The sequence below is a fragment of the Oncorhynchus clarkii genome, chromosome 27 (genome assembly GCF_045791955.1).
Source record: "Oncorhynchus clarkii lewisi isolate Uvic-CL-2024 chromosome 27, UVic_Ocla_1.0, whole genome shotgun sequence".
Lineage (NCBI taxonomy): Eukaryota > Metazoa > Chordata > Actinopteri > Salmoniformes > Salmonidae > Oncorhynchus > Oncorhynchus clarkii.
In genome coordinates, this window is record NC_092173.1 from 26,396,536 (window position 1) to 26,540,714 (window position 144,179).

At 42.6% G+C, this 144,179-nt stretch overlaps 5 protein-coding genes across 17 annotated transcripts in view; 2 read left to right on the forward strand and 3 right to left on the reverse strand.

Annotated features, from left to right (window-relative positions):
- Positions 1–18,104: 18,104 nt before the first annotated feature.
- On the reverse strand, positions 18,105–37,822 carry LOC139386421 (WD repeat and SOCS box-containing protein 1). Its single transcript, XM_071132015.1, has 9 exons — positions 37,518–37,822; positions 36,440–36,608; positions 31,019–31,287; positions 26,900–27,031; positions 24,742–24,842; positions 21,736–21,908; positions 21,542–21,655; positions 19,896–20,003; positions 18,105–19,507 (listed from the first exon to the last, which is right to left on the reverse strand). Exons 1-9 carry the CDS (start codon positions 37,555–37,557, stop codon positions 19,345–19,347), a joined length of 1,269 nt encoding a protein of 422 aa, XP_070988116.1. The 5' UTR covers positions 37,558–37,822; the 3' UTR covers positions 18,105–19,344.
- A 617-nt stretch (positions 37,823–38,439) lies between these two features.
- Positions 38,440–99,333, reverse strand: LOC139385503 (CUE domain-containing protein 1-like). Of its 8 annotated transcripts, XR_011628959.1 has the most exons (12): positions 97,793–98,025; positions 66,700–67,390; positions 60,671–60,798; positions 59,576–59,702; positions 58,408–58,687; positions 56,942–57,013; positions 52,328–52,417; positions 52,075–52,168; positions 43,159–43,277; positions 42,980–43,039; positions 42,572–42,723; positions 38,446–42,201 (listed from the first exon to the last, which is right to left on the reverse strand). XR_011628959.1 is itself a non-coding variant. In XM_071130614.1 (10 exons), coding segments are annotated over exons 2-10 (1,233 nt in total). In that variant the 5' UTR covers positions 67,018–67,390; positions 98,886–99,333; the 3' UTR covers positions 38,440–42,200. The 8 variants fall into 8 exon arrangements, 7 of the variants coding, with proteins under 7 accessions (XP_070986715.1, XP_070986714.1, XP_070986712.1 ...); XM_071130614.1 differs by lacking the exons at positions 42,980–43,039; positions 43,159–43,277; positions 97,793–98,025 and adding an exon at positions 98,886–99,333 and having other exon boundaries at positions 38,440–42,201; positions 42,572–42,694; XM_071130613.1 differs by lacking the exons at positions 42,980–43,039; positions 43,159–43,277 and having other exon boundaries at positions 38,440–42,201; positions 42,572–42,694; positions 97,604–98,035.
- Positions 99,334–114,128: 14,795 nt separating this feature from the next.
- Positions 114,129–130,922, reverse strand: LOC139385856 (vascular endothelial zinc finger 1-like). Of its 6 annotated transcripts, XM_071131123.1 has the most exons (8): positions 130,809–130,878; positions 128,238–128,297; positions 122,501–123,291; positions 120,334–120,403; positions 119,938–120,103; positions 118,552–118,596; positions 118,054–118,122; positions 114,129–117,858 (listed from the first exon to the last, which is right to left on the reverse strand). In XM_071131123.1, exons 1-8 carry the CDS (start codon positions 130,839–130,841, stop codon positions 117,536–117,538), a joined length of 1,557 nt encoding a protein of 518 aa, XP_070987224.1. In that variant the 5' UTR covers positions 130,842–130,878; the 3' UTR covers positions 114,129–117,535. The 6 variants fall into 6 exon arrangements, with proteins under 6 accessions (XP_070987224.1, XP_070987225.1, XP_070987227.1 ...); XM_071131124.1 differs by lacking the exon at positions 128,238–128,297 and having other exon boundaries at positions 130,809–130,888; XM_071131125.1 differs by lacking the exon at positions 118,054–118,122 and having other exon boundaries at positions 114,132–117,858; positions 130,809–130,922.
- Positions 130,923–133,281: 2,359 nt separating this feature from the next.
- On the forward strand, positions 133,282–134,466 carry LOC139385746 (gap junction delta-2 protein-like). Its single transcript, XM_071131014.1, has one exon. The coding sequence runs from the start codon at positions 133,282–133,284 to the stop codon at positions 134,464–134,466; it is 1,185 nt and encodes a 394-aa protein (XP_070987115.1).
- Positions 134,467–141,133: 6,667 nt separating this feature from the next.
- The window catches only part of LOC139386407 (serine-rich adhesin for platelets-like), an 8,947-nt gene continuing 5,901 nt past the window's right edge, over positions 141,134–144,179 (forward strand). The window contains exons 1-2 of the mRNA XM_071131981.1: positions 141,134–143,573; positions 143,921–143,978. Coding sequence (XP_070988082.1) covers positions 143,385–143,573; positions 143,921–143,978 — 247 coding nt within the window. The 5' untranslated portion in view covers positions 141,134–143,384. The remainder of the gene's footprint in view (positions 143,574–143,920; positions 143,979–144,179) is intronic.

Here is a 144,179-nt window from a genome sequence, read left to right on the forward strand (position 1 = left end):
CGTTAATTCATCCCCTGATATTTACAGCCCTCTATAATGTATCCACATTCCGGTAATGTTATTGTATCAATATTTACTTATGCATTTATGCATATCCTCTCTGTTCTTGTTATATTAATATATGTATCATTCCTCAAATATCAATCCACGTTTAAGAAACAAGAGTGTTTATCACATCAGTACACCAATAAATTGTTTTATAAATGTGATAAATTGCAATTGAAACAGCTATTGCACAAACAATTGATCTGGCAACGAACCAATGCAAATTGACTTAGTACAATTTAAGTCACACATTCTCATGCCTGATAAGAAACTTGTACTAGTCACAGTTCCACCATATTCTCCCTGTTCTCAGTGCACGGGTCATCCAGTACAGATCTTAAGTAAAGGCCCAATTTGTGTCCCTGTTCACAGACATGTCAATATGAGAACAACGTGATATTTCACAGGCGAGAAGGAGAGGCCATCCTGTGCTGACCAACTGCCAGATTCTCTTCATTGACCATTCCAAAACATAGTGTAAAAGCACACTAGGGGTGGTGGATCTGAAATGGCATCCTATTCCCTACAGTGCATTTGGGAAAGTATTCAGACCCCTTGATTTTTTCCACATTTTATTACATTACAGCCTTATTCTAAACTGGATTAAATAACGTTTTCCTTCATCAATCGACACACAATACCCTATAATGACAAAACAAACATGTTTTTAGACATTTTTGCTAATTTATACAAATAAAAAAACTGAAATATCAATTTACTTAAGTATTCAGACCGTTTACTCAGTATTTTACTGAAGCACCTTTGGCAGCGATCGCAGCATCGAGTCTTAGAGCGTTGGGCCAGCAGCCCCCCGCACCTCTCAGATTCAGATGGGTTGGGTTAAATGCGGAAGATACATTTCAGTTGAGTACATTCAGTTGGACAACTGACTAGGCCCCCGTTCCCTTTCCTTTCTTGGGTATGACGCTACAAGCTTGGCACACCTGTATTTGGGGAGTTTCTCCCATTCTTCTGTGCAGATCCTCTCAAGCTCTGTCAGGTTGGATGGGGAACATTGCTGCACAGCTACTTTCAGGTCTCTCTAGAGATGTTCGATCAGGTTCAAGTCCGGGCTCTGGCTGGGCCACACAAGGACATTCAGAGACTTGTCCCTAAGCCACACCTGCATTGACTTGGCTGTGTGCTTAGGGTCGTTGTCCTTTTGGAAGGTGAACCTTCGCCCCAGTCTGAGGTCCTGAGCGCTCTGGAGCAGGACTTCATCAAGGATCTCTCTGTACTTTGCTCCGTTCATCTTTACCTCGATCCTGACTAGTCTCCCAGTCCCTACAGCTGAAAAACAGCCCCACAGCATGATGCTGCCACCACCAGTGGTGGAAAAAGTACCCAATTGTCATACTTGAGTAAAAGACTTAAGTTAAAGTCACCCAGTAATGTCCTATTTGAATAAAACGTCCAAAAGTATTTTGTTTTAAATATACTTAAGTATCAAAAGTAAAGTATAAATAATTTCAAATTCCTTATATTAAGCAAACCAGACGGCACAATTTTTGCTCTTTTAAATGTACAGATTTTTTCCATTCACAGGTGCACACTACAACACTCATAATTTACGAACAAAGCATTTGTGTTTAGTAAGTTTGCCAGATCAGATGCAGTAGGGATGACCAGGGATTTTCTACCTTAGTGCATGAATTAGACCATTTTCTTGTCCTGCTAAGCATTCAAAATGTAACAAGTACTTTTGGGTGTCAGGGAAATTGTATGGGGTAGAAAGTACATTATTTTCTTTAGGAATGTGGTGGAGTAAAAGTAAAAGTTGTCAAAAATTTACATTTGAAAGTAAAGTACAGATACCCCCAAAAACTACTTAAGTTGTACTTTCAAGTATATTTACTTAAGTCCTTTACACCACTGGCCACCACCGTGCTTCACCGTAGGGATGGTGCCAGGTTTCCTCCAGATGTTAAGCTTGGCATTCAGACCAAAGAGTTCAATCTTGGTTTCATTAGACCAGAGAATCTTGCTTCTCATGGTCTAAGTCTTCAGGTGCCTTTTGGGAAACTCCAAGTGGGCTATCATGTGCCTTTTACTGAGGAGTGACTTCAGTCTGGCCACTCTACCATAAACGCCTGATTGGTGGAGTGCTGCAGAGATGGTTGTCCTTCTGCAAGGTTCTCTTATCTCCACAGAGGAACTCTAGAGCTCTGTCAAAGTGACCATCAGGTTCTTGGCCCTTCTCCCCCAATTGCTCAGTTTGGCAGGGCGGCCAGCTCTAGGAAGAGTTTTGATGATTCCAAACATCTTCCATTTAAGAACGATGGAAGCCACTGGGTTCTTGGGAACCTTCAATGCTGCAGAAATGTTTTGTTACCCTTCCCCAGATCTGTGCCTCAACCCAATCCTGTCTCAGAGCTCTACGGACAATTCCTTTAACCTCATGGCTTGGCTTTCGCTCTGACATGCACTGTCAACTGTGCGATCTTATATAGACAGGTCTGTGCCTTTCCAAACCATGTTCAATCAATTGAATTCACCACAGGTGGACTCTAATCAAGTTGTAAAAACATATCAAGGATGATCAATGGAAACAGGATGCGCCTGCAAAAGGTCTGAATTCTTACTAAATAAGGTATTCCTGTTTTTTATTTTATACATTTGGAAACATTTCTAAAAACCTGTTTTTGCTTTGTTATTGTGTGGTATTGTGTGTGGATTGATGAGGAACATTTATTAAATACATCTTAGAATAAGGCTGTAACGTAACAAAATGTGGAAAAAGTCAAGGGGTCTGAATACTAAACGAATGCACTGTATATAGCACACTACTTTTGGCCAGAGCCCATGAGGGAATAGGGTTCGATTTCGGACAGCCTGAATCTCTTTTAGCCTGCTGAGCACCTACACTGGCTGGCCAAGGATCACCTGACAAAGTGAGGTTAGAAATACACCTCTGACCCACAGAGGCAGCTGTCCGGTCAGATATTATGGCTAGCTAGGCCAGTTACTTCTTCAGCCATGTCCTCTCAATAACACTTACCACTGATGCACAATAGTACTAAATCAACAGTAATCACTCAGAAAGCAATAATCACTCAGAGACCAATAAAATCAACACACTACAGTTGGCGAAAGAGAGAAAAAGTTAGAGAAATAGACAAAAGAAGAGAAAGACTGAGAGTCCAGGATCCAAATTAAGTGATAGAGAAAAGGTACTGTAGCAAGTGGTTTCTCCTCTCTCTCTCTCCCTCCCTCTCTCTCTCTCTCTCTCTCTCTCTCTCTCTCTCTCTCTCTCTCGCTCTCTCTCTCTCTGACTCTCTCTCTCTCTCTCCCTCCCTCCCTCCCTCCCTCCCTCCCTCTCTCTCTCTCTCTCTCTCTCCCTCCCTCCCTCCCTCCCTCTTTCCATGAGGTGTCAATGTTATTTTGTTTCAGGAAGTGTGGCCGTTGAACACATGACTTGCACTGCCCAACACATAATTTACACTAGTTTTTCAAGGCTGCAGAAAAATAATCCCTCTCCCCCATGCCCTCAAATACATACCAACACACAGAGGCAATCTTAATCCTGTCAATCAAGGACAGGAAATGATAACGGCTTTATGGAAGAGTTGTTGTACCAAATACGTTTGGAAATAAAACTAGATTCGATTTAGATCTCCACAGTAGCCATTTCCGTTTGTAAAATGTTCCATATTTTATGGATTAGAAATGACAAGGAAGTTCCTCCTTTACCCTTTTAAGATTGATCTACTCATGAGAGAGAATTTGAAACATTTGTAATGTCATCATGACCTAATAGAATGACAATACAGACACCTGTTAACGAGTCAAAGCAGTGATTCCAAAATTGCTAGGCCCTTTAGGCCTCTGTCAAGAAACAATGTCTTTGTTTACTTGGTGAATCACAAGACACTTCAAAAAGCTTTAGGTGGGTCACAGTGCTAAAAAAATGTGTGGGAAGTGAATCACTGAATGAGAACAAGGGTCATGTATGTATAGTTACAGCGCAGTGCAAGAAAGAAGAACTTGGAAGATTTACAGTCAGCTTTACAGTCAGATAGTCAGCTGACATCTGTTTTGATGGCTAGTGTGGGTTGGGGGACCTGCTCTTGCCGTACTTTGTAATCATAGGCTACTATCTCAATCTCCCATCTCTGCTCAATCTCCCATTTCTGTGAAGCCAACATCCTCCTGCTCTCCATCTCTGCGAAGCCAACAGCCTCCTCCTTTCCATTTCTGTGACGCCAACATCCTCCTGCTCTCCATCTCTGTGAAGCCAACAGCCTCCTGCTCTCCATCTCTGTGAAGCCAACAGCCTGCAGCTATCCATCTCTGTGAAGCCAACAGCCTCCTGCTCTCCATCTCTGTGAAGCCAACAGCCTGCAGCTATCCATCTCTGTGAAGCCAACAGCCTCCTGCTCTGCTCTCAGTGAAGCCAACAGCCTCCTGCTCTGCTCTCTGTGAAGCCGACAGCCTCCTGCTCTGCTCTCTGTGAAGCCAACAGCCTCCTGCTCTTCTCTCTGTGAAGCCAACAGCCTGCAGCTATCCATCTCTAAGAAGCCAACAGCCTCCTACTCTGCTCTCTGTGAAGTCAACAGCCTCCTGCTCTGCTCTCTGTGAAGCCAACAGCCTCCTGCTCTCCATCTATCCAGCGTGCTCATGTCCTAATCAGTCAAAGCCTTTAATGTTTAACCTGAGTATTAAGGGTTCAAGTCAATGATAAACCAGCAAGTCGGTGATCCCAGCTTTTTTTTTACACCCAACCAGACAACACCATTTGTGCTGGCTGGTATATTTCCACAATTGAAATATTATCCAATATCAAGTGTGCAGTGTCAGTAAACATGATATTATCAGAACACACACTCCAACATGTTTTTAATACCACGTATTGTAAAGATATTAAATTAAAAAAATTGAATCATTCATGAATGTGTCATAAATAATGCAGTTTGGATCAATGAGAATTAGTCATTGGCTTTGGTTTCAACACATTTTATGACACATTTCACAAACAATTCTGCACCAAGCTTCAAAGTTCATCATAATATTATGCCACATGTTTGATGGATCTGCAGTCACACTTAATCTATATAACATGTTTTCTACCTGTGTCAGGAACGCTATCTAGGACTGATGATTGTGGTTTGTTTTAAACTGGATCTTCAGTACTATGTGGCATGTGTCAATGTGACATGGATTTGGTGTAAAATAAACTGGGCTTCAGTACTTCACACCCAATACTGTTCTGTTGTAAACCAAACTGGAGCTTCAGTACTGTGTGGGTCAGTGAAATTGGTCTGTTGTAAACCAAACTGGAGTTTCAGGAGTGTGCTGGTAATTTGTGTCATAGTTGACATTGTTGACAAAGCAGGACATCTGGAGAACTACAGTAACTCCTCACTCCCCCTTCTCCCAGACTACTAGAATCGTCTGGAGGTCCTGGAGTCCTGTGGGGGCAATTACCACAGCTGAGAAAGCTTAAACAAGGGGTTTGTGGTCTTACAGCTAGCTCTAAGGGGCTGGGTCACTATCCCCATGACTGGGGTGCAAAGTTGTGGACTCCAGTCACATGACTTGGACTAGAGTCTGACTTGACAAAAAATAAAAAACTTGTCACTTGACTTGGAGCCTCAAGTCTCGGGATTTGAGACTGGTGACTGTTAGTGTTCAAAAACTGGAGAGTTGAGACCAAATCACGGACGTTGGACAGAGTGGATTTCAGTTGTAACAAAAGACAGTTTTAATGAGTCAGAGATATCTTGTCCCGCAGTTTTACGTGCACGGACCTAGTTCACATAACTCGGCAAGGAGCCAGGTGAAAAAGAGGCCTATACAACGGTTACATTCATTTTTATACATAGAATAAAGTAGGTGGAGTCTTGTCGTTTCGGTCTTCTTGACTGGTCGGAGGGTTGGAGGCGGGCCTTGCTCTAGCCAGAGCAGAAGCCCCATTGGTGCACAGCAGAGCCTTATCCTGAGCATCCGATCAATAGAGGGGGTCAGTCTTGTGGCTGGGTGTGTGTTCTTACGACGGAATGTCTTTGTTTATATGAGCTATGTGTATGAATACTTATATAACAAATCCCTCTCTTCACGTCTATTAGACGTGAAAACTATAGCAGAAAGGTGGCGGTTGCAATCGTGGGTATACATAAGGTGGTGCTCCTAACCTTGTCTGGTTTGCATGGTGGGTCTGTAGGTGTAGTGCTACGTTTGGGACGGGAGTGATTGGAGGGAGTGATATCAGGAAAGGAGTTAGGGACATGTGTAGGGGTTGGTGTACGTGATGTGGCAGGGTGAAATAGTTGTTCAATTAACCATGTGAAAGTCCTAGGGTTACTCCAAATATCAGTAGGAATATCACAAATAAGGGACCAGATATCCCCAGCCTCACCCAGAGAGGGAGAAATTTCCCTCTAACTGGGCGAGGTTCCCTTCTCAGGGGAGGCGGAGTTTGATGCCGCATCACCTGAGGAAGGAGTGTCTTCATTTGGAATCGAATTTAGGCCGCTCAAATCAGCTCTGACTTCAGTCAGTGTTCTAGAAGGAATTGGGGCTGGGGTGCAATGTGTAAGGCGGTGCCAAGGTGTGCCTGATTTACCTTTGACCTGGACTGAGCGTGAAGTAACCTCCTTCACTTCGTACGGTCCAGTCCACCTGGGTTCCAGCCACTTTCTCTTGTGGACTGTAACCCTCACCCCGTCACCAACCTTTACCTTCAGTAGTGGCGTGTCCCCCGGCAGCTCCCCCTCCTGGACCTTGTGAACCTGGGTAGAGAGTGCTGCAGAGAGAACCGTCAGTTTTTTCACATAATTAGACATTACAATTTGTTGTACATCAAGGGCGGGCATATGAACTCCCTCCCTTGGTGGACCATGCATGACTCCACCAGTCATTATCCCATGAGGCACATACTTTAGCTATCTTAGCTTTTGCTTTTGGTTTGACGTTCCACCAGATTTTGGGATTGGGGCCTGTACACAGATCCAAATCTGTGGGTTATGCCAAATCTTTCTTCCACCTGTCTCAGGTGTTTGTTAAATGTAAGCCATTTGTCAAATTTGATTTGTCTTGGGATGCCATACCTGGGTATTAGTTTGGTTTGTAGCCACTCAAAGACTGACCTAGCATCCTCCCCTTTTGTTAGTATTGCCTCTACCCATTTGGAGAACCTATCTACTATGACTAGGAGATAGAGTTTGCCTTTAGATAAAATTTCGGGGCCCATGTCGGTATAGTCTATACTAATATCCTGAAAACATGCATTAGGTATTAAGTATGAGCCCATTGGTGTTCGATATGGTTTCTTTGGGTTGTGTCTGTCACAACCATTGCATTCGTCACAAAATAAATCATCGTCATAAAATAAGTCAGTCATATTTTTTATGTGAGGGTGCCACCAGATGTGTGAGGCCTTTTTGGAGGGTCTTTAGTTTGCCTTCGTGTGTGGGGCCATGTGTTTCTCATAAAAGTTCTGGGTCCATCAGTGTGGCCTGCTTCATGGGCATGGGCTGAGTCTGTATAGATATTCAGTCTTTCCTTTTCCTCTGATGAGGACCTGCGTCAATCCGATGATTTCAGCTAATTTGGCCGATGCTGGTTGAGGGATGATGGCTGATTGAAGGGTGACATGTGAACCGTCTGGGAGTTGCTGTTTCCTTCTTCTGCCGTGGGTGGTGGGCATTTTTATGGCCAGGGGATGGTGTTCCCAGTCATTCCCTGGAACTGCGGTTGGTTGTATGCGGGTTGCTGATGCATGGGTGTGGGTCCTGGTTGCTGATGTTCGTACTGTTGAGGTCTATTTCCACCCCTTTCCTTCCCATATGGACCTCTCGTAGAGTTCCACTGGCGTTGTTGTGGTGTGAGTGGGTATGGACACTCTCGTGAGTAGTGCCCTGGAGTTCTACAGTTGAAACAAACCCCTCCTCTTGGATGGCCTGGTATCCATTGCGGCTGGTATGCAAATTGTGGTTGCGGGGGATACCAAGGCCCCGGGTTGGCTGGTTGAGGACCGGCCTGCTGTTGAATCATCTGGGAGATAGTCTGGGCCACTATTTGAGAGATGTCTGTTTTGGTGCCTGTCTCCTTCGTTTCTTCCGCCACCATCTGTTTCTTAGGTTTTTCTCCTTGTTGTGCTTCCTTCAATTGGAGTTTCAGGAGTTGTACCTGGAGGGACTGCACCTGGCTCTCAGCACCCCCTCTTTCCTTGTTGTGCTGGGTCACATGGTGGTGCACATGAGTGTTGAATTGGGTCAGAGGAAGTGCAATCAACCCTACCGTTCCTCTGAGTTTGGTTTTAACATCTCCGGGACACCCGTTGACCACCATTTCCTTCCACATGCTGAGTGTGGTATCAGTGTGATCGAATGGTTCTTCGTGGACCGATCTCCATGTGGTCTTAGCCCTGTCCAGGTATGCTGCAGGTTGCTCACCTGGGTTGATTGTAAAGGAGGATAAGGTGGCATGGTTTCTTTCTGTAGGGTATGCTCTCCGTAGAACTTCCGATAATCTGGTACGGAAGTGGTCTATGGGCAGTGTTGGGGCCCGCCATCCAAGGTCAGCTGCTGTCATGAGGGCCTCCATGGTTCCGTGGTCGGTGGCTCTTGCTAGAAGTGCTTTCATGTCTCCTAGGCAGAGTTGCAGGCCTGACGTAAGTGTCTGCAGTTGAAGTAGCCACGCTGAAGCTCCTCCATGTAGGCTAGGCATCTGTCCCATCAGTGTTGTTAAATCAGTCATTTTCCAGGGCTGGTACTCCACAGTGTGTGCATCACCTGGTGTCGGTCGCAGGGGGTACTGTCCTGCCATCTCCTGCTCTCGCTCTCTTCTATCAGCAATTCTGGAGGACCGACGGAGTGTTTCGGACCCCATTGATTCGGTAACTTTGGTTACTGTTCCTCTCATTATGCCTTCCACACGGTAGGCTCCCTCTCTGTTGTTATCTTGGTTAGCTATTAGCTCCCTGAGTTCCTTAGCTCGAGCTATTGATGATTTCAGCAGCTCCTGCATCTTAGTCACGTTTGGAGCTCCCATCGGAGCTGGGGTGAGCACCATGTCAATTTCTTCTTCGTTTTCGATATCCATGTTCTGATGACAGTCCTCCCTATCCGTCTGATAGAAGTGGTTTGAATCTAATCTTGTTTGTAGGTGTCCTCTGGTTTCAGAGGTGAGAGAGTTCACAGAGGAGCATTGCGGCCGCCGTTCCTGGGGGAGGTCTCCTGCTCCTGGAATCCCAGTTTCGAACTGTTCACATACCATATGGCCAGCCGTTATCCCCAGGGTAATTTCCCCTTTTAACTCCCCTTGGTCTATTCTCAGAACTGGAGCCTGTATTGTGGGAGGTGCCCTGGGCAGGAATGGGTTGTGTGACGGGCTCCGGTGATTTTGTCCCTTTGAGTATGGCGGGGGCTGAACTGCCTCCATTGTCAATTGTGGATATAGTGAGGGAGAAACGGCCACAGGGGGAGCCGTGGGCAAGTTCTCAGGCGGAGCTTTAACATCCCCCGACGCCACAATAGCCACGCACATCATGTCTGGTGTGTTTTTTGGTAGTACCCTCCTACTCTCCTGTATGGCCCATGTACCTATCTTGAGCTCCCCCTCCGCTCTCTCTCTCACTCTTGTACCTACTTTTTTGAACCTGTGTATCTTGTTTCTCTCCGCCTCACTCGCTTTTGCATGCTCTACTGCGTCCTCTAATTCTGTCTGCATATCTTGGAGTTTCCCCCCTGTAGGTGGTCCTCCGCTAAAATAACCTGCTTGTGTCCATCTTATCCGTAATCCTTTCCACACTTTCTCCACTTTCCCATACTGTTCTTTACCTCCCGCTCTATCAATCATACTCTGATCTAAATATTCATTGAATTTTAGTTTGGGCGTGGTAGCTGCAGACATTTTATCTAGTTCGTCTGATAATGTGTATAATGCGTTATTTAGGTATATTCAATCCTTACTATGTGGTGTTTATTTCTATCGTTGTATGCTTAGATATACTGCTGTACTGGCAATGGCTTATCTCTTCTACCCCCACCCTCGCATACAAAGGGGGTTATCAGTATGTGACGCCCGCCACGTGTCTGTTTCTCCGGTATTTTATTTGAATTTGTTCAGCGATTCGTTTAGGTATTTTCTAAAAATGATTCGGCGATTTCCTTTTGGAACAATATATCAGTGAATATATGCGATTCTATAACAATTTTCAGAGTAATTCTAGCTCTTTAGGAAATATAGATAGAATTTCTAGACAACTAAGAGTTGTTCAGTGAATTATTTAAATACTTTCTGTAAACAATTCGGTAAATTCCTTTATGAACTTATATCAGTAAATTCGAGCGATTCTATAGCAATTGTCAGAATAATTATATATCTTTAGGAAATATGGATAGAATAGAAAAACCCAAAAATCAGTGTGTAGCTTTTAGCGTCTGTCAAACAAAGTCTGTACTAAGCTCGGCGGCTTATTTAAATACTTTCTAGAAACAATTCAGTAAGTTCCTTTATGAACTTATATCAGTAAATTCCAGCGATTCTATAGCAATTGTCAGAATTATTTTAAACTTTAGGCAATATCAACAGGAATGAAAAAAACGAAAATCAGTATTCCAGCCCGGCTGCTGTCAATCAAAGTTGCACGGCCATTCGATACTAAGGTGGCTTTGTCTACCAGCACGTGTGCCTAATAGCCCAGTTACGTATCCCAACCTACTCCGCGACAAACGTTTCTTTCAATTTAATTTCCCCCATCTCCAAAATAAGGAATGTCAACTCTGGTTCATATTATGTTTATTGTTTGATGTGCAATAGCCACATCATTCCCGATCTCTGTCTTGTGGAAGGCCAAACTTGCATATCCTATATCTATTCGACTACACCTCTAACATAACCAATTAAACAGTTTACAACTTATTCAATAGGATCTTTTACATGCAGATTCAGTCGATCTATTAATTAACTACACCTCTAAACACAACCAATTAAACAGTTTAGAACTTATTCAATAGGAACTTTTACATGCATACTACACCTCTAAACACAACCAATTAAACAGTAAGCACTTATTTAATAGGATCTTTTACGTGCATACTTATTCGATCTCATAATAGGCCAATTGATAAAAAATAAAAATACAAATAAAAAATAAAAACGAGCAAAACAAGATCTCCCCGATCAATGTCTTAGGTTCTTATGTAAAAATTTGGGCACCGATTCATACTCACGCCCAGTACTTTCTGATCAAAATTTGGTTTAGGCTATAATACAATATGCAGATTTCGATATAACGGGCTCTGCTCACCTTATATAGAGCGCTCCGATCAGATTTCCTGAGGCAAGATGAATGGCTGGGGAAGTCACTCTTCCGTCTGATTTTTTAGCCGTGATCAGTCTCGTCCTCTCACACTAACTTATAATAGATCGAATTCAAGAATAACCATCCTCTGCTACCAAGTTTGTTAGTGTTCAAAAACTGGAGAGTTGAGACCAAATCACGGACGTTGGACAGAGTGGATTTCAGTTGTAACAAAAGACAGTTTTAATGAGTCAGAGATATCTTGTCCCGCAGTTTTACGTGCACGGACCTAGTTCACATAACTCGGCAAGGAGCCAGGTGAAAAAGAGGCCTATACAACGGTTACATTCATTTTTATACATAAAATAAAGTAGGTGGAGTCTTGTCGTTTCGGTCTTCTTGACTGGTCGGAGGGTTGGAGGCGGGCCTTGCTCTAGCCAGAGCAGAAGCCCCATTGGTGCACAGCAGAGCCTTATCCTGAGCATCCGACCAATAGAGGGGGTCAGTCTTGTGGCTGGGTGTATGTGTTCTTACGACGGAATGTCTTTGTTTATATGAGCTATGTGTATGAATACTTATATAACATGACTTGAAATTATCTGACCAGGTTTTGTAATGTTTTGTCACAGAGTCAACGTGGAATACTCTACACACAGCCAGAGACAGTAGCCGCAGTATGGCCCTTGCAAAACACGCACACTCGGCACTCTGATTGGACCAGCAAACTGTCAATCAACACAGGTCTGGTGAATTGTTTGCTGTTGCTATCACACGTTTAAATGGATAGGCCCTATGTGGTAAATCTAAATTCCATCTAATACTTTGATAATTGGTGGTGTTTCATCAATCCATCCCCGTACTGTTTATTGCAACATGTAGACATTTTTGTTTCATGTTTGATAGGCCTACGATACATTTTTATTTGATAGCCAACCATTTATTACCCTGCTCTGAGTGGGCTCGATGTTTATAGTGCGCATGAACATTCGTAGAAGTTCTGAAGGTAGAAAGTAGAAGGTAGAAGTTCTGTTTATTTAATTACCGCGTTCAAGACAACTTAGAACTCGGAAATATCTGACTTCCAAGCGTTCAAAACAACTGGGAACTCGGGGGGAAAAAAACAGACTGGGGAAAGTTCAGACTGGGGAAAATCGATTTGAACTCCGAATTTAATCTCGGGCCTCTTTCTAGAGCTCCGACTTTTCGACTTGCAGATCAGTGAAGGCAAAATCTGACCTCGTATTCTTCCTAGTTCCCAGTTGTTTGAACGCGGCATAAATCTTACGTCTCTGTCATTTTTGTTGTGCGTAATAGGGAGCGCGCACGCCTCAATCCGCATAGCAGTAAACTACGTGGCCTACGTGGAGTTTGAACAATCATTTTCTCTTAATCGACGTATGCATGGTGTTGAAACGTCATGAATAATCATTAAGTCTGGTTAAGACGGACAATAAACGTGTAAATTGCCTTTTACGCAGTAGAACCAGTTTATTGGTTTGAATTGCCAACTGGGTAATTGTATGGTCCAGGGGGCCAAGCCCTTATATTATGTAGGCCTACATAATGGGGGGGTGTACAGTTTTTCCCTCTACCAGTGTCTGTTCAGATTGTATCAGGGTTAACCTGTTCTTTTGGGCTATTGCCGGTGTATATTTGGTACATCTAATTGTATATTATGTATGATATGGCGCTTCCACCATTGGACCACCAAGACCTGTATATAAATCTACACTGAGCAGCCACCCTGCATTTCCTTCTTCTGATTTCTGCCCTTATGACTGCTACAAGGTCACGATTTTACAATGACATAGGCTGACATGTCGTAGACAAAATAATGAAAAGGGCGGTCTGGTAGCCTCAGTAAATAGACACAGATTTGTAGCTGAACAAGTCATTGAATGTATAGATATAGTTTTTACTTGGTGCTCCCCCTAAGTGTTTCTCAGGTTCCCTTTTTACCTTGTGGGTTCCAGGATAATGTGCCTGGTCATTTAAATAAAAACTTAAAAACAGCAATACAGAAGACTTGGATGGCTTATTCTGTTTCTCAAAAATATATTTTATTCAAACTATAAATGCAAAAATGACATACATGAAACAGACCAGAAAAAAGAGAAACTACATTAATTTCAATATGTTCAACATTGATTGGAGCTTCTTTAACATTGCAATGGTTGGAGGATACCAAAACCCTTTCAATCATTTTGGGAACACACTTGTCGAATAGTGTGTTCCCAAAGTGGAATAGAACTAGTGTTGGGGACACTACTCTGAAAATATATTTTACCAAGCTACCAATTACTTCACACTGAAACAAGTTAAGCTACACTAAAGTAGTTTACTTAACTAGTTACTTTGAAAAAGTAGTTCACTACATCAAACTACTTTGATAAAAAATATATATGTAAATCTGAAATGTCAAGACTATAAAATTACAAGACAGATGCCTTTCGGGTTAACAGCCTATTAAAAACAATTATTTGAAGTGAGAATTAGGCAGGTCTGATGCCGAAAAAAATAGACAACATCCATATTTTATTTTTGCAAAAAAAAAGTAGTGTGTAGTTCCAGTAGTTAGCTACACCACTACATGGTAAAACATTTATTCACGAGTGAAAACACTACCTAGATTTGAATTATATTAGCGCCGAGCTACTACAAAATGTAGTTAAATTACTAGTTGAACTACATCTAGTTTACTACTCCCCAACACTGGTGAGAACCCAGCGCTTTTGATTCATTCACCTCCTCTAGCTCTATCAGCAAAGGCTTTACTAAACACACAAACCCAACCGGTTACTGAAGACAACAGCCTTACAGCTTTACTAAAAAGAGGAGAAATAAAATCAGAATACATTAAATAAAATTCACAGATGCACAAGAGTTTCAAGTTTTAGCCATGTGAGAGAAAAGTCAGACTGACAAGAACAGACAACAAAACGAGAAAGAGAGACCTTTGGCATCACCATTGACTTTAGAAAACGTATTGCCAAGATTGATTAACGGCAGGCCTGTATCCACTATCTAGGTCAACATAGACAAAATACCAAAAGTAGAACATTAATACTTTTTCATTTGGCCCTTCTCAACATTGTCTGAAAATAATTATATTTTAATACCCAGTTTAATATTTACTATCAAATGCATGCATATAACAGTAAGGCTTCAAAGGCTTGTCACAATCAATAAAGATCCCATGCTACAGATGGCAACTGTGAAGATTACTTATTTTCAGAAGATTATCTTGTATTGCTCTCCCCTATAGGTTATTTCTTACATTTAGGAACTCCACTTTAGAGTTGTGCAGCATAGCACAGGAGAAAAGAGAGGTTTGTACTGAACATGGATTTCAGACAGTCATTAATACAGATGGCAACCGCCTTTAAGGCTTTTTCTGTAAGTCCTAGGGCACACTATAAATTCACACTTCACCGTCTCAGTTTTACCACTTCTGAAGGAGCAGACTACACCCCGGTCTCTACAATAAGAGATTGTGTCATTCATTCATATACAGGTCTTCACATTAAAATGAGAGAAAACAATGTACAGGGGGAAAAAAATGTTTACAACAGTAACATAAGAATAAAAAAGAAACATAGGTAAAAAGCATACTACATCCTCTGATATGTTCATATACTGATATATACACACACACACAGCCAGTCAAAAGTTTGGACACACCTACTCATTCAAGGGTTTTAATGTATTTTTACTATTTTCTACACTGTAGAATAATAGTGAAGACATCAAAACTATGAAATAACACATATGGAATCATGTAGTAACCAAATAAGTGTTTTTTGAGATTCTTCAAAGTAGCCACCCTTGAAAACAGCTTGGCACACTCTTGGCATTCTCTCCACCAGCTTCATGAGGTATTCACCTTTTCAATTAACAGGTGTGCCTTGTTAAAAGGTCATTTGTGGAATTTCCTTCTTAATGTGTTTGAGCCAATCAGTTGTGTTGTGACAAGGTAGGGGTGCTATACAGAAGATGGCCCTATTTGGTAAAAGACCAAGTCCATATTATGGCAATAACAGCTCAAATAAGCAAAGAGAAACGACAGTCCATCATTACTTTAAGACATGAAGGTCAGTCAATCCAGGAAAATTAAAGAACCTTGAAAGTTTCTTCAAGTGCAGTAGCAAAAACCATCAAGAGCTATGATGAAACTGGCTCTCATGAGGACCGCCACAGGAAAGGAAGACCCAGAGTTACCTCTGCTGCAAAGGATAAGTTCATTAGAGTTACCAGCCACAGAAATGGTAGCCCAAATAAATGCCTCACCGAGTTCAAGTAACAGACACATCTCAACATCAACTGTTCAGAGGAGATTGCGTGAATCATGCCTTTATGGTCGAATTGCTGCAAAGAAACCACTAAAAGGACACCGATAAGAAGAGACTTGCTTGGGCCAAGAAACATGAGCAATGGACATTAGACCGGTGGAAATCTGTCCTTAGGTCTGATGAGTCCAAATTTGAGCTTTTTGGTTCCAACCGCCGTGTCTTTGTGAGACACAGAGTAGGTGAACGGATGATCTCCACATATGTAGTTCCCACCATAAAGCATGGAGGAGGTGTGATGGTCTGTTGACACTGTCAGTGATTTATTTAGAATTCAAGGCACACTTAACCAGCATGGCTACCACAGCATTCTGCAGCGAAACGCCATCCCATCTTGTATGCACTTAGTGGGATTGTCATTTGTTTTTCAACAGGACAATGACCCAAAACACCTCCAGGCTGTGTAAGGGCAATTTGACCAAGAGTGATGGAGTGCTGCATCGGATGACCTGGCCACCACAATCACCCGACCTCAACCCAATTGAGATGGTTTGGGATGAGTTGGACCGCAGAGTGAAGGAAAAGCAGCCAACAACTGCTCAGCATGTGGGAACTCCTTCAAGACTGTTGGAAAAGCATTCCAGGTGAAGCTGGTTGAGAGAATGCCAATTGTGCAAAGCTATATTTGAAGAATCTCAAATATAAACTATAGTTTGATTTGTTTAACACTTATTTGGTTACTACATGATACCATGTGTTATTTCCTAGTTGATGTCTTCACTATTATTCTACAATGTAGAAAATATTAAAAATAAAGAAAAACCTTGAATGAGGTGTCCAAACTTTTAACTAGTACTACATATAGAGTGCCTTGCAAAAAGTATTCATCCCCCTTGGCTTTTTTCCTATTTTGTTGCATAACAACCTGTAATTTGAATTGATTTTATTTGGATGTCATGTAATGGACATACAAAAGAGTCGAAATTGGTGAAGTAAAAAAAAAATGACTTCAAAAAATTCTAAAAGAATTGAAAACAGGAAAGTGGTGTGTGAATATGTATTCACCCACTTTGCTATGAAGCCCCTAAATAAGATCTGGTGCAACCAATTACCTTCAGAAGTCACATAATTAGTTAAATAAAGTCCACCTGTGTGCAATCTAAGTGGTGATGCAAACTCTGGGGCCTTTCAGAACAGGTGCATGCATGCATGTATGCATATGTACACACACACCTGTTCTGAAAGGCCCCAGTCTGCAACACCACTAAGCAAGTGGCACCATGAAGACCAAGGAACTCTCCAAACAGGTCAGGGACAAAGTTGTGGAGAAGTACAGATCAGGGTTGGGCTAAGAAAAAAATATCCGAAACTTTGAACATCCCACGGAGCACCATTAAATCCTTTTTTTTTTTATGGAAAGAATATGGCACCACAACAAACCTGCCAAGAGAGGGCCGCCCTCAAACTCACAGACCAGGCAAGGATAGCATTAATCAGAAATGAAACAAGGAGACCAAAGATGACCCTGCAAAGCGCCACAGCGGCGAGTATCTGTCCATTAGGACCACTTTAAGCCGTACACTCCACCGAGCTGGGCTTTACGGAAGAGTGTCCAGAAAAAAGCCATTGCTTGAAGAAAAAAAATTAGCAAACACAATTGGTGTTCGCCAAAAGACATGACTCCCCAAACATAAATGGAAGAAGGAACTCTGGTCAGATGAGACTAAAATTGAGCTTTTTGGCCACCAAGGAAAATGCTATGTCTGGCGCAAACCCAACACCTCTCATCACCCCGAGAACCCTATCCCCACAGTGAAGCATGGTGGTGGCAGCATCATGCTGTGGGGATGTTTTTCCATCGGCGGGGACTGGGAAACTGGTCAGAATTGAAGGAATGACAGATGGCGCTAAATACAGGAGAATTCTTGAGGGAAAATGTTTCAGTCTTCCAGAGATTTGAGACTGGGACAGAGGTTCACCTTCCAGGAGAATAATGACCCTAAGCATACGGCTTAAGCAACACTTCAGTGGTTTAAGAGGAAACATTTAAATGTCTTGGAATGGCTTTGTCAAAGCCCAGACCTCAATCTAATTGAGAATTGGTGGTATGACTTAAAGATTGCTGTACACCAGTGGAACCCATCCAACTTGAAGGAGCTTGAGCAGTTTTGCCTTGAAAATGGGCAAAAATCCCAGTGGCTAGATGTGTCACGCTTATAGAGACCTACCCCAAGAGACGTGCAGCTGTAATTGCAGCAAAAGGTGACTCTACAAAGTATTGACTTTGGGGGCGTAATGCACGCTCGAGTTCTGTTTGTCTTATTGCTGGTTTGTTTCACAATAAAACACATGTAGCATCTTGAAAGTGGTAAGCATGTTGTGTAAATCAAATGTAAAGCCCCCAAAAATACATTTTAATTCAAGGTTGTAAGGCAACAAAATAGGAAAAATGCCAAGGGGGCAAATACTTTCACAAGCCACTGTACACAGTACACACACACAATCATTGTCTATACAGATTTTTCCCCCCCCCCAGGTAAAAAATGAGAACCAAACAGGTCAGACCATGGGTTGCTATTGTTTTGAGACAGAGATGAGACAGTGTAGGCTACAGGCAGTCTTTGCCCTCCTGGGCGTGAGTGAGGCAGGATGTGTGGAAAGGAAAGCACGTTGACCACCTGGGCAAGCGAGGGAGTAAGGGTTAAGACCTGAGGAGATCTAGGGTAGCAGAAAACTGAGGGAGGGATCCAGCAGCCCATTGCAGCAGAAGGTCAAATCTTATCAGCACAGTCATTCACTTACACCATTTTCAAATTAACTTTTATATTTATCTTTTTGCTTTAAATGGAAAACAATCTCAATTGATATTGAAATTACCAAAACCAAATCAATACGGTGTAACCTCACTCTGTCCAGCTTTCTAAAAGGCAATCGAAATGAAAGCTAGACAGTCAAGAAGAATCGAAAATTCCAAAAGCGATGGAAAGAGGACTTTTAACACATTCTGACAGAGGAAATCTAATTAATTGTACTTGCAGCCCTCCGGACCTCGGCGAAGACCCATGTGGCAGAATGAGTTCGACTCCCCTCGCTTACACACACACACATTGGTACTTCTCGACCCTTCATGCCCGTCTCTGAAGCACTGAAAATAATGCACAGCATTGGGACGAACCCTCTATCCTCTCACTCGGTCGTTAGTAGTTGCAAAATCCTGGTTGGGGGATTCTGGATTTCCTCCTTATTCCCTCCGGATTCCAGAGTTCCGCCAAACTGGATTTTGGGATAACCAGGGAATTTATTGAAAGTTCCCAGAATTTTGCAACCTTAGTAGTCCTTACAGTAAAGTCAGTGGAGTTGCATGGTTTCTCCGCTTCCAAGTCGGAGAAGGTTGAGAGACAGCACATCAATATTGATTCCACCACCACCAGGCCAATTATCAGCAGCAAAAAAGTCTATTGGAGGAATAATGTAGAATTATCCAGAGGTGACATATGGTAAGGCCATCTTACGCTGAGAGACAGGCCACTGAAATAACTTAACCATTCAACCACGCTCCCTGGGGGGGGCCATGGCACGCACACACGGAAGTAAACCTACAAAAATAAATACCCAAAAATGTGTCTTGTCACAGAACAGTTAGTTTGTCAATCAAGTTTTTCCTCTTCGGTTATTTTTTTGGTATTTTTCCTGGGTGTTTTTTCTAGGAAGTTAATATTCATTGGTTTCCAGCATGCAGTGTTGGGCAGTGAGGGTGAATGTGGAGGGCTACAGATCTTGGTAAGACAGGTAGGAGCGTATGCGGGGCGGGATGGGCAGCGTCTGCACCTGCTGGGTGGACATGACCCGTCGTAGTGCCATGCGACACAGGTGCTGCAGGCTGGCAATGCTCTTTGGGCACGCCCAGAAATGCACGCTTCCGTCTCGAGACCTGAGAGAGAGAGAGAGTTATTTCCAAGTCGATCTATCCCTCACAACAGCACTGAAAAGGTAGGTACTAGGTTGCTGTAGTCTACCTTACACAACTGGTTGAAGCAATGTTGTAAGAGACCCCAGTGCCTGGGTTTAACCACCAACATATAGGGGCCGCTGCCCTTCCTACAGCATGCAAATAAAAAGCTGGAAGACCTGTTTTTGGCAGCACATGAAGTCTTGATTGATCACCTGCCACTTGCCTAAAGACTGGGGTTTGTGCGATTCAAACAGGATTAATCCCCCCCAGTATGTAAACGGACTGAGGTATGGGTGTGTGTGGAGAGGTGTGTGTGTGTGTGGCAGGGAAGTGTAGGTAAGTGTGTAGGAGTGTGTGTGTGCCTCACCCAGCTGCTAGGAAACTCCCGTCAGTAGAGAACGCACAGCAGAGGCCGTTAGTGAGGGGGGCGATGGCCTGGGGAGACGTCTCGTCAATTGTCCAGAAACGCACCATTCTGGGGAGAGAGGGAGGGACAGACCGAGTTAGCGGGTGTGTGTATGGGGGGGGGTGGAGGGGTTAGGGGGTATGTGTGTATGGGGGGGGGGGGGGGTTAGCGGGTGGGTGTGTGTATGGGGGGTTAGCGGGTGGGTGTGTGTAGGGGGTGATTAGCGGGTGGGTGTGTGTATGGGGGGTTAGCGGGTGGGTGTGTGTATGGGGGGGGTTAGCGGGTGGGTGTGTATGGGGGGGTTAGCGGGTGTGTGTGTGTGTATGGGGGGGGGGGGGGTTAGCGGGTGGGTGTGTGTATGGGGGGGTTAGCGGGTGGGTGTGTGTATGGGGGGGGGGGGGTTAGCGGGTGGGTGTGTGTATGGGGGGGGGGTTAGCGGGTGGGTGTGTGTATGGGGGGGTTAGCGGGTGGGTGTGTGTATGGGGGGGTTAGTGGGTGTGTGTATGGGGGGGGTTAGTGGGTGGGTGTGTGTATGGGGGGGTTAGCGGGTGTAGGGGGGGGGGGGTTAGCGGGTGTGTGTATGGGGGGGTTAGCGGGTGGGTGTGTGTATGGGGGGGTTAGCGGGTGTGTGTATGGGGGGGGTTAGCGGGTGTGTGTATGGGGAGGGGTTTAGCGGGTGTGTGTATGGGGGGGGGTTAGCGGGTGTGTGTATGGGGAGGGGTTAGCGGGTGTGTGTATGGGGAGGGGTTAGCGGGTGTGTGGGAGAGAGAGAGAGAGAGAAAATAAAGAGGGGCGCCGGTCAGACAGAACACATGGGAACTGCACTAGGGCCTAAACAAGCTGGCTGAAATACAGCATAAAAACACACGACAACCATGTGAACATTGAACTGTAGGATTCATTCAGATTGTTCCACTTCAGTGGTTTTCTATTTTCAAAGTAAAAAAGGGTGAAGTCAATTCTAAATCAAAGAAGCCATTTATTTTCGCTATTCAATAAAACTTCAAATGTTTTCTCCTCATCCTATCTGAAAATCTCATCGTGGGAGCAACAACAAAAATTGTGTCCGCCATTTTGTCAGGCTCGTTCCTCCTCTCCCTCTAGCACTGCCTTCTCAATGGTAAACACTTAGCAGCCTAACCAATGAAGGGAAGGGCGGGGCTAAGGAGAAAAAGCATCAGCGGTTGATTAATGGCTGTCATGTGAGGGTCATGTGACCAATTCGCAAAGGGGGCCCTGCCTGGCTGCAACAGATATGCTCTCACTCAGACCCCATTAAGACTTGACTCTCTCGCTCTCTCTCTCGCTCGCTCTCTGCTTCACAGCGCTCTGCTACTGCAGCAAACACTTTTTCATCAGCAGAGACAGAGAGCATGCAGTTTACTGTGTACACTGAAGTGTGACAGTGCAAAAGGGTGTGGTGAAGCAACTATGGTCAACACAAATATACACCAGCACATGCTCTACACCTGAGGTAGAAGAGAATGCCTTAGAGAGAGGAACAAGTGGACATTAGCTATAAGAATCTCAACCATTTTTAAAGCAGAGCTTTTCTTTCTAGGAACCTTCCGATGCGCCAGACACGGGCCTCAGGTGTTGTTCTTTACCGGTCGTCAGTGATGCTGGCAATGTGACGCCCGTCGTGACAGAACGCTACAGAGCGTACCCAGCGATCGTTGGCCCCTCCAGCAAAGATGGGCGAGGGGGAGGGGAAGAGGTGCCTGAAGGAGAGAAAAAAAACTGACATAAAAAGGCCTTAACATCGTGTCTTTGCTTTGCCTTAGTTCCTGGTTTGTCTTACGCTAGCTCAAGCAGCACAGTGCCCATGTGGGGGTCCCAGATGATGACACGGGTGTCGTAGGAGGCGGTGGCGAGCAAGGCTCCGTCGGGAGAGAACTCACAGGACACCACGTCGTTATGGTGACCCTCCAGCTTCCGGATCAGGGAATATTTATCCATATCCCAAAGGAATACCTACAGAAGGAAGAGGTCCATGTTAGAGCCCACGGAATAACACTATGCAGGGACAAGCATTTAAAAGCTACTAGCATAAAATGTAAAAACAGACAATCTATATTACAAGTAATTAAATTAAGCCAAGAAAAAATAAAGCAAGAAATAAACAGAAAAATCATTGTATGCTCAGTGTCATTTTATGGCTTATGTCTTGAACTACAGACCAAACGATGCACAAAATAAATCTCATGCCAGTCAAGCAGCAATTCCATGTTATGTTACAAAATGCATGTCACTGCACATCTGGTTTCTTAACATAGCTGCTAAAATTGTGCTCCATATAAATTATAATTTCTATGACCTAGGCTAGCATTTAAACATATTGATATCTAATTACAATGTTTTCTTAATACTAACATTTAGGTCTACAGAAAAATGAGAAAATAAAACAAGTAGTAACTTTAGGTAACATAATGTTACTCCACTGGTTTCCCCTTTCAGAGTTCTAGTTCACTGTGATTACAAAAGACTCGCACCTCCGGCGGAAGCCTACGAAGAGACATACTGCAAGAGAAAAAAACATTTGATGGCCAAAAGGGTGACGCCTTTGGACACATATTTGCAACATCTGCACACAGTTTTCAACAGTCAGCCACATGGGTTTGAACGATTCTTTGCTCCAGCGAAATGTAGTGCCTGCTCAAGAGCAACATGCCTTGTCGTTTGTTAAAACTTTCAATTCATCAGAACAGATCTAATTCAATTTAAATTCTACAGGAGGCTTTAACAGTGACGTTGAATTTATTTGTAATTTTTAGAACCAAAACCAGATTGTATAGGCCTATTCAAAACATAACAAGGAGTTCTGCAAACATTGCACTTGAGCAAAGGTGCAACATGTCCGTTAAAGTAGATGAATGCCATTCCACAATCAAGTCAATGGTTTCTGGGGGCTACTTCAGTTCATATTCTCCTACGCCCTCCTCTAGCGTTAGTGTGAAATGAAAGGAATCCAAGTCATGAGGCTACTGCCTGCATTTTAGGCAAGCTGCACCACTCTACAGTTTAGAAGACACAGTTGCCAGTGACTGGATGAGGAAAATCTGCTCCGAAATGGCAGACAGTTACAGTTGCCTCTTTTGTTTTCTGTAATCTTTTTAGTGAGGCTCAGTTCTTTTTAAACATTTCTGTTCAAGCAATTCAGAGTACAGTTCGAATGTATTTTGGATGAGGATTGGTTCAGTGCTAAGGCGAGTGTGTGTAAGTTCAGTCACACTATGAGAGACTGTTCTTCCTCTCCCACTATGGTTCTCTCCCTCTGTTTTAACAGAAAAACGTGTGAATGCTAATCAAACATAGGGACATATCCGTGGGGGAGCCGAAAGAGGAAAATACTGCCCTTTGGCCAATTATGAGGCAACAGGGAATTCAATAACTAACAGCATGTTTTTTTTGACTCCAACATTGTCCATGTTAATTTTGGGACAAAGGCGGACATTTATGGGGATGAAGGCAGTCTGCGGAGCCACAAAGAGTCCTTTCAATTCTCATTTACGCCAACAATGACCTGACCCCTGCACACTAACTCCATTACAAACGGAGCGGTGCGGCCACAACACAGACGGGTGTGCTGACTGGCCCTTAAATGTGGGCCACAGGAGAGAAGTCAGAAGGACGAGGGAGAACTAAGGCTATCAAACTACAATAACTGATGCTAAGAGCCTCATTATGGAGAGACAAATAAACAACGTAATTCATACAAGTTAGACTGTGGGCAGTCGGCGAGACTGGCAAAACACTACAAACCTAACAAAATGTCAGTTAAGGTCTGCTATAATAGGTAGGGTTTCTATTTAAGTGTGTGTGTGTGTGTGTGTGTGTGTGTGGGGAGGGGGTAGAGAGGGGCGAGTAGGAGGTGAAGGAGAGGGGTAAGGGACTGTGTGGGTGGGAAAGGTTTTACTTTACTGCCATTTACAATCAAAGTTTCATAACTGATATAAAAGGAGGTACTGCAACAGCGGAGGTAGACAAACATGGAGACAGCAGCACCTACGTATGGGAGACCTTGCGGTCAGGTAGGTGCAAGACTGCCCCCTGGGCAGGGGCACAGTGCGTCCCAGCCCGGCAGTAGTAGTGGCACTGGTGCCACCAGCCAGCGGCCTGCACCGGCTGCTTTATGTCAGCGCGGCGCTCCCTCCCTTCAAAAACATTCACACACCTGCCACCTGTGACAGGGAAAGCAAGACACTTATGGACACACAGCCTAACAACAATCTAGCTGCACCCTGCACAAGGAGGATGGAGCTGGCTATAGTAACTAACTACTAGCATGTTGATGTGGTTGTTGCAAAGTGTATCTGTGACTGAGGCCATAGAGGCCCGATCCCTCACTGGCTGGGCAGCCATCTTGGGGACAGCACTACTTAACCATCTAATTTTCTCCTTATGTAGAATGTATCAAAAAGGGAAGCCAATTTTTTTTGATAGAACATTTCTTTGAATGATTTGGGTCTGCATTTGGGTCATTAAATAAAGCATAGCAATCTGTATCCCCCACTCTAAAACATCAAGTGAACTGTTTAGATTGTAGATCGAGAATAAATACTGGAACTATTACAAATGTGTGATCATTTGTTTAGTCTACATAGTAACACTTCAAAACAAAGCCAAACCGAACTCCAGCCAGGGTTGTTGAACTATGACACCAAGCATAACGGTCAAGACTCAGTTGATGGGACGGGGGAAGGTGGGAGTGTTTCATTGGTAGGTCATTGAGCATAACTAGACACAAGCAATAGCACACAGAGTAGCAGTTCTCAAAAAGGAGAGAAAGGGGAACAGGTGTACATACCGATTTACCGGCTCCAACAGAGCAGAGGACTGAGGAGTCTGGTGAGAATGCGCTGCAATAGACCCAGTTCTGATGACTCCGCAACACTTTCACCATGTTACCTACAACACAGAATCACCACTGGTTATGACATGTACTTTATGGAAAAATACACACTCATTATTTGCTTAAGAAATTATTGTGATGAAGTAACAGTAACAAAATCAGCAGAGTTGTTTCCAAAGTTTACAGGATTTTCTGCAAAAGGATTTTCTATAGGGATAATTTGGCTTTTTTAATTAATAGGCTTAACTAGGGCTGTGGTGGTCATGAAATTCTGTCAGGTGGAGAATGTCAAGCAAATAACTGCCAGTGCTGCGGTAATTGACCATTAATTAAAACACACATTTAGAATCTCCTGACTTCCATGCACAGCCTACAAGCCACTGATGCAGACCTTTGGAACATCTACATTTTAAAAGGCCAATAAATCCTTTTAATATAGTCTACACCATCACAATAAATCCATGTAATATAGCCTACACCATCACAATAAATCCATGTAATATAGCCTACACCATCACAATAAATACATGTAATATAGCCTACACCATCACAATAAATACATGTAATATAGCCTACATCACAATAAATACATGTAATATAGCCTACACCATCACAATAAATACATGTAATATAGCCTACACCATCACAATAAATCCATGTAATATAGCCTACACCATCACAATAAATACATGTAATATAGCCTACACCATCACAATAAATCCATGTAATATAGCCTACACCACAATAAATCCATGTAATATAGTCTACACCTTCACAATAAATACATGTAATATAGCCTACACCATCACAATAAATCCATGTAATATAGCCTACACCACAATAAATCCATGTAATATAGCCTACACCTTCACAATAAATACATGTAATATAGCCTACACCATCACAATAAATCCATGTAATATAGCCTACACCACAATAAATCCATGTAATATAGCCTACACCTTCACAATAAATACATGTAATATAGCCTACACCATCACAATAAATCCATGTAATATAGCCTACACCATCACAATAAATACATGTAATATAGCCTACACCATCACAATAAATCCATGTAATATAGCCTACATCACAATAAATCCATGTAATATAGCCTACACCATCACAATAAATACATGTAATATAGCCTACACCATCACAATAAATCCATGTAATATAGCCTACACCATCACAATAAATCCATGTAATATAGCCTACACCATCACAATAAATACATGTAATATAGCCTACACCATCACAATAAATCCATGTAATATAGCCTACATCACAATAAATCCATGTAATATAGCCTACACCATCACAATAAATACATGTAATATAGCCTACACCATCACAATAAATCCATGTAATATAGCCTACACCATCACAATAAATCCATGTAATATAGCCTACATCATCACAATAAATCCATGTAATATAGCCTACATCACAATAAATCCATGTAATATAGCCTACATCACAATAAATACATGTAATATAGCCTACACCATCACAATAAATCCATGTAATATAGCCTACATCACAATAAATCCATGTAATATAGCCTACATCACAATAAATACATGTAATATAGCCTACACCATCACAATAAATCCATGTAATATAGCCTACATCACAATAAATCCATGTAATATAGCCTACATCACAATAAATCCATGTAATATAGCCTACATCACAATAAATACATTATTTTAGACAAAAAGAAAAGTAAAGAAACATAAGAAAATGTAGTCTATATCAGAAGAAAAGAATAGCCTACTCTTGGACCTGGGCCAAATGTGTCATTATTCTCTGTTCATGTGAGCCTAGAATGCATGCAGGGGGTGTGGGGCCTTTCAAGGTGGAACCGCCAGCAGCAGTAGCAAATTCCACTGGAACAAAGGCAACTCATCACATGCTACCTACTTCTTTAGCTTAATGTTTGTGGATGTGTATTAGCTCGACACTCAAAAACGTCATTTGCATGTATCAGTGTGGCTTGCTGGCACAGCTGTACAAGGCTATGTAAATAACCCTGAAAAACTGTTTCAGTTCCAAGATAATAAAACTGAGTCAAGCTAAATCAAAAGCTGTTCCTCAGGATTCTTACCGTCATCTTTCAGGTCCCAGACCCTCAGGGTTTTGTCTCTGGATGCCGATACCAGCATGAGGCTGCCGTCAGGGGCGAAAGTCAGGTCTCGCACTATATCTGTATGGTCCATGAGATTGAGCAACAGCTTTCCTGTAAAGGCAAACAACCCCAGAGTTAATAATAAAACTAAATTAGATAAGTGTGGGTTCCTCACCCATGTGCAAAGTAACGAGGGCGCTGTCAGTTTATATAGAGGCACAGAATTTATATATAAAAAAATATATAGAGAGATTGAGTAGAGAAAATACAGAATTTAAGAGAGGGAAAGAAAGAGGGCAGTCACAAATGAAATCTCCATGTAACTACTAGATCCACCGACTGGGCTTTCTTCTCTCAATCTGATGAGGTAGAGCCTTGGAGAGCTCTATTTTAAAGGCTGGGCCTGGTGTTGACAGTCAGAGTGGCATGGGATACCCTCTGGGTAGACTGACATAGAATAAGTGCAATCAAAGTAATCCAGACTTAATCCCGGCAATTTGTTGCTTCCTGATACGCAGTCCCAACACTGGTTACATTGAGGGGAGGATGGGACTCAATTACAGTAGTTATTCTCAAATAGTCTGCCAACAATATAACACCCTAATTGTTTTGATTAGTTTACTCCAATTGGGGAGGGGTAGTGGGGTTTGGAGATATATATATATATATATTTTTTTTTAATCGAAGAAAAACCTTTGTAAGTGTGACATTCTGACATCAATCAAGATCTCCAGTTCACTTTATCCCCTGACTGTCTATAGTCTCTAGGCTTTGTTTCCTGTCCTCCATAGTGGGCCAGAGGGGAAAACACAAACTATTAAATCCTGGGCTACTGTTGTCTGGTGTGAGTTGGGACATTCCTAAAAAAAAAAAAAGTATAATCTATCCATCTTTTATTTTTATAGTCATGACTCGCACCAGACCACAGTAGGCCAGACACAGACGCTCATCAGCACAGCAGAAAATGGCTACATGGCTCTGGGACCAACCCCTGACAACTATATCTCCACCCAATTGCAACACAGCACAGCTAGCGGTTAACTGTAAATCATTGGCTGTCATTGTATCCCAGTACACACCCTCCCACCAATCAAGTCATACTCTGTGGAGATTACTATTTATCCACACAGAAGTTGGCCAAATACTTTGACTAGGGATTTCTATTTGTCCTTTGTACATACGTAGGCATTAACATAGTGTTTCTGGTAGATACAGGGCCCTTTAAACCTGCCTTTGAAAATGTATGTAGGTGTGTGAGAGAGAGAGAGAGAACTAAGAGAGCAGGGAGCCTGGCAGGGTTGGGACGTCAGCACTGTGTTGGCAGCAGCAAGAGAGAGTCCGTGGTCAAACATCATCAATCAGGTTTGTCAGTAAAAAAAAAACAACCTGGGAGCAGGACAGGAGGCGCAAGCAAACAACCAGCAGGGCTAAAACAAACGTCAACACGTTATATAACCCACTGACTGTCTGCAACACACAGACCATAAAACAGGATGCCAGCTAGAAGTGGGTGTGTAGATGACGTGATGGGTAGAAGGCAATGGCAACCTGGTTTCCCATCTGGAACAGAACAATGAGCATTCTCTTGGCTGTTCTATTAGAATAAAACTCATTTTATAGCCCTGTGTGCATCAGGAAGGCTTAGGTAACCCTACTGGGATAGGGTTACATCTACTCTCTTTAATGACAGGCTGCTTAAAAGATTACCAAAAATCCTGCATCTGTGCAACGGGTTGATGTAACAGCAATCATGCGTATGATCCCCAGCGGTTCCCCCATATTCATTTAAATCGCTGCCGACCACTCCAGAAATTATGGAGAAAAGAAATCATGGATCAAAATAATATCATCTTTGAGAACCTAGAATCACCCAAATAAAAATACATATCATGGCATGGGAGCCCCACTGACTGTTATGTTTGAGTCACTCAGATAGCATAAGAACACAACATAAATCAGAGCAAAACATGAAGAATTGCAGGAAAGTAGCTTTAAAACTGCCATTTTTTTCTCAGCTCAATGGGTGTAGAAATGCAGAAAAGTAGCCTTTTCTTTATCAAATTTCCTCTCTGCCCATGACAAAATGTGTATAATTGCATGAAATGCCCTTAAAAACATCAAAAACATCTGTGGCCAAAAAGGGGGCCTCTAAATAATAAGCCCAATTTTGATAAAGAAAAAACCCCGGAGTGACAAGTTACAAAGTATATTTATAGCATTTAATGCATTCAAAGTCTTTTGGGGGTATTCCAATTAGGGAAATATTTATTTAAAGCCACTACGCCGCTCAGTTGCGCAAATACAGTGGGGCAAAAAAAGTATTTAGTCAGCCACCAATTGTGCAAGTTCTCCCACTTAAAAAGATGAAAGGCCTGTAATTTTCATCATAGGTACACTCCAACTATGACAGACAAAATGAGAAGAAAAATCACGTTGTAGGATGTTTAATGGATTTATTTGCAAATTATGGTGGGAAAATAAGTATTTGGTCACCTACAAACAAGCAAGACCTGTAACTTCTTCTTTAAGAGGCTCCTCTGACCTCCACTCGTTACCTGTATTAATAGCACCTGTATGAACTTGTCATCAGTATAAAAGACACCTGTCCACAACCTCAAACAGTCACACTCCAAACTCCACTATGGCCAAGACCAAAGAGCTGTCAAAGGACACCAGAAACTAAATTGTAGACCTGCACCAGGCTGGGAAGACTGAATCTGCAATAGGTAAGCAGCTTGGTTTGAAGAAATCAACTGTGGGAGCAATTATTAGGAATTGGAAGACATACAAGACCACTGATAATCTCCCTCGATCTGGGGCTCCACGCAAGATCTCACCCCGTGGGGTCAAAATGATCACAAGAACGGTGAGCAAAAATCCCAGAACCACACGGGGGGACCTAGTGAATGACCTGCAGAGAGCTGGGACCAAAGTAACAAAGCCTACCATCAGTAACACACTACGCCGCCAGGGAGTCAAATCCTGCAGTGCCAGACATGTCCCCCTGCTTAAGCCAGTACATATCCAGGACCGTCTGAAGTTTGCTAGAGAGCATTTGGATGATCCAGAAGAAGATTGGGAGAACGTCATATGGTCAGATGAAACCAAAATAGAACTTTTTGGTAAAAACTCATTGAGTTGAAAGTCCGTGTTGCCCAGCAACAGCCCCAAAACATCACTGCTCTAGAGGAGATCTGCATGGAGGAATGGGCCAAAATACCAGCAACAGTGTGTGAAAACCTTGTGAAGACTTACAGAAAACATTTGACCTCTGTCATTGCCAACAAAGGGAACTTTTGTTATTGAACAAATACTTATTTTCCACCATAATTTGCAAATAAATTCATTAAAAATCCTACAAGGTGATTTTCTGGATTTTTTTCTCTCATTTTGTCTGTCATAGTTGAAGTGTACCTATGATGAACATTACAGGCCTCTCTCATCTTTTTAATGTGAGAACTTGCACAATTGGTGGCTGACTAAATACTTTTTTGCCCCATTGTAGGTTCTAGGTTCTAATGCTTTTGAAGGCGAAATGATATTTCAGATCCTGACAACATAATTGAATTTTCAATCATTTTGGAGTACAATGTCATTTTAAAAAGTCACCAGCAGTGACCTAAGTCATTCTACAGGAAAAAATATCACAGGAGTGCCCGACTCCCCCAACACTGCTGCTGTAAAGAATACTAGGGGAAACACAGCACAGCCAGTGATATTATAAAACCCTTAATTCCATTTAGGACACGACTGGCGAGCTAGCACCAGTTGAGCTCCAGGCAAGAGATAATATGTCCTCTCCCCTTCACATAGGTGTAAACAGCCACACCTAATTTTGGCCGTGCTGCTTTCAAATATAAGATCTGTGAGAAAGTGACGAGAAAGGACGAGGTGGACTTCCTGGAATGAAAACATAGTCCAGGATTTGTGTGGAGAAAGTTGGTCCGATAAAACCCACCTATGAGGCTTCAACTTCCTCTACTGAGAACAGGCATGCTGATTCTAGAACTTGCATTGGTACATGGAACTAGAAAGTATGCACTGTGAAAACAGAAGAGTACAGCTGATTGTGATGTTTATGTTGAATCAGGTTCTCACCAGTATAGACATCCCAGATCTTGATGCGTCCGTTGTTGAGGCCCGTGGCAAGCAGCAGCTGGTCCTGACCGAACTTGAAACGGTGCCACTCGATGTTGACGCAGCGACTCTGCTTCTCTGGCACTGACGAGCCGAAGGCCAGGCCCCACACAATGTCACCGCAGTCGATGGTGTGCTCCCTGGGCTCGCCCACTGGCACCACTGTTCCACCCTCGCTGTTCTGCCGCGACAAACGCCGAGTGCCTGCTCTGTTGGAGCCTTCCCCACCGCTGGAGAGTGGGATAGAAGGAGAGGGGTAATGTGGAAAGATGGGGAGCAAGATGGAGAGTTCAGAGAAAGAAAGGGAACAGAAATGGAAGACAGGGAAATGAGGGTAATGGAGGGAAAGGAGAGGGAGAAAGAGGAGTTACAGGTAGGCCTACAGTGTGATTGTCACATACATTTTTAATGTAACAAACCTGAATTAAATTGATCTAGGTGCCAAACAGCTAAAAAAAACAATCCACATTCAGGAGGAGAGCACTGAGTGATACATGCAGTCTAAGTGGTGAGACGGTTGGCTAACATAAGTTGTCATATTGTTAAGAACGATATTATGATGATGATTATTCCCAATTGGAATTTGGCCTCCAGGTACCCTCTCAAAGTGCAGAGCTCACCATAAAGCAGGTCTTAGTAACTGATATCCCGGCCCTTGAGCCATAAGAATCAGCCATTGGTGTCAAATGTATAGTCTACTGAACCACTAGGTCTCAGCCTTGATATAATGTTGTGACCCAGGGCAGGATGAGACAATGATCAGATTAGTATTTAGGTCTGCCCTGGAGGGAGAGAGATTTGCTGCTGACTTCTTAGAGCAGCCTTTCTCAAACCCTGGTCCATGGACCGGTGCCGGTCTGTGGAGGAATGCTTGCCGGTACGCAGAATAATTCAATTAAATAAATAATTGCCATAGGCCTATTTGCCCAATGGGCTGAACTATGCATACTGCAGTCTAGGTTGAAGACAGGATACAGCGCATTCGGGAAGTATTCAGACACCTTGACTTTTTCCACCTTGTTAATAAGTTAAAGCCTTATTCTAAAATAGATATCAATATATTATACACTGCTCAAAAAAATAAAGGGAACACTTAAACAACACAATGTAACTCCAAGTCAATCACACTTCTGTGAAATCAAACTGTCCACTTAGGAAGCAACACTGATTGACAATACATTTCACATGCTGTTGTGCAAATGGAATAGACAACAGGTGAAAATTATAGGCAATCAGCAAGACACCCCCAATAAAGGAGTGGTTCTGCAGGTGGGGACCACAGTGCTCAGTGTGAACCTGCTTTCATCTGTGAAGAGCACAGGGCGCCAGTGGCGAATTTGCCAATCTTGGTGTTCTCTGGCAAATGCCAAACGTCCTGCACGGTGTTGGGCTGTAAGCACAACCCCCACCTGTGGACGTCGGGCCCTCATACCACCCTCATGGAGTCTGTTTCTGACTGTGAGCAGACACATGCACATTTGTGGCCTGCTGGAGGTCATTTTGCAGGGCTCTGGCAGTGCTCCTCCTGCTCCTCCTTGCACAAAGGCGGACGTAGCGGTCCTGCTGCTGGGTTGTTGCCCTCCTACGGCCTCCTCCACGTCTCCTGATGTACTGGCCTGTCTCCTAGTAGCACCTCCATGCTCTGGACACTACGCTGACAGACACAGCAAACCTTCTTGCCACAGCTCACATTGATGTCCCATCCTGGATGAGCTGCACTACCTGAGCCACTTGTGTGGGTTGTAGACTCCGTCTCATGCTACCACTAGAGTGAAAGCACCGCCAGCATTCAAAAGTGACCAAAACATCAGCCAGGAAGCATAGGAAATGAGAAGTGGTCTGTAGTCACCACCTGCAGAACCACTCCTTTATTGGGGTTGTCTTGCTAATTGCCTATAATTTTCACCTGTTCTCTATTCCATTTGCACAACAGCATGTGAAATGTATTGTCAATCAGTGTTGCTTCCTAAGTGGACAGTTTGATTTCACAGAAGTGTGATTCACTTGGAGTTACATTGTGTTGTTTAAGTGTTCCCTTTACTTTTTTGAGCAGTGTATTTAATAAGAATATTTCATTCATTCAGATCTAGGATGTGTTTTGAGCAGTGTATATTGATTTGATTATATAGTCCCCCCCTCAATCTACACACAATACCCTATAATTACAAAGCACAAACAGGATATAAAAAATGTTACAAATGGAAATAACATTTGCATAAGTATTCAGACTGAGCAGGACTTTGTTGAAGCACCTTTGGCAGCGATTACAGCCTCAACTCTTCCTGGATGATACAAGCTTGGCACACCTGTATTTGGGGAGTTTCTCCCAATCTTCTCTGCAGACCCTCTCAAGCTCGGTCAGGTTGGATGGGGAGCGTCGCTGCACAGCTTTTTTCAAGTCTCCCCAGAGATGTTTCATCAAGTTCAAATCCGAGCTCTGGCTGGGCCACTCGTGGACATTCAGACTTGTCCCAAAGCCACTCCTGTGTTGTCTTGGCTGTGTGCTTAGGGTCGTTGTCCTGTTGGAAGGTGAACAGTCGGAGGTCCCGAGCAGGTTTTTCATCACGGATCTCTGTTCCATTCATCTTTCCCTCGATCCTGACTCATCACACAGTCCCTGCCGCTGAAAAACAACCCTGCAGCATGATACCATACTGCCACCATGGTGACAGGTTTCCTCCAGACGTGATGCTTGGCATTCAGGCCAACGAGTTTAATGAGGAGTGGCTGTCTGTCTAGCCACTCTACCATAAAGGCCCAATTGGTCGAGTGCTGCAGTGACGGTTGTCCTTCTGGAAGGTTCTCCCATCTCCGCAGAGGAACTCTGGAGCTCTGTCAGTGGCCATCTGGTTCTTGGTCACCTCCCTGAAAAAGGCCCTTCTCACCTGTTTGCTTAGTTTGGCCGGGCAGCCAGCTCTAGGAAGAGACTTGGTGGTTCCAAACTTGTTCCATTTAAGAATGATGGAGGCCACTGTGTTTTTGGGGACCTTCAATGCTGCAGAAATGTTTGGGTACCCTTCCCCAGATCTGTGCCTCGACATAATCCTGTCTCGGAGCTCTACAGACAATTCCTTCGACCAATCAAGTTGTAGAAACATCTCAAGCATGATCAATGGAAACAGGATTCACCGGAGCTCGATTTTGAGTCTCATAGCAAAGGTTCTAAATACCTACGTGAACAAGGTAACTTTTTTATTTTTTGCTAAAATATTATATGCATGCATATCAATAGAATGAAAGATTGTTATTTGTTTATAAAGATTCAGTTGTTACATCGTTTTTATTGACAACGCAGGTAATGTGATCGTGTAATGACTAAGTTATATTTGTATTGTTTTGTCAATTATAGACAGGCAGCCCCTGAAGAAAGCCCAGAGAGAGACACAGACAAACCATGAAGAAAGTCAAGTAAATATGTAATTCATTCAATTTAGTGTAAAGTAAAAATAAATGAAATACAATGTGTTTTTATAAAGAAAAAGGAACGGTTAATTATTTTTTTACCAAAGCGGTCACCAAGGGATGAAGGCCATGCCTTGCTGGTCCGAAAGTCTGAGAAAGGCTGTCAGAGGAGCAGGTCTGTTACTCTCATATGCATATCTTTGTCTATTAAACCTTTAAATATAGAAGTTGCTGGCCTTATATGTTACATCTTGCACACCTTGACCAGTTTTCAATTTCTAACAATATCTCTCTATTAGACAGGACTTGCCTAAACCATTCTGGCCTGGTTAACACAACAACACCCAATAGGTAAGACAAAACAGTGTACAACATGTCTACAAGCTGAAAGGTTCTGGGGGCACCGCATGACATTATTGTGTGGAAAAAGAGCCAGCTCTGCATAAAGGCAACTGATAATACACTCCACAGCACACTGACCTCAGTTTCCTCCTCATAGGGAGGGATAGCACATATATTGAACTACTAGAATATTCTAGAAAGAGACAACTAAATAACAACTAGAACTGTAAACAACAATTTTGACTATCAGAATCTAGAATGAATTTCAAGTTATGTGGTGTTATATATAGAATGTTGTGGATATTAGAAATCAGATTGGATGCACCTATGATTTAGTCTGGCTGACACCTAACTCAAAGTCCTCCCGACTTCAGTCTGTAAAAGCTATGATGATGTTGTCAGCACGATGCGTCAATAACGGGGGCTGTGCTTTTTAAATGATTTGTTCTCCTCTGTCTTTCTTACTCAAACACCCACACGGACAGCCACCTACAGTCCCTGAGCATCCACCCCCTTCTAATACAACTGTTAGATGTTCAAGCCCAAACAATGCGAGGTATCAACCCCCAAACAAAAAGTCAAAACCAATCAAAATTCAACAAGAATTAAGCACAACTCTGCTTAACACAACACGTCAGCAAGGCTACCGAGGCCTATGACTCAAATAGGATGTAGCCATGAAATAATGTCAAAGTGCATTTACAGCCCTCAACATTGTTTTAGTATTGATTTGATGTGTCATTGTTTACAGAAGGGTTTACAGGCAGAAATGTAGAAGTTGACTTCATGGCAGTAAACCGTACATTATTTTACAACATAAGGACATAGTAATAAACCCCAAGCTGCTATGTTTTGCTTTCTCTCGCCAAAGACAAGACCGCCGTTGTACAAGTTTGACTGCATTTTAAGGCAGCTTTTGTACCGGGCCAAAATGATAAACGCAAGGCCCTTGAGCATATTTCCACTCCTGAATAACAAGAAGCAGTGTTCTTTCCTCTAACTTGGTTTACCCAAAACTCCCCATTAATGAAGTCCACTCTACGTGATCAACAATCAGCTGTTGCTTAAAAAAAAAAAAAAAGTAGACTCTAGTACAGAACGTTAAGATATTCAAGCAAAACAAAAGTACATATTGTAATAAGCACTAGGAGACAGGAAGCAACAATAACTAAAAATACGTAATTCTGAAGAGAAATCTCAATAAAGGACCAGTCTGTTGAAGGGCATGAACACGATTGTTTGGGCTACAATGGGACTTTCCCAAACCCTGTTTCACCCTGCAGTGGCCTTGGTACGTGTGCAGTAAGGTGAGATGTATCAGTGCGACCTGTGGAGTGGAGGAGCGCTGAAAGGGCCTTAAAACCACCAGATAATGTAACCGGCAAGGCAGCCGCCAAACCAATACCCAATGGGCACCAGCAACATTCACCATCTCTCTTGCTCCCCTGCCCTCTCTGCCAAATAGGACTCCACATCAATCAGTGCATTCATTGCACAGGATATTCAGAAACATCATGGTTGAATTTCAAAACTCAAAGGAATTGTTGCCTCGAAAGGCCTCCCTCAAAATGTAAACAGACCTTTAAAGAAGGGCCTAACCATTTGTTTTATGTGGATAGACCTAGTACAGGTACTTACAAATTCTTCAGGCATTTTGACCAGGGAACGAGCCTCACGATGCGATGCCCTTGAGACCAAGCGAAGTAAGAACCATCAGGTGCAAAGGCTACAGTCCAGGTCTCTCGCCCAGACTTCTGGTCAAAGGGAGCAACAGGCACTAAGAGTTCACCAATGAACTTAGCCTTACCTTGAAACAGAAGAGCAACATCTGAATGACAGTGTAGAAAAGATGCTTCAAAGCCCAACTGACCATAGCCTGTTGGAACCAGCCTGAATGCTGCATTTATCATTCTATCATTTACACAAGCCTGGTCGCTGCATTCATCAATCGATTTCACTTCATAGTGAAATAAAATGAACACGGATCAGGCTGGTTCCACCAGGCTCAGCTGACCTCTGGTGTAGCTGGATATGAATGTTCAATGTCAGAACAGATGCTTACAAATATTTTTACTGAGAGATTGAGAGTCAAGACTTATTTGACGTCATTAGAAATGTAAACGAATGAGAATGAAGTTGGCTATAATACACAACATATTATTAGTCCAAGAAACGCATTTTAACTGGGTACCGTAAAAATATGGTTGGCCAAGTAAATGAGACAACACATATATATCACGGGTTTTTACGCAACAGTGTTGCATCAAAACACCCGTTGTATAAAACATCTAGCGTGCGTAAGATATCAGTGCGTTCCCCCGACTAGTGAGGAATGAGTCATACTGAAGAAACGTAGTTATCACCACCACAGAAGGACATGGAAAACAAAGTGTGCCGACTGCTCGCGCTGTGGGTGGCCACAAAGTTTCTACCATACCGTCTTTGGTGTGGGGCCACCGAGCATAATCGGTGGGGGCATGGTGAATATGGGACAGGCGGTTAGTGTGCGAGTCTCTGGTTAAAATTATATAGGTTATGGAAGAAACGACTTGACCTATAAAATACATAAAGTAAGACAACTTATGGCGTCATCGACAGATAAAAGGTGTAAAATAGTAGCTAGCTAATACATATTAACTAGCTAGCTGAATATTCAAACAGTCAACCCCTCCCTCAAACACAACAGAGCAAGATAGTGAAAAGAATCTCAACTTACCTATTTCATTTTCATTTACAGAATCTGGGAAGCTTGCCATCTAAATAGAAACCGGATCCGTGGAGAAATGCCTATTGGTTTAATAACAAAGGTTTTTGGGGGAAGTAAGGTAGCTAGCTGCTAATTTTAATATCGCGGTAGCCCAAAAAATCTATTATTTTTGTAAATATCTTCTTTGCAATCCGTGTGCAGACTATGTTTTGATAAATTCAGCTGGATGTCTACAATCTGCGTTTATTAAAATCGACGAAATTACTGAGTTACAGCACACCACTGAATAGAGAGAACGGCGAAATACAATGGCTGAGGCGTAGACTAGATGGCATCTTTTCATTCTATAGGGGAGGTCTCTCTGATTGGGACGTTTCCGTCAAACGTCATCACAGTTACCAAGGTGATAAAATGGCACCGCCCCTTCATTTGTAAGCGTTTTCAAGTTTTCCCTCTCATTTATCACCATTGATATACAGTATTTCACTCTTATTGTGCACAGTTCTTTTGCAACGGCAAATAGTATATATCACACATATTATATTTCCAACTAGAACAATTTTTTTCTGTTGAAGCTTAAAGCTGTGGGGAGGGGGACAACAAAGTCAATTTTGCATAATTTACATTGGGGGATGGGACACATCACGACATGACACGTTTGTGTCAATGGTCACGTGACCTTTACCATTCATAAACATGAATGTCACAATACCAAAGATAGTTTATACTGCACCTATATTCCTTTCTGACTGTAACAAGAAAGATGTGTGCAACCGGTGCATTATAGTATCTATTCCCAACGTGTTTTGTCTTAGCTAGAAACATTTCACTTCAAATCTAGCACACAAAAGTCCTAGGTCTTTCTCTTTCTTCAAAAGATAGGCCTCACCAGGAGCATTGAGCAATAACAGTCATTTTCACGAGTCAGTTGTGACAATCTTGTGTAAGGGATTTATAGAAATGCAGTCACTTTAATAACTATACTTACATGGTGCATGTGACAAATACAATTTGATTTGATTTGAAACAACTTTAATGAAAAGGGATGTTAATAAATCTTTACAAATGTAACACAATCACATCAGACAGGGTACAACACAACTTGATTACTTCAATAGCTATAAGAAACTTTCTTAAAGTGTAAGAAAAATCTGATCCGGAAATCAATTTTGAGTAAAACAATCACCTAAAGAACCTTAAACATATTTTGTGGGGAGAAACTGGCTTCTGACCTTGTCCTTCCAAAATATGACACAAACAAACACATTTTGAATCATACAAATTCTGAAGTTCTTTAAATGTATTTCAGTTTCAGTTTTGATAATGAGCATCGCTTTTCATATGTTTGACCTACATTGACTGGTAGGATTGGTTACAGCCCAATCCAGAAACAGATCTACAAAAATGGTTTAGGGGCTATAGGGGTTGTTTCTGGACAGACCACACAGATCTCATCGAGTTCAATACAAAAGAGGCTGAAAACCCTCAGCTCTGTGGTGGTAGTTATTCAAAGTAAATATAGCATACATTCTTATGATAGGGTTATGAGCCATAGAAGATTGCAGGCTCATGAGTGCATTGTAAACAAGCATGTTGTCTGCTAGTACTGGCCTCATCTATATTCATGTACATTCATCATTAAGCATATCACTGTCTGGCACACATACAGTACAATAAAATAATCTGTACGTCTCAACATCTCAACAACAACAAAAATCACTGACCAAGCATTTGTGGTGCTGTATGTCTATTGGTCAGAAAAGGTTAAAACGTTAAGAGTGAGAAATTACTTTGAGTATGCTCTTCTCCATACAACAACTAGGCCTATATGCAGGTCCAGCATTTGAAATCATGTCTGGCCTCCAAAATCATATTTGAAGCTTCTGATGGAATAAACTACCGGCCTAGATTCTTAATTGTGCTTTTACCAAGTCGGACCAATTGGAAATGGAAGAACAGTAGAAAGAAGATGGAAACTTCCCTGAGACGATAACGTATCTACAAGTTTCTATGAGCAGTCATCAAACATCAATCCATTTTGAAATCACATCACAAAACCATGCAGACGAGTGTTGCCCTCGACAGTACAATAACAAAACTGCACTCATGTACAGATGTCAGTCAAAAGCCTGGAACTGAAGATACAAAACATTTAATTTCTCGCTTTTCTGAAAAGAACAAAACTAAGCAAAAGACCAATGGAGTGCAAGCACTTGGTGACTAACTGATATCATGCAATGTTGGAATAAACAGACATAAACCTGCTGACTGGTCAGTGGGTGAAAGGTCACAGGATATTGTAAACAAACATAACCTGCTTCTTGTCACTGATGCTCCCTCGGTTGCTGCAGATATGAGTTAGAATGTCTTCTATGTAAATAAATGAAAGCACTCCACTATCACGGGGTGACATTTGAAACAGTCTGGTACAGTAAAAGCTATATATATTTTTTTATAAAAGCCCATTTTAAAACACCTATATAGATATGAATGTGTGAATAGCATGACAGTAATAATAAAGGTAAATGGATAGTCTGATGGCAGTTTGAGTAAGCTGAGTGATCTGTTGTTCAATAACAGTACAAATGATTGGGTGACATTATAGCAGTCTGGCAAATTGTTTTCATTATGGCAAGGGCAATAAACTCCTTTTATTGGCATCAATTTTTGAGAGTTTGTGAAGACCTGTATGAGAAATGCTGAGAGCAAAACTAACAAACAAGAAATTGACAACACACAGAAATTGTCTAAGGGGCAAAATTCCAAACCCAATCCATAACATCAACAGACTTCAAAAGGAACACCAAAAGGGTCAGTTTCAGCCTCCCTTCACACAATCAATACTTTAATTTTCTCCGTATGTACAACAAACAGACATTTCTCCTTATGTACAACACATGACCTATCACCAATGAGATCTTCTATCAACATCCCTGACAGAGAAGGGTTAAAACATGTCTCAATCCTGAATCAAGGAAAAATGGTAAATGGGTGATTTGAACAATCTTACATTTCAATTGTAAAAATATTAATTTTCAATCGTGGATACGTCATAATTTGAGAGGTAGCAAATCAACCATTTACATGCAAATCCATTTTAGAAGGAAGAGCTGTGTGTTCCAATTCCCCACCCTTCTCCCCAAAGTGCACTTGGCTTGCTCACTCCTGCGAATACATTTTAAAACATTAAAATATATTTCCTACACCAGTCATTCCCTTCCTTTTTAATGATTGTGAGCAAGGAGCACACTTTGGGGAGAAGGCTTCAGAATAAGATTGAAGCTGGTAATCATTTCCAATAGTTGGGAAATTGACGGATCAATGTGAAGCCTTGCAAATCAGCTAGTTGCTCAAAGGGTTGATTTCAAATCTACCTCGACTGTCTGTTGAAGCTCATATCACAGCACTGGGTCATCATCAGCCTTCTCTTTTCTACTGATACATCCAACAGCATCTTTAATAAAGAACAATGCCAGTCCTCACAGAGGCATCATCCATATCCTGCTCTGCTCTCTCCATACCCAACACTTCCCATTACAAGTGGTTCATTTCCCAATACACCACAAAACAAAACACATGTTTATCATCAATGTGCACAGATGACTGGTATATATGTTTATCAAATTTTTCAACTAGTTATATTATGTACTCAATAATACTGGAATTCAGCAATATGCACCCCTCCTTCCTCTCAACAAGATATAAATGCTGCATTGAAAAAGACATGGGAATACTGAGATATGGCAGTCAGTGTAGCTTGAGGAATATTTCAGTTCACATGAAAGCTTATGTTTATTGTCAGAATTCCTGAAATTGGATTAAAGGGAAAGCTTGGCATTTAGTTACACATTGACATAACAATATGGGATGAAATATGACCTGCTAGGGACAAGTGACTATTTTGACAGGTTGAAATGCCTCTCTTATATAGGGTGCAGCAGAAGGGTGTCAAATTGCTCAGAGGGAACTCTAGATTTACAGGGGGGGGGGGGGGGGTCGACTATAATGTTGACTGTAATGTTAGGGTCTCTGTTTACAAGTCTTTTCTGTTTCCTGAACTTTCAGGAAAAATGGGATTGAACTTGGATTGAGCTGTGATTCTAGTTGAGATGTTTAAAAACGTGACACGTCATCACTGGTTACTACTGTCTGTTTAAAACTGTGACCAAATGGACATAGCAACACATGGCTACTGGGAGTGAACATGGTTTATTATGGGACATTTCAGAGGTGCACACTTTGGCTCAGGAGTGACCTATCCCAGCCATATAAAATAGATTAGACTGGTAACACTAGATGAGTCCATATGGTAAGATCATCCTCACCAAGGCTGCCATGCCTTCTGCAATGGGGATTAAAGGGAGCGGATATTTAAAAAAAAATACAGAACAGTCAAAAGACTAATGCATCTGTCCTTTACATATTAAATCATATATTAACTAAGAGTTATAATACAGAGATTATAATGGTAATCCAATGCGGTTATGAACAGTCAGAGTTAAGGAGAGGTGGTGTGTGGATAGCAGTTTGCTTCTTCTCCCCCTGGGCGAGTGGGTGGTCCCATGTCACTTCTTGGCCTGGGATTAGCTGGTCTGTGTTAGGGGAGGGAGGAGCCAAAGTATTGCTTGGCCACCAGCCATGGGTCATTCTGCTGTCACCATGGAAACACTGATGTGGTACAGCCTTGGAGGATCTGAAATGGAGGAGGTGACATGTTTGTCAGATTACAGCCAAAAGTTGATTTATAAACAAAGGATTTATTTCAACCAACTTTCAAATGGGAAATTTGCACATTCTGAAATTGCATTTTTGTCCCCCCCAGTTGTATAACTTGGAATGTGATACAAAGCAATGCTACGGTGTGCTTTAGGATCATGCGGATGCCTCCGAGCGGTCGGCTAGGCTGTGTGGAACATTTATACGACTGAAAAAAATAAATACAAAAATATGAAAACTTATGTCCCACCCACTTCTAAAACCAAAGTTGTTTGATTAGAGCAGTTATAGTAGTTACACAGAGTAAAGCCATACAATTCCCAACAGGGAAGAACACAGGTTTTCACCATGACAACAGCTCCTTGTGTGGCACATCATCTTCTTGAGTGTCTGATCTCCTGGGCTGGCCATCTTCTGGGCTTCCCTCCACATCCTCCAGGAGGTTGGCTGTAGAGTTGGCTATGCCCAGTCTTAGTGGGGATATGGTCGAGGAAAACACCTAAAGGGCGGGATATGATACATACAGTGCATTCGGAAAGTATTCAGACCCCTTGACCCTTTTCCACATTTTGTTACGTTACAGCCCTGTTCTAAAACGGATTAAATAAAACAATTTCCTCAGCAATCTACACACAATACCCCATAATGACAAAGCGAAAACAGGTTTAGATTTTTTAAGAGCATTTTTATATATATATACAGTGGGGAGAACAAGTATTTGATACACTGCCGATTTTGCAGATTTTCCTACTTACAAAGCATGTAGAGGTCTGTGATTTTAATCATAGGTAGACTTCAACTGTGAGAGACGGAATCTAAAACAAAAATCCAGAAAATCACATTGTATGATTTTTAAGTAATTAATTAGCATTTTATTGCATGACATAAGTATTTGATCAACTACCAACCAGTTAGAATTGCGGCTCTCACAGACCTGTTAGCTTTTCTTTAAGAAGCCCTCCTGTTCTCCACTCGTTACCTGTATAAAAGACACCTGTCCACACACTCAATCAAACTGACTCCAACCGCTCCACAAAGGCCAAGACCAGAGAGCTGTGTAAGGACATCAGGGATAAAATTGTAGACCTGCACAAGGCTGGGATGGGCTACAGGACAATAGGCAAGCAGCTTGGTGAGAAGGAAACAACTGTTGGCGCAATTATTAGAAAATGGAAGAAGTTCAAGTTAACGGTCAGTCACCCTCGTTCTGGGGCTCCATGTAAGATCTCACCTCGTGGGGCATCAATGATCATGAGGAAGGTGAGGGATCAGCCCAGAACTACACGGCAGGACCTGGTCAATGACCTGAAGAGAGCTGGGACCACAGTCTAAAAAAAAAACATTAGTAACACACTACGCCGTCATGGATTAAAATCCTGCAGCGCACGCAAGGTCCCCCTGCTCAAGCCAGCGCATGTCCAGGCCCGTCTGAAGTTTGCCAATGACCATCTGGATGATCCAGAGGAGGAATGGGAGAAGGTCATGTGGTCTGATGAGACAAAAATAGAGCTTTTTGGTCTAAACTCCACTCGCCATGTTTGGAGGAAGAAGAAGGATGAGTACAACCCCAAGAACACCATCCCAACCGTGAAGCATGGAGGTGGAAACATAATTCTTTGGGGATACTTTTCTGCAAAGGGGACAGGACGACTGCACCGTATTGAGGGGAAGATGGATGGGGCCATGTATCGCGAGATCTTGGCCAACAACCTCCTTCCCTCAGTAAGCGCATTGAAGATGGGTCGTGGCTGGGTCTTCCAGCATGACAACAACCCGAAACACACAGCCAGGGCAACTAAGGAGTGGCTCCGTAAGAAGCATCTCAAGGTCCTGGAGTGGCCTAGCCAGTCTCCAGACCTGAACCCAATAGAAAATATTTGGAGGGAGCTGAAAGTCCGTATTGCCCAGCGACAGCCCCGAAACCTGAAGCATCTGGAGAAGGTCTGTATGGAGGAGTGGGCCAAAATCCCTGCTGCAGTGTGTGCAAACCTGGTCAAGAACTACAGGAAACGTATGATCTCTGTAATTGCAAACAAAGGTTTCTGTACCAAATATTAAGTTCTGCTTTCCTGATGTATCGAATACTTATGTCATGCAATAAAATGCAAATTAATTACTTAAAAATCATACAATGTGATTTTCTGGATTTTTGTTTTAGATTCCGTCTCTCACAGTTGAAGTGTACCTATGATAAAAATTACAGACCTCTACATGCTTTGTAAGTGGGAAAACCTGCAAAATCGGCATTGTATCAAATACTTGTTCTCCCCACTGTATATAAATATAAAACAAAAATAAACAGAAATATCTTATGTACAAAAGTAATGAAGCTGAGGGAATGAAGCTGAGGTGCATCCTGTTTCCATTGATCATCCTTGAGATGCTTCTACAACTTGATTATTTCTGCAGCATTGAAGGGCCCTGAGAACACAGTGGCCTCAATCATTGTGTAACCTTTATTTAACTAGGAAAGTCATCATTCTTAAATGGTATAAGTTTGGAACTCCACCAATTAGGCCAGACAGAAGCCACTCCTCAGTAAAAAGCACACGACAGCCTGCTTAGAGTTTGCCAAAATGCACCTAAAGACTCTCAGACCATGAGAGACAAGATTCTCTGGTCTGATGAAACCAAGATTGAACTCTTTGGCCTGAATGCCAAGCGTCACGTCTGGAGGAAACCTGGCACCATCCCTACGGTGAAGCATGGTGGTGGCAGCATCATGCTGTGGGGATGTTTTTCAGCGGCATGGACTGGAAGATTAGTCAGAATTGAGGCAAAGATGAACAGAGCAAAGTACGGTGAGATCTTTGATGAAAACCTGCTCCAGAGCGCTCAGGACCTCAGACTGGGGCGAAGGTTCACCTTCCAACAGGACAATGACACTAAGCACACAGCCAAGACAATGCAGGTGTGGCTTCGGGACAAGTCTCTGAATGTCCTTGTGTGGCCCAGCCAGAGCCCGGACTTAAACCCGATCCAACATCTTTGGAGAGACCTGAAAACACTCCAACCTGACAGAGCTTGAGGTCTGCAGAGAAGACTGGGAGAAACTCCCCAAATACAGGTGTGCCAAGCTTGTAGAGTCATACCCAAGAAGACTCGAGGCTGTAATCGCTGCCAAAGGTGCTTCAACACAGTACTGAGTAAAGGGTCTGAATACCTACGTAAATGTGATATTTCTGATGTTTATTTTTTTATTTTTTTTAAACTCTGTTTATTAAGTTTTGAACATACACACATACAGACAAGACAAAGCAATATAAATAATATACTCAACTAGAAAAAAAAAAAATACAAATAAAAATACAAATAAAAAAATAGCTTTAAAGATACCATACTTTAGACAAGTTAAACACACCGGGCAGAAGGCTACAGAGGTTAAAGGGCAATCTATAGTACAGGGACAGGGCTAACATCTCACCATTGTTCCTGTAAACAGTCAAGGGATAAGGGTGGAGAAATGCAACCACTCACAGAGAGTCATGGCCACAGACCGACCATCCACTGGACAAAAAAAAAGTTTACAATGCTTTAAAATAAAAAAAATTCATGTAGGCGTGAACAAAATGTAAAAATAACTGGGAAAAACAAGCTCACACTTCAGTCTCTGCCTGGGCAAGATGAACAAGGCATCTGCGGACCACAATCAATAAGCACATGGATCTTAGTCCCCTCCCCAGCAAAAACACAGAGAGAGACTCCCCCAACCCTTAAGTCACAGACTTATTTTAGTATTAATTGGAATGCCATCAGAGGATGGACTGTTTAAAGTAAGACCGGAATGGAGACCAAGCCTCATCAAACAGTTTGGGGTTCCCACGTGAATTGAATTGAATTTTTTCTAGTTTCAGAGAGCACAACACATCCCTCACCCAATATTTATAAGATGGGGGAGCTGCCATCTTCCAGTTCTGTAGTATTAGCCGTCTAGCTAAAAGAGTTGTATAAGCAACAGTGTCCGACTGGATTCTTGATAGGGGGGTACCCATGGGCAGTACTCCAAAAAGGGCTGTAAGGGGAGACGGATCTATAACAGTGTCATATATATCAGAGAAACATTTAAATATTAATTCCCAGAAACCTGACAGTTTATGACAGCCCCAAAACATATGCAACAGTGTGGCTGGTTCCACCTTACATCTGACACAGGTAGGATCAAAATCAGAGAATATTCTTCCAAGTTTGGCCCCCGACCAGTGGATACGGTGAACCACCTTGAATTGAATGAGGCTGTGTCTAGTGCTAAAAGAGGACGAGTGCACCCTGTGCAGCACAGATTCCCAGGCGTCTTCCCCAAGTTCCTCCCCCAAATCCTTTTCCCATCGAGCCTTTAAAAGCACCAAAGAAGGGTTCTGTAAGTCATGAATGATTGCATATACATCTGAAATTGCGCCCCTAGGAAGCTTGTTCAGCTCCAAGATGCTCTCTATAGCTGTATTCGCAGGCCTATTGGGAAATCCAGGTGTATTAGCCCTGACAAGGTTTCTAGTCTGGAGATGGCGGAAAAAGTGGGATTGGGGGAGATTGAACTTTTCCTTCAGCTGAGAAAAAGAGGCAAATGTACCATCAAATAATAATTGGGCTAGCGAGGAAAGGCCTAGTGAGTGCCAAATGCCAAAAGCCCCATCATTCAAAGATGGAGGAAATAAAATGTTCTGATTGATTGGGCCTGATAGAGAAAAGCCTCGGAGGTTAAAGGCTAAACGGAACTGATTCCAAATTTTAAGAGACTGCTTTACAATTGGGTTGGCACACCTTTTGCCTAGGGACACTGGGAGAGACGAGCACAGCACAGAGGAAAGTGCTGCAGGTTTACACGATTCAGACTCCATCTGGACCCAGAGTGGTCTAGGGCCAGTAGGATCAGTCTGCAGCCAGTACAGAACGGCTCTAAAATTTGCAGCCCAGTAGTATGTCTGAAAATTTGGTAGAGCTAAACCCCCCAATGACCTAGGCTTCTGTAAATGTTTTCTACCAATCCGTGGTACCTTGCCATCCCAAATAAAATGCATGAATGTTTGATCCAGTGAAATAAAAAAAGATTTTGGAATAAAAATGGGTAAACATTGAAATAAATATAGAAATTTGGGCAACACATTCATTTAATGACATTAACCCTTCCGATAAGAGAAAGGGGTAGCGAATTCCAAAAAGTAAAAGATTGTTTCAATCTGTCTGCTAGAGCAACAAAGTTTTCCTGAAACAAATTTGAATATTTCCTTGTCACTTTTACTCCCAAGTAAGTGAATTGATCCCGGACAATCCTAAACTGAGAACTTGTGAAAGAGCACTTTAAAGCAGCCTTGTTTACCGGAAAAAGCTCACTCTTGCCTAGATTCAGCTTGTACCCTGAGATTGATCCAAACTTTTTAAGAACAGATAGGGCACGTGGCAATGAGGTATCGGGATTGGAGATAAACAAAAGGAGGTTGTCAGCATATAGCGAGACTTTCTGCTCCCAGCCCGCCCTGATTATGCCTTGAATGGCATCATTAGAGCGTAGTGCAATGGCGAGAGGCTCGATTACCAAAGCAAACAACAAAGGGGAGAGTGGGCAACCCTGTCTGGATCCGCGGTGCAAGGGAAAATAGTCAGAGGACAAGTTATTAGTCCGTACCGAAGCCATGGGGGAAAAATAAAGAATCTTTATCCACGCAATGAATTTGTGGCCAAAGCCAAATCTATAAAGGGCAGCTGTTAGGTAATCCCACTCAACGCGGTCAAACGCTTTTTCGGCATCAAGTGAGACCACCACCTCCGGGTCCTCCGACGCTGGGGAGTACAGTATATTCATAAGGCGCCTAATATTGAAAAATAAATGCCGATTTCTCACAAAGCCAGTCTGGTCAGAGTGTATTACTTGGTGCAGCAAGCCTTCCATACGGATGGCTAAAAGCTTAGCTAGGATTTTGTAATCACAGTTTAAAAGCGAGATTGGGCGATAGGATCCACATTCCAGGGGGTCTTTGTTTTTCTTTAGTAGTAATGAAATTGAAGCCTGATAAAGACTAGGCGGCAGCTTTGAAGTATTGAGGCACTCTGCAAATAGTCGGGACAAGAATGGGCAAAGCAGACCAGAAAACATCCTGTAAAATTCGGTTGGAAAACCGTCCGGACCCGGTGATTTACCACTTTTCATTGCGAACACTGCTGTTACAATCTCCTCAAGTGTAAATTCTTCTTCTAGACAGTCATGGGAGTCTGTATCAATTGAAGGCATATTCAAGCCATTAAAGAAGGAGTCAATCAGCAAAGGGTCTTGAGGGGATTCAGAGGTGTATAGCGCAGAGTAAAATTGTTTAAATTGATCTCTTTATGTATAACTGTGGTGGCACCAGACGGGGTCCTTATTTGTGGGATTAGCCGTGAGGCCTCAGATTTACGGATCTGATGTGCAAGGAGTTTACTGGCCTTGTCGCCTTGTTCATAGACTTTGTATCGAGCTCGCAAGAGTAACTGTTCAGCTTGCCTGGTAGAAAGCTCATCAAATTCAGATTGGAGTAGTTGGCGCTCTTTATGCAGATCAGAGGAAGGATCCGTAGCATACTTCTCATCCAATGTGGCTATGGACTCGCTCAGGTCCCGAAGTCGCTGGGAGCGAACTCTGTTTTGGTTGGCTGTATAAGAAATAATTTGGCCACGTAGGTATGCTTTGAGAGACTCCCATATGGTAGAGCAGGACATACCTGGTGTTGAATTAGTTTCTAGGAATAAGGCAATTTCAGAAGAAATGAAATTGACAAACTCCTTATCTGAGAGTAAAATGGGGTTGAGACGCCATTGATAACACCTAGGGGGTCGCTGGGGAAACTCTAGTTCAAGCACTAATGGTGAATGGTCAGAGATAACAATACTCTCGTAAGTACACTGCCGAAGGTTAGGCAGAAGTTTTTTGTCCAAAAAGAAGTAATCAATCCGGGAGTATGTTTTATGAACATGAGAATAAAAGGAATACTGTCTATCTGTAGGATGTAGGAAACGCCAGGCCTCAAACATAGCATATTTCTGAAGAAAGGATTGAATAAGTAGGGCACATTTAGATGGGCCTGTATTTATTTGTGAGGACTTGTCCAGAACTGGGGACATTTTACAGTTGAAATCCCCCCCTAAAATCAACAAATGAGAATCTAAATTGGGAATAGCAGACAGAAAGGAAGAAATTAAACTTGTGTCATCCCAATTGGGAGCATAAACACTAGCCAAAACAAGAGGGGTAGAAAACAGTTCACCAGTTACTATGACGTATCGTCCCTTAGGATCAGCAATAACCTCAGAAGCTACAAAGGGAGTAGCTTTATCAACCAGAATAGCAGCACCTCTTGATTTACTATGAAAGTTTGAGTGGAACACTTGACCAACCCAGTCCTTACGCATCCTAAAATGCTCACCAGTCCTCAAGTGAGTCTCTTGTAGAAATGCAATATTTGCATTCAAACCCTTTAAGTGCGTCAACACCCTCTTACGCTTCACCGGGTTGTTAACCCCTTTCGTAATCCAAGAAATGTACTTGATCGTATTATTTCGGCCCCTCTGGGCATTCCCGTTATTCAACCCTGTCATCAGAGCATAGAATGGAAAAGCAATGAGCGCCCAAAACCCCCAGAATAACTTGTCCCAGAGTAATAATGTACGGTGGTAAATGTTTGGAAAAAGTACAGAAAAAAAAACAGAAAAAAAAACTAAAAAGACAGAATGACAACATTAGAACTGAACAATTCAACCTGCCCCCCCACCCCCTCCCCCTCCCCCCATTACAGACAATACCTCCCCAAACGAGGTACAAGCCTAAATAGAACATGTTCTCTTCGCACAGTATGTCTGTGAGAGTGCGGTCTTAAACCTAAACCCACAGTCCCGCTCTTTAAAGTCGTGTTTTGTTAGTGGATCAAGCAGCAAAAAGAAAGATTTGTATGTATTTTTTCAAATAAAAAAAAGGCGAATCCCTTGTGCAAACGGAATGACAAAAGCACCACTTGTAGATGTATATAATTGTATTCACCCGTCTTATAACAGGCATTGAGAGAGAAAATAAATAAAATGTATAAAGGCTCTCAGCCAAAAATCTAATTTGAAGTAAGGAAATCGTAGTTAGACAATCAAAAATAATAGTAATTATAATAGTAGTCTAGTTGAAGCTGAGACAGCTTACAACCAATACCAAAAAACTACGTGTGCGCAACGTTGAACGTTTGCTGGGCATAAATGACGCTCAAAACTTTTAAAATGAAAGTGAGGCCCCAGAAACCGTGTAGCCTCAGGAGACATTTACTGTTTACTGGGTCAATGCAAACGGATGCAGTAAACAAATAACCAAAACTATTTTGAGTCACTGAGACAATGTGTAAACAAACTAAATAGGTGAGCGAGATAAGGCACGCACACTAGATAATCAAAACATTAGATCACATCAAATAAGCCTGAATAGTTTCACCAACTATACAAGACTAGCCTGTTATATCTAAACATAATTGTACCACAAGTGGGGTACTTACAATCCACACTGTGAGCATATTCAAGACTTCTTGATGTGACGTTGAATGTGAGCCATAGCCTCATCCGGAGATTCAAATGTGTGGTCTTTACCCTCATGAGATATCCATAAACGGGCCGGGAATCGCAGTCCATACTTCACACTTGGATGGTCCCGAAGTACTCGTTTGGCCTGTCCGAAAGCTGCGCGCTGCCTGGAAACAGTGGGGGAGTAGTCCTGGTAGATGGAGAAGCTCTGTCCTTGAAAGCTCAGAGTGGTATTGCGGGCTCGTCGGAGGATCTCCATCTTCTCATGAAAAAAGTGCACTCGAAGAATTATGTCACGGGGCCTCTCCCCATCCCGGGGCTTTGGGCGCAGCGACCGGTGGGCTCGATCAATCAGGGGCTTTTCATCTAAGGCAAGAACATCCTTCAGCAGCCCTGAAACGAAATCCGTGGCGCGATGCATTTCAGCGGACTCTGGGACTGATACAAGTCTCAGATTATTGCGTCGAGAGAGTCCCTCTAAACTCACACAGCACTCCCTCACCTTTTTCAAATCCGCAGCTAGGCGTTTAACTTCAGTCTCCAGGGATGTAGTTAAATCGGAGACATTAGTAGCGGAGACCTCCAGTGCTGCAATCGTTGTAGTGTGTGACGCAGTTGTTGTTTTGAGTAATGTAATTGCCGGCACAGTCTCGTTCCGCAGGATGGTTAAATCTGCTTTTAAAGTATCAGAAACCTCCTGTATTCTGGCCTCAATCGTAGCAACCACCTGTGTTTTCATTTCAACTATCTCAGAGCGTAGTAGCCTGATGGCCTCGAGAATGTTCATTTCAGCGCCGCCAGGCCAAGCCGCGCCCCCGTGTAAAGTGTGCGTCCCCGGGCCCTCAGACTCAGGGGAGGGCGGTGATGAGAGCGGGTCTTGTAGGCCGGGTTTTCTCAAAGTCATGCTCTTGGCCTTATGTTTGGTCGACATGCTGACATTCGGAAGAAAAGTAGTCTTGGTTTTTACGGAAAGGGATCACCAAATTAATATTTGAAAATAAATACGGTTCTGCTGCAGAATTCACATAAACTTTAAGAATACCACGGGAGCAAACGGAGAACACGTCAGTCACACATGGCGTCCCCTACCATCCCCCCTGATGTTTATTTTTGATAAATTAGAAAATGATAAGGCTGTAACCTAACAAAAGGTGGAAACCTAACAAAAGGTGGAAACCTAACAAAAGGGGTCTGAAAATTACCAAAAGCACTGGACATCTGTATTATACAGTATGTGGTACGTGATCATTGAGTTCTATAAAACACTGCAAAATGGAACCCATCTAATGTTTCTGATTGGAAATTAGAATCGACTGGCAATGAAGGATACGACTGGTGCTTCAGGAGCGTTCTTCTTTTTAACTTTCTTCTCTTTGTCTTGTCAGAGAATGATCTGGCGATTTCAAACAGCTTCTTTCTTGTTGCTAGGTGGGAGAGACAACAGTATCATCACAAAATAAATGACCAAAACCAAGGATTGTAAAAAAGGGTTTGCCTATGTATGCTGTTCTCATGATTGAGTTAGTTAACAAGCCATTGCCAGAAAGACACGGGATGGTAATAATGTGTAGAGGTTGTCTTACATTTGCCCATGTGTTTGAGTTTGTCTCTAAACATGGCGTCATCTGACACAGCAGTACAAGCCTCCATCGACCCTGACGCACAGTGCTCTCCTGGAAACAAAGAAAGAAGTTGTAAAAGACAAACATATAATACACACACACACACACACCATGTGCTCACACATACTGTACGAACACAAGAACACACATGCACAAATAATGAACCTGAGTAGTCGACCAACAAGTTACTTCAACCATTTTTGATTTGACCATGTAAAGTCTTAATTGGTTACTGTGGTTGTCGTAAAAAAAAATATCTGGGAACTTTAAGACTTGATGGAATCTAAACAAAACTTGTAGTTAAAAAAAATGTTTTTACTATTTAACAAAGGTAAATTATATAAAGAATGATAGTAAAAATCTCTGGAGTACTTTAAATGAAATTCCAGGCAAAAAAAGCAAACTCAGCACCAACCTTCATTGAAACGGATGGCTTGTTCATAACAAAACCCTTGGATATTGCCAACCATTTTTGTTGACAAGATTTGCTAACTTAAGCATGACATGCAAACAACAAACGCTGAGCCTTCATATTCATGCATAACGGACCAAATAATGAAAGTCAAGCACTGTAGTTTTGAGTTCTGCAAAGTTGGGGTGGAAGAGGTGAAAAACTTGTTGCACTCTATAAATAAGGACAAGCCCCCCGGTACCGACAACATGGATGGTAAATTGCTGAAGTTGATAAAGGAATACATGTTTGCACCTTTCTGCCACATCTTCAATTTAATCCCAGAAGACAGTGTGTGCCTGTGCCCTCAGGCCTGAAGGAAGGCAAATGTAATTCCGTTGGCCAAGATTAGCAATCTCAAACTAAAAAGTTTTTGGGACAAATCACCCACTCAACCTTATCTAGGATCTATTATTGAATAATGTGGCGATTGAGCAAGTTGAGGAGACTAAACTGCTCGGAGTAACCCTAGACAGCAAGTTGTCATGGTCAAAACAATTAGACTCAATGGTTTCTAAAATGGGAAGAGGTCTGTCAATGTTTTGTCACACCTGAACTACTGCCCAGTTGTGTGGTCATGTGCGGCAAAGAAGGATATACAGTACCAGTCAAAACTTTGGACACACCTACTCATTCAAGGGTTTTTCTTTGTTTTGACTATTTTATACACTGTAGAATAATAGTGAAGACATCATAACTATGAAATAACACATATGGAATGATGTAGTAACCAAAAAAAGTGTTGTACAAATCAAAATATATGTTATATTTGTAATTATTCAAAGTAGCCACACTTTGCCTTGATGACAGCTTTGCACACTCTTGGCATTCTCTCAACCAGCTTCATGAGGTGTGCCTTGTTAAAGTTAATTTGTGGAATTTCCTTCTTAATGTGTTTGAGCCAATCAGTTGTGTTGTGACAAGGTAGGGGTGGTATACAGAAGATAGCCCTATTTGGTAAAAGACCAAGTCGATATTATGGCAATAACAGCTCAAATAAGCAAAGAGAAACGACATTCCATCATTACTTTAAGACATGAAGATCAGTCAATGCGGAAATCTTCAAGAACTTTGAAAGTTTCTTCAAGTGCAGTTGTAAAAACCATCAAGAGCTATGACGAAACTGGCTCTCATGAGGACCACCACAGGAAAGGAAGACCTAGAATTACTTCTGCTGCAGAGGATAAGTTCATTAGAGTTACCAGCCTCAGAAATTGCAGTCCAAATAAATGCTTCAGAGTTCAAGTAACAGAAACATTTCAACTAGAGGTCGACCGATTATGATTTTTCAACGCCGATGCCGATTATTGGAGGACCAAAAAAAAGCTGATACCGATTATTCGGACGATTTTTATTTATTTATTTGTAATAATGACAATTACAACAATACTGAATGAACACTTATTTTAACTTAATATAATACATCAATAAAATCAATTTAGCCCCAAATAAATAATGAAATATGTTCAATTTGGTTTAAATAATGCAAAAACCAAGAAAGTTAAAGTGCAATATGTGCCATGTAAGAAAGCTAACGTTTAAGTTCCTTGCTCAGAACATGAGAACATATGAAAGCTGGTGGATCCTTTTAACATGAGTCTTCAATATTCCCAGATAAGATGTTTTGGGCTCGAACCAGGAACACATCGACAACAGCCACCCTCGAAGCAGCATTACCCATGCAGAGCAAGGGGAACAACTACTCTAAGTCTCAGAGCGAGTGACGTTTGAAACGCTATTAGCGCGCACCCCGCTAACTAGATAGCCATTTCACATCGGTTACACCAGCCTAATCTCGGGAGTTCATAGGCTTGAAGTCATAAACAGCGCAATGCTTGAAGCATTGCGAAGAGATGCTGGCAAAACGCACTAAAGTGCTGTTTGAATGAACGCTTACGAGCCTGCTGGTGCCTACCATCGCTCAGTCAGACTGCGCTATCAAATCACAGACTTAATTATAACATAATAACACACAGAAATATGAGCCTCAAGTCAATAATATGGTCGAATCCGGAAACTATCACTTTGAATCAGTGAAATCAGTGAAATACGGAACCGTTCAGTATTTTATCTAACAGATGGCATCCCTAAGTCTAAATATTGCTGTTACATTGCACAACCTTCAATGTTATGTCATAATTATGTAAAATTCTGGTAAATTAGTTCGCAATGAGCCAGACGGCCCAAACTGTTGCATATACCTGACTCTGCGTGCAATGAACGCAAGAGAAGTGACACAATTTCACCTGGTTAATATTGCCTGCTAACCTTTCTTTTAGCTAAATATGCAGGTTTAAAAATATATACTTATGTGTATTGATTTTAAGAAAGGCATTGATGTTTATGGTTAGGTACACGTTGGAGCAACGACAGTCCTTTTTCGCGAATGCGCACTGCATCGATTATATGCAACGCAGGACACGCTAGATAAACTAGTAATATCATCAACCATGTGTCGTTAACTAGTGATTATGATTGATCGATTGTTTTTTGTAAGATAAGTCTAATGCCAGCTAGCAACTTACCTTGGCTTCTTACTGCATTCGCGTAACAGGCAGGCTCCTCGTGAGGCAGGTGGTTAGAGTGTTGGACTAGTTAACTGTAAGGTTGCAAGACTGAATCCCCGAGCTGACAAGGTGAAAATCTGTCGTTCTGCCCCCGAACAAGGCCAGTTAACCCACCGTTCATAGGTTGTCATTGAGAATAAGAATGTGTTCTTAACTGACTTGCCTCGTTAAATACATTTGTAAAAAAATAAATAATAATAAATAGGCAAAAATTGGCGTCCAAAAATACCAATTTCCGATTGTTATGAAAACTTGAAATCGGCCCTAATTAATCGGCCATTCCGATTAATTGGTCGACCTCCAATCTCAACATCAACTGTTCAGAGGAGACTGATTCAATCAGGCCTTCATGGTCAAATTGCTGCAAAGTAAACACTACTAAAGGACACCAATAAGAAGAAGAGACTTGCTTGGGCCAAGAAACACGAACAATGGAGATTAGACCGGTAGAAATCTGTCCTTTGGTCCGATGAGTCCAAATTTGAGATTTTTGATTCCAACCAACGTGTCTTTGGGAGACGCAGAGTAGGTGAATGGATGATCAGGTGTGGTTCCCACCGTGAAGCATGGAGGAGGTGTGGGGGTGCTTTGCTGGTGACACTGTTGGTGATTTATTTAGAATTCAAGGCACACTTAACCAGCATGGCTACCACAGCATTCTGCAGCGATACGCCATCCCTTCTGGTTTGCGCTTAGTGGAACTGAAATTTGTTTTTGAACAGGACAATGACCCAACACACCTCCAGGCTGTGTGGGAGCTATTTGACCAAGAAGGAGGGTGGTGGAGTGCTGCATCAGATGACCTGGGCTCCACAATCACCCGACCTCAACCCAATTGAGATGGTTTGGGATGAGTTGGATTGCAATTGGTTCCAGAACAGAGCAGCATGTATTCCATGAAGATTTACATGGAGGGTGAATGTCAGTGGTACGCATGTCAAAGTTGAGGAGAGATTGACTGCATCACTATTGGTCTTTGTGGGAGGTGTTGATGGGTTAAAAAGGTACTGAACTGTCTGTTCAAGCAGTTGGAACACCGTTAGGACACTCATCGGTACCAAACAAGACATGCAGCCAGAGGTCTCTTTACAGTCCCCAGGTCCAGAACAGAGGCTGGGAAATGCACAGTATTAAATAGAGCCATGACCCAGGTAACTCAAGCTAGCAATACAACCAAATAAAAAAACAGATAAAAAAGAACATCTTACGGAATGACGGGGACTGTGAAAAGACAGATATTTAAAAAAATATATTTTGTATTATTATGTAATGTTATGTAAATCACTGTTTCCTGGCAGTGGCTAATTGGGGATCCTAATAAAATACTAAGTTAATCACTCCAGAGAAAGCTATTTATTGTGTCAACAACTACTTGGAGAAGATTTCACCAAACCTAGTCTTAGCAAGTGATAAAGATAGGTGGTTAGATGTGGGATGTGATAAAGTGAAGTTATCAAAACAAACCAAGTCATTGAAATGTGTAGGCCTATTGTGTGTTTGAATAAGAATGAGCACCCACACACACATTTACTGGTGAAGCTTATGAATGATATCTACCTGCTGTGGAATTCTCCATGTGAGTGGATGAATGATTGGACTTGGATTTCTTTGATTCATACTTCAAGCGATCTAAAACAGAGAAAGCTGGATGTTATGATGCAATACGGGACACTAAGAAACATTTATGAAGTGAGACATGGTTCCCAAATGTATACTATTGTAGGATGACGCATCATAAGATACAAAAGGGACTTTGTAACTAGCATATAATGAAAGAAAGAGGAGTATTTTCAACAGTGGCTGACTTGCTCCGGAGAAAGCATAAACTTGACTACTGTTCTAGCCTACTGTGTCCTGAACATGTATTGAGTGTGTTAACCTCTTTGATCTCTAGGGGCGCTATTTCATTTTTGGATAAAAAACGTTCCCGTTTTAAGCGCGATATTTTGTCACGAAAAGATGCTCGACTATGCATATTCTTGACAGTTTTTGAAAGAAAACACTCTGAAGTTTCAGAATCTGCAAAGATATTGTCTGTAAGTGCCCCAGAACTCATTCTACAGGCGAAACCAAGATGATGCATCAACCAGGAAATGAGCAGAATTTCTGAAGCTCTGTTTTCCATTGTCTCCTTATATGGCTGTGATTGCGCAAGGAATGAGCCTACACTTTCTGTCGTTCCCCCAAAGTGTTAGCAGCATTGTGACGTATTTGTAGGCATATCATTGGAAGATTGACCATAAGAGACTACATTTTCCAAGTGTCCGCCTGGTGTCCCTGCGTCGAAATTGGAGCGTAAAGCCAGGTGCAATTATTTTTCCATTTGAGAGCAAGGAGAAACCAGGCTTCCACGAAGGATATATCATTGAAGAGATATGTGGAAAAACACCTTGAGGATTGATTCTAAACCACGTTTGCCATGTTTCAGTCGATATTATGGAGTTAATTTGGAAAAAAGTTTGCGTTTTGAGGGCTGAATTTTCGTTTTTTTTTTTTATTTTTTTTTTTTTTTTGGTAGCCAAATGTGATGTACAAAACGGAGCTATTTCTAATACACAAGGAATCTTTTTGGAAAAACGGAGCATCTGCTATCTAACTGAGAGTCTCCTCATTGAAAACATCAGAAGTTCTTCAAAGGTAAGTTATTTTATTTGAAGGCTTTACTTGTTTTTGTGATAGTTGCCTGCTAAATGCTAACGCTAATGCTAACGCTAATGCTAACGCTAAATGCTACGCTAGCTAGCTACTGTTACACAAATGATTGTTTTCCTATGGTTGAAAAGCATATTTTGAAAATCTGAGATGACAGTGTTGTTAACAAAAGGCTAAGCTTGAGAGCTAGCATATTTATTTCATTTCATTTGCGATTTTCATGAATAGTTAACGTTGCGTTATGGTAATGAGCTTAGGTCTATAAATAGAATCCCGGATCCGGGTTTGGTCGTCGCAACAGGTTAAAGTATATCATGCAGGTGACCATGTATGCATATATCTGTATGTGACACACACACACACACGCACACCTCTCTCTAGGGCGACGAGGAACTCGCGGTTGCGCTGCAGCTCCCTCATGAACTCCTCGTTCTGGAGGAACAGGGCGATGCGCTCATCATCCAGGTACTGTTTCAGTTTACGCTCTTGCTCCGTGCCTGCCCCCTCCACGCCCTCGGCACCACCTGGCCCCCCAGGGGCCCCTAGGGCGCCACCAGCCCCTGGCCTGGAGATACCTCCCTGGGCCGTCTGCTGGGCAATGGAAGACAGAGAGGAGGAGGAAGAAGGCTGGGACAGACTGCTCTGTGAGCCCTAGAGGAGGAGAGATGGAGAAAGAGAGGTTTAATTTAGTTACTATTTATTTCTGTAAGCAGGATGTCACTCTGCTGTTAATGATGATGTCATTATGGGGCGGCAGGTAGCCTAGTGGTTAGAGCGTTGGACTAGTAACCGGAAGGTTGCAAGATCGAATTCCCGAGCTGACAAGGTAAAAATCTGTTGTTCTGCCCCTGAACAAGGCAGTTCCTAGGCCGTCATTGAAAATAAGAGTTTGTTCTTAACTGACTTGCCTTGCTAAATAAAGGTAAAATAAAAATAAATAGGGGCCTCCCGAGTGGCGCAGAGGTCTAAGGCTGTGCCACTCTGGGTTCGAGTCCAGGCTCTGTCGCAGCCGGCCGTGACCGGGAGACCCATGGGGCAGAGCACAATTAGCCCAGCGTCGTCCGGGTTAGGGGAGGGTTTGGCCGGCAGGGATGTTCTTGTCCCATTGCGCAACAGCAACTCCTGTGGTGGGCCGGGCGCAGTGCATGCTGACACCAGGTGTACGGTGTTTCCTCCGACACATTGGTGCGGCTGGCTTCAGGGTTAAGTGGGCATTGTGTCAAGAAGCAGTGCGGCTTGGTTGGGTGGACGCACGGCTCTCGACCTTCGCCTCTCCCGAGTCCGTACGGGAGTTGCAGCAATGAGACAAGACTAACTACCAATTGGATACCATGAAGTTGGGGAGAAAAAAAGGTAAAAAATAAAAAAATGTCATAGTGCTAATGTTTTTTGTGTGTGGTTTTCTTCACATCTACTGTGTATGTGTGTATATGTGTGTGTATATATGTGTGTTGTTATACTGGGAGAAGAAAAGGTAAATTTAGTCCACGCCATGGCAAATTTGCCATTCTGAACTGTTATGTTCGTTCTTTCTTCAACCTGTATACTGTCCAGTTGCTGTGGCAGGATCCGCAGAAAATCATCTGGAAGGTTGCCAAGCAATGGCGGATTCCAGTTCCTGAAGCTGCGGACCTGCCGGTGACCTGGAGGTGGCTGAGCCTCAAACCTAGGTCAGACAAGGGTCAAAAAAAGGTTACGGTCAGACTAGATAGAGATTCATATGCCATGTCATACTATAATTAAACTAAATGCACACGTCATACATTGCGTACTGATGCTGTGAAAAGTAAGCAATGCATGAAAACACAAATAATAATGAATGTCTGTTTGTCTTTACAATAAAATCATCTTTGAGCAGTGTATGTGACAAATAAGATTTGATTTGATAACTGAATCTCTTAGCTGGTGGTGTGAAGCAGAAGAAATGTGGCCATGATCTTGAATCATAGAATCTTGGGCTTGAAGAAAATTAAAATACATGGAGGTTTGTTATTAACTGGTCCAGTGATACACAAGCACTAATTACACACACACACACACACACACACACACACACACACACACACACACACACACACACACACACACACACCAGCTTGAGACAGCATTGCAGTCCTTAAAAAGGCCACCAGGTGGAGCATTGACTAACAATAAGAGCATGTGGTCAACTGTGACATCAACAGACCTCTGCTCCTAATTCAGAGCATGTAAATCCCAGAGCCCCATAGGACCACTTCCTCTGGGCTTTAAAAAGAGTACAGGCTAGGGGATTGCATGTGAACAAAATGTCCTGTTGGGTTTTTTAAAAACACACATCCTTCCTTCCTCCCTTTCATAAAGTAATCAGTATTCATGTTTGAGATGCACATATTCTATACAGGATTAAAGGATTACCACTCCGGGCAATTCTTAGATCTGCTGAACTGTATAGTATAGTACAGAGAAGGCTAGTGGGAGGCTGGTATATAGGAGGACAGGCTCATTGTATTGGCTGGAATGGAATAAATGGAATGGTACCAAACACAAACACATGGAAACAATGTGCTTGACACAATTCTTTCCATTCGAGTCATTACAGTGAGCTTGTCCTATAGCACTTTCCCTCCAGCCTCCTCTGATTGTATGACAATTTACCTTGGTGGAGGAGTGGGCGGGGCCTCTGGGTACTTCCTGTCATAGATGTGCATGTCATAAGTGGGCGGTGAGTAGACAGGAGGCGGTTCCTCGTCAGAACTGTCCGGTTCTAATGTCCTCTCCAGAACCTGGCCCGGGGAATGGAGGAGAGCAAGAAAAAGATAGAGCACGTCCCTGATCAATAACATTCATACACATTTATCAATTTAAAATCAGTCATGTCAGTAAGATAAATAATTTCAGTTTTAAGAAAGAAGCTGGTTAGGTTAGTGTCTGATACGGTAACTTGAGCACACAAACAGCATTACTTTTAGGCATTAGTGCTGCCTTTACTATTTATATTCTAGTGAGATGAGATGGGTTGCAGTTCCTTTCTTTTCTGTGTGTGGTAGTGGTACATAATGTATTATTTATTATTGATTAATACCTAGACTACAACAAGAACAGGAGGGGAGGGAGGCCAGCAGAGGATGTGGACCAGCGGTCCCCAATTACATTCAGCCATGGGCCCATTTTTCCTTGAGCAGATGGTCAGAACATAGCTATAAATAATTTGTAGACTGCAAATTAACCGCAAGAATCCCAAACAGATATAGTATTTTACAAAAACATAATCATTTCAAACCTTTATTACAGTTGAGATATGATCACATATGCCTTTCTATATATGCGTGGGAATACTTGTGAACATATTTCCTAAATAAAGAAGATATTTGCGCTAAACTTCGGTGATATACCGTATACTGGGGGATTTAGGCATACAGTTGGTATGATTTTCAATACCGTAAATCATACCGTCAGCACGTGCTACACCACTGCTTATAACTAACTATAAGTTAACTATCATAGATGTGCCAAATAAATTACATCCAGCTCAGGGCTTCAGCTTTGCATTTGGTTTGCTAACTTGCTAGATAAGTGGTTAGATGGCAAGATCAAGCTTCTTGCTTACAGCAGAAACAAATCCATCCCTTTCCTGGATCAAGATCCATGTTGCCCAATTTATTTAATTTAAGATATAGCTGTCACGCCCTGACCTTAGTATTCTTTGTTTTCTTTATTATTTTGGTAAGGTCAGGGTGTGACATGGGTGATATGAGTGTTTTTGTCTCATTCTAGGGTGTTTGTACTGTCTAGGGTTTTTTGTAGATTTATGGGGTTGTTTTCAGCTAGGTGTTTATGTTGGTCTCTGGTTGCCTAGATTGGTTCTCAATTAGAGGCAGGTGTTTATCGTTGTCTCTGATTGGGAACCATCTTTAGGCAGCCATCTTCTTTGGGTATTTCGTGGGTTATTGTCTATGTGTAGTTGCCTGTGTCAGCACTCGTTATCATAGCGTCACGTTTGTTTTGTTGTTTTTGTTCAAGTGTTCTTTGTGTTTTTCGTCATTCAATAAAATAATGGATTCACACCACGCTGCACTTTGGTCCGCTTCTTACGACAATCGTGACAATAGCGTCTTTTGTGGGCACTTCCGGGAATACCGTATACCTCAGTATGTTACAGAAAGGATAAGTTATGGTACAGACAGTATAGTATTTCAGTTAAGAACATTCTTATTTTCAATGACGGCCTAGGAACAGTGGGTTAACATTCTTATTTAACTTAACCTCGTTAACTGCCTTGTTCAGGGGCAGAATGACAGATTTTTACCTTGTCAGCTCGGGGATTCAATCTTGCAACCTTACAGTTAACTAGTCCAACGCTCTAACCACCTGCCTCTCATTGCACTCCACGAGGAGCCTGCCTGTTACGCGAATGCAAAAAGAAGGTAAGTTGCTAGCTAGCATTAAACTTATATTATAAAAACAATCAATCAATCCTAATCACTAGTTAACTACACATGGTTGATGATATTACTAGTTTATCTAGCGTGTCCTGCGTTGCATATAATTGATGCTATTTCGCAAAAAGGCCTGTTGTTGCTCCAACGTGTACCATATTTTTAAACCTGCATATTTAGTTAATATTGCCTGCTAACATGAATTTCTTTTAACTAGGTAAACTAGGTGTCACTTCTCTTGCAACAGAGTCAGGGTATATGCAGCAGTTTGTGCCGCCTGGCTCGTTGCGAACAGCGTGAAGACTATTTCTTCCTAACAAAGACAGCCAACTTCGCCAAACGGGGGATGAAATTCGTTGCACGACTGTGCCTAACCATAAACATCAATGCCTTACTTAAAATCAATACATATAAGTATATATTTTTAAACCTGCATATTTAGCTAAAAGAAATCCAGGTTAGCAGGCAATATTAACCAGGTGAAATTGTGTCACTTCTCGAGTTCATTGCACGCAGAGTCAGGGTATATGCAACAGTTTGGGCCACCTGGCGAACTAATTTGCCAGAATTGTACGTAATTATGACATAACATTGAAGGTTGTGCAATGTAACAGGAATATTTAGACGTATGGATGCCAGCCGTTAGATAAAATACGGAACCGTTCCGTATTTCACTGAAATAATAAACATTTTGTTTTCGAAATGACAGTTTCCGGAATCGACCATATTAATGACCAAAGGCTCATATTTCTGTGTGTTATTGTTATAATTAAGTCAATGATTTGATATTTGATAGAGCAGTCTGAGCAGTGGTAGGCAGCAGCAGGCTCGTAAGCATAAATTCAAACAGCACTTTAGTGCGTTTTGCCAGCAGCTCTTCGCAAGCACAGCGCTGTTTATGACTTCAAGCCTATCAGCCTAATGGCTGGTGTAACCGATGTGAAATGGCTAGCTAGTTAGCAGGGTGCGCGCTAATAGCGTTTCAAACGTCACTCGCTCTGAGATTTGGAGTAGTTGTTCCCCTTGCTCTGCAAGGGCCGCGGCTTTTGAGGAGCGATGGGTAACGATGCTTCGAGGGTGGCTGTTGTCGATGTGTTCCTGGTTCGAGCCCAGGTAGGGGCGAGGAGAGGGACAGAAGCTATACTGTTACACTGGCAATACTAAAGTGCCTATAAGAACATCCAATAGTCAAAAGGTATATGAAATACAAATGGTATAGAGAGAAATAGTCCTTTAAATACTATATAACCTAAAACCTCTTAACTTGGAATATTGAAGTCTCATGTTAAAAGGAACCACCAGCTTTCATATGTTCTCATGTTCTGAGCAAGGAACTTAAACGTTAGCTTTTTTACATGGCACATATTGCACTTTTACTTTCTTCTCCAACACTTTGTTTTTGCATTATTTAAACCAAATTGAACATGTTTCATTATTTATTTGAGGCTAAATGGATTTTTATTGATGTATTATATTAAGTTAAAATAAGTGTTCATTCAGTATTGTTGTAATTGTCATTACTATGTTATGGTTAAGACAGTATGATACAGTATGGTATAGAAATAATGACAGTATGGTACAATAATATGACAGTATGGTATGGTACAGATAGTATGGTACAGTACAGAAAGCGTATGACAGTACGGTATGGTACAGAAAGGGTATGACAGTATGATACAGTATGGTATAGAAATAATGACAGTATGGTACAATAATATGACAGTATGGTATGGTACAGATAGTATGGTACAGTACAGAAAGCGTATGACAGTACGGTATGGTACAGAAAGGGTATGACAGTATGATATGGTACAGAAAGGGTATGACGGTATGGTACGGCACAGAAAGGGTATGACAGTATGGTACGGCACAAAAAGGGTATGACAGTATGGTACAGAAAGGGTATGACAGTATGGTACAAACAGGGTATGAGAGTATGGTATGGTACAGAAAGGGTATGACAGTATGGTACAGACAGTATGGTACAGAAAGGGTATGACAGTATGATATGGTATACACAGTATGTTATGGTACATACATGGTATGACAGTATGGTATAGTATGGTACAGAAAGGGTATGACAGTATGGTATGGTACAGTATGGTTCAGACAGTATGGTACAGAAAGGGTTTGACAGTATGGTATGGTACAAACAGGGTATGACAGTATGGTATGGTACAGACAATATGGTACATAAAGGGTATGACAGTATGGTAGAGACAATATGGTACAGAAAGATATGACAGTATGGTACAGTACAGACAGTATGGTATGGTACAGAAAGGGTATGACAGTATGGTAGAGACAGTACGATACATAAATTGTATGACAGTATGGTATGGTACAGACAGTATGGTACAGTACAGACAGTATGGTACAGAAAGGTATGAGTATGGTACAGTACAGACAGTATGGTATGGTACAGAAAGGGTATGGTACAGACAGGGTATGACAGTATAGTATGGTACAGACAGGGTATGACGGTATGGTACACAGTATGGTACAGAAAGGGTATGATATTATGAAAATGTGGATCCCGTCCAACCTTACTCTTTTCCTGGTGATTTTACAGTATTTTACGTCCAACATGATAACAATGCAGTGCATAGCATCCGTCTTACGTGCTCCTGGACAATTCTGCTATTTCATGTGTTTTTTAAGCTGATCTTAACTTTTTTTGTACATAAGGTCTCTACCATCAATTCCTATGAAAGAAAACTTTGGAACATCAGAACAGCAATCACTAACCTCAATTTGGACAAACATTTCTATGTTCTGCTTACTCCGGACCAGACCCTAATCCCCGGGACTCGAAAGGAAGCTGTGGCGAAAGAGAGGCAGGCGAGCCAGAACCCTGACGTGACTAGGTCGGCGAGCAAATAGACAACTACTGCTCTCTATTCAACTGGCAAACGTGCAACACTGGAGAACAAACTGGTTGAGATCTGTTAGAGACTATCCTATCAACAGGACCTGAAAAACTGTAAAATCCTACATTTCCGAGAGTTGTGGCTGAATGAGGACATGAATACACATCTTTCTGGCTTTTCTATGCATCATCAAGACAGGACTGCAAACTCGGGTAAGACGAAGGGATGATGAGTGTGTCGCTTTGTTAACAACAGCTGGTGGGTGAGCTCTAATGTTAAGGAAGTCTCAAGGTTTGCTTGGCTGAGTTAGAATACCTGCTAAACTGCAGACCATACAATTTACCAAAAGTGTTCTCATCCATATTTTTCGTAGCTGTCTATTTACCACCACAAACCAATGCTGGCATAAAGACCTCACTCAACGAGCTGCATTGAGCCATTAGCAAACAAGAAAATGCACATTGAGGCAGCATTTCTCATAGCCAGTGATTTTACTGCAGGGAAACTTAAATCCGTTTAACAATTTTTACCAGCATGTCACCTGTGCAACTAGAGGTAACAAAACTCTAGATCATCTTAATTCCACAAACAGAAATGCATACAAGGCCCTTCTTTCACCTCCCTTTGGCAAATCAGACCATAACACTATCCTTCTGCTTCCTAGCAAAAACTCAAACAGGAAGTGCCAGTGACTCATTCAATATGGAAGTGGTCCGATGAAGCGGATTCTATGCTACAGGACTGTTTTGCTAGCACAGATTGGAATATGTTCCGGGATTCATCAGATAACATTGATGAGTTTACCACATCAGTCACCGACTTCATTAATAAGTGCATTGACGACCTTGTCCCCACAGTGGCCGTACGTACACACCCCAACTAGAAGCTATGGATTACAGTCAACATCCGCACTGAGTTAAAGGCTAGAGCTGTCGCTTTCAAGGAGCGTGACACTAACCTGGACATATAAGAAATCCCGCTATGACCTCCGACAAGTATTCAAAACAGGCAAAGCATCAATACAGGACTTAGATCGAATCTTACTATGCTGGCTCTGATGCGCGACTGATGTGTCAGGGCTTGCAAACTATCTTAGATTACACCGGAAAACCCAGCCACGAGCTTCCCAGCGATATGAGCCTAACAGACAAGGTAAATGTCTTCTGCGCTCGCTTCGATGCAAGCAACATTGAGCCATGCATAAGAACACCAGCTGTTCTGGACGACTGTGTGATCTCGCTCTCTGTAGCCGATGTGAGGAAGACCTTTAAACAGGATGCATACTCGGAGCATGTGCTGACCAGCTGGCAAGGATCTTCACTATGGCGTCTCAAGATGGACAAACAGTACTATTGCCATTTTTATTGCACTGACTGACCTCTGGTGGGATGCTGTCATCGGAGTCAGAGCTGTCATCTGATCCCTCTCCGTCGATACTCATCTGGAGGAGCTGGTCGATGGTGGCGTCCACCGCCCCGTTGTTGGAACGCAGGACGCACTCGATGACCTCGTAATCCATGGTGGGGAACATGATCTTGAAGTCCTCCATGGCCTGGTTGAACTCCAGGCGCCGGACTTGTCGGTTAGGCCGGCTGTTGTTGAGATCTCCTGGGGTGGAACCACCACTGCCTCCCCCTCCTCCTCCACCTCCCCTGGAGCCTCCATTACTGCTGCTGCGCCTGAACAGGCTGGTCATCTTGCTGCCCTGACTGGTGCTACCACCTAGGGGTTAGGAGGGCACCTAGATACTCACCTCGCACCCTTAATCCTCTACCTTTCTTGCCTTTCTTTCTTTCTCTCCCTTTATCACTACGCTCCCGTCTGATTGTGTTTCTCCTGACTCACAGTCTCATCATACCACCACATGGATGGCAGTCCTCTGAATGGAGCGGAATAATCAAATGCTCTTTCTTTTTCTCTTCCTCAGCTTGTTATTCAGCTGCATCCAGCACTGCTGGGGGTTGCTGGGGGTCTTTGGTTTGTGTCCACTCCTCAGTCCCGTCACCAGTTTCAGGTCCGGGGAGCGCCAAATTGGGGGACCTGCATCTCTGGTCTAAAACAGTCAGCACCTAAGAGGGAGATAAGGAGGGCGGGGGGGAGGGGTGAACGGGTTAGCAAAGCTACCATGTTTCTGTAATAGGCACAGTTAATTGCTCCTTTAATTAACAGGCACCTAGGCTCTACACAGAAGCAGTCACCTAGGCTCTACTGAGAATAAATCACCTAGGCTCCAATCCCAATAAAGCACCTAGGCTCAATACAACTACGGGCTAAAAGGCTACAGCCCCAGAGCCATTGAAATAGAATAGGGAAAACTGACATGGTTCCACAATATTTGACATGGCCTTGTCCAATAGGGTGTCTCATGGGGAAAGATGGACTGCGTCCCCACTCCGCCTTTCTGCTCAACCTTGCCAGGCATTACCATGGCAACCCAGACAATGTCTGTAGACTAAACAGTTGGCATTTGAATGAAAAGGAGAAACTTTACATGGCCAGCACTGTAGGAGAATATCATATTTTGAATCACGTTATACGCCTATAATGCGACTCACCAACAAGGCTAGGATATACAGTTGCAGTCTCACTTTCCAGTTTCTAAAACAAAGCCTGTTTCTTTCTCACAGGGCCAAATAAGAGCCATAGAGGAACAAACGTTCTGCCAACTAGGACTGAAGGAGGAACCCAAACATTGGCCTACACACAGCCAGTCCAGAGAAAGTAGGATGGATGGCCAAGCTGCTGCTAACAGAGGCCATGAATTTGTGTGCCAAGCATGGGGGAGGGGGGGTTGCACCACACACAAATCTATACAATGAGCACAAACTGGTGCCCAGCTTAACCCCCAGCTTACTTTGGACTATATCAGGCCATGGCAGATTAGTCTAATGGACATCTATGAGACCAACTAGACCACTGACTGACTGACTGAGATGCTACTGGAACGGCTGGGTATGGACATGGAGGGAGTGACAGCTGCAGCAGAAAATCAACCAGAACCAGTCAGCCACCACAAGCGCTCGAGAGCAGTAAAAAAAAAAAAACATGCAGCAAGAGCAAAGAAAGGTACCATTGGTCAATGAGGATTATCCACATGAAGATCTGTGATGCATTTAGCATGGGCTTGCTTAGCTGTCCCTTTTTTTCTCTCTGACACAATTGAAGGACCTTGCGAGAATTAAGCCTGATAGAGACAGAGGGTCAATGTGTCTGGATGACCTTGGACTACTCAACTGATGGACTGTTTTTTTATAACCAGCAAACAATACATGGATATAAGTGAATGGATTTTTACTGGGGATTCACTTGACATTGACACAAACAGATATTGCTTTCATGGCATTCAAACCACTGTGAAATTCTTTCCATTTAACCATTAATCCACCACTAAAGCGAAGGCGGACAGTTTTTCAAAAACCACAGAAATGTGTCAGATGAATATCAAGGGAAACTCCAAACAGTCCGTTTCAAAATGTTTTGAGCTTAGACCCATTCTAAACCAATGGCTTGAACATTAAGTATCATGTAACATACTAGTCTGTGACCTATTGACCTTCCGACTGGACATCTACCAGCTCTCTGGATGTTGAGCATTGGCTGACATGCACTCCAAGGTCTGTCATGCACTCCATGGTCTGTCATGCACTCCATGGTCTGTCATGCACTCCAAGGTCTGTCATGCACTCCAAGGTCTGTCATGCACTCCAAGGTCTGTCATGCACTCCAAGGTCTGTCATGCACTCCATGGTCTGTCATGCACTCCAAGGTCTGTCATGCACTCCAAGGTCTGTCATGCACTCCATGGTTTGTCATGCTTGATGGAGCTTACAAAAATGCCCCATTCCACAACTGTTAGCCTGGTGTAAGCCTACATTCAGTTGCAGACCTTCTGTCAGATTCTCAGAGGCTAGGCAGGGATTTCAAATTCATTTTTCCCCGGGGGCTGCCTACGACCTTCAACGAGGTCTGTAGGGCCGCACTGAAAACTGGTTATATTTTCCTGCCATCAACATCAGCAAAAAATTTGCAAACAAATTGTCCTCTATCATTTTTGCTCCCTAACTGTCAAGCTTTCATTTAGGTCATTATTAGCAAGCTGGACACATGTTTAAAACCCTTTGGCTAAGGGTAATGTCAAATTCTGAACCTTTGAGTTGTTATGGGAACTCACACCTAGGCTACACGTTAACATGGGTTCTCAGTAACCAAACATCTGGTTGTTGCCTGGAGTCGAACTTGATACATACACTTCATGGCCAAAAGTATGTGGGCACCCCTTCAAATTAGTGGATTCAGCTAGTTCAGCCACACCCGTTGCTGACAGGGTATAAAATTGAGCACACAGCCATGCAATCTCCATAGACAACCATTGACAGTAGAATGGCCCCGTACTGAAAAACTCAGTGACTTTCAATGTGGAACTGTCATAGATGCCACCTATCCAACAAGTCAGGTCATAACATTTCTGCCCTGCTAGAGCTGCCCTGGTCAACTTTAAGCTCACAGAACGGGACCACCGAGTGCTGAAGCATGTAGCCCGTAAAAATTGTCTGTCCTCGGTTCAGCTCATAAAAATCGCCTGTCCTCGGTTGCAACACTCAATACCGAGTTCCAAACTGACTCTGGAAGCAAAGTCAGCACAAGAACTGTTCGTCTAGAGTTTCATGAAATGGCTATCCATGGCCAAGCAGCCGTACACAAGCCTAAGATCACTATGCGCAATGTCAAGCATTGGCTGGAGTGGTGTAAAGCTCACCGCCATTGGACTCTGGGGCAGCGGAAACGCATTCTCTGGAGTGATGAATCACGCTTCACCATCTGGCATTCCGACGGCCGAATGTGGGTTTGGCGGATGCCAGGAGAACGCTACCTGCCCCAATGCATAGTGCCAACTGTAAAGTTTGGTGGAGAAGGAATAATGGTCTGGGGCTGTTTTTCATGGTTCTGGCTAGGCCCCTTTGTTCCAGTGAAGGGAAATCTTAACTCCTCAGCTTACAATGACATTTTAGACGATTCTGTGCTCCCAACTTTGTGGCAACAGTTTGGGGAAGGCCCTTTCCTGTTTCAGTATGACAATGCCCCCATGTACAAAGCGAGATCCATACAGAAATGGTTTGTTGAGATCGGTGTGGAAGAACTTGACTGGGCTGCACAGAGCCCTAACCTCAACCACATAGAACACCTTTGGGATGAATTGGAATGCCAACCGCGAGCCAGGACTAATCGCCCAACATCAGTGCCCGACCTCACTAATACGCTTGTGGCTGAATGGAAGCAAGTCGCCGCAGCAATGATCCAACAACTAGTGGAAAGCATTCCCAGGAGAGGTGGTGGTTGTTATAGAAGCAAAGGGGGGACTAACTCCATATTAATGTCCATGATTTTGGAATGAGATGTTCAATGAGCAGCCATGTAGTGTATTTACATTGCTAGTTATAAAAGTTTATGCTACGTAGAGTAAACACTAGAATAGGAAACAAGATCCTTTACCTTCAGGTTACCTCTCCACAGCTGAAACAGAGAGCAGAGTTGCAGTGACAGTTTAGTTCACAGAATCCCTGACAAGTGCCAGAATCCCTGACTAGGACTATAGCTAGGAGTCATCTCTGGGTCCAAGTACCTGGATTTTCCTCATCCTGGTTTCCATTACAAGAAAGAGGCCAAGGGGGAAGAGGAAAAAAAACAGAATTCCAAAAATGTAAGGGTCCTCTGAGAGGAACTGGAGTGTCCTTTCGATGCTCTGGTTAATAGCTATCACTACTCTCCCCCTCGCCCTCCCCCCTCCCTCTTCTCTGTCCCTGTAGTGCTGGGAAGAGAAATCCCTGGCTACGATGGGGGAACAATGCATCCAGTGCCAGCCCAACCCACATGGTAGTGCCAGGCCCCGTCCAGCAGCACAGACAGAGTCCGTCACTTCTCCCACTTCGCTCTCTTTTACATGGAGACTGGCTCTGATGTAAACAGGGTCATCTCGCCTTGGCACTGATGATAGTGTGTGCGTGTGAGACTGAGACAGCGGGTCTTCTCACGGTTGTGGAAACTTAGCTGTAAAGTGGATTATCCCAAGGAAGGCACCTAATCTCAAAAGGCATTGTTCAAGAGGACTATTGAAACCAGTGCTGCACATGACTGTTTCACCTGATGTCCTATGCATCCTCTCTGCAGTAGACAGTCAGAGGGAAGGCAGGCCATTTCCATGTAAAAGGCAGTTACATTCCCCAGCAAGAAAACCAAAAAATGTTGCTCATACAGAAAGGGGAACTAACAAAGAGTCACTGACAACAACCCAACAAAACAGGTGGGTTTTAGGAGGGGGTTCTGAAAGACACTCATGGGAGTGTCCACTGAAAGTTGACTAGCAACAACAACTGGAAACTAAAAAGACACCCACCATGACTGCACAGTACATTTGATCAAGAGGAAGCAAACAAAAGAAACACCCACACCAAACTTGAAGAAGACAGGAAGCAAACCAAAAAGGTGGAGCAAAACAAAAATCTGGGAAATCAGACAAAGGAATGTTTTTCTAGAAATCAAATAGGGAGAGTCAACTAAAGGTGTTGACCCTCTACTTATCTCAAGACAACTGGAGCACTAAGCCAGCCACTCTTAAATAGCACCTGGGCCACCACGGGTAAAACACCTTCCCACCAAGGAGATGGCAACCAGCACAGATGTAACACATACTGACCAACGAGGTGACACAAATTGGTGTGTCCTACGTGCTAACAAGCTATACTTGCTAAAGTCCAAGCTCAAAACATAAATGGTAAATCCAAAGTCTGTAACAGGACCCATGAGCACCTACGTCAAGTTTATAGGAGCCAGGGGTTGGAACCGGTTCAGGGAACAGAACCAAAAAACAGAAAATGATTCAATAAACAGAATCAGAAAGGAAAGGAAAGCGATCTATACCGTTCCGGAAGATAACCTTTATTTGAAGAGCATGGGAACCGGTTCATAACGTTATTTTATGTTCCAGGCATTTTTTTCTTGTCCCACAAAATGGCAACAAAGTGCATATGCAAAGCCCTCATCTGTCACTCAGAAACGTATTGCAGCGTCTGCCTGCCAGCTGAAAATCTTTGGCAGTGTGTGTGTGCGTGGTTGTGTAAACTTCCTAGGTAGCTTAGTGGTTAGAGTGCTGGGTCAGTAACTGAAAAGTCGCATGATCGAAACCCAGAGCTGTCAAGGTAAAAATCAGTCTTTCTGCCCCTGAGCAAGGCAGTTAACCCACTGTTCCCCGGGCCCCCGAAGACGTGGATGTCGATTATGGCAGCCTCCCGCACCTCTCTGATTCAGAGGGGTTGGGTTAAATGCGTTAGACACATTTCAGATGAACGCATTCAGTTGTACAATTGACTAGGTATCCCCCTTACCTGCCCCTCCCCCTCTGAAACATAGCTTACAATCGTGATTCAGAAATTAAAGAGAGAGATGTTTAATTAAAGAATGTATCACCTTTTTTAATACTAGTTAAGTTAAGGACGCTACAGGATTTATTAAGACATCTTTTTAACTAGTGCTGCTCTGCACACACAAGCTTGTTAGCTAGCTAGGAAATTAGAAAGTGTTTCACTTTGACCTACATTATCCATCAACTCTTTAAGCCTGTACATGTCAATGGGAGATGTCAGTCATAATGCCAGTTAAGCAGAACTTATTAAAGTGGGTTTCTGCCCATAGTTGTTTCTACCATGTTACCCTCTGTAGCTTGTGTGGTCTGGTCTGTTGAGGTCACATTGGAACATACAGAGTACGTGCTGCTGAAAGGGTGAGTTACCTTCCCGCCGGCAGCTTGGGACACTGGGCTGGCTCCCCAGGCAAGGACGTCACTGGCCAGCCAGGAAACACGATATTAGACAATATGATAAAGTGCTTTATGATAGAACACCCTGTCATGTCTTCACATTATCATGCCAGAAACATCATAATTCTTCCTTATGACTACTAAATGCTCGGATACAATCAGGGATGACTACAAAGGATCAATCCCCCAACTTTCCAGTAAAGAATGCTGATAATATTATAAATTATGCATGTGATCCATCTCCGGGCTATAAAAATACATGTAGAATAACTGTCAGCATTATGGGACCAGAATCACCCCCTACTTGTAAACACTTCCCTATTGTAAATACATATTATAGCTTCCTTGTTTTGGGCTCAACATCCCTATTTTTGTAGCAGCAGCCTAACATTATGGAAAACTGCATATTGTTTTCAGAAGGTTGATTATGTATATCAAGGCCTAAGCGTGCGCCTCTCAGCAAAGAACCCAGGCCCAGCCATAGACTCCTCTCTCCTTCACACACAGACCTCTTCACATCAACAAGACCATATTCATCTGCACCTAAGAACCTGCTATATTTAGCAGGGAATCCATTGTTCTTTGTCCTCCTGGGCCTGTATGTGTGGCTGTCTCCCAACACACAGTGAACAAAAAGGAAACAGCAGCGCAGCCCTGGTCATTGTGCTAGAGCAGGTAAAAATTAAAAATACACGACCCTTCGACAGAGTACTAAGAAGTCCCCATCTGATGGATTACACTCATCTAAAGTAACTATGTGGAGCAACACTCTGAATGACTAAATGCAGCCAGTCATTCACTTTGATGTTGGAGCCCTTTAAACTAGCCTACATTAACACAGTTAAGCAGAAAATGGAAGAGGGGATGATCATGAATTAATCTGGTTTCAATATGTAGGAACACGATGACAACAGAAAAATACATTAAAAAAACTACAGAATTAATCTCCTCTCTAAATTGCCTATCTATGTGGTGGAGAACAGTCTCATTACTCCAGGGTTGCAGTCTTCTCAGATGGTAGGCTCCATCTCCCAACGAGATTACGAGTCCCAGGCTTGTATGTCCCCATGACAACCAGACCCCTGCATTCCCTCTGGGGCCATCCTACTGTAGGTGGGACATCCTGCGTTGACCACTGCTGCTAGACTATCACATTATTTAGGGCCAGAAAGCTCCATTTATACATCTCTAATTTACGGGAGAAAATATAATTTCAGCTATGATAAATCCACACTCAATAAGTGGCAGTAAAACACCACAATGAAAATCATCTCTGTAGTCCCATACTAAATCTCCCACAGAAATGGTAAGACTGTCTGTGTCAATACTCTATAGGCCTACATCTTCACAGACACGTGACTGAAAGTCCTTTGAGTCTTGGCTAGTCTAACTACAGTCTCTCCCCTCCATCTATGCTCTGCCATTCATTCTCCCAACAAGACCAGCTAGTTCACAGTCCTGCCATGTGCCTTTCACATGTGTTCAACAGCCATTTGAAGAGAGTGAGGCCCACTTTTCTTCAGAGGGGCAGGCAGACTAAGGCAGAGATGGCAATCCCCCTCCCCCACTCTCAAGGCCCAACAATAACAACAAACTCACCCTTATTAGCTCTCAGGATGCAACGGCTGTTATGCCAGCCATCTGCATGAGAGACAGAGAGATCCACGACACCCACTTAGACTACAGCTAGTGCCAGACCCAGCTAGTGCCAGACCCAGCTCAAGGAAGACATGCCTAAAATTGATACAGAGCCCGAATAACACAAAGATAGATTGGTCCTACTACTGTTCAAAAGTACAAAAATATCCTGAAATGTAGCCGTACATATCAAACAACTGTCGCTTTACACAAGATATGAGCCCTACTACTGCATGTGTATCCAAAATGCCGCCTTAATTTGCGCCTACCAAACACGCACAGATCAGCGTGACAGGATTCTTACATTTCTGTTGAATTTGTGACACTACGCAATGAGCATAACCAAGCCGCCACTCCCCCAGGTGCGCAATATTTTCATAAAAGCAAATTATTGGGCACAATGACATCACTTTTACAGTAGCCCATCATACAATGACTGTGTAATGCAAATGGATGAAAGAGGGACATTTTGCCTACTTGTTTTAGTAGGCTACATACAGTATTGGTCATACATACAAAATGGAGGTCAAACGGAAATGCAGCAATATACACTTGTAATGTTGAAAATAAGCCCCAGGAAGACTGGTAGCCCAAGATATGCACATTAAAACAGCACACACCGTAATCATTGATTCAGAACCATGGACAGAACGAGTCAGCATAATGAAAAGATAATGTTAGATGCTCTGTCAATTTTAGAGCACAACAACTAATGGCCGTTGTCCCTATACCTGGCAAATAATGCCAAGCTCTATATCTATCAAAAGCAATTAGATCCGCAAAAGCAAGAAATTACATTAAGAATCACAGATAAATCTAAAAGATGCATTGAAGTAAAAAGAAAAATGCCTAAACTATGCATTACATTTAAAAATCAGCTAAACAACCAGTGAGGGAAAACCAATAAATGTATAATTCTGGCATGGCGACCAGGGCCATAAAAGGTAGTAGCTTACTATTTAGACGAGTTGCAGCCTCCTCCTCATGAGAAGTTCGATTCCATTCTCCTTCCTGACGAAATGTACTTGTTAGGTTGCTCTCAAATGCCAGCTGGACAATCTGGGCTTTTCGTTGATGTAACATGCTGCATCTGTCTTCACTGCTATACGTTCTTCAGAGTGAAGGAATTTTTTGAATATTTCCCAATCTTTTCGCACAAATCCATGTTTCAGTGCCAACAGCACTGTCGGCATTGCTGACAAAGACCTGCCGTATCTTTGAAGAACACTGAGCGAAGTCCATTTGTTGTTGCTAGCTGTGGTTCGAATTCACTTTGCAAGAACCAATAAACTCTGCTTCCCCTGGTTAAGTTTTGTTTATATCCAACATGTCGTCAGGTACTAGTGGCTGGGGTAACGGAAGTGCAGGTGCTTGTTGTGATGTTACCCTCGTACTGTTGGTGGTAGGCCCTGGCTCCGTCTAGATCTTGTTGGTCAACAGGCAGCGTGGACTGCTAGGATCCTCAACCTTGGTGGTTGGGCCAGTGGGCAGCTATGTGAGCTCGGCATCGCACTCGACATGGTGGTCCTCTGTTGCTCTTGGCAGTGCCCAGACATTTTTGGATATCCATGTTGATTAACCAGCTATAATTATTCATCTCGCCACTACCAACACTTAACGAAGCTAGTAGCTACTAGCTAGCCTATTATTAGCTGTAGCTGTCTGGAAAAGTGAGTAACTTTTTCCCTCTGAGAAAAAAAAAACTTAATTTTTAACGACAAAATATGACATTATTACATCCCGCCTCCTCAGATCATGAGTGCACACCCAGCATAGCCTCTGTCCCGGTCTGCGCTACTGTCAGGCCTGACAATGTTCTCTACATTGGCAAAACCGTAATTCATATATAATTTGTTATGTTCATGAGGGAACAAAACTGTGTGTGGGGGGCACAAATTCTATCGGGGAGAGGGGGGTCCATGCCCAGCTTGGCCATGCCTTAGAGCCGGCTCTGGCTAGGGTTGTGATGGTCATGGAATTTTGGATGACGGTTAACGGTCAGCCGAATGACCGAGGTCACTATAAAAAACACATTTTCTCCTCTCCTCCACTCCTGCTGCTGCAGGGAGGGGGGGTGTTGCCTAAGCAACCAAAGATGTGTTTGTTACAACACATTGCTTGCTTCAACACGGAGCAACAAAGTTTCATCACCTTGTAGAGTCCATGTAACAGCAGAAAAAACTCATCCACACGAATGCCTGGCGGTTCCGTCTCCAGTAAGCTGTTTGTCCCACAAAAAATAAAAAAGGTTATAATGGGTAGTTTTATTTCCATGACAGTCTTCACCCAGAACCAGTGGTTAGGCTACACAGTTATACATTAATAGCGCCAGCCCTAGCTACAGCCATGTGAGAGGGCAAAAGCTGCACAGAGGCACACATACATTGCTATTTTGAGAATGTAAAAACATACACATGGCATGCACACATTAGTTTCTCTTTACTGTGTCTAAGGTAAAACAAGTGTTCTCAGATTGTGCACATGATGTGAATTAAAAAAGGGATCATATTCTGCCTGCGGGCCAAGCACGACAGCCAGATGCTGCAGCTCTTAAAAACAACATTTTGAAAAGCAGGCCTTGAATCCAGTGCTTGGGGCAGTAGCGTCATCACCGACTCACTCACTAAAGCTGCTTATAAAGAAGCAGAAGATCAATGGTATACAATAATGTACTAATAAGAGTGAAGTCTGATTCAAATTATTAATTGATCGTTCAAAACATCTGTAGATATTAAAGAAGCATGAGGACCACAGGGAATACATCCAAGTACCAAGTAAAACAATATGGTGGCCCTCACTCTCAAATCCGTCCAAGTCTATGTTTAGTTTATGTATTAACTTAGCCTCACACAATGAACTCAGTGGCGCCAAGCCCAGTGGCCCCCAGACTTCCAATAGGGGTGATTCCATGGGACAGGGAGTGGACTCTGTGCCCCTCTGCAAACAAGACCTCTTCCCATCTCATCTTGTTTTCACAGCTGACAAAGGAGTCCAAAAGCAACCAGAAAGGGTCTATTTCAACAGAGCCTGACCCAGACATTATCCCTATCCCCATTAGCACAACAGAGCATCGTGTAGCATTACAATAGGTGCATCCGGCCATGGCCTGACTGTACTGAAGACTAATCCATAAACATAACATTTATTCAGTCATGTGGCTTAGAAGTACAAGTTCCAGGCCTTTCAGTGTAATCATATTTTCACTGTGATCTGTTATGCACACCATCCCTGCATTCATCTATTTACCTGGCTATTAGGTTTGTAGCATTATTCTTTTTCAATAACTCTTATATGGCATAGTAGTCTAAATCAAATCTCATCCATCCCTTAAAAGGGTAAAAGCTACAAGTCACTGCATGTGATGCAATCAATAAAAAAAAACAATATAAGGCCTGTTATCTAATACCTAATAAAAAAATTTGGAAACAATTGGCCACCATTGATTTGGTGAGGCTTTGGTGCCACAGAGAGAGGGCCTCAATCACTGTAAAGAAATAGGAAGTTGTCAGATGAGATAACGCTTCCACAACAGAAGCAGAAGACAGATACCCCTTTAGCGAGGAGGGGGCGAAATGCTGTCGAGAGAAAGGTCATTGCTTAACACTGAGACAATCACCTGGGGTCTTGATATGGGATTAAATCAAATGTTATTGGTCGCGTATTGCGTATGTTTTTAGCTCTAGCTCTAATAGTACAGTAATACCTAACAATACACACAAATCCCAGACATAAAAAAGAAGGAAATATCAGAACGAGCCATGTCAAAGTGCAGAATATAAATATGTATGTATATAATGGTGTGTATAGACAGTATGGACAGTATGCCACAGACATTCAGTCAATACATTATTGAGTGAGACATTCACAAGAGACTTCTAGACACGGTGTCCCGTTTGCCAAAATTTCACTCATGCACACCATAACACATAACTCTAAATTCCGTAGAAGTATCAGAGTTCATTTAACAGGATTCTAAAGATTTTTTTGTCGTTTTGTCATTATTCAGAGGACCTAAAAAGAGGCTTCCGGAATAAAAAAGGAAATGTTCCATTCAACAACGCCACATTATTTGCACATTGCTCCTGCAGCCCTGGCCAACCACAACATCTTGGCGACAGGATGACAGAAGTGATAGTGAAGAGGAGCCAAGACCAAGATATAGCGAGGTGGTGTGTAATAAATCACACAGTCTGACATGTCTGGCTCCAACTGCCTCCTCCACATCAGAAGCACAATGGCTTTCAGCAGTCACAGTAAGCAGTGGGACCTGAGAAATATGGAGTTTTAATGGACAAGGAGGAACCAGAATGGCAAATGTCTTTGAAGACACATGTATTTTGAATGAAGTGCAGCTCCTGTGGAGTTGAACCCCTATCAGGCCCCAGTTCTCTTTCCCAACTCTTGCCTTTGGCATACACTGCTGATCCATAATTTACATACCACATACACACGTTCCATTAACATGTCAAGTGATAGGCCAGAGTGTAGGCCTAGGCCACTTAGAGGGTACAATAACATTCTAATATAACTTCAACTTCATTTTTACGTGTATTGTTAGTTACAGTTGAAGTCGGAAGTTTACATACACTTTAGCCAAGTACATTTAAACTCAGTTTTTCACAATTCCTGAGTAAAAAGTTGTAAAAATTCCATGTCTTAGGTCAGTTAGGATCACCACTTGATTTTAAGAATGTGAAATGTCAGAATAATAGTAGAGAGAATGATTTATTTCAGCTTTTATTTATTTCATCACATTCCCAGTGGTTCAGAAGTTTACATACACTCAATTAGTATTTGGTAGCGTTGCCTTTAAATTGTTTACCTTGGGTCAAACATTTTGAGTAGCCTTCCACAAGCTTCCCACAATAAGTTAGGTGAATTTTGGCCCATTCCTCCTGACAGAGCTGGTGCAACTGAGTCTGGTTTATAGGCCTCCTTGCTTGCACACACCTTTTCAGTTCTGCCCACAAATTGTCTATGGGATTGAGGTCAGGGCGTTGTGATGGCCACTCCAATACCTTGACTTTGATATCCTTAAGCCATTTTGCCACAACTTTGGAAGTATGCTTGGGGTCATTGTCCATTTGGAAAAGCTTTGTGACCAAGCTTTAACTTCCTGACTGATGTCTTGAGATGTTGCATCAATATATCCACATCATTTTCCTCCTCATGATGCTATCTAATTTGTGAAGTGCACCAGTCCCTCCTGCAGCAAAGCACCCCCACAACATGATGCAGCCACCCCCGTGCTTCACGGTTGGGATGGTGTTTTTCGGCTTGCAAGCATGCCCCTTTTTCCTCCAAACATAACGATAGTCATTATGGCCAAACAGTTCTATTTTTGTTTCATCAGACCAGAGAACATTTCTCCAAAAAGTGCGATCTTTGTTCCCATGTGCAGCTGCAAACCGTAGTCTTGCTTTTTTGATGGCGGTTTTGGAGCAGTGGCTTCTTCCTTGCTGAGCGGCCTTTCCGGTTATGTCGATATAGGACTAGATATTTTTGTACCCGTTTCCTCCAGCATCTTCACAAGGTCCTTTGCTGTTGTTCTATGATTGATTTGCACTTTTCGCACCAAAGTACGTTCATCTCTAGGAGACAGAACACGTCTCCTTCCTGAGTGGTATGACGGGTGCGTGGTCCCATGGTGTTTATACTTGCGTACTATTGTTTGTACAGATGAACATGGTACCTTCAGGCGTTTGGAAATTGCTCCCAAGGATTAACCAGACTTGTGGAGGTCTACAATATTTTTTTCTGAGGTCTTGGCTGATTTCTTTTGATATTCCCATGATGTCAAGCAAAGAGGCACTGAGTTAGAAGGTAGGCCTTGAAATACATCCACAGGTACAGCTCCAATTGACTCAAATTATGTCAATTAGCCCATCAGAAGCTTCTAAAGCCATTACATAATTTTCCAAACTGTATAAAAGGCACAGTCAAATTAGTGTATGTAAAGTTCTGACCCACTGGAAATGTGATACAGTGAATTATAAGTGAAATAATCTGTCTGTAAACAATTGTTGGAAATATTACTTGTGTCATGCACAAAGTAGATGTCCTAACTGATTGCCAAAACTATAGTTTGTTAACAAGACATTTGTGGAGTGGTTGAAAACCGAGTTTTAATGACTCCAACCAAAGTGTATGTAAACTTCCGACTTCAACTGTTGTTAGGAATTTTATGAATAATGACTAATCAATATCTACATTTAAATATAACTATAACTAATTAAACTCTACCCTGTTTTATTATATCTGATTAATAATGTTAGTTCATAAGGAAGAGATTATGTAGCATGAACAAGGAGTAATTAAACACCATTCCAACTAGGTTGTAGAGGAATGTGTTGTGTGTGTTTGAAGTAAGCAAAGGGGATCATTAACCTATGTTTGAACCCACTCAGCTATAACTCTGTGGCGATTAAATAAGACGGCGAGAGCCTCTCCAGGTTTTCCGTATCTGGAACTGTCTGCTAAGTAATGATAGATAATGGTGAGACCTCAGAAGTTAATCTTGATATAATGTGTGTGTGTCAGGAGTGTGCGCTAGTGGTTTGGAATAAATATTTGAACCTGTATTGTCTTGGTCGAGAGGAGATTCATTTTATAACCTATGACGTCATATTTTATATATAAACTGTTGTACATGGTTCTATGGGCAGCGCGCTCTGAGAATAAATACTATTGTCTAATTTTGATAAGACTGGTCTCTGCCTATTTTATGCAAATTCTTAGAAACAGACAGAGTGATTTTAATTGAATTGGTTAATGAACACATATAGAAATTATTAAATTCCCATGACAACTGTACATATAGTAATGGCGCCGGAGGGGATGCCTGCCATTTTACGGGCTTCTAACCAACAGTGCTATTTTGTTAATTTTTCTGCATTGTTTGGAACTCATTTTGCACATAATGGTGCTGCTACCGTCTCTTGTAACCGAAAAAGAGTTGATGGACATCAGAACAGCGATTACTCACCTCGAACTGGACAAAGATTTTTTCTTTAATGAGTACTGTTTTGTATTTGTATTTATTATGGATCCCCATGCAGCGGGGTGCGTAATTGGCGGCAGAGAAGTCAGGCGCAAGAGAGCAGAACTGGGTAATAACTGGAGATCTATTAAGCAAAACAAACGGCATCCAGAACAACAAGATAAATAGGCACAAAAATAACCCGTTGTGCGCTCACGGGAACGTGCACAAGCACTACAATAAACAATCCCACACAAAGACATGGAGGGAACAGAGGGTTAAATACACAACAAGAAAATAAGGGAATTGAAACCAGGTGTGTGGAAAAACAAGACAAAACAAATGGAAAATGAAAAGTGGATTGACGATGGCTAGAAGACCGGCGACGCCGAGCGCCGCCCAAACAAGGAGAGGACCCACTTCAGCGGAAGTCGTGACACCCCATTAGCTGCTGCAAAGCAGCAGCTACTCTTCCTGGGGTCCAGCAAAATTAAGGCAGTTCATACAATTTTAAAACATTACAATACATTCACAGATTTCACAACACACTATCTACATTATTAAATCATGTGTATGGATTGTGCATGTGTGTGTGTGTGTGTGTGTGTGTGTCTGTGCCAATGTTTGTGTTGCTTCACAGTCCCAGCTGTTCCATAAGGAGTTTTTTTTTAAATCTAATTTTACTGCTTGCGTCAGTTACTTGATTTGGAATAGAGTTCCAAGTGGTCATGGCTCTATGTCGTACTGTGTGCCTCACATAGTCTGTTCTGGACTCGGGGACTGTGAAGAGACCTCTTGTTGCAGGTCTTGTGGGGTATGCATTGGTGTCAGAGCTATGTGCCAGTAGTTTAAACAGACAGCTCGGTGCATTCAACATGTCAATACCTCTCATAAATAAAAGGAGTGATGAAGTCAATCTCTCCTCCACTTTCAGCCAGAAGAGATTGACATGAATATTATTATTATTAGTTCTCTGTGTACATCCAAGGGCTAGCCGTGCTGCCCTGTTCTGAGCCAATTGCAATTTTCTTATGTCCTTTTTTGTGGCACCTGACCACACAACTGAACAGTAGTCAAGGTGCAACAAAACTAGGGCCTGCAGGACCTGCCTTGTTGATAGTGTTGTTAAGAAGGCAGAGCATCGCTTTATTATAGACAGACTTCTCCCCATCTTAGCTACTACTGCGTCAATATTTTTGGACAATAACAGTTTACAATCTAGTGTTACTCCAAGCAGTTTAGTCATCTCAGCTTGCTCAATTTCCACATTATTTATTACAATATTAAGGTGAGGTTTAGAGTTTAGTGAGTGTTTAGTTACAAATACAATGCTTTTAGTTTTAGAAATATTTAGGGCTAACTTATTCCTTGCCACCCACTCAAACTAACCGCAGCTCTTTATTAAGTGTTGCAGTCATTTCAGTCGCTGTAGTAGCTGACGTGTATAGTGTTGAGTCATCCGCATACATAGAAACTCTGGCTTTACTCAAAGTCAGTGGCATGTCGTTAGTAAAAATGTAAAAAAGTAAGGGGCCTAAACAGCTACCCTGGGAAATTCCTGATTCTAACTGGATTATATTTGATAGACGTCCATTAAAGAACACCCTCTGTGTTCTGTTAGACAAGTAACTCTTTATCCACATTATAGCTGGGGGTGTAAAGCCATAACACATACATTTTTCCAGCAGCAGACTATGATCAATTGAGCATAGGAGTATACCACCTCAGTCATTGGCTTCATCAGTAAGTGCATCGACAACGTTGTCCCCACAGTGACCGTACGTACATATCCCAACCAGAAGCCATGGATTACAGGCAACATCCGCACTGAGCTAAAGGCTAGAGCTGCTGCTTTCAAGGAGCGGGACACTAATAAGAAATCCTGATAAGCCCACAGACGAACCATCAAACAAGCAAAGCATCAATACAGGACTAAGATTGAATCCTACTACTACTCTAGCGCTCGTCGGATGTGTCAGGGCTTGAAAAATATTACATACTACAAAAGGAAACCCAGCCACAGGCTGTCCAGTGACGCGAGCCTACCAGACGAATCTAAATGCCTTTTATGCTCGCTTCGAGGCACATCTGTGTCAGTAAACATTTTATTTGATTTTTTTTTTAAAACAACTTCGCTGTCATTTTCAACCTCTCCCTGACCGAGTCTGTAATACCTACATGTTTCAAACAGACCACCATAGTTCCTGTGCCCAAGAAAGCGAAGGTAACCTGCCTAAATGATTACCGCCCTGTAGCACTCAGGTTAGTAGCCATGAAAGGCTGGTCATGGCTCAAATCAACACCATCATGCCGGAAACCCTAGACCTACTCCAATTCGCCTACCACCCCAAAAAAATCCACAGACGATGCAATCTCAATCGCACTCCAATCTACCCTTTCCCACCTGGACAAAAGGAACACCTATGTGAGAATGCTGTTCATTGACTACAGCTCAGCATTCAACATCATAGTTCCCACAAAAATCATCACTAAGCTAAGGATCCTGGGACTAAATGCCTCCCTCTCCAACTGGATCCTGGACTTCCTGACAGGCCACCCCCAGGTGATAAGGGTTGGCAACAACACCTGCCACGCTGATCCTCAACACTGGGGCCCCTGAGGGGTGCATGCTTAGTCCCCCTCCTGTACTCCCTATTCACCCACAACTGTGTGGCCAAACACGACTCCAACACCATCATTAAGTTTGCTGACGGCACAACAGTGGTAGGCCACCTGACCAATGACAACGATGAGACAGCCTATAAGGAGGAGGTCAGAGACCTGGCAGTGTGGTGCCAGGACAACAACCTCTCCCTCAATGTGAGCAAGACAAAGGAGCTGATTGTGGACTACAGGAAAAGAAGGGCAGAACAGGCCCCCATTAACATTGACGAGGCTGAAGTGGAGCGGGTCGAGAGTTTCAAGTTCCTTGGTGTCCACATCACTAACAAACTATCATGGTCCAAACACACCAAGACAGTTGTGAAGAGGACACGACAATACCTTTTCCAGGAGACTGAAAAGATTTGACATGGGTCCCCAGATCCTCAAAAAGTTCTACAGCTGTACCATCGAGAGTATCCTGACCAGTTGCATCACTGCCTGGTATGGCAACTGCTCGGCATTTGACCGTAAGGCGCTACAGAGAGTTGTGCATACGACCAAGTACATCACTGGGGGCAAGCTCTCTGACATCCAGGAACAATATAGACCAAAAGGCTTCTTAACACCTTCTACCTCCAAGCTATAAGACTGCTGAACAATTAATCAAATGGCCACCCGGACTATTTAAATTAACACCCCCCCATTGTTTTTACACTGCTGCTATTCGCTGTTTATTATCTATGCATAGTCACTTTACAAATTATCTAGACTAACCTGTATCCACGCACATTGACTCGGTACCACCTGTATATTTTCTCGTTATTGTTATGTAATTTTCTTGTGTTACTTTGATTATTTGTGACAAAGAGCTCTTATAGGACAAGGGCACAAATAATAATATAATACAATAATTTTGCTCTTTACTTAGCCATCTTACATATAAACCCTTATTTGTTCGTAAAAAAATTGTGAATAACTCGGGTTAATGAGAAGGGTGTGCTTGAAAGGATGCACATACAGTGGGGAGAACAAGTATTTGATACACTGCCGATTTTGCAGGTTTTCCCACTTACAAAGCATGTAGAGGTCTGTAATTTTTATCATAAGTACACTTCAACTGTAAGACGGAATCTAAAACAAAAATCCAGAAAATCACATTGTATGATTTTTAAGTAATTAATTTGCATTTTATTGCATGACATAAGTATTTGATACATCAGAAAAGCAGAACTTAATATTTGGTACAGAAACCTTTGTTTGCAATTACAGAGATCATACGTTTCCTGTAGTTCTTGACCAGGTTTGCACACACTGCAGCAGGGATTTTGGCCCACTCCTCCATACAGACCTTCTCCAGATGCTTCAGGTTTCGGGGCTGTCGCTGGGCAATACGGACTTTCAGCTCCCTCCAAAGATTTTCTATTGGGTTCAGGTCTGGAGACTGGCTAGGCCACTCCAGGACCTTGAGATGCTTCTTTACGGAGCCACTCCTTAGTTGCCCTGGCTGTGTGTTTCGGGTCGTTGTCATGCTAGAAGACCCAGCCACGACCCATCTTCAATGCTCTTACTGAGGGAAGGAGGTTGTTGGCCAAGATCTCGCGATACATGGACACATCCATCCTTCCCTCATCCATCCTCCCCTCAATATGGTGCAGTCGTCCTCTCCCCTTTGCAGAAAAGCATCCCCAAAGAATTATGTTTTCACCTCCATGCTTCACGGTTGGGATGGTGTTCTTGGGGTTGTACTCATCCTTCTTCTTCCTCCAAACACGGCCAGTGGAGTTTAGACCAAAAAGCTATATTTTTGTCTCATCAGACCACACGACATTCTCCCATTCCTCCTCTGGATCATCCAGATGATCATTGGCAAACTTCAGACGGGCCTGGACATGCGCTGGCTTGAGCAGGGGGACCTTGCGTGCGCTGCAAGATTTTAATCCATGACGGCGTAGTGTGTTACTAATGGTTTTCTTTGAGACTGTGGTCCCAGCTCTCTTCAGGTCATTGACCAGGTCCTTCCGTGTAGTTCTGGGCTGATCCCTCACCTTCCTCATAATCATTGATGCCCCACGAGGTGAGATCTTGCATGGAGCCCCAGACCGAGGGTGATTGACTGTCATCTTGAACTTCTTCCATTTTCTAATAATTGCGCCAACAGTTGTTGCCTTCTCACCAAGCTGCTTGCCTATTGTCCTGTAGCCCATCCCAGCCTTGTGCAGGTCTACAATTTTATCTCTGATGTCCTTACACAGCTCTCTGGTCTTGGCCATTGTGGAGAGGTTGGAGTCTGTTTGATTGAGTGTGTGGACAGGTGTCTTTTATACAGGTAATGAGTTCAAACAGGTGCAGTTAATACAGGTAATGAGTGGAGAACAGGAGGGCTTCTTAAAGAAAAACTAACAGGTCTGTGAGAGCCGGAATTCTTACCGGCAGTGTATCAAATACTTGTTCTCCCCACTGTAACTCTGCAATGTTGGGTTGTATTGGAGAGAGTCTCAGTCTTAAATAATTTTCCACACACAGTCTGTGCCTGTATTTAGTTTTCATGCAAGTGAGGGTCGAGAATCCACTCTCACATAGGTACGTGGTTGCAAAGGGCATCAGTGTCTTAACAGCGCGATTTTCCAAGGCAAGAAACTCTTGAGTGCAGCCCAATCCAGAAATCTGGCGGTGGCTTTTGATTCAACTCAATTTTCACAGAACAGCTTGTTGCAATTTTGATGAGGCTCTCTTGTTCAGATATCGGTAAGTAGACTGGAGGCAGGGCATGGAAAGAATAACGAATCCAGTTGTTTGTCGTCGTCCGTTTTGGGAAAGTACTTGCGTTATTGCACACCCAGCTCACTCGGGTGCTTCGCTATATCACAATTGACATTGTCCGTAAGTTTGAGTTCATTTGCACACAAAAAAAATCATACAATGATGAAAAGATCTGTGTGTTGTCCTTGTTAATGCAGAAAGAGAAGAGCTCCAACTTCTTAATCATAGCCTCAATTTTGTCCCGCACATTGACTATATTGCGGAGAGTCCCTGTGATCCTAGATTCAGATCATTCAGGCAAGAAAAAACATCACCCAGATAGTCCAGTCGTGTGAGAAACTCAACATGCAAGCGGTCAGACAGGTGAAATTTATGGTCAGTAAAGAAAACTTTAAGCTTGTCTCTCAATTCAAAAAAATGTGTCAATACTTTGCCCCTTGATGACCAGCGCACTTCTGTATGTTGTAAAAGCGTTACATGGTCGCTACCCATATCATTGCATTGTGCAGAAAATACACAAGAGTATATTAACAAAGTTAACCATTCCCTTGGCAGCAAGAGCCTCTCGGTGGATGTACCCAAGTGCAATCGGGAGCAACTGCTTGCACGCGTGTTACCACTCCACTATGTCTCCCTGTCATGGCTTTTGCTCCATCAGTACAGATACCAACACATCTTGACCACCAAAGTCCATTTGATGTCACAAAGCTGTCCAGTACTTTAAAAAATATCCTCTCATGTTGTCCTGGTTTCCAGTGGTTTGCAGAAGAGGATGTCTTCCTTAATTGACCCCCCGTAAACATAACGGACATATACCAGGAGCTGTGCCAGGCTGCCACATCTGTTGACTCATCCAGCTGTAACGCATATAATTTACTGGCTTGTATGCGAAGCAGTAATTGTTTCAAAACATCTCCTGCCATGTCACTGATGCGTCGTGAAACAGTGTTGTTTGATGAAGAGATAGTCTGTATAGTTTTTTGGGCCTTTTCCCCCAGCATTGCCCCAGCCATATCCACGGCAGCAGGAAGAATTAAATCCTCCACAATAGTATGGGGCTTGCCTGTCCTAGCCACTTGGTAGCTCACCATATAAAATGCTTCTAACCCCTTCTTATTAATGGTATCTGATGCTTTTATGCGTCTTACTACTCGAAAGTCGTCTTAATTCTCGCTCAAAAAACTCCCGTGGCTTATTTTTCAAATTGTCATGTTTAGTTTCTAAATATCTGCGCAAGAGTGAAGGTTTCCTGTGAGAGAGTATCGGTTAATGTGATTAGATGTTAATTATTTGACGAGGCTACCAGTATTTGACATTGTGTTGTTGTTTCGCTGAATACTAGATGGTTTCATTTTACTTTTGGCAGTGAAACGAAGCTACTCAGGCGAGAAAAAAAACTCACCCAAATGTATAGCCCTGTTGTAAAATATAAATGTACTGTTTGAAGATGTGAAGAAATGTATAAAAAAAAACTATACAATTTATAAATGTATACAAAAAATGTATTAAAAAAAAGTGTATAAATATTTTTTTAAATGTGAATCACATTTTTATTTGGCGTACCCCCGACGGCATTGTACCTTAGTTTGGGAATACCCGGTGTCGATGAAGGGGAGGAGAGGTTAAGTTAAAGAAGGAATTTAAAGGCTTGAGAAATGGATTGTGTATGTGTGCCATTCAGAGGGTGGATGGGAAAGACAAAAGACGTAGGTGCCTTTGAACAGGGTATGGTAATAGGCGCCAGGCACAATAATTTGAGCGTGTCAAGAACTGCAACGCTGCCGGGTTTTTCATGCTCAACAGTGTCAACAGTGTCCTGTATCAAGAATGGTCCACCACCCAAAGGACATCCAGCCAACTTCACACAACTGTTGGAAGCAATGGAGTCAACATGGGCCAGCATCCCTGTGGAACGCTTTTTAACACCTTGTAGAGTCCATGCCCTGACCAATTAAAGCTGTTCTGAAGGCAAAAGGGGATGCATCTCAATATTAGGAAGGTGTTCCTAAGGTTTTGTACACTCAGTGTTGGAGCTAGAAACATAAGCATTTCACTGCACCTGCAAAATACATGTACATAACCAATAACATTTTTATTTTTTTTATTTTACCCCCTTTTTCTCCCCAATTTTGTGGTATCCAATTGTTGTAGTAGCTACTATCTTATCTCATTGCTACAACTCCCGTACAGGCTCGGGAGAGACGAAGGCTGAATGTCATGCGTCCTCCGATACACAACCCAACCAGACGTACTGCTTCTTAACACAGCGCGCATCCAACCCGGAAGCCAGCCGCACCAATATGTCGGAGGCTACACCGTGCACCTGGCAACCTTGGCTAGCGCACTGCGGTCGCGGTCGGTTACGACAGAGCCTGGGCGCGAACCCAGGGACTCTGATGGCACACTGCGCCACCCGGGAGGCCCTCAATAACATTTTTTGAACAGCAGCGTAGGATTGGTGAATTTTTTCAACTTCCAGGTCAGAGGTAAAAAAAAAATTAAAACATAGGAAAAGAAGAAAAAGCGCTGCCTGCCTCCCTGAACCAATTACAGTAATAATTTGTGACCCATAAGCATGATGGGAGTGGGACAGACAAATCAGAGACAACAGAGCACTGAACCAAAGCCTAGTGACTACTGTGACAGTGACAACCCATAATCCTCCTGTTCAATGACTTGGTTCTGGGAACGGAGGAGGAAGAGTGTGAGTGAATGAGGGAGCAGAGCGAGAGATAGAATGTTAGAGAGTGCTTGACTGAGTGAGTGAGTGAGTGAGTGAGTGAGTGAGTGAGTGAGTGAGTGAGTGAGTGAATGAGTGAGTGAGTGGAGGGCACATCGGTGTCAGTAAAAGTGTTATTGGCAATTTCAACCAACCCTCCCTCTCCCATTTGTCGTCCTCCTCTTCCTGTCTTCCTGGAAGCCTTAAATGTGTGTGCCTGCTGCATCTGAACACACGTTATAAAACTAATGACAATAATGGTAATAGCAGGCCCTTTCTGGGCCATCTGTCAGTTTTTACCTCCTACTACCCCAGGGAAGGAGTTGAACAACTCACTGAGATGATTCATGGATCTAATTTCACCCAACACAACCCAGGGAAGAGTGCGCTTGAGATACCCTTTAATGAAATGGCAAATAAATGGCTTGTTTATTTTTTACGTCAAAGCAGAAAGCACCTTTATATTAAGTTGTTTTAAACACAGAAGAAAGTGATAGAACAAAACTTTCCACAGTCAAAAGTTGCATGCTAATACCATGGCTACTAAGACTTGCAAATCAATGTAGGGCTACAGCAGGTAGTGAAAAGAGCCCATAGACCAACCATACTCGTCAATGGGTCCCCTCCCAACCCTTTCATCCCCTTATCCACACAGAACTCTGGGATAGAGGAGAACGTTCCCATGTGGCATCAAATGACCACTGACGATTACCGTGGGGTGACATAGGAGGGGGACAACAAGGGAGAAGGGGGTTATTCAGATGGGCCTCACTCTGGCCCGTCTGCCTGCGTTTCCCAGCATCCCCAGGGAGGGCCAAACAGAGGGTCAGGACTCAGGAGCCATTTGCAAACTGGGGACACTGTGAAGGGGGAAGGTAGTGGTAGCAGCTGTCTGGAACAAGCAGACGTAAAGGAGAAGATGGGGTCAGGTTTTTTTAACATGCCTCCTCCTCCATCAGTCTTTAACTCTGATCATCCCATGGATGAACAGACCATTGGCCTTGTGGGAGACAGAGATCCAGAGGTTATGGGGGTTTCAATGGAGATGGAAATAAACATTTAAATAACTGACACAAACCACTCAAATTCATTAGTATGTAATAACAGTGCAATTACTAAAGTACTATATAGCAATGTAATAACAATGTAATTACTAAAGTACTATATAGCAATGTAATAAGTGTAATTAAAGTACTATATAGCAATGTAATAACGGTGTAATTACTAAAGTACTATATAGCAATGTAATAACAGCGTAATTACTAAAGTACTATATAGCAATGTAATAACGGTGTAATTACTAAAGTACTATATAGCAATGTAATAACGGTGTAATTACTAAAGCACTATATAGCAACGTAATAACGGTGTAATTACTAAAGTACTATATAGCAATGTAATAACAGTGTAATTACTAAAGTACTATATAGCAATGTAATAACAGTATATAGCAATGTAATAACAGTAATTAATTACTAAAGTACTATATAGCAATGTAATAACGGTGTAATTACTAAAGTACTATATAGCAATGTAATAACGGTGTAATTACTAAAGCACTATATAGCAATTACTAAAGTACGTAATAACGGTGTAATTACTAAAGTAAATTACTAAAGTACTATATAGCAATGTAATAACAGTGTAATTACTAAAGCACTATATAGCAACGTAATAACGGTGTAATTACTAAAGCACTATATAGCAACGTAACAACGGTGTAATTACTAAAGCACTATATAGCAACATAATAACGGTGTAATTACTAAAGTACTATATAGCAACGTAATAACGGTGTAATTACTAAAGCAGTATATAGCAACGTAATAACAATGAAATTACTAAAGTACTATATAGCAATGTAATAACGGTGTAATTACTAAAGTACTATATAGCAATGTAATAACAGTGCAATTACTAAAGTACTATATAGCAATGTAATAACGGTGTAATTACTAAAGCACAATATAGCAATGTAATAACAGTGCAATTACTAAAGTACTATATAGCAATGTAATAACAGTGCAATTACTAAAGCACTATATAGCAATGTAATAACAGTGTAATTACTAAAGTACTATATAGCAATGTAATAACAGTGCAATTACTAAAGTACTATATAGCAATGTAATAACAGTGCAATTACTAAAGCACTATATAGCAATGTAATAACAGTGCTACTAGGCAGCAGGGTATCCGTTAGTCAAATGTGGCACCAGACTACGTGACCGGGAAGATTTTTAATTTACAGGCCATTTGAGAAATTTACCAGACCCAAATGCATTGGGTGCATAGGGTGCATAGAGCATCCACCCACTCTACTCAGAATTACAGAAATCACTTTTAGATTCTGGTAATGCATCTTAACAGAACATGCAACTCATGTAATGAAGCAACCAATAAAACGTCACTTTCAAACATTTGCCAAAATGCAATTTGCGGGAAAGCACCAATCTAAACAGAGCAACGGATATCGGTTCCATACGTGACAGAGATGAAAATCTCTGTTAGAAACTTAGAAAGAGGGGGAATCTAAAGATGCAACAATTATGATGGGTTGCTAATATAACTAGGATTATGCCTTTGGCTTCTGGACAACAAAAGAAAGTTGATATGAAAACCAATGGAACAGGAGAGAAATTACTTTGGCGTTGGGTCCAATAGGGAAGTCAAATAAATGTGCTAAAGTTATATAACTACTCCTGTCAATACAGAAATAAATAAAATAATTAAAAATACTTTACCAGAAAGCATGATTTAGCCACAGAGGAATCGAGGAACATTACCTTATTTTAAAAAATAGCTGTGGAGTGTTTCAAATCACAAGCTCGTAGGCTTATGCCTATTTGGGAAGCCTGCAATTTGTGCAGCGCCCGTGGCAATAGGCATAGCTGATTATTGAGTTGCAGATGTCAGTGAAAACCATCTAAAATGTGTAAAGATAATATGTCTTGAGAATAATTAAAACATGTTGAGACAATGGCCTCCTGAGTGGTGCAGAGGACTAAGGCACTGCATCTCAGTGCTAGAGGCGTCACTACAGACCCAGGTTCGATCCCAGGCTCGTCCAGGATTAGGGGATGTTATTGTCCCATTGCGCTCTAGTGACTTGTGGCGGGCCGGGCGCACACACGCTGACTTCGTTCTACAGTGTTTTCTCCGACATACTGGCTTCCGGGTTAAGTGAGCAGTGTGGCTTGGCAGGGTTGTGTTTTGGAGGACGCATGGATCTCGACCTTCGCCTCTCCCGAGTCCGTACGGGAGTTGCAACAATATCACAAAAACGGGGGTAAAAAGTACACCCCAAAAAATAATAAAGTTGAGACGGGGAGTGGTGTGTGGCGAAGATGAGTCGTTTTTTGAGTAGCCCAAGCTCAACTGTCTCCCGCCAATTAATGTGCATTCATTGTTTCCCTGTGTGAATTGTTCGCTCTTTGATTTTTTTTTTTATCAATTCCCAATTATATGTCATCAGTATTAAATGTACTGTTAATCTTGTCATTTGGTTACATACAGTGGGGCAAAAAAGTATTTCGTCAGCCACCAATTGTGCAAGTTCTCCCACTTAAAAAGATGAGAGAGGCCTGTAATGTCTTTTATACTGTTTTCACTGACAAATGTTCATCATAGGTACACTTCAACTATGACAGACAAAATGAGAAAAAAATATCCAGAAAATCACATTGTAGGATTTTTTATGAATTTATTTGCAAATTATGGTGGAAATTAAGTATTTAGTCACCTACAAACAAGCAAGATTTCTGTCTCTCACAAACCTGTAACTTCCTCTTTAAGAGGCTCCTCTGTCCTCCACTCATTACCTGTATTAATGGCACCTGTTTGAACTTATCAGTATAAAAGACACCTGTCCACAACCTCAAACAGTCACACTCCAAACTCCACTATGGCCAAGACCAAAGAGCTGTGAAAGGACACCAGAAACAAAATTGTAGACCTGCACCAGGCTGGGAAGACTGAATCTGCAATAGGTAAGCAGCTTGGTTTGAAGAAATCAACTGTGGGAGCAATTATTAGGAAATGGAAGACATACAAGACCACTGATAATCTCCCTCGATCTGGGGCTCCACGCAAGATCTCACCCCGTGGGGTCAAAATGATCACAAGAACGGTGAGCAAAAATCCCAGAACCACACGGGGGGACCTAGTGAATGACCTGCAGAGAGCTGGGACCAAAGTAACAAAGCCTACCATCAGTAACACACTACGCCGCCAGGGACTCAAATCCTGCAGTGCCAGACGTGTCCCCCTGCTTAAGCCAGTACATGTCCAGGCCCGTCTGAAGTTTGCTAGAGAGCATTTGGATGATCCAGAAGAAGATTGGGAGAATGTCATATGGTCAGATGAAACCAAAATATAACTTTTTGGTAAAAACTCAACTCGTCGTGTTTGGAGGACAAAGAATGCTGAGTTGCATCCAAAGAACACCATACCTACTGTGAAGCATGGGGGTGGAAACATCATGCTTTGGAGCTGTTTTTCTGCAAAGGGACCAGGACGACTGATCCGTGTAAAGGAAAGAATGAATGGGGCCATGTATCGTGAGATTTTGAGTGAAAACCTCCTTCCATCAGCAAGGGCATTGAAGATGAAATGTGGCTGGGTCTTTCAGCATGACAATGATCCCAAACACACCGCACGGGCAACGAAGGAGTGGCTTCGTAAGAAGCATTTCAAGGTCCTTGAGTGGCCTAGCCAGTCTCCAGATCTCAACCCCATAGAAAATCTTTGGAGGGAGTTGAAAGTCCGTGTTGCCCAGCAACAGCCCCAAAACATCACTGCTCTAGAGGAGATCTGCATGGAGGAATGGTCCAAAATATCAGCAACAGTGTGTGAAAACCTTGTGAAGACTTACAGAAAACATTTGACCTCTGTCATTGCCAACAAAGGGTATATAACAAAGTTTTGAGATAAATAAGTATTTGGTCAATAACAAAAGTTTTCCACCATAATTTGCAAATAAATTCATTAAAAATCCTACAATGTGATTTTCTGGATTTTTTTTTCTAATTTTGTCTGTCATAGTTGAAGTGTACCTATGATGAAAATTACAGGCCTCTCTCATCTTTTTAAGTGGGAGAAATTGCACAATTGGTGGCTGACTAAATACTTTTTTGCCCCACTGTCCATTTCTGTTAATGCATGTATTAATTAGTCATTTACTGCTTACAGATTTTTTGATTAACCACTTGACAATTTTGAGAAAAAAAAACGTTACATGAAAATCGTAACTGGCACGCAGAACAGTAGAAATGGTAGGATAAATATAGCCAAGGAGCGCCTTCGGGACAAGTCTCTGAAAGTCCTTGAGTGGCCCAGTCAGAGCCCGGACTTGACCCGATCTAACATTTCTGGAGAGACCTGAAAACATCTGTGCTTCGCTCCCCAGTCAACCTGACAGAGCTTGAGAGGATCTGCAGAGAAGAATGGAAGACACTCCCCAAATACAGGTGTGCCAAGCCTGTAGCGTCATACCCAAGAAGACTCAAGGCTGTAATCGCTGCCAAAGGTGCTTCAACAAAGTACTGATTAAAAGGTCTGAATACCTATGTAAATGTGTTATTTCTGTTTTTTTATTATTCATTTGTTGAAAAAAAAAGTTTGCTGTGTGTGTAGATTGATGATGGGGAACAAAAAATAATTCAATCAATATTTTAGAATAAGGCTGTAACAAAATATGGAAAAAGTCAAGGGGTCTGAATACTTTCCTAATGCACTGTACATCAACTGGTATTTCCATCCATGAATAAACAGCATTATTTTTCAATGGATGTTTTTTCTGCCGGTCATTTTGGCCAGCAACAGTTTAATCAGCTTTTCATATTTTTATTTTTTTTTCTTTGCAATTGACAACTAACATTAACGCTGCTGCACAGGTAACACTTTACGTAAAGTAGGCCCATTACCGAACATATACTAATTTGAAATTGTTGATCCATCCACATGATTGGCTTCACAGTATTGATAATGTGCACGTTTTCAAAAGATGGGGGAGCATTTTAATCACAACAATCAGTTCACTTTGGCACGCTCTGGGACATCATGAGAGTAGGAGGCCAACTGAAGTGCAAACCTTCAGAATACCATCTCTGTGATCTCTCAAGCCATAGGCAGCGGTCCAAAACATTTCTATTGAACGATAAGCGCATCTGACACGCATCTGGAAACATGGTTGTGAGTTCTGTTCAGCCTCACCGGCCAATTCATGGGCTGTCGTCTGAAGCTGTTCTATGGGAAAGAGTCAACCAAAGTGTGAACAAACTCCTGACCCGGAATATTTTGAAACCTATAAATCCAAGAGCACGAAAATAGGAATATTTATGGATTCTCAGTTTAGATTTATGACAGAGTGGCATTAAAGCAGCCAAAATGTTTTGGACATATCAGAGCAGTCTGTGTTACATGAGAATGTCATCATTCTTGACAAAGACATGCTTGGACATCTTATGAACACCATCAATAATTTTGCACTGTTTAGCTGGCAGAGCGTAGGAATGACAGCCAGAACATATTTTGAGCACATTCATGATAAAAAGGCACTATAATTCCATAATTATCGATAAACTAGCCTTACTTGCCATTTTATTGTGAAAGCTTTGTTGGCACATGTGAACTTTCATAATATACTATGTGAGATAATTTAAGTCTCTGCATCTTATTGATAGTAAATACATCTTTACAGTGTGGCGTTATTAAACGGTGAACCATCACATCACAACATTGCTCTAGCAGCTTTCTTGGTTTGTATTGCTGACTAAAATCAGGCACGTGCTGCTAGATGGCTTTATGAACAAATTCCTGTCAACTGCAGGTAACTGCCAAAATAAGTCAAATGGTGTAGTGTCTTGATTGGGTGTTGGGCCACCACGAGCCACCAGAACAACTTCAATGCGACTTGGCATTGATTCTACAAGTGTCTGGAACTCTATTGGAGGGCTGCAACACCCTTCTTCCACAAGAAATTCCATAATTTGGTATTTTGTTGTTAGTGGTGGAAAACGCACTCAGACACAGCTCCATAATCTAAATAAGTGTTCAATTGGGTTGAGATCAGGTGACTGACTGACTGACTGACACACACTTTAAACCCTCTATGCTCCTCTGAGACCCCTCTTTCAAAGTCACTGAGAGTCACTGAGACTTCACTTCTTCTAGCCATGATAGCCCCCCAAAAATGGTAATCTTGGCATTGTTATACTTGACCATAAGCATGATGGGATGTTAAATGCTTAATTAAAAGCAAATACTTTCATAATACCTTGTATCACTCCTTTACCCAAGTGTTTCCTTTATTTTGGCAGTTACCTTTATATGATTGTTTAGGATTTGAGTTTATGATATTAAAACATTCTCTAACATTTACTGCTCATGAGGACAGCTAACGTTAGTCAGCTAAATCAGTGAATGCAAACTAACGTTAGCTTAATGAAGTGGATTGTGTGAAAGGAATGGAAACTGGAGATGTAGGCATTGCAATAATTTGGCTGGCTGAAATACTGTAGTGCATATAAATAGTATGATGCAAATACGATAGCATTTAGTTAAGACAAGGAAGCACATATCTGTTCACTAGCTAGATAACTACGGGTAACGTTAACTACTCGGGACACAACAAAATATGTTTATAACTAACCCTTGTTCTATCTGTGACAAATGTGTCATGGTGCAATCCTGGGACGCTTCTGTTCTTAGGGCCTCGCTGACTCCCAATTCCACAATGAAAACATGGAAAAATCCATCAAGGTTCACCTTACCCAGTGTCCTTTGGATATTCATAATCTTCGTAAACTGAGAACACTTAAAACGTTCCTTCGTTGGCTGTTTTAAATCACTTAGCAAGTAAAACAAATTGGCATCTAGCTGGCGTTAGCTAATGTGGTTATTCCTGATAGCATAACTTGCTAGCTAGCTGGAAAACAACAAATGTAGCTAATGTTACTTACTAATTGAAAAGCAGACAAATGGTTTCCGAAGGGGAACTACGACGGTGATTTCTCCTGTGAATGTTTTTTTTTATTGACAAAAAAAGATTGTGGGTGACTCCCTTCAGTGCCCGTGTTTTGATAGTCCGAATTATTGCAACAGAGAACTGTCCACAAAACTATCCTTATGTTGGTTGATAATAGTAGTAAACCAGAGCAATGGAGAGAAAAAATGTCTGTCAATCGGAGGCACAGAGCCTGCATCGTGTTGTCCCAGAAACAAAGAACAACACAGCTTCCTAGCGGAGAAATGGGAGAAATACAGCAGTGAGCGCATGAGAAAGGGTAGCCTATTACTGTTATAGAGGCTCACGATCAGAATTTGCGCTTCAGTGGAAAGCATGTATGTTTGATGAATGTCTGAAGACATAATGACAGAAATGTACTGCACTTCATTATGAGACAAAAAACACATAGGCCTACCCTTTCCTTCAGATATCCTATATGGTCCTTTTTTAGGTCAGCAATATGTGTGACTGACCTAATTCCTCCCTTTGGTGATATCTATAATGTAGTTAGGACATTTAGCTACTGTTTAGCTACAATAGTTGCCTTGGTAATCAAACATACTTGCTAGTTCAGCTAACCAAACCATCAGGCCTAACTTGCTATTACGAAAATTGAATTAAACAATGCCAATAATGTGGGGGAACTTTTGCTTTCAAAACGTTGCGTAGTGCTTAAGAACAGCCCTTAACAGTGGTATATTTGCCATATACCACACCTCCTCGGGCATTATTGCTTAAATCACTATCAATATCCAAGTTCAACCAATATGTAACCATAATACACAATACAGAATTGTGAAAATATCTGGGGAAACTGTCAAGTGTAAATGTGTTTCTGAATGAGAAGTAAGTGACAAATGCGATGTGTTTTCTTAATGGTAATGAATGGATCCATTATATTGCCACATGCCAGGGCCACAACACAGGCTGCAGAAGGACAGACACACAGCAGCTGCCACATGCCCAGGAGCAGATTCCCAGTGATGGCACAGATGATGTATGTGTGGTGATGACGGAGTGGAATGAGAATGCAAATGAACACTCACCGGCCAGTTTTAGGTACAACCGTCTAGTACCGGGTCGAACCCCTCTTTGCCTCCAGAACAGCATGAATTCGTCTGGGCATGGATTCAACAAGTCGAAAACATTCCACAGGGATATTGGTCCATGCTGACACGACTGCATCACACAGTTGATGCAGATTGGACGGCTGTACACCACCGCCACCAGCCTGTACTATTGATACCAGGCAGGATGTGTCAATGGAACGCGTACCCACTGGAGCCGCTTCTTTTTGTTTTTAGCTGATACAAATTAAACCCGGTGTGGTCTTCTGCTTCAATAGCCCATCCATGACAAGGATCAATGAGTTGTGCGTTCTGCACACCACTGTTGTACTGTGCAGTTATTTGTCTGTTTTGGCCCACCTGTTAGCTTGGACAATTCTTGCCACTCTCCTTCCAACTCTCATCAACAAGCTATTCCTGTTAGCTTGCACAATTCTTGCCACTCTCCTTCCAACTCTCACCAACAAGCTATTTTCGTCCACAGGACTGCCGCTGACTGGATTTTTTTTGTCGCACCCCTTACGGTAAACCCTAGACACTGTAGTGAATGCGTGAAAAGCCCTGGAGGTGCAGACGTTTCTGAAATACTAGATCTGGCCTGCCTGGCACCAACGATCATACCACGCTCAAAGTCACTTAGGTCACTCGTTTTGCCCATTTGAACGTTCAGTCGAACAGTATTTTTTATTTAACTAGACAAATCAGTTAAGAACAAATTATCATTTAGAATGATGGCCTATCAAAAGTCATCCTGCTGGAATGGGGGCTGGGATTAAAAATATAGGACAAAAAACACATTACGACAAGAGAGACACCACACCACTACATAAAGAGAAACCTAAGGCGACAGACAACACAGCAAGCATGGTAGCAACACCACATGGCAACAACACGATAGCAACATAGCATGGCAGCAGCACAACATAATCGCAGCACCAAACATGTTACAAACATTATTGGGCACAGACAACAGCACAAAGGGCAATAAGGTAGAGACAATACATTACGTAAAGCAGCCACAAGTGTCAGTAAGAATGTCCATGATTGAGTCTTTGAATGAAGAGCATTCAAAACGGAAAGCCAGTCCATCGCATTTAACCATGGCAAGGTGACTGGGAATATGGCCGAATACAAACAGTGTAGTTATTCCCTCCGAAAAGCAATCAAACCGGCAAAACGTCAGTATAGAGACAAAGTGGAATCGCAATTCAACGGCTCAGACACGAGACACAGAGTGGTAAGAAAAGGTTCGTGAACCTTTTGAAAATACCCAGATTTCTACAGAAATTGGTCATAAAGTATAATCTGAGCTTCATCTAAATCACAACAATAGACAAACACATTCTGCTTAAACTAATAACATTCACACTACAGGGTGGGAAAAGTATGTGAACCCTTGGATTTAATAACTGGTTGACCCTCCTTTGGTAGCATTAATCTCAACCAAATGTTTTCTGTAGTTGTGGATCAGACCTGCACAATGGTCTGGAAGAATTTTGGACCATTCCTCTTTACAAAACTGTTTCAGTTCAGCAATATTCTTGGGATGCCTGGTGTGAACTGCTCTCGAGGTCATGCCACAGCATCTCAATCAAGTCGAGGTCAGGACTCTGACTGGGCCACTCTAGAAATCTTATTTTCTTGTGTTGAAGCCATTCTGTTGTTGATTTACTTCTGTGTTTTGGGTCGTTGTCCATTTGTATCACCTAACTTCTGTTGAGCTTCAATTGGCGGACAGATAGCCTAACATTCTCCTGCAAAATGTCTTGATAAACTTGCAAATTCATTTTTCCTTTGATGATAGCAAGCTGTCCAGGCCCCGAGGTAGCAAAGCAGCCCCAAACCATGATGCTCCCTCCACCATACTTTACAGTTGGGATGAGGTTTTGGGGTTGGTGTGCTGTGCCTTTTTCTACACACATAGTGTTGTGTGTTCCTTCCAAACAACTCAACTCTAGTTCCATCTGTCTACAGAATATTTTGCCAGTAGCGCTGTGGAACATCCAGGTGCACTTTTGCAAACTTCAGACGTGCAGCAATGTTTTTTTAACAGCAGGGGCTTCTTCCGTGGTGTCTTCCCATGAACAACATTTCTTGTTTAGTGTTTTACGTATCGTAGACTCGTCAACAGAGATGTTAGCATGTTCCAGAGATTTCTGCAAGTCTTTAGCTAAAACTCTAGGATTGTTCTTAACCTCATAGAGCATTCTGTGCTGTGCTCTTGCAGTCATCTTTGCAGGACGGCTACTCCTAGGGAGAGTAGCAACAGTGCTGAACTTTCTCCATTTATAGGCAATTTGTCTTACCGTGGACTAATGAACATACAGGCTTTTAGAGATACTTTTGTAACCCTTTCCAGCTTTATGCAAGTCAACAATCCTTAATCTTAGGTCTTCTGAGATCTCTTTTGTTTGAGGCGTGGTTCACATCAGGCAATGCTTCTTGTGAATAGCAAACTCAAATTTTGTGAATGTTTTTCCTAGGGCAAGGCAGCTCTCACCAACATCTCCAATCTCATCTCATTGATTGGACTCCAGGTTAGCTGACTCCTGACTCCAATTAGCTTTTGGAGAAGTCATTAGCCTAGGGGTTCACATACTTTTTCCAACCTACACTGTGAATGTTTAAATTATGTATTCAATATAGACAAGAAAAATACAATAATTTGTGTGTTATTAGTTTAAGCACACTGTCTATTGTTATGACTTAGATGAAGATCAAATTGAATTACAAATTTATGCAGAAATACAGGTAATTTCAAAGGGTTCACATACTTTTTCTTGCCACTGTATGTGGCAGGGTCTACAGACAATCACGGACTACAAAGGGAAAACCAGCCACGTCGCGGACACCGGCGTCTTGCTTCCGGACCAGCTAAACACCTTCTTTGCCTGCTTTGAGGATAACATAGTGCCACCGACACGGGTGGGCCTACTAAGGACTGTGGGCACTCCATCTCCATGGCCGACGTGAGTAAAACATTTAAGCGTGTTAACCCTCGCAAGGCTGCCAGCCCAGACGGCCTCAGAGCATGCGAAGACCAGTTGGCTGGAGTGTTTACGGACATATTCAATCTCTCGCTATCCAGTCTGTTGTTCCCACATGCTTCAAGATGTCCACCATTGCTCCTGTAACCAAGAAAGAAAATGTAACTGAACTAAATATCGCCCCGTAGCACTCACTTCTGTCATCATGAAGTGCTTTTAGAGACTAGTGCTTTTAGAGACTATCTTATGCACAGATTCTGTCAGACCTGGACCCTGACAGTAAATCTCAGTAAGACCAAAATAATGGTGTTCCAAAAAAGGTCCAGTCACCAGGACCACAAATACAAATTCCATCTAGACACTGTTGCCCTAGAGCACACAAAAAACTATACATACCTTGGCCTAAACATCAGCGCCACAGGTAACTTCCACAAAGCTGTGAACGATCTGAGAGACAAGGCAAGAAGGGCATTCTATGCCATCAAAAGGAACATACATTTCAACATACCAATTAGGATTTGGCTAAAAATACTTGAATCAGTCATAGAGCCCATTGCCCTTTATTGTGGTGAGGTCTGGGGTCCGCTCACCAACCAAGACTTCACAAAATGGGACAAACACCAAATTGAGACTCTGCACGCAGAATTCTGCAAAAATATCCTCTGTGTACAACGTAGAACACCAAATAATGCATGCAGAGCAGAATTAGGCAGATACCCACTAATTATCAAAATCCAGAAAAGAGCCGTTAAATTCTATAACCACCTAAAAGGAAGCGATTCCCAAACCTTCCATAACAAAGCCATCACCTACAGAGAGATGAACCTGGAGAAGAGTCCCCTAAGCAAGCTGGTCCTGGGGCTCTGTTCACAAACACAAACACACCCTACAGAGCTCCAGGACAGCAGCACAATTAGACCCAACCAAATCATGAGAAAACAAAAAGATAATTACTTGACACATTGGAAAGAATTAACAAAAAAACAGAGCAAACTAGAATGTTATTTGGCCCTAAACAGGGAGTACACAGCGGCAGAATACCTGACCACTGTGATTGACCAAAAATGAAGGAAAGCTTTGACTATGTACAGACTCATTGAGCATAGCCTTGCTATTGAGAAAGGCCGCCATAGGCAGACATGGCTCTCGAGAAGACAGGCTATGTGCACACTGCCCACAAAATGAGGTGGAAACTGAGCTGCACTTCCTAACCTCCTGCCCAATGTATGACCATATTAGAGAGACATATTTCCCTCAGATTACACAGATCCACAAAGAATTCGAAAACAAATCCAATTTTGATAAACTCCCATATCTACTGGGTGAAATTCCACAGTGTGCCATCACAGCAGCAAGATTTGTGACCTGTTGCCACGAGAAAAGGGCAACCAGCGAAGAACACACACCATTGTAAATACAACCCATATTTATGCTTATTTATTTTATCTTGCGTCCTTTAACCATTTGTACATTGTTAAAACACTGTATATATATATAATATGACATTTGTAATGTATTTATTGTTTTGAAACTTCTGTATGTGTAATGTTTACTGTTCATTTGTATTGTTTATTTCACTTTATATTTTCACTTTATATATTATCTACCTCACTTGCTTTGGCAATGTTAACACATGTTTCCCATGCCAATAAAGCCCTTGAATTTAATTGACTAGTCAGGATCATATCACCTCTACCTTTTATTTTTTTATTTTTTTATTTCACCTTTATTTAACCAGGTAGGCTAGTTGAGAACAAGTTCTCATTTACAACTGCGACCTGGCCAAGATAAAGCATAGCAGTGTGAACAGACAGCAACACAGAGTTACACATGGAGTAAACAATAAACAAGTCAATAACACAGTAGAAAAAAATAGTAAATAGAAAAAAGGTAGTCTATATACATTGTGTGCAAAAGGCAAATAATTAAAATTTTAGCAGATTAACACTGGAGTGATAAATGCTCAGATGGTCATGTGCAGGTAGAGATACTGGTGTGCAAAAGAGCAGAAAAGTAAATAAATAAAAACAGTATGGGGATGAGGTAGGTAAATTGGGTGGGCTATTTACCTATGGACTATGTACAGCTGCAGCGATCAGTTAGCTGCTCAGATAGCAGATGTTTAAAGTTGGTGAGGGAGATAAAGGTCTCCAACTTCAACAATTTTTGCAATTCGTTCCAGTCACAGGCAGCAGAGAACTGGAAGGAAAGGTGGCCAAATGAGGTGTTGGCTTTAGGGATGATCAGTGAGATACACCTGCTGGAGCGCGTGCTACGGGTGGGTGTTGCCATCGTGACCAGTGAACTGAGATAAGGCGGAGCTTTACCTAGCATGGACTTGTAGATGACCTGGAGCCAGTGGGTCTGGCGACGAATATGTAGCGAGGGCCAGCCGACTAGAGCATACAGGTCGCAGTGGTGGGTGGTATAAGGTGCTTTAGTAACAAAGCGGATGGCACTGTGATAAACTGCATCCAGTTTGCTGAGTAGAGTATTGGAAGCCATTTTGTAGATGACATCGCCGAAGTCGAGGATCGGTAGGATAGTCAGTTTTACTTGGGTAAGTTTGGCGGCGTGAGTGAAGGAAGCTTTGTTGTGAAATAGAAAGCCGATTCTAGATTTGATTTTGGATTGGAGATGTTTGATATGAGTCTGGAAGGAGAGTTTACAGTCTAGCCAGACACCTAGGTACTTATAGATGTCCACATATTCTAGGTCGGAACCATCCAGGGTGGTGATGCTAGTCGGGCGTGCGGGTGCAGGCAGCAAACTGTTGAAAAGCATGCATTTGGTTTTACTAGCGTTTAAGAGCAGTTGGAGGCCACGGAAGGAGTGTTGTATGGCGTTGAAGCTCGTTTGGAGGTTAGATAGCACAGTGTTCAAGGAAGGGCCAGAAGTATACAGAATGGTGTCGTCTGCATAGAGGTGGATCAGGGAATCGCCCGCAGCAAGAGCAACATCATTGATATATGGTGGTGAACCAGGCAAGGCAGTCATTAGAAAAACCGAGGCTACCGAGTCTGCCGATAAGAATATGGTGATTGACAGAGTCGAAAGCCTTGGCCAGGTCGACGAAGACTGCTGCACAGTACTGTCTTTTATCGATGGCGGTTATGATATCGTTTAGTACCTTGAGCGTGGCTGAGGTGCACCCGTGACCGGCTCGGAAACCAGATTGCACAGCGGAGAAGGTACGGTGGGATTCGAGATGGTCAGTGATCTGTTTGTTGACTTGGCTTTCGAAGACCTTAGATAGGCAGGGCAGGATGGATATAGGTCTGTAACAGTTTGGGTCCAGGGTGTCTCCCCCTTTGAAGAGGGGATGACCGCGGCAGCTTTCCAGTCCTTGGGGATCTCAGACGATATGAAAGAGAGGTTGAACAGGCTGGTAATAGGGGTTGCGACAATGGTGGCAGATAGTTTCAGAAATAGATTGTCAAGCCCAGCTGATTTGTACGTGTCCAGGTTTTGCAGCTCTTTCAGAACATCTGCTATCTGGATTTGGGTAAAGGAGAAGCTGGGGAGGCTTGGGCGAGTAGATGTGGGGGGGGGGGGGGGGGGGGGTGGAGCTGTTGGCCGAGGTTGGAGTAGCCAGGAGGAAGGCATGGCCAGCCGTTGAGAAATGCTTGTTGAAGTTTTCGATTAGCCTCAGTGCAGTGGGCAGCTGGGAGGAGGTGCTCTTGTTCCCCATGGACTTTACAGTGTCCCATAACTTTTTGGAGTTAGTGCTACAGGATGCAAATTTCTGCTTGAAAAAGCTGGCCTTTGCCCACTGCGTGTATTGGTTCCTCACTTCCATGAGCATATCGCGGGGACTATTCAATGCTATTGCAGTCCGCCACAGAATGTTTTTGTGCTGGTCGAGGGCAGTCAGGTCTGGAGTGAACCAGGGGCTATATCTGTTCTTAGTTCTGCATTTTTGAACGGAGCATGCTTATCTAAGATGTTGAGGAAGTTACTTTTAAAGAATGACCAGGCATCCTCAACTGACGGGATGAGGTCAATATCCTTCCAGGATACCCGGGCCAGGTCGATTAGAAAGGCCCGCTCGCAGAAGTGTTTTAGGGAGCGTTTGACAGTGATTAGGGGTGGTCGTTTGACTGCGGACCCGTAGCGGATACAGGCAATGAGGCAGTGATCGCTGAGATCCTGATTGAAGACAGCGGAGGTGTATTTGGAGGGCCAGTTCTTCAGGATAACGTCTATGAGGGTGCCCTTGTTTACAGATTTAGGGTTGTACCTGGTGGGTTCCTTGATGACTTGTTATGAGATTGCCGGGGTGTTAAGCATATCCCAGTTTAGGTCACCTAACAGAACAAACTCTGAAGCTAGATGGGGGGCGATCAATTCCCAAATGGTGTCCAGGGCACAGCTGGGAGCTGAGGGGGGTCGGTAAGCAGGCGGCAACAGTGAGAGACTTATTTCTGGAGAGATTAATTTTTTAAATTAGAAGTTCAAACTGTTTGGGTATGGACCTGGAAAGTATGACATTACTTTGCAGGCTATCTCTGCAGTAGACTGCAACTCCTCCCCCCTTGGCAGTTCTATCTTGACGGAAAATGTTATAGTTGGGTATGGAAATCTCAGAATTTTTGGTGGCCTTCCTAAGCCAGGATTCAGACACAGCAAGGACATCAGGGTTGGCAGAGTGTGCTAAAGCAGTGAGTAAAAACAACTTAGGGAGGAGGCTTCTGATGTTGACATGCATGAAACCAAGACTTTTTCGATCACAGAAGTCAACAAATGAGGGTGCCTGGGGACATACAGGGCCTGGGTTTACCTCCACATCACCCGCGGAACAGAGGAGGAGTAGGATGAGGGTACGGCTAAAGGCTATCAAAACTGGTCGCCTCGAGCGTTGGGGACAAAGAATAAAAGGAGCAGATTTCTGGCCGTGGTAGAATATATTCAGGGCATAATGCGCAGACAGGGGTATGATGGGGTGCGGGTACAGCGGAGGTAAGCCCAGGCACTGGGTGATGATAAGAGAGGTTGTGTCTCTGGACATGCTGGTTGTAATGGGTGAGGTCACCGCATGTGTGGGAGGTGGGACAAAGGAGGTATCAGAGGTATGAAGAGTGGAACTAAGGGGTCCATTGTAAACTAAAACAATGATAACTAACCTGAACAACAGTATACAAGGCATATTAACATTTGAGAGAGACATACAGCGAGGCATAAAGTAATAAAGTAATCGCAGGTGTTGATTGGGAGAGCTAGCTAACACAACAACAGCTAATCAGCTAACACAACAACAGCAGGTAAAATGGCGATGACTAGGCAGAGAGGGTCGGATTAACTACACACAGCCTGAGTTCGCGGCTGGGGTCGAAAAAAATAAATAAACAGAATGGTGTACCGTGATTAATGGGCAGTACAGCAGGCATCAGCTATGTAGCCACGTGATCATAGTGTCCAGGGGGCAGCAGTAGATGGAACATGGGAGCCGCCACTACGCTAGCGACACAGCGTTTAAAGTTAGTAGCCCTGAGCTAGTAGGAGCGTCTGCTCCGACGGAGGCCGGATGAAGGCACAGTGGATGGAGTGTTCGTCGGCAGACCAGTCGTGGTGGTGCGGCGGGGCGCCGTGTCGACAGAGAATCCAAGCCAGATGGTGAAAGAGGTATTGTGGAATTTAGTTTTCTAGCCGGGAGATGTGCCTGGCTCACGGCTAACTGGTGCTAGCTTCGTGGCAGTGGCGTTAGCCACTATATCTAATCGGTAGCAGCGGTGATCCGGTGCCAAGGTCCAGAGTTTACAGCAAGCATCCGGTGGAGTTTTGGGCTCTAGCCGTGTATGAGTGGGGTTTGGGTGAACAGCTGAGTAGGCCGGGAGGTGGGCCTCAGGGATAGCTTCGGTACTGGGTGCCACGGTGAGTGAAAACTAGCTGTGAGCTAACTAGCTGTGAGCTAACTAGCTGTGAGCTAGCTAGCTGTGAGCTAGCTAGCTAGCTGCAAGCTAGCTGTGAAGATCAGAAGTAGTGGTCCAGGGATTACGGCAGGAATCCGGCGTTGTTGTGGAGAGACAGTCCGAAATTGGTAGACTAGCGAGTATTATCCAGGCTAAAAACAGGGCTGGTATCTGTGCAGAAGGTAAAAGCCGCTAGCAGTGGCTAACAATGACTAAATAGCTTGTAGCTAATTTGCTGGTTAGCTCCTGGAGATTCTTGAATGTGTTCGAAAATTGAAAATAATAGCGATTCCGTATCACATTGGGTGAGGCAGGTTACTGGAAGGTATAATCGAATAAAACAATCGAAAAGAGATTGAATATAAATTGAAATATGTATACAAAAAATATTAAAAAAATACAAAAGTACACGAGAGGACAAAACAAACACGTCTTCACTGCTACGCCCCCTGACACACTAGACCCACTTCAATTTGCTTACCACCCCAATATAGCTTGACTATAGCTTAGCATTCAACACCATAGTACCCTCGAAGCTCATCATTTAGCTTGAGGCCCTGGGTCTGAGCCCCGCCCTCTGCAACTGGGTCCTGGACTTCCTGACAGGCCGCCCCCAGGTGGTAAGGGTAGGTAGCAACACATCCGCCACGCTGATCCTCAACACTGGGGCCCCTCAGGGGTGCGTGCTTAGTCCCCTCCTGTACTCCCTGTTCACCCACAACTACACGGCCAAACACGACTCGAACACCATCATTAAGTTTACTGATGACACAACAGTGGTAGGCTTGATCAACGACAACGATGAGACAGCCTATAGGGAGGAGGTCAGAGACCTGGCAGTGTGGTGCCAGTGAGCAAGACAAAGGAGCTGATTGTGGACTATAGGAAAAGGCAGGCTGAACAGGCCCTCATTAACGTTGATGGGGATGCAGTGGAGTGGGTAGAGAGTTTCAAGTTCCTTGGTGTTGTCATGACGTTGGCCTGGGGTAGGTTTATGACCGTCATAAATACCTCTTCCCCCCTTTTTCCTCTCTGTACCCTACTGATGTGAAATTTGAAAACCCCTTGGTTAACATAGAGATTCTGGGAACATCAGAAGGTGGGGGGAAATTAACTATATTCTGGTAATCAGACCAATTGAACATATGCGGTGGTACTTAATGAATATGATGTCAGTTCGGTTGTCATCTGAGACATTCTCCTCAATGATAGGGTGACATAAACTCTACAGTGGAAAGTCTACACATCAGAGTTATCGGATTCACATGAAATTGTTGTTTAATTTCAATGTTTGAATATAAAATTATTGGTGTAGAGATTAAATGTAATTTTAGCTTCTAAATGAGAGATTTGGGTTTTCATAAGGTTGGGGCTCTGCTCAATCAGTGGCCCGCCCCTGACATGGGTTATAAAACTTTTCAAACACGCCCTCCTCTCCCTTCCTATATAAAGCCTTGATTACAATATAACCTCCTGTTCCAAGTACGTGAGGTATGCAGCCTCTGCGTTAAAAGGACTAACATGTCAACTACAAGCCAACCTCAGCGTGAGCTTTGGTTGCGAATGGTATGAACTTTGAACTCTTATTCACTACAGAAGTGATACCTCCTAGCCGTTGAGTTAGAAACAGCCGCTGCAAATGCGGGCTAGGAAAGAACAGACAGAGTATCCCGTCTACCAAACAACGACGTTACTACAACGTATCCAATTGACCACCAGAGACATTCTTCAAAGGACTTGGTTTGGCAACATGGCCTTCCATCTACCACCAACCTTCCGAAGCGCAGCTCAGAGTAAATATTTATTGCATTTTTTATTTTTTTTTATTTTTTTATTGCATTTTCCTTTTCCAAATGGGCGGTAATTTAGAATGCATAAGATACTGTATTTACGATAGCACAGCTTCTCCCTTTGTTCCTCAGTCTTCCCGCTCTTTCACTTAAACCCAGCCCTTTTTCTTTTGTGTAACCAGCTGTCATATCTGTTCCGCCCGCTAGTGACGTTTTCCTTTATGATGTAATTTGTAATCAAGGTATGATCCATTCTTTGTATATGTAATTCTTCTGTGTGATTAGTTAGGTATTTAGTAAATAAATAATTAAACCCAATTTTGTATTGCTGATTCAACTTGTTAGCCAGGGTTCGTAAAGATAACCAAGAATGTACAACTTTCAGATGAGACTGAATTAAGGTGACGATTAATATTGACTGCTATTGATGTAAAATATTACTAGGTCTTTAAGAGTTTATTCAGAAGATAACAGCTCTATAAATATTATTTTGTGGTTCCCCGACTCTCTAGTTAATTACATTTACATGATTAGCTCAATCAGGTAATATTAATTACGGAGAAAGGATTTTATAGAATAGCATGTCATATCACTTAATTCGGCATAGCCAAGGCACATCACCCAAAAACTATCATGGTCCACACACCAAGACAGCCATGAAGAGGGCACGACAACACCTTTTCCCCCTCAGGAGACTGAAAAGATTTGGCATGGGTCCTCAGATCCTCAAAAAGTTATACAGCTGCACCATCGAGAACATACTGACCCGTTGCATCACCGCCTGGAATGGTAACTGCTCGGCACTCCCCTCTGTAAGGCGCTACAGAGGGGAGTGCGTGCGGCCCAGTGCATCACTGGGGCCAAGCTTCCAGCCTCCAGGACCTATATACTAGGCGGTGTCAGAGGAAAGCACAAAAAATTGTCAAAGACTCCAGTCACCCAAGTTATAGACTGTTCTGTCTGCTAGCACACGGCAAGCGGTACCAGAGCGCCAAGTCTAGGACCAAAAGGCTCCTTTACAGCTTCTACCCCCAAGCCATACTGCCCGACAATTAATCAAATGGCCACCCGGACTATTTACATTGACACCCCCCCATTTGTTTTCATATTGCTGCTACTCACTGTTTATTATCTATGCATAGTCATTTTACCCCTTTCTACATGTACAAACTACCTCGACTAACCTGTACACCGCACATTGACTCAGTACCAGTAGCCCCTGTATATAGCCTCGTTATTGATATTTTATTGTGTTACTTTTGATAATTTTTTACTTAAGTTTATTTGGTAAATATTTTCTTAACTCTTTCTTAAACTGCATTGTTGGTTAAGGACGTGTAAGTAAGCATGTCACGGTAAGGTATTCGGCGCATGTGACAAATAAAGTTTGATTTGATTTGAATTGTATCATCCAGAAGGCGAGGTCAGTACAGATGCATCAAAGCTGGGACCTGAGACTGAAAAACAGCTTCTATATTAAGACCATCAGACTGTTAAATAGCCATCACCAGCACATTAGAGGCTGCTGCCTTATATACATAGACTTGAAATCACTGGCCACTTTAATAATGGAACACTAGTCACTTTAATAATGTTTACATATTTTGCATTACTCATCTCATATGTATATACTGTATTCTATCCTATTCTGCTGTATCTTAGTCTATGCCACTCTGACATTGCTCGTCCAAATATTTATATATTCTTAATTCCATTCCTTTACTTTAGATTGTGTGTATTGTTAGATATTACTGCACTGTTAGAGCTAGAAGCACAAGTATTTCGCTACACCCGCAATAACATCTGCTAAACACGTGTTTGATTTGAGATGGAGATAAACCGGTCCAGTTTGAGTGTTTCTTTGCAGCTCGTTCCAGTCGCTAGCTGCAGCGAACTGAAAAGATTAGCGACCCAGGGATGTGTGTGCTTTGGGGACCTTTAACAGAAGGTTAGAAGGGCTGGGAGATGAGGAAATGTTGGCTGGGCAAGGAAGCATGGCTGAGTCAAATAGGTATCCTAACTTAATGAAGTGGTGATTAAAGAGCCCAGTAATGCGCTCCTTGTCAGTATCAACCACATCATCAACGGCTGTGAGGAGGAGGGTTTATTCTCCAGGTCTTTCACTGTTTTCCAGAACTTCTTGGGGTTAGACCCACAGAGAGAGAACTGCTCCTTAAAATAACTTACTTTAGCCTTCCGGATAGCCTGAGTGCACTTATTTCTCATTTGCCTGAACGAGAGCCAGTCAGCCTGAGTATGCGTGTGCCGATCCTTTCGCCAAATATAATTCTGGAGGTGGAGTAACTCCAGATCACGGTGGAACCATGGGCTGAACCTTTTAATAATTATTATTTTCTTTACGGAGGCGTTTGTTAACAATACCACTGAAAATATCAAAAAGAAGGTCCAACCATCTTCGACTGAGAGGATCAAGCCGATTCTATTCCAATTTACAGAGGCCAGGTCATGAAGGAAGGCTTGCTCATTAAAGTTTTTCGCAAGCGTCTATGACAAATCAGGAAAGGTTGTTTAACTAAGCAGCCATTACGAAGGTCATTACGAAGGTCATTACGGAGGTCATTACAGAAAACATCAGACTGATACCTATCAGGATTATTTGTGAGGATAACATCAGCCTTTTCTGGGTGTTTGGAGTCATACCTTGTGGGATTGGTAATACTCTGAGAAAGATTTAGGGAGTCCCATTGCTACAAATTCAGCCTTAGTGTAATGGGCTAGGAGAGCACTTGGGGCAGGTAGGGTACAGGTAGGGTACAGGCTGGTATTGATGGTGGACGATAACACCCAACAGAGCTATTTGAAAGCTTAATTCTTAAAACCAGCTGATCAAATTGTTTGGGGACAGACTTGGTAGAGACAACAGAGCACTGAAGGTGTTCCTTGGTGAAGATTGCCACTCCACCACCTTCGGGAGAGCTATCTTGCCCAGAAAGGTTAACATCAGTGTTCAACACACTCTTCCTTAACCACGTCTCAGTAATGACCAAAAAATCTGGATTGGAGCGGTGAACCCACACTTTCAATTGATACATTTTAGGTTATAAACTTCGTGTTAACGTGCAGAAAACCTAGACTTTTACGAGAGCAGAAATCAGTGAAGCAGAAATCAGAGCACAAGTCAGAATTGGGGCTAGCAACAGTAGATGGGCCAGGGTGTAAGTGCACATTTCCAGATATTATCAGCAATAATACAATCAGGGCACGGCAGAGGACAGGGAGAACTCTGCAGCATTGATTTTTTATGACATTTGAATGTGCACAAGATCATATTGTACAGCAATTTCATCAGGTAACATGAATACAAAGCCGGCGAGAGGTGGTTAGAATAGGATGGGAGACCAAGAGTCTGAGTAACTAACAGAGACATAGCCGCGAGTGTGGGAATAAACATTGTCTGTCCCACGGCCGGGTAAACAAGTAAGTTCATAGTCAACAAAGCATGCAGGAGTCATGGGACAAATAGCATAAAGCACAAGAAAAAAATAAAATGATATGGTGCTAGCCATTGTAAGTTCAAAGAGTCACTCGCACCAACAAGAACTTGAGTGTAACAATGCCTCAATGCCTGCCTTAAAATAAAAAAATAAACCCTTTTTCAGGACCCTGTCTTTCAAAGAAAATTCATAAAAATCCAAATAACTTCACAGATCTTCATTGTAAGTGTGAGTCACAGCATCATCGGGCTGAGCTGGTCATTGCAGGCAATCTCAACGCTGTGCGTTACAGGGAAGACATCCGCCTCCCTCATGTGGTACCCTTCCTGCAGGCTCATCCTGACATGACCCTCCAGTATGGCAATGCCACCAGCCATACTGCTCGTTATGTGCGTGATTTCCTGCAAGACAGGAATGTCAGTGTTCTGCCATGGCCAGCAAAGAGCCCGGATCTCAATCCCATTGAGCACGTCTGGGACCTGTCGGATCGGAGGGTGAGGGATAGGGCCATTCCCCCCAGAAATGTCCGGGAACTTGCAGGTGCCTTGGTGGAAGAGTGCGGTAACATCTCACAGCAAGAACTGGCAAATCTGGTGCAATCCATGAGGATATGCACTGCAGTACTTAATGCAGCTGGTTCCCCCCCCCTGTTCAGGGACACATTCAATTGCTGTTAGGAACATGTCTATGGAACTTGTTTAGTTCATGCCTCAGTTGTTGAATCTTATGTTCATACAAATATTTACATGTTAAGTTTGCTGAAAATAAACAGTTGACAGTGAGAGGACATTTCTTTTTTTGCTGAGTTTGTGGTTATATAAAACCCTTTCAGAGCGATCCATTTTCATGAATGCGGTGGTGTACCTAAAACTGTCCGGTGAGTGTGTGAAGTCCTCACTCCGTCCTCTTCAGTCATGTTTATCCTTGCCTTCTAAATGACTTGGGAGCCGACTCCTCATGCACGGAACCAGATAACACGGACACTCATAGTAAGAACGAAAGTCAGGACTAAAAAAAGGCACTAACAGGTGTGTGAAAATACAATATTGTGTACAGTTAAAAATAACAGGCTGACACACCATTCAAGTTTCCAAGTTTAATTGATAAAAAATAAAATGTGTAAAGAAAAAAACAAATTTGTTTTCATGCACAGCGCATAGTTTGGCACAATACACCTAAAATCCTCTCAATACGCAAACAGTCACAGAGGCACTTATCAGTACACCATACTCCAATAGCATGCCAACTGTGAGCCAGGCAGTGTAGACACCTGAGGGGGAGGGGGAAAGAGAAATAGAGTTAGAGAGAAAGCAAGAGACCTTTTAGGAAGTGTTGGGGGAGCCAAATGTTAACTCTGTCCTCCCTGCAGACTCAGTATGGACAATCCACAATCATGTTTTATAATTATTTTATTTAGACAACCCAAATAAAAGGCACATAAAAACATTGCGCATATGTTTACAATTATTCTTGACAGACATTTAAAAATTTAGGAATGTTACCTTTCTGCTAATCAGAAAGCCTAGTCTTTGTATATACAAAATTACCATTGTTAATGTTCTAATACAAAAAGATTTATAAAAAGGTTCTAGTTTTTTTCCCTTGCATGTGTCTATCATAACTAACATGTCCTCTGAACTAAATGGTTTTGTACAAAGATATACATTCAGCAGCCTTCACAGGACTCCAAGATCTCCCAATTCAGAGAAAGATTTGAGATCAGACCAACTTCACTCTTCCAAAATCAAAAAGGTTAAGACCAAAACAAATCATTGCATTTAACAAAATAAATGTAGTGTCATTGCAAACAAATTAAAAGCATTTGGTTAAAAATAAACTGATGATGCATAAGAGTAATGGCCCTTTAAAAAAACACAGACCATGTTCTCAAATATGTTAACAGAATGTTACTTACAAAACACTTTATTCAGTGTTCATCATACTTAAAAAATAAAAAAAAATCACAACATTTCAATTTGGTTGAGGGGGCTGTCTAGCTCTTAGCCATCTGAACAGTTAAGGCTTCCTTCACAAAACAAGTCCATCATCATAGACATGACATCTGCGAAAGCGCAGGCAGCGCCATTGAGGCCATCTCTATTTTGAAATAGTCAATATTCCATTACTTCCATGACTTGGCCAACAAACTGAAAGGGCGCGTACTGTCACGAAGAGTGTTGTTTGAACAGGTTTAAATCCAAGGTTGCCGATTTACTGCCAACTGCAGTTAAGGAATGTTTCCTCACAAGTTTAATTCATTGGCTGACCCCTCCTGATGACCTGGATGGAATTATGTGATGTGTTCCTTCCTTAACCCATTGGAAGTCCCACGTAGTTGACTACTTCAAAAAGTCCTCATTGGTGCTGCCCATGCTAAAATGGGCTTTTGGGCACTAGTGTTGTCTAAGTCTATGTCCATCACATCTAGAAGAGGAAGCAGAAGTGTAAAATAGTGTTGTTGCAAAGCAGGTCAGGCACACTAGCTACAGCTACTGCGGAAGGACAACACACATACTTCAAAACTAGTTTTTTTGTAGTGTTTTCAAACAGTAAAAAAAGTCACTAGCCTTCTGAGTTTTTAAAAAACTAAATCCAAACTTGGACGAGCTCAGACGTCCACATGCAACATCGATGGAAAGGGAATCCAAATGGCAACAAGACCACCCGCCATTCCAGCAATTCCCTTGGGGCACTGTGTTGGCATGCATACAATACTATCAAAGGCCTCAAACACCTTACCGCTCCCAAGACCGACACAAGGAAGGCGAGGCCACAAGTCTCTGAAGAGTGTCCACCAGCGTAATGTTTGAATGCACCGCCTGTTCCTACCAAACCCATACAGCCTGATTTTTGGGCAATGTGTCGTGTCAGCTACACATGCTCTTTAAGAGTACCTGCCAATTGAGTGAGAGGCCTGTGTACTGAACGTAGGCCTAGGCAGAGCCAGTAGGCACGGCAAGGAAGCAGCCCTGTGACCCTTGACCTATAACCTTTGATCCTTCTAGAACATGTAGTGGATACAGCCTCTAGTCTCTGCTTCCACTCTCTTTCAGGGCACCTCGGGCCCCAGATGGCAGTTTTGGTTCTACAGTAATATAACAAAAGGACCTCAGGAGACAGAAAAACCTTAAACTAACCTTGGAAGTAAACTATGCAAAAGTAGTCCAATGGAAGGCCATATCGACAATGATAAAGTACTTGCAGCTCTGACCTGTGCTGAAAGATATCTACTTTTTTCTTTCTTTTCTGACAGGCAAAGACAAAATAATTGTGTGTTTTAATATTTACAATGAAAGGGTAAAAGGTCAAGGTTGTGTGTTAAACTTGATTTGATCCTTTTACTCATCAAAAGATTGGGCAACTCTCAGTAAGGTTCTTGAGTAGAAGTAAACACATAGGATCCTAAACTAGCAATCAAAAAGAGAGGGGGATAAAATGGCCCTATCAAAAACTCTCCCAACATAACTATATTCACAAAAATGTTAAAAGGTGAACTTTGGGACCACTTTTTCAGCATAGTGTCTACTGTGCCACTAGGTGGCTCTGGTAGCCTCTACATTAACAGGGCTCTCAGCCAACACTAAACCTTTTGATCCTTGATAATACTGCTGTTTTCAGGACATTAACTTGGGGATATGCTTTCAGTGCCAGACATTTCCTCCTTGTGTTCCTGTAACATTACCACTAATGTCCTCTGGCTACTTTGTGAATTCATATAACACACAACTTACAACTACTTAAAAAAAAAAAGATGTATAGGTTTACAGTATCCAGCAGTGAGAAGTGACCGTTTTCCAGAGATGTTCAGGACCTGGGAGAGCTCACATTATGTAGTCAAAGGCATTGGCCTAAGATAACTGTGGTGCCTTAAAAATTATCCAGAAAAATCACCCTCCTGCAAAATGGTAGCCTTTGTCCCTTTTGTTGTACTGAACTCCTTACAATTATTACAACTATTAAATACTGATTAGCAGGCTATAATAACAAAGGAAAACAAATATAAAAACCATCTGCTCTGTAAGAGAGCATTTAAAAGACATTAATACCAGCAATACATTTGTGTTACAGTTTCATTCCAATGCCAAATGTGCAGGTATGTTGACGCAAGAGGCGAGGCATAACCCGTTTGTTTACGTCAGGCTTCCACTTGGTGCATCATTCAAAAGCTCCATTTCTCCTTTTGAGACTTCACATGCCTTCCAGGACTGTCCTCCTACCGGCGGTTAAATGAAATAAAATGCACCAGCATCTACAGGGGCTGGCCAGTCCACCTCTCATCATGCTGCATTCACTGCTGCAGCAACTGCAGCCAGACAGACGGGTACAGCGTCCAGCTAGCCCCCCATACTACAACATCATCTATAGTACTCCTGGTAAGGAGGAAGGTCTGCTAAAGCAAGGGAGGAAGAGGTGGTGGTTTGGGGGTAGAAGGAGAGAGATGGAAGGGGTTGATAAAGAGATGCTAACCAGGGGCCAGGGAAGGGGTTACTACCAGGGAGGGGAGGAAGGCAGGACCTGGGAGAGAAAAGGCATGCTATCCATGGGCCGCATGGCGATGTTAAGCGGCCCGGTTATATTCATGGGCATCCCAGAGGTGATGGCCACAGGGTGGGCTATATTCATGGGCCCGGTGATGGTCACTGGGTGCTGCAAGTTGATTGGAGAGGTGATGTTGACCGTGCTGGTGGTGATGTTCATCTGGGCAGCGATGGTCACCGGGTTGCTGGCGTTGCTGCGGTTCATCGCCGAGGTGATGGCGGCAGAGTTGGTGACAGGTGTCGCCGAACCAGAGTTGTGCACGGTGTTGGAGTCTGAGGAAAGACAAGAGGGCGGGAAGGAGCGAAATAAAGACAGAATGAGCTGGATGATCGGTCCTTACAAACCATTTAGGATAACCCCAAGCTCCACAGGGTTAGAGGGGCTGTGGTTGGAGTCACTGCAGCAGTCACACACACTAAAATGATTAGACATGAAAAAACAAAATGGTAGGATTCTTATGAACCTACCTTGAAAACGAGAGATGTCCATAAGGACTTGGAAGGAGTTATTTAAGATCTCTCCTACCGTCAACTCACCTGAGGGGGCAATTCAAAAAGCAGGATCAATGTGCTAGCCAGCTAACTTTCAGCGAATATTCAGAAACACTTTATTTCATACTAGTCAACTTGAAATGGTATGGTATAATTAACTCAATACCTTCAACAACCCATATTCCACTTAAACCTTCTGAGTTGTAATTTAAGGTTTATCAAAGTTATTTGGCTAGCTAACTTATTGATCCAGCTTAATGAAATAAAACCCTGATACCTGAATAACCATAACACACAAAAACACACAAGCATCTGCAACGACTTGGTTGGAAAACCACTACAGCTACACACGCTAGGCTAGAAAACAGATCTGTAGTGGAAAATGGGCCACTTCAATGCATAAGTAAGAATATAGAGCTACAAATTTGGAGGGGTTGGGATCGGGATGGGTTTCAGCTTTAGTTACTAGATTACCTTTTCGTATCCCTGAGTGGTGGTTCCACTGCCAGTCACTTAGCCCTATTCAGAGATACAGACAGATAGGGGTTACATTTATTGACAGGACTGATTGGGACAGGGCATCATTTGGGCCTGGGTGGCAGCAGGGCATAGGTTTGCAGGTCATTGGGTTAGATACACGAACGGTCAATCAAATGGTCTTCTACCAAGTACTAAAATGTTTATAGCGTGTCGTAGCTGGTGGGAACAAAAATGTGATTTGTTGTATCATATGCATACCCATTGTATAAAATGACAAGGGTTTGCTGAACAATAGCCCTTGCTATTTTAGAGTGATCAATCCCATGAAAAAATGAGTCAGAGCGATCTTATTCTTCCAAACTGGACCTTTGACAAACCAATGACAGAGCAGACATCATGAACCTCAATTTCAAGAGCTGACAGAAACAAGATACCCACTGAGTTTGAAAACCGCACACACAGACCCATCAACACTTAATGAGAGGATATTCAATTATTTGTTTGGACGGATCGCATATCGCATTTGAATGACTTGTATTGCTGCACTAGTTTGCTGTGTGCGTCAAATGAATTGAACGTGCAAAGCCCTTTAAATTTAGACCGTCTCCTAAAAGATTTCTTGCTACAGGCTATCCATTTCTGTCAGCAGAGATACTTGTCAACACCACCACACATGTGCAAACAACAAACAAACCAGACTGGGCTGGCCTGAAGGTGAGCCCCAGCACACTGACATGATCATGATATCAATTCATGAATGAGTGGTAACGACACAGTCCTTGTCAGTTGTGGACTGTTGTGCAGTACATTTGAATCTGTAAGTCAATTTGTTGTGGTGCTGCTCTGAAGGAGATGAATGTCCATGAAAATGGCCAAGATAAATATGGCATTTTCCTAAACATTCTTTATCCTGACCCAAATATATATTGGAATCAAATACAGCCGGACATGAGTCACTTCCCACTCTTATGATTTTGTGACTGAAAAAAATCTGAAATCTGACAACTTCAGAAACCTGGGGTGTATTCATTATGGAAACCTTTTAATAACCAAACAGATAAAAACAAGAGCTTCTATTGGACAAATTCAGGTAGGTCCCTCCACGTTTCATTCCGCTTGCTTCCATTTAGGAAAAGTGTAGCTACAAAATCGGAATGATTACACCCCGCATGACAAACCTGACAAAGTGCTTTGTGCTTTCCTATTGTGTATAGTACAGCACTGAACAACAAGGCCTGGGGTGCTTTCAGCATAAAGATGGAGACTGAATAAGTACCTAAATCATTTTTAAGAATACAAATACGATTTAATACCTAGGTCTGGAGGACCCCAGGCTAGGTGTGGCTTAGGGGAGGGAGTGGTGGAGGCTGCCTGGCATACCTTTATTACAGGGATTGTTGAAGCTGGCCTGGCCGTGGGTCTTGAGGTGGCTGGTAATGTAGGCAGCGCTCAGCATCTTGCCACAGATGTTGCAGGTCACCTTGCCCTCGTGTCGGATCATGTGGGAGCGCAGGCGGTCTTTGGTGGCGAAAGCAGAGGTGCAGGCCTGGGGAGGTATACAGGGACATTGATGGGGATATTAGAAGAGACAATCTCAATCTGTCTGTGTACACAGTCTGCATCCTGAAGACTCAGGGGAGATTCAATATTGTATACTAATTTACAATTGGGAGATCGCATACTAATCATATCCTTAATCCAACAAACCAGGAGTGAATATGAGCGTGAACATAAACAGGGAAGGGGGCGTCCGGAGGAGGATGCCTGGCTCCTTACCGTTACTTGGCATTTGAAGGGTCTCTCTGATGAATGAACATGCTTCACATGACAGCTTAGATGGTCAGGCCTGCAGGGGGAGAGAGGACACAGAAGAGCACAGGCACTTTAAAACCTGGTATAGTAGCTACAATACAGGTAACAGCTTTATAACTCACTCCATACATTGACAGTAGCTGTACGCACTACTACACCGTTGACGTATTTAAATTAACAAATGGGCCAACAAAAGGTGGCAGGCAAATGACAAATTCTCTGAACACACTGCCATTTCTTAATAATACAATTATGTAAATTGTATCGAAGGCTATTACTGCGGATGTTTTATGTAATGAATGTTAGTCTCATGGTGGCCCATATTTGACCCATGGGACACAAGCATTCCTTCTCCCAAAGTAATAATCTATGTTCTTGCAACAAAACCAGAGTTATTCAGTTGAGCCCCACCAAAAATAAATTACCAGAGAAGGATGGAATTTTGTCACTTCAAAATCTTAGCTAGAACTCTATCCAACAACATGACAGAAAATCATACCTGTTCTACAATATACCCCCGAAGAAGACAATGATGTGGCAACCACAGCTGTCTCTTAGTTCTCCTCCTCTGCCCCAACTAAGCCGCACTAGTGAAATGTTGCTACTGGACAAACGCAGCCAGAGAATTCCCCTCCAACAAAAGAGGAGAGTGTGGCTTGAAAAAGTCTCGAAGGAGGCGGTTTCTCACTAGCAGGCTTTTTGTGATGGCTAGCAGGAGTCCAATCCCATCTCCTCAGGAGTGCAGTGGAGCTGAAAAGCTCATATCACCCCTCCAACACAACGCTCCTTCGTTTAAGAGGGGAATAGCCTTTTTCAGGACTGCCAAATGTGAAAATGAACATGCACCTCTCGCCGCACAAGAGTAAGATGTTACTTCGCAAGTCATTAGATATGATACAATATCCTTCACTTCCCTAGTTGCTAATCATTTAGCTCAGAAACATACCACCATGTTGACAGACAACTTAATGGATGTCTGAAGGGGTTGGGGTGAAGAGACATGTGCTCTCCAATATTGGAAATAGCAAAAAGGAGAGGTGCTAAATTGGTGATTAGAAATCAGACCCGTCAATGAGTCAGAACACTACCATTGGCCTTGGGAGCTGCAGGAGTGACACTGGAGACAGTAGTCTCCCTGTCCCGTGCTGACATCCCTGAGAGGGGGGACACGAGGGACTGCTGTGACGCACGTAAAGCTCCAGATACTGTTTAAATGCACACAGTGCCCCACCAAGTATGTCATGAGCCAGTACTAGGGTCTAAACGGAAGCTGCGTGGGGCATCAGTAATAATGGCCAAGCTTCATAAAGCTACACACAAACAAGAAGTGGTCCAGAACAACAATTAAAGGACAAGGTCTCAGAGATACCATAAAAATAGGCCTTCCGGTATGTGATTTTAGGCATTGAAATGATACTCCACTTATTGTTCTTTGCTTGGGGAATTTCATTCAAAGTGGAAATTGTACATAATGCACATAGCCAGAAGGTGTATTAAAGCATCATAGCGGAAACATCAGTATGCAAAGCACTGGTCCTAACAGCCTATCAATTGACAGTGATTAACCAGTCCAATTCAACTCAATTACATTCCAACATGTGGGGATTTCCAACATTACAAGTCATCACATCTTAAAATTATTTGGCTACTGACAACTGAATATCAATTAAGTGGAATGTTTTTACCCAACCAAGCCCACCATGTACTTGTATGCCATCATCCATGCATCTAACATAGTTAGACTTCAGCAGGTGCAGACCCACAAAACAATCTGCCCAATTGTAGCCCGTTATGCCTTTATTTTTTTACATAGTCGTATCCTGTACATAAATGTATCAGATTCTGAATAAAGACGACTTTTGGAAAGTTGTAATATTGCCCTCTTGCATTTCAACCCCACAATAAGGAAATATATAAGAGGTGGAGAGGGGAATCACCGTCACAGTGCAGTGGTAATGGTAAGAAATGTGTGAAATTCCAACTAACCTCACACATAATAAATTCACTCTCAGAATGCATTGACAATTACAACATCATGTGCTCTGGACAATAACATTATGGAGTTTATACTCAGCATTTTGTAAATGGACAAGAAAAGGGAAAGTTGAGTAAGTTGAACTGTGCCACGCACCTGGAGAAGCCCTTCCCACAGACAGAGCAGATGTAAGGTTTGTGAACACCCCCGTCGTGTGAGCGCACGTGGTAGGTCATGCGGTCCTTCCTCTTGAAGCGCTGCTGGCAAATGGGGCACTCAAAGGGCTTCTCGTCTGAGTGGGACAGCTTGTGACGATTCAGGTGGTAGACGTCACGGAAGGCCTTGCCACACATCTCACAGCCGTGGTTCTTCTTCACTGGCTTGGCAGGCTTCTTGGGCTGGCTCTGCTGCTGATGCTGCTGCTGCTGATGTTGATGCTGCTGGGGCACCATGGTGGGAGACATGATGCTGGAGCCCGTGGAGGCCGAGGTGGTTGCTGTGGTGAGGATGCCAGCGATGGTGGAGATGTAAGAGGGCTGGCCGCCGCTGTTCTCGCGCTGCGGCACTGTGGAGATCATGGGCACCATCGTGGGCGCCGTCTGTGTCTTCTTGGGACGGGACACCATCTTGACGCCAGTGTGGCAGGACTCGTGCCGTCTGAGATGGTAACTGTCCCGGAAGGCTTTGTTGCAGTAGCCGCAGATGAACGGTGTTTTGGACTTGGGCTCTTTCTTCACCACTGCAACGGGACCACCGCCACCTCCTCCCCCCGTCCCGCTGGCTACATTGTCCTTGAGGAGCTCAGCGACGCTGACCGGGGGCTTCTGATCCAGGAGGATGGGCATCACAGGCTTCTGGTCCACAGGCTCTGGTCCTCCTGACTGGAGGAGAGGCAGCAAGCTGTTCTGGGCCACCTGGTGCTGGTGATGCAGGGCTTCATTGGCCTGCTGGAAGGACAACACAAAGACAGCCATGCAGAAGCACATCAGTACACAGTATAGACAGTCCCACACCCTCAAAGCTACTACAGCAGAGGGGGGGAAGAGAAGGAGAGACACCGGTTTCTGACTGCTCGAGAGCTGAAACGGACTGCCTTGTCAGCAGAACTACCACTGTTTCCAAGATGTGCTTACAATTGTAATTAGTGATGGGGATGAAAGGAAAAACAGAAAGCAACAGGACTTCCCATTTCTCCAAAAGGACTGAGCAGAGTATGACAACTTTATCCCCTTTTCTTCTTTGAAGAGTCCATTTGAATGTCAGTTTCTATTTCCAGATTCAGTTGTCGAATTCCATGAACTAAGTTATACTATCTAAAAGCTTTTCTGGTGACATCTAAGGGTAGCCTTGTGGGTGACATTGAAGCTCAAAAAGATGTTGTTCAATTTATACCATTATTGTAAGTCTTCCCCAGTGCCATTCAGCCAGCCCAGTTACTACAACCCCAACCCTGTCAGCATGAATGCAGCATTCGAAAAGGAAGGACAGGCTTTAACAGAAAGTGGGTGGGGTTACATCCTGCCTGATTGGCCCTGTCCGGGGGTATCGTCTAACAGGGCCACAGTGTCTCCAGACCCCTTCCGTCTCAGCCTCCTTTATTTTACCGCCTTTTCTCCTCAATTTGTGGTATCCAATTGTTAGCAACTCCCATATGGACTCGGGAGAGGTGAAGGTCGAGAGCCGTGCGTCCTCCGAAACACAGCCCAACCAAGCCGCACTGCTTCTTGACACAATGCCCACTTAACCCAGAAGCCAGCCGCACCAATGTGTCGGAGGAAACACCGTACACCTGGCGACCATGTCAGCGTGCATGTGCCTGGCCCGCCACAGGAGTCGCTAGAGCGCGATGGGACAAGAACATCCCTGCAGGCCAAACCCTCCCTTAACGCGGACGACGCTGGGCTAATTGTGTGCCGCCCCATAGGTCTCCCGGTCACGGCCGGCTGCGACAGAGCCTGGAATCGAACCTGGATCTCTAGTGGCTCAGCTACTCACTGCGATGCAGTGCCTTAGGCCACTGTGCCACTCGGCAGGCCCAGCCTCCAGTATTTATGATGCAATAGTCTGTTTTGGGGGAGCTAGGGTCTGCCTGTTATATGTGGAGTATTTCTCCTGTCTTATCCTGTGTCCTGTGTGAATTTAAGTATGCTCCCTCTAATTCGCTCTCTGAGCTCTAGGACCTTGCCTCAGGAGTACCCAGTCTTCCTTGCTGTCCCCAGTCCACCTGGTCATGCTGCTGCGCCAGTTTCAACTGTTCTGCCTGCGGCTACCTGCTACCTTGTCCCGGACCTGCTGTCTAACTCTGAATGCTGGGCTATGAAAAGCAAACTGACATTAACTCCCGAGGTGCTGACTTGTTGCACCCTCTACAACCACTGATGATGATGATTATTAGACCTTGCTGGTCATCTATGAATGTTTGAACATATTGAAGAACAATCTGGCCTTATATGGCCATGTACGCTTATAAACTCCACCCGCCACAGCCATACAAGGACTGGCCACCCCTCAGAGCCTGGTTCCTATCTAGGTTTCTTCCTAGGTTCCTGACTTTCTAGGGAGTCTTCACTAGTCACCGTGCTTCTACATCTGCATTGCTTGCCGTTTGGGGATTTAGGCTGGGTTTCTGTATAACACTTTGTGACATCTGCTGATGTAAAAAGGGCTTTATAAATACATTTGATTTATTAAAACAGAGTAACAGCCATTAATTTCTCAGAAATAGAAAGGGAGTCATTTCCAGCCCAGGCATCTGAGCCCCTCAGAAAAAACAAGAGCGCAGCCTTGATGAATGTGGCAAGAGACAAGGGGACGAGGGTCAAGAGACAAGGGTTATTAGGGGAGAGAAGGGTTAAGAGGCAGCTGTTGCAGGTTCCATATAAACTATAAAGAACAAAAATATAAAAACGATTTTACTGAGTTACAGTTCATATAAAGGGAATCAGTCAATTGAAATAAATTCATTAGGCCCTAATCTATGGATTTCACGACTGGGCAGGGGCGCTGCCAAAGGTGGGCCTGGATGAGTTGTAATAGTTTCAGACGATCCCGCAGGTGAAGAAGCCGGATGTGGAGGTGCTGGGCTGGCGTGGTTACATGTGGTCTGCGGTTGTGAGGCCGGTTGGACATACTGCCAAATTTTCTAAAACAATGTTGGAGGCGGTTTATGGTGGAGAAATTAACATTCAAATATCTGGCTACAGCTCTGGTGTACAGTCCTGCAGTCAGCATGCCAATTGCACACTCCCTCAACTTGAGACATCTGTGGCATTAATGTGATAAAACTGCACATTTTACCGTGGCCTTTTATTGTCCCCAGCACAAGGTGCACGTGTGTAATGATCATGCCGTTTAATCAGCTTCTTGATATGTCACACCTTTCAGGAGTTTCGATTATCTTGGCAAAGAAAAAAATACTAACAGCGATGAAAACACAAAATTTAAGAGAAATTTGTTTTTTTGTGCATATGCTGATTTCTGGGATCTTTTATTTCAGCTCATGAAACATGGGACCAACACTTTACATGTTGTGTTTATATTTTTGTTCAGTATAATAAAGAAACAGAAACTGCGATTTGAGCACAGAGGGTGAAGTAAAGTCAGTTGTGTCATGCCAGAACATGAACAATATACAGTACACATACAATGAATCAACATGTTAATTACACTTTGTAGACTTAAGTCTCTTGACCTTTTCCACAAACTCTTCAGTTTCTTGAACTATGATGACTAAATATGGCATTGTACACCCAAAGTATTAAAGTGCCGCAACTCGAGATCTGCTCAAATGAGTCCTTCAGAGATGAACACACAGAGCTCCCTGCCACTCAATCTAAATCTGTTGCATGTAAGGTGATCTCCTGTGGTGATTGAGCCGATTAGTTCTCTCTACTGGCAGAACATCTAGCATGGGACAACCTGTATGTTAGTCAACAATACCTAACCCCAACACAACTGAATATGATGCAAGACTGAGGAGCCGGACTTGGCACCACAAGGAACCTTTGGATACTCACAAAACTACATTATATTGACAAAAATGGTGCCCTCGGTAAACAAATATTGTCGAGAATGGTTGCTTTGACCAATTGGTCAAAGTTCAGATAGTTTCTCATCTACATCAACATTTCCTCCCATGTCTGCCTCCTGAACACGGTATCCATCTGCAACGATGAGCAACTGGTCCCTTCACTATTCAGTGTCGTTTTGAATGGTGGTAACAGAACCTATCAATGCTAATGGTTTGAAATGCAACTTCTGTCGTGTCTCAGGACAAGTTGTAATAGCTGCTTACACATCTGCTATAAATATCCCTTTTGGAGCAATTTCACACCACTTTCAAGTGGCTCTGAGGGCGCAGGCTGGTTGAGGCACCATACTCTCAAACTACACCCCCCGAATCACATTAATCACACAGGCTCATATAACCTACTACAACCAGTCATTAAAACCTAACATTTTAAATATTTCCTTTAAACACACTAAATTAGTAAATTATTCCATTATGACCTCCTAATAATCATACAAAATGCTGCTGATTGTCTATTGTTTTGCAGTGGTTGAAAAAAATGTGTAGCAGAGTAACAAAAACTGATAAGGTAGCAAAAGAATGACCCAACACTGGTAGCTAATAGAGCAGTGTACAGAGGACAGCTGCAGCTGCTGGCATTGTCCAATTGGTCACGGCAGGCCCCAAAGAATGGGTGGGGGGGGCAGGGGGTTTATGAATATTTTTGGTTGGTGTGTGAATAGAGTTTCACATTGTAACCAGCAACCTTACAACGGGCCGACCAAAGACACCCCGATTGAGACGATCTTGTTATTTTCCGTAATCACCATAGGGCAAGGTTAAAGAGCTGACCCCTGGGCTTTCAGGTTCAGCCAAGCATCCCAATACGGTCAGCCAGGCAGGCAGGGGATGGTTGTCTGGGCTGGGGGAGTCTGAAAAAAATTCCAAATTGTGTTCCTTTTTCTTTATGCTCTTTTGTGGAGCCGTAGAAGACACAAATCCGAGCAGTGATGCACTTACGGCCCGCAGGGGGGCCTTTGTAACACCAGTCCTGCCTGATTTGGGGATTCTGTTCAGCTGGCGGACGCTGCAGACTGCTTAGTGAGTTACCATAGGCAGCAGTGCTTTGGGGAATGGGAGAAAAACATGGTTCAGTCACAGGGTGTTATGTCCCCTTTTTGTCCTCTGTCCACACTTTAGTTGGATCCAGACTGGAATTCTTACCACCATTAGCATTTCTTCTAGCTGTGTGTGTGTGAGTGAGAGAGACAGCAAAGTGCTCAGACCAAGACACACAGACGCATAGGGAGCTGCAGCCCGCTGTGCCTTCACGCTGCTCTGATGATTTTGATACAAATCCGCTCTGAAGGCTGAGGTCATTCCCAGATAAATAGTGTTGTAACGGAGTGGGGCGTGGAAAATAACAAAAAAACTACAACAAATAAAAATCAGCCTGTTCTGTTGTTCAGTCAGTCAGGGATGTGGAGGCAGGGCTTTACAATGGAGGAGAATCTCATTCACCACAATGTTAATCTGTTTAGATATCAGACAACGAGGCCCCAAGGCAGCAGCTTGCCATTTGCTCAGACAAGTGCCCAAATTATTTTATGATCCCAAAAACAACAGTAATAGTTCAAATATATTGGTATTGCTTTTGTTCTCACAAAACTTGATAAACACACTCAATGTCTGGCACCAACCTGCATGAGGGAAGCAACAAGATCCGAGTGTTAACCCTGAAACCAGGACTAAGATCCTGACTTCACACTATGCTCTATCTATGTTTCGAGGGCTGGGTGGGGGTCATGTCATGTGCAAAAAACCTGTGAAAAAGGAAGTTGGGGAATTTACAGGGACATTTTACTGTGGAGAACATGAACTTACTCTGATCCCTGTGTAGTAGTCCCTACGTGGATTCCCTGGAACCATGGGACCTACAGAAGACTAATACAAAAGAAAAGGAAAATACTGGGCTTGTTAATAAAATGTTAACATTAACAGTAAAACAAAACCCTATTACGTATCGTCTTAAAGGAATCATAAAAATGTAGGTTTGTCCTAAAAATCGGGAGAAAAGAAGTGACTAATTTTCATCTGATTCAGGATTACGAGAATACTATTGAGAGCTGCATAGCTTGACACCCCCCACGCACGCATAACCTCTGATGCCTACAGAACAATAACAAGTGACGCACAGCCTCATTAGACGCTTCATCAAATCGAGCAAATCAAACGGAGCCTCCAAATAACAACTACTTAGTTTTCATTTTCCTCCACTGCTCCATCACACCAGCTTCAGGTATTTGTGCCTTGTTAGACACAAAATAAAACCATTATCATGGGTCCCTGGCTCGCGGCAATTAACTGGCAACAGCTGCAACTCTCAAGAGCTGAGGGAACAGAACTAAATAGGGCTGCAATATGATTATGTGGAGTAGGTGGGGGGGGGGGGGAGTGGAAACTTGGTTTGAAAACGTACATTTTCAACACTGGTGTTCACATTTGACCTGAGATGGGGAGTAGAACACTACATAGTAAGCCATTTGAGAGGATGTGTGAAGCTTAAGGGTCAAGTGTCCAATTCATTTAATAATTTAACCGACACTGCATTTTGTTATGCATCTTAGGTTGTCACATAGGACAGTAAAAAAGGTACATGTCCACTAGGAGAAATAGCCTGTTCCCCTTATGCTAATGACACATTCAAGGAAAACAGAAAAGGGTCTTAAATTATGACTGATGTGCTTTCCCATACCCAGACAGAGGATGTTTCAAATATCTACACTAGTGTAGATACTCTGGATTCTCAAATGCAATCCCTCAGGTGTGATGGAAAGACATCTATTTTTAAGCTCTAGCAGACACGTGACTGCTGGGGGATGAATTCTCAATGGTTACATAATGTCTACAATCTATGAATGTAGTGTACCTGCCAAGTTGACGGCTTTCGCGTTTACTACCTTAAGTATTTTTTATAAATGTATATATATTTTTGACTGCTGCCTTATTTACCTAGTTCAGGGTGTCCCAAACTCAGTCCTCAGGACCCCATGCGGTGTACGTTTTGGTTTTTGCCCTAGCACGACACAGTTGATTCAAATAATCATCCATCTTTGATCATTTGAATCACCTGTGTAGAATTAGAGCAAAAAACAAGATGAGGACAGAGTTTGGGAAACACTGGGCACATGAATAATGTTTACATACTGTTTTACCCACTTCATATGCATATAGTGTATTCTAGTCAAGGCTCATCCTATACAACTACTGCTGTACACCTTTTCTATTCATATACTGTCCATACACAGACCATCATATATTATATTCCAGACTCTGACATTTCTCTTCCTGATATTTCTTAATTGCTTTATTTTTGTGTTTATTGTTAGGTATTACTGCACTGTTGGATATAGAAACAAGCATTTCACTGCACCTGGGATAACATCTGCTAAATATGTGCAAGTGACCAATTAAGTTATTGGACGTTTTACATCGTTACAAGCACACATCAGTAAATACTAAAAACTCCTGAATAACCGTGATCATGTGCTTACTTATTAAAAGGGTAAAAAGAAGAAGTTTGGATTTCAATATTTCCAAATACAATGGCAATTGATGACCATCCCTAGATTTGCAATTTACATCGCACTAAAGTCAAACAACCAAGGACGTGAATACCCTCTGCAAGCTGCCAAATAGAAATCTCAGACATACGGCAGAGGGGTTTCAAATTATCAGTAGTGCAATAATTAGCTAGCAGCTTACTGCATAGTCTGAATTCTTTCTCCAACCCGCGGTTACATATTTTGGGACGAGGAAAACGGAGGAAAGTTAAGAATCAGAAGTGAGGGGTCCCTCCTCTCCATCCTCGTGCCCAGAATGTAAAGGAATGCGATTTGCTAACAGTAGACATTTATTCAAATTGCATCAAAACTAGTAAACAAAAACCACTGATTGCGAAAATGTATTCGTTGGTTAGCATGGCTCTCCGCTTGAGTGAAGGTGGGGATTGTTCTCGTTCTTTACGAGGCTAGCTTACAGCGGGCTAGCTTTCTAACTAACCAACGCGCGGCCATGGTCACTTTGCTTGCTTTTTATATTTAGCTAATTGGGGGCCAATCCGATTTATAAACATGCACTGGCGGACTTGAACAAACATCTGTCGAAACACACATTTTCTACAAAAAAATGGGGGAGACCGAACAGATTTCCCCCCTCTCGAGCGTCATCCATACTTCACAGCTGGAAGTCTAGGCTTGATGTCGCGAGCTAGCTCGCTAACGTTAGCTCGTTTAGCGGATTGGGCTAGCCAATATTAGCTAGCTAGCTACCGTTGTTTTGCTTGAATAACTATTAGAAATCAACGTTTAAATTCCCTAGGGGCAACGATGCATTAGGTATGTAGTAACATTTAGATGTAGTTAATCAAATTTACCACTCATACGTGACACTTACCTGGAATAAAAATGTACTCCAGCTCGGTTCCATTGCAACACTTAAAATCTGCAGGAAACCTAGAAGGAATCTATAACAAAGCAGCTAAACATGGCAGCTCCTACAACTTCCTGTAACGCTCCGGGCTGAACCATTTCCAGTTTAGTTTTATGGGACATTAGAGATTTTTCAGAAATCAAGATATTGTAAATTGCCTTGTATTAACATAGTATTCATATACAACATGTTTCTAATATATATGTATTGCAAAATTACTGAATAGCATATGATGTGGCGTGTCAAACAGTAAAATATGTACTATATGGAACGTGGCCCCCCATTTGTCGTGCTTAACTAGTCCATTAGAGCGCCTTCAAGAGATAACATAAAATTAAATAATTTTCAGTATGCCATCGTCAAAGATGGTTACTGATTGTGCCCTTATATATCATTACATTATGCTTCAACACAAACACCAGGTAAAAAGCAATATGTTGTTTCTATACAGTTTAGCTACTATTTGTCAACCCCTTCAAATAACATTTTAAGAAATCCTTTCAAGATTTGCTGGGATTGGAAAATATTTACATCAACACACAATTGCATAACACAATTAGGATACAACATGTGCATAACATGCATTTATATGATTTTACAGATGTAAAAATATGTGCTCAGGACCTACCATTTGTCCATTATCTGATGGGGGCACAGTGGTCTAAGGCACTGCACCTCAGTGCTAGAGGCGTCACTACAGACCCTGGTTCGATCCTGGGCTGTATCACAAACAGCTGTGATTGGGCGTCCCATAGGGCTGCACACAATTGGCCCAGCGTCGTCCTGGGTAGATTGTCATTGTAAATAAGAATTTGTTCTTAACTGACTTGCCTAGTTAAATTAAGGTTAAATTATAAAAATTATCAATGGGTCTACAGCTCTAGGCATGACAATCCTTAGTACTTCGTTAGCAATTTCTGTCTTTGACAGATTGATGTTTTCAGAAAGCCAGATGCTTCCTCAATATTTGAATTTAGATGAACTCGATCAATAATTCAGTTAATGATCATATTTGGCCCACTGGCACTGGCTGCCCTGTAGTTTACATATGACACACACAGACCACACCAAATCCAGCCTTTCAGCCCAACAACACAAAGTAACAATTGAATTCCAGCCCTCACAAACTGCAGGGTAATGGTCCTGATGTCCTCTGTTCCAGAGCCCCAGTGTATGGACCACACCATGATGAAGCAGAGACACGGATGCTGCGGAGGATACTGAGGCTTGGTCTTTACATTTGATCCCATGATAGACATTCAAGTGGATAGACTCTAAACATACTTATTTTAATAAAGATACAACCTGTTCTGTGTGTTTCATCTGTGGACTTGGATTTGATTGTTATTGATGTTAGCTGCTTATAGGGACTTCAGTATACAATTTGAAGGGATACCACAGTCCTGTTTAGTCCAGACAGTTCCTGGAAGACAATTTTAGTGAACTGTATGTATTGTGAGATTTGTATCTCTGTTTTAGGTCAGGCCTATAAGTGGATGGGGCACAGCACTAAGGCTAGTGGCCTAGAGAAAGACAAATGCTGTCGTCATAACTGGTAAGCCTAAAACTGCTGGATGATTCCTCTACTTTGTCATCACATTTCATTCAAAGATTGAGCATAGTCTGGAAAAGTGAGAAATATTAAATCTTCCATTTCTCTAAATTGTATTTTTGAAACAGGCTTAGAGCAGAAGCTTTGCATAAATTGGCATTGTTTTCCTTTTCCAGTTTTTTCCCTGCTGTTATTGTTTGACTGTTCCCGGCTGTTCAGAAAAGGTGCCTCCCATTGTATTTTAAATCTTTGTTAAACTGTACATTGGCTGCCTTTGTATCCCCACAGTACAATGAGAGTTTCAGATAGAGTGGCTGAATATGTCTGAATATGCCTATTCTCCCATACGAGGCTCAACACCGTTCAAATCGTCCATTAAACAGCACTCATATTAATTATAGCCAATGCGGACTGCATGGCAAAGCATTTTTGACAGATTTGCATTGGAAAGAGAATAACTATCCAGGGGTGAGTGGATTTCTAACTGTTTTGTTCGGATTGTTCTTCTCTGTTTGCATTTTCAATTGTTATGATAAAGGGAAAAATGGGAAACAGTATTTTCTGCTGTTACAATTTGCAATGTATTCCCCTCATTGATATGTGCATACTCTATACGTCTCGTGTATCAACAGCTGTCTGAGAAGTTATGAGATAATGAGTGACATTTTTGGAACATTTATTTATTCAACAGAATAAAAAGGTTTTCTGTATTGTGAGTTGCAATACAACCATCTTAGATCAGATGAGAAGCCATTTGCTCTCACTGTTTGCAAAACATTAGAAAATGTTCCTTTACATAGAATTAAAATTGGTGTCTAAATGATTCCTACTGTACTGTTTTAGGTAGTAGTGGACTGAGAGGTTGTGATCCCCCCAGGTTAAACCATGGGAGACTGGTCCATTCTCGGACGCTTCCTGTCCGAGGTGCAGAACCACTCCACAGTGATCGGCAAGATCTGGCTGACCATGCTGCTGATCTTCCGCATCCTGCTGGTGACCCTGGTGGGGGACGCGGTGTACAGCGATGAGCAGTCCAAGTTCACCTGCAACACCCTGCAGCCCGGCTGCAACACCGTCTGCTATGACACCTTCGCCCCCATCTCACACCTGCGCTTCTGGGTCTTCCAGATCGTCTTGGTCTCCACGCCGTCCATCTTCTACATCATTTACGTCCTGCACAAGATCGCCAAGGATAAGAAGCCGGAGGTCCAGAGGGGGCAGGTGATGGCTGAGGGGACCTCCAAGAAGGTGTTTGGGCAGCTGGTGAGGAAAGGGCTGGAGAACATGGAGACTGGTATGTCCACCTACTGCCCTGGATACAGAGAGGAGTGGGGTGGTCAGGAAGGGGAGGGGGTGGAGCATAGCCTGCTAGAGGAGGACTGTGGAGAGATAGGGCAGGACCCAACTCAGCTGTCCAGCCAGGTGCTGCTAATATACATCCTGCAAGTGCTGCTGCGCTCCGTCATGGAGATCACCTTCCTGGTGGGGCAGTACTACCTGTTTGGCTTCGAGGTGCCCCAACTGTACCACTGTGAGACCTACCCCTGCCCCACCCGCACAGACTGCTTTGTGTCACGAGCCACCGAGAAGACTATCTTTCTCAACTTCATGTTCAGCATTAGCGTGGGCTGCTTTGTGCTCAACATCGCAGAGCTGCACTACCTGGGCTGGGTCTACATCTTCCGCGTACTGTGCTCCGCTTGCTCCACCTGCTTCCAGCCCGAGAGCCACCCTGTGGGGCTGTACGACCACCACAACCCTCTGCTGCTGCAGCTCAAACACTCTCTGAGAGGCAGGCTGGTCCTGCAGACTCCCACGCCCATGGCCCAGGAGAAGGCTGGGGGCCACCTGCTCACTCACGTCCCAGCCATCTCTTTTGAGACCGACTCTACTGTGGAGTGCACCTCCAAGAGGACTCCGGAAGAGAGGGAACGGGTGAAGGTTAAACTGGCCAACATGGCCTTGATGGGAAGGATCAAAAGTCTTGGCTGTGAAATGCCCATTATGTGTGATTATCGAATTGATAATTTTCCACTTTTGAAACAACAATGGGAAAGACAGGGTTTATAGCAAAGGTTGCTCAGATTGGGCTTTTGGAAAAATTGGGAGAATGAAAGTGCACTCCTGATTCAGAGAGAAAGATCCAGCTTAATCATCCATACCATTGTTTAAATTACAATAAAAAAACATTCAAACTGTTCCTGAGTTTCGAAAGACAGAGAAAGGAAAACATCATTATCTTCAGTCTGTTCACACCTGTTCACACAAGTCCTACTGTCCACAATCTCAGGGGTCTTCAATACAAACACACCTGTTTCAGAAAACCTGATCACTTTCACATTCGAACAATGTTTGTAGGATACTTTTCAATAACTCAATAAATGTAAGTGTTGAAACCATACATAGCTGGTAACTTGAGCTCGACAGAGTAGTTTTGACCTGTGTCCAGATGCAGTCATTTATGTTGTCTAAAGGCAATTTGTCTCTTATAACAATGTTATTTTTCTGAATAATCTAATTTAATTGACTGGTAGGTAGTCACTAACTATTTGTAGCATGTGTTCCTCTGTTTATTGATATTTACATGGTGTGTATGTGTTAAGATGTTAAGTAATTAATGTTGATATTATCCAAAGGGTTTTTAACTGAAATGTTAAATGTTGGTGTCTCAATCTCAGACATTTGCGATCATATTTGTAAATAGTATTTCAAAAATGGCAGAATCAAACAGTATTGGAATAGTGACTTGTATTTTGCATCTAGAAGTGTAAGAATTTTAGAAGAATGCTATTTCATCAGTCAAATGTTGCACTGTTTGATAAGACAGGGTAAAGAAAACCTCAATTTTAATGAGTTTAGTTGTGAGTTTGACATTTTACCACAAGAAGTCACTATAATACTATACGTTATCAAACAGGGTTGTGCTGAAAATCAAATGAACCACAGCCAAATGAATTATTTGCAACTAAGAGTAAGATTAAAAAAGACATGTATAACTCACTTTCTTGATAAAATACATTCTAAAATGTAAATATATGTGATTTCTGAGTATGTAGTGCACATATCTTTTTAAGGCCCAAAGCAGACGTTTTTATATCAATATCAAATAATTCCTGGGTAACAATTAAGTACCTTACTGTAATAGATTACGATGAAAATGTTAAAAAAAAAAATTTTTGCAAAAAAAACTTTCTCAAGCAAGAATTTTGCCAGGACTGTCTGGGAGTGGTCAGTGTGGAGGGGAAATTAAAACTAGCTGTTATTGGCACTCTCTTTGTCGTTGGTCTATAAACCAATTTACACATGGTGATGTCGCCATGGAAAGCCAAAACTCTCGCCCATGCAAACCTGCTGATTAGAAGGTGCTGTATAGATGTGAGAAACTCTCTTTTCATGGCACTTCAATATCGAAGTGAATTTTTCGTAGCAGGTTAGGAAACTGAGGTTAAGGTTAGGAAAAGGGTTAGGGTTAGTGAAAATGCTCTCCAAACCTTCTACGAAAATTACTTTGCATTGAAGTGCTGTGAAAAGAATGTGTCCCTGCTCAGGTGTTGCATGCATCAACCAATGGTTGTGTGCCAAGTCATCCATTGTGTCATTGACTGACAGATTGCTATAACATATGATGTGGTTAGCTGACACACAAAATACATATCCAGTCAGTGTAAGATCTGGCAAGTGTCAGCAAGGCCTGGGCAGAGGAACATGCTCCGTATTTTCAACCAGAACTATCAGGAAGCAACCCCGATCACATTTTTGTAAAACACATTTACAGTGTTAGTTTCATCAGCTGTTGTACAATATGAAATACAATTATTTTGACTTCACAGGGCCTTTAAATGTAGGCAAACCAGTTTTCAGCATTCAAACTAATCTACCCAGCCAGATTCAGCACCATGGACAGTGAAGATCAGAATACCTGCGATCTGACGATTAGAACAACAGTGCTATTTTTTTTTTTTTCAATTTAAAGTTTTATTAAGTTTTCTTGTTTTTCAATCAACCAACAAAACACATTCCACATTCACAGGCTTTAAAAAAAGAAAAAGTCAAAAAATAATACATATGAAAAAATAAAAATACAATTAAAATGAATGATAAAGTCAAATAAAAGCATTTATTTTCCTTGGTGCACACGTACTCAAAAACGAAATTAAAATAAAAACACACAAAAAAAACATTTAACACTTGCAGCAGCACTATCAAGGTTCTTATCAGCTATTTCAAGCATTCGCTGAGACGACGGGCCAATAATTCGTTTTTAGGTTTTACAGTACCTTACACAACATGTATCTGCGCATTTCCCTAGTCACCCCGTTCACTCTGTCCAGTTTGAAATATAGTTGAATAGTGAAGACCAGAGTCTATCAAACTTGGGCTGTCTCTTGTGGAGGTCATAAGTGAGCTTTTCAAGAGGAAGAAAGTCAACAATCTGGTCAATCCACATTTTAAATGTAGGAGGGGTATTTGAGGCCCACAATAGAAGAATACATTTCTTAGCAAAGTATGTAATAGTCATAAGCAAATGTTCGCTGTCAGGATCAAGAACAAAGTCCTGCTGGGCATTAAGAAGATAGATACACGGGGTCATATCAAACTGTACCTCTAGTATTTTCTGTGCAGCAGTATGTACAGATTGCCAGAATCTGGCAATCTTCCTACAGCTCCAAAATACATGCATATAGGTTCCACTTTCAGAGGTACATCTTTTACAGTTAGGAGACATATCTGTTTTCATTCTATGGAGTCTCAAAGGAGTATAATAAAATTTGTACAAAAATTTGTAATTAGATTCTTTCATTTTTACACTGGTAGAGGAGCAGTATACCCTGTCGCAAACCTCCGCCCATAACTCATCACTGATAGTCAGACCAAGGTCCTTTTCCCAGATTATTTTCAAAGGAGTAAAGGAGGAGCTTCCTTTCTCAGAAAGGAGTCTATAGATGTAAGATATTTTGCCTTTAATGGATTGTGCTGTGACAAGAAGGGTTTCAACTTCATTCAACTGAGTTCTAAACCTCCTCTTGGAGGTAAATGAGGAAATTACATGTCTAATTTGAAGATATTTGAAAAAATGGGATCTTGGCACATCGAATTCACTGCAGAGCTCTTGAAAGGATTTCAGTGTAGTGGTTTTCTGATGAAATAGGTCTGAAAAGGTCCTGATTCCTAGAGTATGCCAAAGATTAAAGTTGGCCTCCCTCAGGGCTTTTGGCAAGTCTGGGTTGCCCACTATAGGCGAGTGAGAACATATTTGGGAGGAAATGCCCAGGTATTTCTTACAGTCCCTCCACGCTAGTAGGGTGCTGTAAATCACAAAGGTTTTGGCTATGTTGCCCACTTCACTAAAGTTATTAATGAATATAATTGAGCTTAAGGGCAATGAACCACAGGATTGGGCTTCTATCTGAATCCACGTTGACTCTTGTCTGTTTGTGATCCATGTTAGCATGTTGCGGATTTGGGCAGACCAGTAGTACAATTGAAGGGAGGGAAGGGCAAGACCACCCTTAGATTCAGGTTTCGATAGAGTGGAAAACTTGATCCTAGGTTTTTTATTGCCCCATATAAATTTGGTGATGCTTTGGTTAGTTGTTTTGAAAAAGGAAACTGGGAGATAGCATGGGAGCATCTGAAATAAGTAGTTCAGTCTAGGGAGGACGTTCATACGGATTACATTAATTCTTCCTACTAAGCTAATTGGGAGGGAGATCAAGGTTTGGAGATCGTTCTTGATTCGGTCCAGGAGTGGAAGATAATTTTCCTTAAAAAGGCTATTCAGATCTGGTGTTATGAAGATCCCGAGGTATTGAAACCCCTGTGTTTTCCATTGGAAAGGACAAAGTGTCTTCATAGAGCTGGTGAGTGTAATATTGAGAGGGCAGGCAGTGGATTTGTTAAAATTGATTTTATAACCTGAAAACTTGCCATACTGAGCAATTGTGTCTAAAATGAGAGGGAGGGATTTCTCAGGGTTGGATATGTAGAGCAAGACATCATCCGCGTAAAGCGAAATCTTGTGCTGCAGAAACACCCATAATACTTGGATTGCTCCTTATCAGCTCTGCCAGAGGCTCCGCCCCCAACAAGTAGAGCAGCGGGGACAGCGAGCACCCTTGTCTTGTGCCCCGTTCCAGAGGGAATCTGTCAGAGTTCAGTCCATTAGTAGTCACCATGGCATTTGGATGAGAGTATAGTGATTTGATCCATTTAATAAAATTTGGGCCCATATTGAACTTTTCTAAGACTGAAAACAGAAAGCTCCACTCCATCCTGTCAAACGCCTTCTCAGCATCCAGTGAAGCCAGTAGGACAGGGGTCTTCTGTGCGTTTACTTGATCAATAATATCAAAAAGACGGCGAATGTTATCAGAAGAGTATCTGTCTCTAATAAATCCAGTTTGGTCCGCTTTTATTATTTTGGGAAGAAGAGTGTTAAGTCTTTTGGCGAGCAATTTGGTAATTATTTTATAGTCGAAATCCAACAAGCTTATGGGCCGGAAGGACGAGCAGGATAGGGGGTCCTTGTCTTTTTTTAGCAACACTGTAATGCGAGCTGTGTGCATTGAGTCTGAGAGAACTCCGTTTTTGCAAAAATCCTCCAGCATTGGCATGAAGATAGGGCTGAGCTGGGGCCAAAAAGCTTTGTAGAACTCTCTGGGGAATCCATCTGGGCCTGGGGACTTATTAGGTGGCATGGAGGTAATTGCCTCCAGGATCTCCTCAGGAGTGAAGGGGGAGTTGAGATCTTCTTGGTCGGTCTCTGATAGTTTAGGTAGCGAGATTCCCTCTAGGAAAGAGTGGAGTTCTGCCTCCGTGTGTTTTCTCTCAGAGGTATATAGTTTGCAGTAAAAACCATGAAAAGTTAAATGGATCTTTTTTGGGTCATATGTGACCTCGTCCTCTGCTGTTCGGATAGCCATGATTGTACGCTCTGACTGCTCCTTTTTTAATTGGTAAGCAAGCAATCTACTGGGCCTATTGCTATACTCATGGTATTTCTGTTTAGTAAAGAAAACTTTTTTTTTTTTATCTCCCGAGTGTAGTCCAAATTCAGTTTGGCTTTGGATGCTTTAAGATGACTCCAGGAGGTGCTGTCTAGGGATTGTTTATGTATTTTTTCACAGCATTCCAGCTCCCTCTCAAGATCTAGCCTGTGTGCTTCCATTGCTTTTTTCTTAGAGGAAGCATATGCAATTAGATGACCTCTTAGTGTGGCTTTAGCAGCGTCCCACATTGTGGCCGGAGAAACAGGAGAATCTTTATTGTCTTGTGTGTAGTTGTCTATCCATGTAGTTACCAATGTATGGAACGCTTCGTTTGATAGCATGGAGGTGTTGAATTTCCAGCTCTTTGACCTCGGGATGTTTTTGCAGAGGTCAAAGCGGAGGTGGACAAAGGCGTGATCTGAAAGTGCTATGGGTCCGATTGTACAAGTGGCTGAATTTATGAAACTCTTTGGGATAAAAATGTAATCTATACGGGAGTAGGTGTTATGGACATTAGAGTAGTATGTATAGTCCATAGATGAGCTATTAGTCTCTCTCCAGATATCTATCAGTCCCATCTCTTTAGTAAGAGAGTTCAACATCTTTGCAGATCTAGGATTTGTGGTGGGGACTTGAGATGATTTGTCTAGGGTTGGGTTAAGGGTACAATTAAAATCTCCGGCCACCACGCCTAGGAGACACAATGCTCATTGAACAGGGTTATAATTTTTGACAATGAAGGCAGGAGTATCTGTGTTAGGGGCGTATATGTTTAATATAGTAATTGGTTGACCATATAGTGACCCAGTTATCAAAATAAATCTCCCCTCCGGATCAGATATGTTTTTGTCAATTATGAATGGAACATTTTTATGGATAAGTATGGCTGTGCCTCTACTGTTTGATTTGAAAGATGAGAAATACACCTGTCCCACCCAAGCTCTGCGGAGTTTGGCATGTTCAGCATCACAGAAGTGTGTCTCTTGTAATAGCGATGTCTGCTTTTTCCTTTTTTAGAGCACATAGTATCTTTTTTCGTTTTATTGCATGCCCTAGACCATGGCAGTTCCATGTCAATAGATTCAAGGTACTAGTCATCGTCATCGAGCAGTAATCGAACTTTAGTGCAAGTCATCGCTGGGTAAAAATGGATAGTAATTACAGCTGCGTTCACATAAAAGGAAAATAAATGGTGTACATAAAATAATAATATCTGAACACCCCGGCCGAGTTCCCAAACAACTCGACACATCCCGTTGGATCTATTACCCCCCCGCTCAGTCTCAATTCTGTGTTCCGAATAAAACAAAAACCGGGAACAGTTAGCAACGCACAACGTCTCCCTCTCCCCACCAAAGAAATGCCTCATCCTCTCCACCCCGCATTGAGTAAATAACATAGTTGCCCTCGTCCAGACCACAGTAAAAGAGGGGAGAAAAATAAAATCAATAGCCAAGCCTACATATACCTCCCCCGAGGGACATAGGGAACCCCAAGTAATAATAGCAACAACAACAAAAAAACAGGGAAATAAAAGTAGGCTGAAACATTAGTAGGCCTAGGTTAGGCTATACAGCCCATCCCTCTCAGTTAAAGGAAAATAAATATAAATTGGACGGCTATAATGACCTTTAGGGGGTGGGTCTCTGGATATCGGCTATATGTCGTCTTACCTCCTTTAGTAATGGCATTAATCGCATTTAGTCATTGGTCTGTTTCTCATTGGCCAGGATTGTCTTTCAAAAAACGTTTTGCCTCTTCGGGAGTTTTGAAGTGTCGCAAGGCTCCTTGGTGAAGAATCCTGAGCTCGTTTGGGTATTTGAATCCCCTGAAGATGCCTCGGTCAATGGAGTATTTCTTCACTTCGTCAAATTCTCGGCGCTTTCGGCGTATTCCAGCTGACAGGTCCTGGTGTAAAGCGAGTTTGGCGTTTCCCACTGTGATGGTGTTGTTTTTCGCCGCCTGTAGGACTCGTTCCTTGTCGGTGAATCTCAGGAAACGTATGGTGATTGGGCGCGGTGGTTGTTTCCCTCTTCTTTTTCGCCCAGATTGAATAGAACACAATTATTCCTTCGCCCCCTGTTTTCCAGGTCCTCTGTTTTCTCTTCCAGATGCTCGATTTTCTTTTTAGCATATGCTATTGTTTCCATGGCATCTGTCAATAAGTTTTCCATGGATAGGATTCGCCCCTCTGCCTCGTCCAGGCGCCCCGCGTTTATGGTTATCTTGTTGTTGATGTCAGGCAAAGCGTTTTCCAGGATTGTCACCTTGCCCCCTATCGCACTGAGCTGAGAGTTAATGGCATCTAATTTAGTGTTTAGTTCTGTACGTTGGGATCTCAACTCAGAAAGGATGTCTTCGACAGAGTGCGAGGTTGGCATTCGTTGTGCCTCGTGGGGGAGCGGGTTCTCTTGCTCCTGGCTAATGGCGCTAGTTTTTTCTGAAGCTAGCTTCTTCTTGGAGGCTTTTTCCGTCGCTAATACTCGAGTCCGGGTAAAAATGTCACCTGTAGTGTCGCCGCCATGACTTTTTCTTACTAAAGCTAAATGAGTTTGAACTTGGAGTGGAGGTAAGATTAGGAATTGGAAACTACTTGTGCGGAGCTCTTAGTTCATGCGGCCATCTCGTCCAAGGGTCACGTGATCCCCAACAGTGCTATTTTAAGTGATTTTCAAGACACCCAAAGTCAATTTAAATCCACAACAAAATCTGCAGGATAAAAAGAAATATAATCAAACATTCAAATAAGTAAACAGGCTATATTAAAGTGCACTAAACATAGAGACAGATTAACCATGGAGAACACGAAACATGATGACAGATTAACCAGGGAAGTGAATTTAACAGAGGTTAAAGCTAAAACAACAGAATATGGGTACGTCTGTGTGAAGAGGTGTGGCTTTAGTGTGGATTTGAATAGTACACAAGTAGGCCTACGCTATTTTTGCACTGTAAAACTTTTTTTTAAGTGTTATGTTTTCCCAGATTCATAGTGTTATGCAGCCCAGGCCTATCTAGGAAGGCTGGGCATAAATTGTTTGCTCACAGCATCACATGATGACGTGGGAAACATAAACACTTAAACTCTGTAGATTAAAGTTAATAGTAATCAAAACTAATTTCACCACGAAAGGAAGTGCAATCGAAATGAATGAAGAAGACAAGGTAATTCTAGTGAGTTAATAAAATGACAAGGTGTTGCCTGTGAGCGTTGTAGACTACTGCCTCACAAGCCCGGGCTTTAGTGGCACTGGCATACGCGCTTGCCTCTGCACTGAAGGAGCCACCGAACGCGTCCGCGTTGCAGATCTCACTTTCTCCCGCTACAGTATGTCCTACAATGACATATTTGGTGGGGATTGGCAGCCAACAATAGGATTGGATTGGGACTAAATCAAAGAATAAAACGATATTGAAATGAATATTATTAACAAATATTTCCCAGAAGATTTTGGGTTCAACCTAAGGCTGACTAGGACAGATCAATCAACTTGATCCGACACAGTAAGCCTACATGTCATACGTAAGTAAATCCACAAGAGAGACAATATTGCAAAGGCAGGACCATGTTCGATGGAAGGCGTAGGGGTAGGCAATCGAAAACGTTTGACGGGGAAATTTCTGTCAATATTAGCTAGTCCTACTGAGTGGGCAAGTAACCTTTCCCGCGCTCTTCCTAAAAATACTATTTGTGATGTCATAAAGGTCTAACGTTCCATGACGTAGCATGTAGCCCTAAATTACAGTCCCTGCCTGCAATATTGTCCTCACTCTCGACCTGAACTCAACTTGAATGTAACCAACACAGACAAGGACATGCTTTTTGAGATATAAAATAGCTTGAATGGATGAAGAAAAGGTAAGCTAAATTACTTCATACAATATTGGGGGAAAGTAAAAAAGGGTAAAGCAATATAAGCAGATATTTCTTGTAAAAAGCTATAACATATTGTAAAGCAAATGTACCATTCTTTATAAAGTCACCAGCTTAGCGCTGATATGGCTGTAGCTCTATTTATGATGTCCTCTGCACAGATCTACTCTGACATTGACATATTATTACTTATTGGAATGTCTGTCCTTCAGGTAGCACAGAGGGAGGATGGTGATCCTCAGAGGGAAGGAAAGGAAGTTGTTGAGGAAGAACCGGTGGCCACGCCCAAAGAGGAGGCCAAGAAGGGAAGGAAGGTAAGATGGCAGGAGTGACAGAGCACATAATAGGCCTACTGGGTTACACTCTGTACCTGATAGCAGTCATACCATAGATATCTATATATCTCAGATAACAACATACGTAGTAGCTGTTTTCAAAACGTGTTTTAAGAGCTGCTTTGACCTGGCCCATAGCCTATTCATAAATTGTCTCAGAGTAGGAGTGCTTATCTAGGATCAGTTTTGCATTTGAGATCATAATGAATACAATTATTTGGGCAAGGTTGAGCACACACCTTATCTGATGAACTTTATGTATACGGGCCCTGGTGTTACATGTCTGCCATCATTTGAGATCTAGAATCTGTTCTGTTCTATCCTAGGCAAAAAGTAAGAGGAGTGGCAAGAAGTCAAGGAAGCTGGGCACTGACAACGATGCAGGTCAGAGATTTACCTCTGTAGTACTACATTGTTTCTCTATTCTGTCTGTGATGTGCAGGTTGTGCTATCCATTTTCAATGAAACTGTAGTCTACTGTAATCAGTAAGAAAGGTCACATAGATATCTTTATTCAAATAGGCCTATTCTAAAACCCTAAAACAATGAAATCAGAGTATTAAGAGATAAAACTTCTGATTTCTC

Bases quoted from the DNA above. Each gene is read 5' to 3' on its own strand.
- LOC139386421 (XM_071132015.1), bottom strand. From the start codon at position 37,557: ATGGCAAGCTTCCCAGATTCTGTAAATGAAAATGAAATAG. The intron at 36,609-37,517 runs GTAAGTTGAGAT...TTCTGTTTCAAG, and splicing joins TGTAAATGAAAATGAAATAG to GTAAGGCTAAGTTCATTGGT. The intron at 19,508-19,895 runs GTGAGGCACACA...TCTCTCTCTCAG, and splicing joins GGGAGTTTCCTAGCAGCTGG to GTCTCGAGACGGAAGCGTGC.
- LOC139385503 (XM_071130614.1), bottom strand. From the start codon at position 67,017: ATGACCAGCCTGTTCAGGCGCAGCAGCAGTAATGGAGGCTCCAGGGGA. The intron at 60,799-66,699 runs GTCAGTCAGTGC...TCCCCGGGCCAG, and splicing joins ATGACAGCATCCCACCAGAG to GTTCTGGAGAGGACATTAGA. The intron at 42,695-52,074 runs GTATCCTTCATT...ATCCCCACTAAG, and splicing joins ACGCTCCTGAAGCACCAGTC to ACTGGGCATAGCCAACTCTA.
- LOC139385856 (XM_071131123.1), bottom strand. From the start codon at position 130,841: ATGGAACCGAGCTGGAGTACATTTTTATTCCAG. The intron at 118,597-119,937 runs GTATGCCAGGCA...ATCTCTGAATAG, and splicing joins CAACAATCCCTGTAATAAAG to GGCTAAGTGACTGGCAGTGG. The intron at 118,123-118,551 runs GTAATCTAGTAA...TTGCCCCCTCAG, and splicing joins CCACTCAGGGATACGAAAAG to GTGAGTTGACGGTAGGAGAG.
- LOC139385746 (XM_071131014.1), top strand. From the start codon at position 133,282: ATGGGAGACTGGTCCATTCTCGGACGCTTCCTGTCCGAGGTGCAGAAC.